Source organism: Schistocerca americana, chromosome 6 (assembly GCF_021461395.2).
Source record: "Schistocerca americana isolate TAMUIC-IGC-003095 chromosome 6, iqSchAmer2.1, whole genome shotgun sequence".
In the NCBI taxonomy this organism is placed as follows: domain Eukaryota; kingdom Metazoa; phylum Arthropoda; class Insecta; order Orthoptera; family Acrididae; genus Schistocerca; species Schistocerca americana.
This window is the reverse complement of record NC_060124.1, coordinates 136,638,266-136,782,444: the sequence shown is the minus strand read 5'-3', so window position 1 is coordinate 136,782,444 and position 144,179 is coordinate 136,638,266.

The window sequence follows — 144,179 nt, the reverse complement described above, 5'->3', positions numbered from 1 at the left end:
CAACTGCTTGTAGCAGCTCACAATTACAACTTGTAGCTGCTCACAATTGTAAGTTACATTAGCACATCATGTTCATTTCGAGACTTTCCAAAGACACGAAATTCGCCTGCTTTGACCCATGGTGCCATATTTCAAGCAAAAACGATCGTTTACCTACATTACTGGTACAACCACAGATAACATTTAGTATCAAACCGATGACAATCTTTAGCATGATGACCGCATGATAGGCCATTATGGTCAGAAAAACACAAAAAACACGAAAATTAACAGGTAAAAACCAAATAATAAAAAACTATGAATACCAAAGACACATCCCATTCAACTACATCGTTATTACAAACCACATCAATAAAACGAAGATACATCATGAGAGTGAGCCACTAGTAACAAACAACACCAACCCTAAACTAACAATCGTTTTCAGATTCGCTAGGCCTCAACTATGTCACATTAGGAAACAGTACACAAATATTTGTAAAAGTTATCACTAACATTACTATTCGTTTCACTAACGACCATTTGAACTACTCACTTAAGTTCCTCGCTAACAATACCAAAACAGCCAAATAATTGAAAGAAACAAAATAATATTTCTAATTACTAATCGTTTCATACACAACAGTTTAATTTGTTACCTTAAGCTCCTGCTCAAGCTTACCCTGGGAAACAGTAACAAACACAGAGGGAAATATTTATGAGAAAAAAATAAACAAAATTATAGTCACTGTTAGCTTCTCAATCGACAAGTTAAGCCCACGTACATCATGACGTATTTGGAATAAACAGTATAGTTTACAGACAACATTGATTACCCTGGTATCTAAGACGACTGGAGATAGTATATAACAACGGGACGCTTCCAGCCTCGCAACGTAAACTAATGACATCAGACTCGACGTCATAGGCCAAAGCAGACGAGTGGAATCAGATCATTCACTTGACCTGATAATTCCTTTATATTATTTAACAGAAAAAAATCCGAGGGTGAACGTTTAAATTCGATATTAGCTTCTACATTGATGGAAGTTACAAATTACTATGTTATTGGTACTTGCACATATGTATTCCATTATTCTGGACAGTTACGATCGTAAGAGAGCATTAACGTAATATGCATGGCTAGTAAGGCACTATGGTAGTCTCAGACGCTACCGTCGCTCTTTGGATTACATCCCAGGCGAATCTATTAACAATAAAATGTTGCACGTCATCACGAGAGCAGTTGCGTAGAAACATTGCGATTGCAAATCGTGTTGCGTAAACATATTGTCTGTGCTTACGTGACTTTCGTTGACCTATTCTTTGTGCTATAGTGCTGCTTCTTGTGCGAGACAAGCTCAGTAACTGAATATCTGAAGTGCTTGCCGAGAACAGTCTTCATACAGAAGAACGCACGAAGCCAACGTTGGGTGGGACGCCGTACGGAACCGTAAGTGGCCAGTCAACAATTCTCTCTGTCATCTCTTACCCACACTAAAGTCCTTTCGTGTTGACGAGCACTGTAATCTGCTACTACTGAACGCTGTGGTCTCAACCGTCAAATCAGACTTGACTGATTTACATGTTCAATCGTACCATCTGCATTTTACTGCAGAAGAAAACGATCGCTTCTGTTATCCGAAATCACGACGAGTCTACGAGAAAAGTTTTACAAATTCGTCGGACACGGGTTCTGATTATGATGTACGTTGCTGCGTTCTTAAGAGTTCTGTATATGTTGATAGTTCTGTGTTTCATTTATCAACCAAATTTATTGTCTTTCTACCGCCGTTGTTTTGCGTGGCATTAGTAAACCATATCATATTACGTACTACATTTGTGTTTTAAGATGAAGTGCTTGTTTTTCTTAAATACCTCGAAAACCGCGGCTTATACAATTAATCTACATTAAATTTCCTACCAGAATGATCTTATTCATTTTTTTCTATGACAAATATTTTTAGCGTTGCAGCCGATGGAAGAAGGAGGGCTTTTTCGCAAACTCGTTAATACTACACGAATACAAATGTTGGTAACTACAAATACTAACGCAGGAGAAGGAAGTGTATGAATTCTACATAAATATCTGCACACTGTTCAATACTGCTAGAGGGGAAAATGATTATTAGCCATCCTGTACAACAGTTGTAGCTGTCTTCCGGGGAAGGCGACTTGCTCTGCTCGCCATTCAGTTTACCCACCTGACATTTCCTCTCCCGTTCTCGTCTGTGAGTACACAAAACAACTTCACTGATCTCGTGCTTATGTTGATTAGGTGAATACCTATTCCAAATGTTAAGACAGTTTTTGTGTACAATACATTCCTTTGCATAGTGGTTGAGGAATACTTAATTTGGAAGCAACACGTTGTGAGTAGCTTATATTCTGTTGCTGGGGAAAGAATTGGATTGTTAAATGCCATTCTGTTGTTTATCGTTGACAGCGTATTGTAAAGCTGTATAACCATGTGCAATCCATCATGAAATAATAGATGACCATAAAATTATTGCAATTATCTCGTCATTAAACCGGGTACTGCATAAATATCTTCCATTCAGGAATGGCTGGCACTTGTTGAGTGGGCTGCATTGACTGGAGTCACTTACCATACATGCACTGTGATCATTCAAGATGGATGTGAATATGTGTAATAAAATGAGAGTGATCAAAATCAACAGACGAACAGTAAGCTCTGTAAATGAATTTTCTGACTTACGCTGAAACATCTGAAGTTCCATGAGATCAGTGTGCCTACTTTTGTTCCAAGGCGAACCAATTTGAGCTTATGGCCTTACTGTGGGACACACATTTAGTAAATGCTGTTAGTCCACTTCCTTTAACAATCAGCACTCGTTTTATTCCATTAAAGCCGTGTTATTAATAATTTATGTTTTTTCTATTCCTTGCATCGTGGAAACTATTACTATATGAGCAAATTAACAGCAAATATTTTCTAGGAAATTTAATGTAGTTTAACATTGTGATGGGAAACACTTTCGGCGGAACCCACGGTTTTTTCAGTTATTCAAGGTAAAAAACAGTTCCACATCCACAAGTTCATACCCCTCCCGTCAGTATTTTTGATGCGTTGTTCATGGCACTGACTGTTACCACTTTATAAACATTTACGAATACACCAATTTGTCCAATAATTTTCCTTCGTTCACAGGACAGTAATCAATATGTGACTCACCACCCTGTAGATAACGAATACAATTTCTTTTGCTGGTTCTCTGCCATTGAACTACGCAATGGGGGTAGGAAGGGGACAGCTTTCCTGCATAGAAAGAGATTATCTTCACTAACCCAATTCTCTTGCGTCAATCAACTGATGCAAAAATCCATATAAGTCTGAAGTAAAGCGGACTGTTGGTAGGTGACGGTGATATCTCGCGGCCATTTCATCCTTCACAACGTAATATGAGTTGCCTCCCCCACCCTCCCACCCGCCTCCATGCCTCATTCCTACTCTTATCGTGGGTATGCTCTTACCCTGCAGCCCAAGCAGTTACTATTCAACACGTAGTGTGTGTGTCCTGCATCTACATCAGTACTGCGGAAGCCACCTGATAGTGTGTAACAGCTAACACTTCTGGTTCCACTAACTGATTCCGCCGTCTGTCTTCCATTCGCCGGCCGGGGAGACCGAGCGGTTCTAAGCGCTACAGTCTGGAACCGCGCGACCCCTACGGTCGTAGGTTCGAATCCTGCCTCGGACATGGATGTGTGTGATGTCCGTAGGTTAGTTAGGTTTAAGTAGTTCTAAGTTCTAGGGGACTGATGATCACTGCAGCTATGTCCCATAGTGCTCAGAGCCATTTGAACCTTTTCTTTTGTTACATTTCCTTAAGATGCATCCTGTGAATGTCAGTTCCCTACTACTTGTTCTATTTATTTGTTCCATTAGTAGTTGCTTCGGATTTACTATTTGCTTATTTAATAACTATATATCTGATAGAAGCTACAATCCGGTGCCTATAAAATTGTGTAAGAAGTTTGCTTTAAAATCAATAAGTAAACATACGGCTGCAACTACATTTGGTCTATGACGAAGTCATTCCTCTTCGGTCAAAGAGGTACCGTAGATTGATTTTCAATGCATTGTGAAGTGACTATTACTTATGAATATGAACGGATTCGAAGCACCCACATTTTGTTAAGTTTGCATAACACTGAATTTCTAATTGGACGAAATAAGTAAATTCATTGTAGGTGGTATAGTTATAAAGTAGTGGATTTCATGTTATATGTGTGCGCAATATGTTACATGGTCAGCTGCCAGGCCCTTGCCATTAATCAATCCTCTGCAGGTCCTTTCGCAAAACGGTGTAGTCTTCTTACAGTCAACAGCATCATCTGCACCAATCTGTTACGTAATTACTGTAATCTTTGCACTCAGAATTGAGACTACACAATGAACGTTTTCACCACCGGCTATCTTTGCTACTGATGAATCTTACTGGTACATAGACCGTGGTCCATGAAACTTTTCCGTTTCTTACGTTTCGTTCAGAGCTGCGTTGCACATCTTCAGCATTGCTCGCCATTCTGCGGAATGCTGGCAGCACAAAATGACAGTCTCCAAGACATGGAACAAGGAGCAGATCTAAAGATGTCCGCCAGAAAGGCCGCCACGTTTTACCACGATTTTATTAGGTCGCTTTCAGTCTCTCTCTCTCTCTCTCTCTCTCTCTCTCTCTCTCTCCCCCTATATCTCTCTCATGCACCAACACACATTTCGTTGGAGAATGAAAACTTCATCTCCGGTGTTATGCTTTTCATCCAGGGACGCTAATACAGTTAGACATTTATTCAGATAATAAGAGCCTTGTTGCCAAAAGCTTACATCTGGGTACGAATATGTCAGTAGTTCACACTTTTAACATGATTAACAGTTTTGGCTCCTATCCTTGGTTTCACATATACGTAGTGTTTGCAGTTCCAGCATCTGGCACAGGTATCGATAAACTGGTTGAGGATCTGTACCCAATGAAAGCGTCTAGCGCTGTGTACAATCCACATTATATGCCTTTGTTTGCTGAAAGGGCAGTTACGGTGTACCTAGCTCTTTGGTAGCATTGTGAAAATGGTAAATGAGTGCTGAATGATGGGTAGCGAAGATCATCAGTCATGGTTCAGACGTCGCTACCTTATGAGCTACAAGCAACGGAATCAGAAACGAGACAAACTGTCAACTTCACAACGCAACGCGAGAGCTGGAGAGAGTCAACTGCTAGTAAATCATTTGTAGGGAAAAATATATTTCAGTGTCTAAACGCACTCTTTTCGTTTTGGTTTGGTCAAGTTTGTACATAAAAGCATGTTTCTCTCTTACACGTTTTTTTCATATTAAAGAAAACTTTTTTAGAACTTTTTCAAGTTTTTTGGGAAAATGTGCAAAATACGCACATCAAAAAATGTTTTGCATCAACCCGGTTTCAAGAACTCCTGAAGATGTACGTTGACTGTGGTTATTGTATCACAGACACAGTCCCTTTGACTGTTCAGAGCTGTCACTAAATCCGCCCTAAGACGTTAACAACCATGCGTGAGCAGCGCCTATTAGACGAAGGGGATCCGACAGCCGATCAGTTCCAGTCATTCTACCTGGAAGGAGGTACATGGGTCGTTTTGTCGGTAGTTAACCCATGCCTAGACGGTCAATATCATGGATCGATTGCTGCACTTTGTTACCTTGTGCCAGGAAGGACTCTCAACAAAGGAAGTGTCCAGACGTCTCGGAGTGAACCAAAGCGATGTTGTTCGGAGATGGAGGAGATACAGAGAGACAGGAACTGTCAATGAAATGTCTCGCTCAGGCCGCCCAATGGCTACTACAGCAGGCGATGACCGCTACCTACGGATAATGGCTCTGAGGAACCCTGACAGCAACGCCACCATGTTGAATAATGCTTTCCGTGCAGCCACAGGACGTCGTGTTACAACTTAAACTGAGCACAAAAGGCTGCATGATACGCAACTTCACTCCAGACGTCCATGGCGAGGTCCATATTTGCAACCACGACACCATGCAGCTAGGTGCAGATGGACTCAACAACATGCCGAATGGTCCGCTCAGGATTGGCGTCACGTTCTCTTCACCGATAAGTGTTGCATGTTCCTTCAACCAGACAATCGCTGAACACGTGAGACACCCTGTCTAGCGAGTGCAGCATGTTGGAGGTTTCCTGATGTTTTGGGGTGGCATTATGTGGGACCGACGTACGGTGGTCATGGAAGTCACTGAACGGCTGTACGATACGTGAATGCCGTCCTCCGATCGACAATTCGCGCCCCCATCGTACATATATTCTGAATGACGTCCTTCAGGATAACGACATCGCTCGACCAGAGTGGCCAGCATGTTCTCCAGGCATGAAGCCTATCGAACATTCCTGGGATGGATTAAAAAGGACTACTTAAGGACGATGCGACTCAGCAACGACGGAGGGATCTACGCCGAAATGCCGTTGAGGAGTGGGACAATGTGGACCAACAGCGCCTTGATGAACTTGTGGATAGTAAGCCACGACGAATACAGGCATGCATCATTGCAAGAGGACGTCTACTGGGTATGAGAGGTACCGGTGTGTACAGCAATCAGGACCACCACCTCTGAATATCTCGCTGTATGACGGTACACCGTGCAGTGTGTGGTTTTCATGGACAATAAAAAGGGCGGAAATGATGTTAATTTTGATCAATATTCTCTGTACAGGTTCCGGAACTCTCTGAACCGAGGTGATGCCAAAATTTTTCTGTCGTGTGTTACATATTTAGTTTATATCTGAATGTCCTTTTCAAAAAGTTGTCTCGTGACCTGAATACGCTTTCCTAAAGTGATGTAGTGTCAAAGGGAACGTATTGTGATTAAGCTTCAAATTTTATAGCTCTTCTGAAGTTATTTTCAAAAGTATGCCGAATTTATTCATCCTTTCTCACCTTCAGGTGTAGTAATAGTACACGAAATTTTCCAATAGTTTGGGTGGAATATCTTCTCATTGTTAATAATAAATGTATCCCATTCTCTTCCTTTTTTCCTTATATTTCTGATATGGCATTTATCTAGGATCTGTTAATTCGCTTGAGGGACCAACTATTTAGTACTGCATACACTTTTAGACGCTGTTTCGAAACAATGTTTCACCTCTTGCATGAATTCCTTCTAAAATAATTTGCCATCGTTGTCGATGTGTCATCCCTGCCATCTGCAGTGGTCTCTTGAAACCATGGAATCTATTTCTTAGTCTGTTTCGATGCTGGCTCTATTCGGATCCATATTAATTTTATTCAAGATCTAACAACAGGCATCTGCACATCTCAACGCATCACACACCTACGCAGTGTGCCGGTCAATAAATCTCAAAACTACTTGGTAAATGTCTGACACAAACTTATTTCGTCCAACTCAAATTTCAATACTATTCAAAATTGACAAGACCCGGATGTTTCCAGCCTGTTTATATTCATAAGCGGCAAAACCCACGAATCACAACTCAATACAAAAGGATGGAAGGTACCGCTCTGGGCAAACAGACAGTTTAAATCATCGAAGAAATATGTTTTTGGCCGTAAGTGAATTGCCTGCTTTTAAAGAAAACTCATTACAGAATTCCGCAGGGACCTAAGTATAGCACCTGTCGAATATAAAGTCTTATTTGCCACATTAGCTTTATGCCGATACATTTTCAGATAAACGTTATTTCCTAATCTTACTTAATAGGCAAACACTGAAACTGAGAGTGAGACTTTAAATTCGATACTAATGCGTTCTGTAATGAAAGTTACAAAATAAAACTGGAACTTTTACTTTTGTCTACAATTATTCTGGGAAAGATAATTTTGATGCATCAGTCACGTACAGCATACGTAGCGCTGTGGTATTGTTGGAAGCGATCGTCGCTCTTTAGCTTAGGTTCCAGGCAAAAATATCAACAATGAAACAGCCCACGAAATGACGCGTGCTGTTGCGTAACAACATTGCGATTGCAAATCGTGTTCTCTGAGCTTACGTTATTTTCCTTGAGCAATTCTTTGTGCTGCAGTGCTTATTCTTGTGTGATCCAAGCACATTAATAACTGAACTGCCTGTCGAGAGCAGTCTTCAGACAGAAGAACGCACAAAGCCAGCGTTGTGTGGGACGCTGTACGTAACCGTAAGTGATCTTTCAACCTTTACTACTGGTCTCTCTCACCCGCTAACATGCTTTGCTGAAGGTGTCGACCGTAGGCTACTACTGCTGAACGCTGCGGCTCCCGAACCAAATCGGTTGGATTTAGGTTGCATTTGGATGTTTAACCGTACCAACAACATTTACCAAAAGAAAAGGTACTTTCCTGACCTCGACGTCGAGCGCCCATAAGCCCCAACACACACCCACTTTCCAGCAATCCGAGGTGCTGTTCAGTCTTCGAGAACAGTTCTACAAAATCATTTTACATAGTTTCCGTAAATGATGTACACTAACGGTTTTTTTGCATTCTATGCGAATAGTTTTTTGTTCCATTATGAAGTGGGTTTACTGGCTATGTACTTGCGTTTTTCTGCGACGTATATAATCGTACTGTATCATGTTACGTACTGCTTAACGTGTAGATCGTAAAGTTACTTTACTTTGTTCTACGTGACTCACCAACTGTAGATATACTTCCACAATTTGTATTTGGTGGTACTGGAATACAGGCATACCCAACGGAAGCAGTTTTATTCCCCAGACAGAAACTAGTATCCTGTCTCTCCAACCAGAGAGACGTAATTATTCAGTATCCATTTAAAGAAAAGATGAACGTGTATTGGATACTGACTAGCGGGATGTGTCGTGAAATATGAACTGGCTTCAACAAGTCCCCCCATCACACCATTCCTATCATACATTCTAGGTACGCACTTGGTCTGTTGCGTATATACTTGTTGCTTAATACGCTGTGGACGTGTTATGTAAGCAGAGTAAATGCAGCATTCATTTTTTTTATTGTAGAATGCAGGCTTCTACAAACCGATTGTATTAACTAGAGGTGAATCTACCGCATTGGTAGAGAAAGGGAAAGAATTTAAATTAGAGACTTAATAACTTTTGTAGATGACAAATATTTTTCGACAAAATATTCTGCCCTATTATGGGAAACAGAGATTTCCCAAAATATCTAATTATGTCTGTTGAAACTATTTTACCCCTGCTACCAGTTGAACCATCCGAGTAGTTCTCGCGTTGCCCAGTTATAGGCTATTATGTCTGCCTTTGTGTGTCTTTCTCTCCTCTCTCCATCCATCCCTTCCTCCCTCCCCCCTCCCTTTCAACAACTCTGTCTCTCTCTCTTTCTGTCCCTCCCTCTCCCCATCTCTTTCTTTCTCTGTCCGTTTCTCTCTCTCACCCTTACATACATTGTGTTACTGAATAAAATTTCCATGTTCGGTGTTACATTTTTTCCCCCAGGAACACAAACATAGCAAAGAACATCGTCGCCATAGGCACACTTCTGCGTTCTGATATTTCAGTAGCACATAGGTGTCACAAGCTTAACTCTTTCAGACTACTACACTTGATCTGTCATATGAATACAAAGTTACTGAATATCTAAGTGCATTCTTCTGCTGATTTCCTTCATCGATACGATTTTTCTGTAACATCACATTGCCTAAATAGCACTGCTTTTCACTAATGTGTGTTAGGTCGCTTTCTTATCTCTTAGTCTGCCCGGTATATACTTTGCATTTCAATCTAAAGTAAGTTGCCGGTGAGATAGAGACTTGAAACTTTCAACATAGCTCATAAGAGGATGAAAATGCGGTAATGAAAGTCTTTCTTATGCGGTCTGAGTAATTGTAATTCGGCTGTCTTGTTCCGACGAGTTGACATTTGAAACTTTGACTGTAGGTCAAAAACAGATGACAATGCACTGTTAACTCTCTGTTTCGTCTGGCGTGTGACGGAGAGTACTTTGCTTACAAGTGCCATTTCCCATTTAGCTAGAGGTTTCAAACTTTCAAAGTAGCTGAAGAGTCTAGTACAACGGAGTATTATCACGGTACCCTGTCCGGTGTGTGGCGGAGGGTACAATGCGTGTCACTGTTATTGCATTTGGTTTCTGTAGCGAAAAGATCGCAGGAGGACGACTACGAATAAACTTCCGTGTGGTCTCAAATCTCTCCTTTGTTTTCCTTCTCGGTGTTATCGCAACATAGATGCAGGAGTAAGCGATACACTGGTAGCCTTAGGTGAAGAGAACCGGAAATAAACCTGAAACATAAAACACTATTGCGATCTCATCAAAATGTTGGAAGTCGATTGAAAGATCCTACTCAGCGTTCACTATAAGCAGAAAATAATTATCTAAATAAAAATCACTTTTTAGTATTCCATGTTGTTAAACCGAACTAAGAAGTATTGATTAATTCCTAATACCCTATATAAATTCCAACGCATACACAGATAGTCTTGAAATTTTGTTATTGCAGTTTTATAATACCTAAGAAAATATTAGTAAGGTGAAACACGAAGAGCACGAGGCGCATGTGACATATAATCGACTCATGACTAGACCACCCCTGACTATCGCATATTGCATTAGGTCCATGTTTTTATTTTAAAATTTGATTGATTTTCATAGCAGTTATAATTCACATTCTGAAGTTTCAAGACTGTTTGAATGGGGTTAGGAATCTGTATGGGGCAACGAGAAAAATTATTTTATACTTTTAGTCCGATTTAAAAACTTGATATATTAAAAACTGATTTTTATTTTAGGTATTATTTTGCTGTACTCACTCTTGCTCGAGTCAAGTTTTTTCAAGCGATTTCAAAGATTCTTATGAGATCACAGCTGAGACGTGCTGTATTTCAGGTTCACTTTTGTTTCTCTTCATCTAAGTCCACCAATTTATTGCGTTATCCTACATACATCTCACGGTAAATGCCATTTTCTTATTTTCTAGATCGTGCTTAACGTTTAAGGGTTATTGCGAAACAGTTGGATATCAACACCGCATATTTGGTTGCGGTTGCGAGTAGTTTTCTATGAGCCCGAAAGTTACTGCCATCTGAGAGATTTTTTGTAGCCTTAACAGTAAATCACGTGTCAAACAATGTCGTTGCGTCGAACACACACAGTTATAAATGGACACGCATAGAAGCAGATCCAAGGACAGCATGTCGACTTCCACCTCACTGCCAATGTGAGCAATACGTGCTATCTATACTACTTCACTTCAGACATGTTACAGCAGGTCAGAATTTAGAAGAAGTAATCGAAAGATGCGTGCAACTGAATGTTTGTTTTTGCCATTCCGTCCCAGGTGTTGCAGTTGAATGAGACTAATATTTTTAGTCTGCACCGTATTATAACTACAAATGAAACGATCTATCGTTTCCGGTAGCTTTAGCAAGGAATGAAATGATAAGCAGATCAACAACTGTAACGCATACAACGGTTACCGTTTCAAAAAGTAACCACCTCACTAAGAGAATTTTTAGAATCTGTTCGGACTTAGGCCCATGGGAATAAGCATCTGACAACTGAAAGGGAAACTGTAGCCACCATATCATCGGTGGTTGAATCGGAGAAGTATGTTGGAGCGAAGCACCATTTCCATCTCAGATACGAATTACACTTTTCTCCTGATTGAGGCGACTACAAAAATTAATTACTGTGGACGAATATTTAAATTAAAGAAAATTCCTACATTATCAGCGATTTGCATCTTCATGATGTTTAGAATAAGATGTCATCTAAGGACCTTCTTTCTCCTCTCGTTCCAAACACTCTGACTGCCCAGCATTCCACAATGGGCATACCCTAATTCTATTAGGTTACTGTGTTAACCCAGCTCAAGTTGACATGATTTTTATATTTTCTTCGTAGATGTTCCGGAGGATTTTGGGCGTGTTCTGCCTCCCATCTGGGAGGAAGTCAGACCTGAGAGACGCCGATTTAGTTGGAAAACCAGAGGTGAGCAACACCGAAGTGTAGTGTACAGACAACAACTATTGTTAGGAACTGCAATTTTCTACTTAATAAAACCATTAACAATACATCACATCACAGATTACTATACCGGCTTCTGGACTTACCAAATGGTACTTCGCTAGTCGTATTTATAGATGGGATAGGTGTGCCCTGCGCTCTGTCCTTGTACGTAGTCATCTCACTAACTAAGATAGTTGATCTGTACTGAAACAGGGATTTCTCGCAGCCTACTAGTATGTGAACAACGAGAAAGCGAATTCCACTTACAAAGTTTAGGTGGTTGTGCTGGGATACGTTCTGAGTATTTCGGTATCAGACACGCGTTGTCATCAGAGGCTGGCTACAGAATAATAATGTAATTACGATTCATTCAGTATCTTACCTCATTTCTGTTGAACTACATTCACAACAGTGTGGTAGCGTGTCACCAATGTGTGCAACATAAAACCAGCAGCTCTGCAATAAAATTGTCCTAAAGGGCATTATGACGTGGTGGCAGTCGCTGCGAGAATAACGCAGAATAGCGTCTTTCTGCCACTCTTATACTGCATTAATAAAACCTCTGGTACCACATGCAGTGAAACCATACAAGAGGTGTGTGTCAGCAAGTTTCTCGTCATTAAATCTATCTTTAGTACTGTCTATATCTATTAAAATGCAACTGAGGCTGCAAGGAAGACATATTTGTGAGAAAGCCGAGCAGTACTGAATACGGATTGGAAGGCCAAGAGTGAAGTTGGTAATACCGTTGACAGCAGCAAATAAAGAGAGGAAATACAGGAGGTTACCACGCCAACATTTGCACCCCTGATCATTTATATTCTGTGCAATAGAGACAGGAAAATGAGCAGTTGTTAGATATAGATCCAAATGCGATTTTTCTGCTACGAGTCACCGGAATTCACGAGTCCCTTGACCCGAAATATTCAGAAAATACACCCGAAAAATCTCCTGCTCTCTTTTACTTTCGACTGTTATCCTGTTTTACTATCGGAGGATATTGTGAGTGTGAGATGACTGCGCTAAGAGTGCGTGGACTCTGGTTGCAGACTGTTGGCACCACACATTATAAACTTGTAAAGCTAATTTATATAGTACTTCGCTTGAATCATTATACTAATTACCACATATTTCGACCCAGACTCAAGCTAAATTAGTGTCTATATTGTTACCTTATGAAAACAGTATATGGGTGTGTTGTCAGACTCGCTCCTTTGCGCCCATTTGCTCTAAGATTCAAGGCTGCCACATTTGGTAACAGTAATAATAGAATAACTTTTATATTGTAGCGTGAATAAACATCCAGAAAAAATTAGACTTTGGGTAAACAGTAGGAAAAAGACGAAAATCAACAAATGAATGAATTCTCACAGTGGAAATAAATCTCCCACAGAGGATGGGCGCCGAGCGTTGGCGGCTGCGCTCAGACGTGGACGAGTTGGTGCTGCTGGCAGCGCAGGCGGAGAAGACCCGGCCACCGCCTGCTGCCGTTGACGGAGTCTGCGGCAAGGTCATCGGGAAGGTAAGGCGACGCTGAAGGCACAACTTCACTAATAGATCGCTAGTAATGGATGAGACAGATTACATCTAAGTAATGCTGGTAGATACTATGGAAGATCCCTGTGACTGTTGCTTCATATTAAACACAAAATACAGAACGTTCTTCTCTCTTAATGTACGCTTTCTCCGTCAAAGTCACGAAAGAATGATTCAAGTATTTTAACGTGATCAAATGCTTTTCTGTGCAGGTCAATGATGGCTGTATGATTCTGACGACTGCCGAGATCCACGTGCCGCCAGTTTCGGAGTGTGACGAGCACATCCCGCCGATCCCTCGCCGCCGCAGAGGGTGTCGGAGGTGCTGGGCGGAGAGAGTCGGGGCGAAGACCGTTGTGCGCCCAGACGGTGGTCGCGGACTTCGCCTCACTATCCACTGAATACATTCACGCCGAGGACATCACGTCGATGTCCCTTCGTTGGCGAGGATGTTCGAGGTGCTAAGTGGAGAAACTCAGTGCTAAAAATTGTTGTGTGTGTGCCAAGTGGACAGGGAGACTAATAGTATTCATAGGAACTGAGGCAGTTGATAAGAAGGACATCCCACCAATGCGTCAAGGTTGGTGAATCTGTTGGACCTTCTGGACGGAGAAATTCGTGGCTAAGACTGCTGTGTCTGTGTGTGCAAAGTGGACAGGGATACCAGCTCGCTACCAAATAAACATACACGTTAAGAACTGAGGACAGTGGTGAACAACGAACGCTATCTAACCAATACTTTATCGTTGGGGATTGTGTTGGAGGTTCAGGACAGAGAAATTTGGGGCTAAGACTGAATGTATTCACGTAGAACCAAGAACAGTGGTCGAGGAGAACATCGCGCCAGTGTCTCAGCATACGAAAGTGTGTTGAAGTTCTGGATTGAGAAAAGTATGGGCTAAATGTGCTTTGTCTGCAAAGTGGATGGTTAAACATGATTACTAATAAATAAACATATTCATCTGGAGCTGAGGACAGGGAATGAGGGGGACATACCACCGATGCTTCACCGTTGAAAAGGATGCTGAAGGCGCTGGATAGAGAGAGTCAGGACTGAGACTTTTGCGAATCTGCACTGTGGACGGGGCTAGCGACTCACAAATAACTGAACTGATTCAATTATTAAATGAATTACTAAAATATCTTTGAACTTCTAACCTTAAATGTCTCAATGCAAAAGAATATTAATTATGATTTAATATCGCTAAACTCGGATTAAACAAGTACTGAAATAAAATTTATTACCTTTAAAATAAAGTTGTTCGATTCTTTCTCTCTTTATATATGTGGAGAATACAGACAAATAATTGACACTGTTACCTTTCAGATGTTCATCACCCACAGCGATATTACACGTGGACTTCCACAATTATCAGTGCAGAGGATATTCTTCTTCAACACAGGAAGTAAATAATCCTCAGCTGATGTGGTTCACAACTAGCTACCCCATAATTTACGGAAATTTTATATTTCACCTTAGTGTTTCAGTGACTTCATTCCATTGGTACTCTGTGCAAGAGCATTTTTACATAAATGCATATTTTTCTGATATAGCGGCAAATGAAATAGCTATATAAATTTATGACACAGCAAAGGATGAAAGCGTGTCATTTACTCGAATGACTACGCCAGAAGTGAAGATAGAGGACAGACGATCTGAACACAATTAAAACACGTTAGAAACTAACTCCTAAGAAAGAGAATCTGAAAACTCCTTGCGCTCTTCTAAGTTAAACGATATGATTCTTAACTTGATTGAAATTAATATTACATAAAATAATTAACGGTAGGGGTCTGCTTTACATTGTCGCTTTGTGCCATAACAATCCCACTTGCTATTCGTGTAGAACTTCAATTGTGACACGACAAATGAAGTCCTCCATACACTGTCAAAAACACTTGAGTAATCACTGATAAATATAGTTTCCGGTTTCGAAGTATTGAATGAAGCTGGCGATGTTACTCAAGGCTAATATCACTGAAACTGAGTTATAGGGTCCATTTACATTCATTTGTGGTACAGGGGAAGACGAAGTCGTTACACATAGTAACCAGCAATGTAGCAGGTAGTGTACGCTATACTGGGCCTGTGTGAACATCTAGACGGGAAAGTAGTCACACACAGCCTATGCTTGATATAAGATGTGTTTTCATACAGAAGATTGGTCCCATAGACAAAATGAAGCCGTTACAGTTAAGTAACAGGTCCGTAGTAGGTAATAAAATTTAGTGTATCTAACTGAATCTCTAAATGCACGAAAAGCATAAGCAAATTTCCGTACAGACAAAAATATTTATGTCATCTGGGAAAAGTTATAAACAGTGTGTAAGAATCACAAATATGCACGTACAGTCGGTGACCGAATTTCATCTTCCCGAAAAGAAAGTGAAGTGCGCTTTCACTAGATTTATATGGTCAATGAGTGATTTTATTTACATGTACGGGAACCTCAGTTAACCTATTGTCCCTAATGTGCACATCAAACAGTTCAATCACTATAGGACTTAACATCTGAGGTCATCAGACCCCCATACTTTGAACCACTTAAACCTAACTAACCTACGGACATCACACACATCCATGCCCGAGGCAGGATTCGAACGTGCGACTGTAGCAGCAGCGCAGTTTCGGACTGAAGCACCTAGATCCGCTCTGCCGCAGCGGCCGGCATCAATCAGTTCTTCTAATACCTTAGTAGTAAATAAAACAGACTGATCGTGCTCATATCCTTAACCAAGGTACAACAATTCTTCTTCGCTTTAGAATGAAAGCTACCCTCACTGTCCTCCATGCATTAGGAATAGTTTCTGTTGCTAGGACGGTCGTAAACAGTCTAATTCAGGTGTCTCCTGTTTGTTGAAGTGCAGCTGGAAAGATATTATGTGGGCCTGGTGACATAACCGGCTAAAACCTACCCGCCACCCACTGCATGTTTTTTTAAGCCACGCACGCTCTGGCAGACTGCCAATTTTCATTTTGATTACCAGTAAACAAGTGCCTCTCTGAGGCTGGTTCTGGTTTAGCGTTATTTTCCAGAGTGCACTGAGGGAAGAGAGTCTTTAGGAGAACATGTGGCCTCTCACTAGGTGTTCTTGTATACCCACCATTCTCATTCCTTAGAGTATCTCGTTGCTTATTTTTAATCTTCATGAAGATTTTCATGTAGCGAAGTTCAAGTGGTTGTACATTTAACTTCCACATAGAATACCTTCCAGAATTTTAGTTTCACTTATTTGATTGTAGTTATTCTTTGACAAGGGCCTCCGGAAATTATGCTCATTGTCCTCTTTTTCATCCCAGGTTGAATCGTTTTCTTACCTATGTTCTTTGCACTTCCAATCTGTCTATTTCTTGGTGGCAGCGTAGATTTACAAATCCGAGGGTGACAGGCCAGATGTCACTGCGTCTGCTGCTTCCTCAAAATCTACTGTTTCCTTACCAAAGTAGTGATTTCAGATAACCTTTTGGTATATGAGCCCCAGTCTATTATACTACTATTCCTCTGGGCCATAGTCTGTTTAACATACAATCTCATACACATGCCACTGTTTGACATAACTACCATCAAGAGTGAACCTAAAAGTTATGTTACTTACTCCTTCCCTTCTTCAATTCCTGAAGGTAAATTCCCTATCTCTATCCAAGATTTCCAAATAATTCTCTGGTTCTAACTGTTACGAGTGGCTGCTTCGCAACACCAGGTTGTGGGCACTGGGATGAAAAGCAGCCAGCAGTTGGTCATTCTGCTGGTAGCAGCTGTCTACCAGTCTCCTCATTTTCTGGGAAAGAACGTTTTCTGTTCTCATAACGCAGGTAACCTGGGGCCAATACAATTTCCCTCGTGTTTCGTTTCTCACGTTGTTTCATCGTGATGGTCACTATGTCCCTGAAACAGTAGTCAACTATTGGGTTGAATGAAATTCAAATCTTGACATAAATGCATGCTTCGCAGTACTTTGGGTTTTAGGTTTATAGCATAAATGAACTACCTCCAGTCCCACCGCGCCACAAACATCCCCCTTAAATATGATATACTGATACGGCCATGTCCACCTCCCGTCTTTCTAGAATACGAGAGAGGCCAGCATTTGCCCGTTTGCGGTTTTTTAGCTTTATCTGCAACACTTTCAGCCTCCATCTTCCACCACAGTGGCTTCAGATGTCTTTGATTATCGTGAAGGCAAACTGCTAGAATCTTAAGTATAATATCAGGTACCCTTCTTGCATTGTCGTATCGGAGATTTCCTCCTCTTCCACCACTATGGTTGAGTCATTGATTGATACCTTCCAATTATGCGCCGATATCTCCTAGTTCTTCAGCGTTATTTTCTGTAACAGAATCTTTGGACGAGTATCCTCAAGAAGTTTTGGCTCCGAAATTGGTACCTTGAAGGTATTGAAGACTGCAGCCAATGTATTATCCAGCAGTTTCACCCCTTCTCACGGAGATATCGCAGGTGTCATCTCCTTATGCCACTCCACTGTTCCCATCTCCCCACGAAGATGAGACATCCTCAACCAAATCTTCTCAAAGGCAGAAATGTGAACAAGCACCATGTGCTGGGAAGCGATGTTGACCGGTGGATGTTCGTGTTGGATAATCGCCATCCCGAATACCATACAGGCTAACTGTTTGTTTCCCTATCTCCTGTATCCGCTGTTTTGTATCCCTTTACCCAGAGAAGTGGAAGTATTAGACTCATCCATTTTTCTCTTGCTCCCCAAGAGGTAGAAATGCTCTGATTACCCCATTTACTCTGAGACAGGTAATCTGAGTATTTGGTTCAAGACCTTTTAGTTATCTCCATTTATATTTTGGAAGCTATTCGTTACCTATCTTTTCATACTGTTCCTTTAGAAGTTTGCTCCTTTGAGCCCCAGGAAAATGGTTTGATTCTGTCCTGGGTCTCTCTCTCTCAGTAAAGTTTCCACTTCTTGAACTAGTATATCACAAGATCCAGTGGTCAAATCTGCTTCCACATGATCCAGCCTGGATTCTTGTGCATTTGAGGTCCCATCACGTTGCTCAATTTTTGTTTTATTTTTTGTGTTCTCCATTTTTACCGCACAAAGAATGTGAATCTATTTGGTTGACACCATAGAAAGCCACATAGTGCAAGTCTAATTTCTCAGCGAGGTCGCTAGATATCGCTGAGGCTCCGTTAATGACTCATCTTCTCATATGCCACTCGCCACAGTGCGTGAATCACCTCACACATTGTGTTGGAAGCCTGGGGTACTGTACAGGGGCACAGTGTGTATATGGCAGAGACTGGGCGTTATGGACCACTCATTGTCCGGTGTATCTTCTGAAACCTGTCCAGTGTGGGGGGCCCTGCCAATAACTACGATGTAGCTGGCGTAGCCTAGCGTGCAGCAAACACTCAGGCTTCTCCACGTCCAAGGTAAGTACTTCAACAAGGCACTGTTCCTGCAGATCTTCCACAGAATAACGTGCTAGGGGGCCTAGTGCTACCAACAGGAGCGAAACTGTCCGAGCAATGTCAGACTTTTATAGATAGTATGGAAGACTTTATTGCTACTAATTAATTTAGATCTTATGTTTATCTGTTGCCTTAAATAAACAGATTAACAAACGCTATTTGGTATGCACTCAACTTATGCAATTATTTACAACTTGCAATGATAAAGTTAAAATAGTAGTCTTTCTTAAGGAAAAGAACTTTAGTAGAACAACAAGTTAACCCAGCTGCAGTTAACTACGTTCTCTCCACATTTATACTGAAGTAGTTTTACGAGGAGGAGGACCACGGAAGCTGGCAATTTAGCAGCAGGGGTAAATATATAACGAAATACAGTTTATTAATGATTCAGCGCCAAAGCTAAGAGAATACAACTGCCAGAAACAGAACAGTAGGCATTAACGGGTGTGCAATTCTTCAAGTTTTTCATTTTTAGATCTACGTTCTACAGACTTTATGTAGCAACAAAAGCTGTGGAGGAAACTCTGTCTTGCGATATCTTTACTGATTCTCAGGAGAGGTAAGAATAGTATTTCGAGCGATATTACAACCGATAACTAAAGCAGTCTTCTCTTGCTGGGCGAACACTTTGCAGAAAGCTAGCACACAGTCGTGACAGACTGCGCTCCCTTGCTGTCCGAATGATGGCTAAGACGTACAATGAGGCACATGAAGCTACAGTTTCCGTTGAGACGAGCATCGTGGACTCTAAATCATATTTTTGTTATTGTTATGTCGTCCCTTAAGTGAGAATCGTTCAGAATAGTTCATTTAAGGTACAAGAAAATATAGAATGAATTTACCAGGCTTAATTGCACCACTCCAGGCAAGCGGCAGTCACATAGTTGCCAAACGTATTCTACCACGTTTCGCAATTATCGATTATAGTAGCGTCGGATGGAATCCGTCAGCCGAAGCGTTTCCTCAGTTGGTTAACACTAGAGAAGCTTGCACTTACAAAAGTTAATGGTGCCGGCTGACACTGCGTTGGCTGGAAGCAGAAATACCTAATAAAACCCACTGAGTTTTCCTCGCTTTGCTGTAACTAAGATTTGGGTGTAACTATCGTTAAGTATGGTATCCAGCAGCACCGATTTCAATTCGAACATCGTAAGCATACAGCATGGGAAACTGATTTGAACGGCTCTATTCTTGAGTAGCTGTTGTAGCTATTTTTGATTTTCTGCCTTATGCGAACTTCAAACTAATATAGTAATTAGCCAGCAACGATTTGGTTTTTTGTAGCACCAAGAGACGCTATTAACATAACGAGCAAAAGAATTTCGTTATAATATTACACGTTGGCACACAGTTTTGCTTATGAATTGTTCATTAGCACCACCTCGAGACCTTGGAGCGAAAGGTTAACCGTCTTCTGGTGTGGATGTCTGGAACCAGGCAATTGTTAAGCCGCTGTCGGTGTGGATTCAGGAGACACCTTCTTCTAGAGCAGTTCCACAAATGTTACTTCCTAGGCAACACCCCTCCTCCCCCTGTTTTATTTGGTCGTTTATATCAAAATGATTTCTTCTGGACAAGTTGTTGACATGCTATCGAATAGTTTCGAACACGAGAAAGGTATATCTTAGAGCAGTGCTTTAAGTATTACTTTCTTTGCCATAGCCATCAACAATATCACGTCTACGGTAAGGATTCTTGTGCAATGATCCTTATTCGTGGACCATTTTGCAGTTTTCTGTTCCTCCTCCAATACTGCAACAGCAACTTGTCATCTGAAAGTCATAGTGAAGAGGATGGAGGCGTGGGCTGCAAAGTCTGGTTTTACGTTTTCTGTGGAGAAGTGTGTGTTTGTCTTCTTTTTACCTGAAAATCAGGGACTCTGTCAACCATGAGGGGATCAGGCTGTCCACGGGTGCTTATAGGCCCAGAGAGAAACACTACATCTCTGTTCCGACGCTGGTGAACCGTCATTTACCATCCGGCGGCAGCTTCTCATGGTGTCTAAGGCGTGTCAGCTCTTCGCTGCTCCCACTTCCCCAGCATAGGGTACTACTCCTCGTCCAGCTTTAGAAAGCCCCTTCACAAATTGCCCACAGGCTCGGAGGCCATTTGGGAGCCGTGTGGAATGTGTGCTGGAGTCCTTTGGTATGCAGCATGTACAGGCTCAAATCCAGGCTTTGAACAGACTGCCGCTCTGATTACTTCAGAGGCCCATGGTAATTTAAATTCAGTGCAGTACGGGAGAAACTCCACTCCTTCTCCTGATTTTAATGCGAAATTATTCGATGTTTTAAAAGTGCACAACAACTATGTAACTGTCTTCATGTACCGGTCTAAACAAGGGGCCTCCGTTGGTTGCTGTATAGCTTTCCCAGATCGTGGCCTGAAGATTCGATCGCCTTCGAAGTTCACTGTATTCGATGTTGAACTATCTGTGATCTTAAGGGCGCTGGAGAAGATGAGATGTGCCTCACCTCTTAAATTTCACATCCGTTCCAACACTCTGAGTGCACTTCGGTCTCTGAAACGCTTGTATCTAGCTGATAAAGTAATTCATGTTATCGATGAAACCATTCTCCAGCAATGGGCAACGGCCTTTGCTGCAGTGGATATACCGTTTCACGTGAGATCATCGAAATTAAGCGCTGTCGAGTGTGGCCGGCACTTGGATGGGTGACCATCCAGGCCCCCATGCGCTGTAGCCATTTTTCGGGGTGCACTTAGCCTCGTGATGCCAATTGAGGAGCTACTCGACCGAATGGTAACGGCTCCGGTCACAGAAAACCATCGTAACGACGGGGAGAGCCATGTGCTGACCACACACCCCTCCTATCCGCATCCTCAATTGAGGATGACGCGACGGTCGGATTGTCACGGTGGGCCACTTGTGGCCTGAAGACTGAGTGCTTCTCCAGTTATAGCGGAGGGTTGCTTCTACTGTTTTATTTTCAGACCAGAGGGCAGCAGAAAATCTGTCCTATATGTTAAGTGACACTGAAAGGACTGTGCCCAGCGTCTTAAAATTTTGTGATGTTTTCAACTCGTTTCCAAAAATTTTATGGAGATGTTCTTAAAGCGTTAAAGGGTGACTGTCTCACCAGTGTTTTTTGTAAGTGGTCAACCAATCACATTTTCGTGTGCATTTCTTTTAGCTCTTGTGTGGTTTTACTTCTGTTTAAATAGGTAGTATTAAGGCCTGTTTGATAGTGTTCGTGTGGGTGCGCGTGAGTTGGGTGGAGGTGAGTGAATGACTAACATTTTATACATTTCCATCTCACTGTCTGACAGAAAGTTTAGACTTTTTATCGACATTCGTTTCTTTTAATATAAGTAAGGGCGCTGATAACCTAGGCATTGTGCGCCCGCGAACTTCAAACACACACACACACACACATGTCAGTGAATGCAGGTGCATCTCACCATTTTCCGAACGAACACTGTGATACAGTGGGCATCTGCAGCCGTGTATATCACACTAGGTCATTTCACACAGCAGCATATGAGGCTGCAGACCTTCAGTGGAACTAATAGAACACATATTGTGCAGAAGGTGCCCGGAGGTGTGGTCCGACAGGCCGCCATTTCGCCTCTTATCAATCGACGAAAGGCATGAAGTGAGACATCTACTGACCAAGGCGTTTAACGTATGGCGGCTGTGGTTCCCGCTGAAAATGGCTTTGTGATGTCTTGAGCGTGTTTTCGTAGCATAATTTGTGCCTACCATGTCAGTTTACTGTGAACGCAAAGCAGGATGTTCATTTCAACCTTCTCGGTGACCACCTGCGCTTCCATCTACATTTTCATTATCAATATTATGTGGACACTGGGGTCTTCCAAATGGCAAAAGCCGTGTTCAGAGGGCAGCATACATAAATGTCTTGATTGGCGAACATTCACGCACCGTATCTTAGCTCCACGGGTCCACTTAATCACCCGATATGGATCACAAAGAAAACGTCTGCGATTATTACTTAATGTGAATAAAATGTAAGAAACAATATGCTCGCAGTTTAGAATATTTAGTAGTTGTGTGAGATATAATGATTAATGAGTGGCACCAACTGGAAATTGCGTACTTGTTCACTCCTTCTCGCCGAATTTCGGCGTGTATTTGACCTGAGGCGGAGTTATACTGTAGCGCGGTATCTCCTGGGGGTGACTAACGTTTTTCGCGGTATTTATATGCAGCGTGCTTCTACAAACTACCCTTTTCGTCCCTCCATCCAACTCTTTTTCCAGGAATAGTAGATGAGACGAACTACAGTGATATCGTAGAGTCTCCCTACCACACACTGGAAACTGGTTCGGAGAGCGACGATGTAGGTGTAGACGTAACTGCAGAATGTCATCTGCTGCGAACAGTCTCTTGAGTTACCTCCTAGACAGCACAGCATGGAGCTGTCAAATAGACGTCGCAGCCAGAAGGAAACACTAGGATGACCCTTATTTTTTTACTTTCTGAAAGTGCTTTTCCCACCCCGTTATTTTATAAGTGACAAAGAACCATCAGTGTGAATTTTAACTCAAAGTAACAACTACAAGCGACCCCAAAGACCATTAACGTAATTTTGCGAGTATTAGTTTTAGTCATTTCATTGGGAATTACTTGCTGACACTAGTTATAAATATTTATCTCAATCTTGATTAATTTAGATAGCATGTAATGTTTGTTTTCAGTAGCATGTAATGTGTTATTGGATGCGAACCTATAAATGTTTACTATGCGAAATATGTTATGCGATTTTCCATAAAAGTTACTGGATGAACTTACATTGCTATTAATAAACTTAAAAAATTAATATTTGTTAAATTTATCTTAGCCTGTCTACCTTTTTTCCTACGTTTTTTTTTTACAGCATTAATGCTTGGATTATTTATTTTGTATCCAATGATCATTTGCCTTTCCATGCATGATGTTTCAGTTAAGTTTCAAATATTTTGTCTTGCTGATGCGAAGTGACTTTGTGACTTGGTTACCTAGTCTTGCAAAATGGCATAAGGTCGTACGAGTTTTACATATCTCTTGTCGTGTGCGCTTTCAGAAAAATAGTTCATGCCAAACCACCCACGAAATGGTTGGTTTTAAATAGTCTCTACTACAAACTAACAGTCAGAATGCCCATAACAAGGGAAAAATTCGACGTTGGTAATTCAAAATGCTACTGATTATGTGGCAAATAGCATGAACTCTTCTTCCAGTAGAAATGACCGTTGTATCTGGAAATCGTACAAACACTATAATACAAGAAACGATAATGCAGACAATGGAAAAGAGAATCCTTTATGTGCGAATGATGGACCATCACTTTGACATTCTAATGACTTGGAACAGATAGAAAGAAGGTGAAGAGATTTTATAATGTTTCCACAATGCATAGAAAGTGAAGTGAAGAGTATTTTCTAATGATTTCCACATTGCAACAAACCACCCGCTTCCACGGTTGACGAGGATAAAAAACTAGAATGCAACGACGGAGGAACACTGAATCTCACTCCAGTAGAAACATCCACTATCAAACGGTTTCAGCAAGATATGGGACTACGGCATCCCGGGTTCGATTTCCGGCGGGGTCAGGGATTTTCTCTGCCTCGTGATGACTAGGTGTTGTGTGTTGTCCTTAGGTTAGTTAGGTTTAAGTAGTTCTAAGTTCTAGGGGACTGATCACCATAGCTGTTAAGTCCCATTGTGCTCAGAGCCATTTGAGCCAATAAATGGGACTATGTATTAATATTCTTCAACTTTGTCGATCAGAAACTGACGACTTAACTTCAACGAATGCACTGCGACGAAAAACTACTCCTGGTATTCGCAGGTGTTGAAAAGGTCGACAATTGCTACAACAGTAACTTCTCAAGGTAGGTAGAAATTGATGGGAGTCCCTGAAATTGCAGTGCTTCCAGCAGAAGAAGCAGTCATGGATATTTACCGAACACTAAATAATTGGGATAGTACCGACGAAATTCACGCAGTATGATATGATACGACAGCAAAAGACACAGATCGCCTAAATTGTGCACGAACAAACGTAAGAAAAGTTTTGTCGTTTGATACGTAATATCTCTCTTTTCATCATCTCGATTGTGACAAGATGCTTCCAAAAGATTTAGAGAATCGTGAGGAAACGCATGACCGTGAGCGGTTTACTATTGTTGGATTTCTTGAAGGCTACCTTTCAACAAAGCAACAATATCGAGACGATTAGTGAGAACTTCGGGATTCAAGAACGGGGTAACTTTCCGTACACCATGAGCTGGAAGTCAAACTAGCTGGTTATTGAAGGTCGCTTACAAGATACACCTCTTTCAAGATCAGTTACATCATTGGCAATATTAGTGTTTAGGACATATTATATCCTTTTGTCATCAGAACCAATTTGAAGCCGTTATGATTTCCTGTTCATCTACCAGGTAAATATTATCGCAATATTGACCTGGAACTCAGGAAGGTTGCTGCAATAGAGTTTTCAGCTGTCTGTGACATATAGTTTTTGAATTTATGGCTACCTTTATTTGATGTCGATGCTACAATACCCATTAGGCCAAATATAACACAGACTATGCTGAAAGACAAGGAACAAAAAAAGTTAACCACAGAAGCACAATGTGTGTTAAATAGATTTTACTTTCTCTGCAGTCTTCTTTTGTACCTTTCATGATGACGGTTTCCATCACCATTGTATTCCTTGCCGACGTGAAGGTTTTCTTGGTTACAAAAGTGGGACTGGAACGTTGTGTGCTTAATGAAATTACAACTTCTTACAAACGATGAAACTGTGGAACAGTTTGTTTCACGGATAGTTTCTAGAGATAACATGCAACAGGTACCGCGTCTACATCTAGATCCACAACTACACGGTTACTCCGCAATTAACAATTAAGTTCTTGTCAGAGCATTCATTGAACCACCTTCAAGTCATTTCTCTAACGTTCCACTAAGGAACAACGCGCGGGTAAAACGAACTCACAAACATTTCTGTGTGAGCACTTCTTTTATTTTTTATGATGATCATTTCTCACTATGTAGTTGGGCATCCATAAGATATCCCCGAATTTGGACGGAATGTTTCTTTTATAGATGTTTTGCGGAATATTAAAATAAACACAGTTTTCTTTAAATTTAGGATATTTTGAGGAAATTATGCAAACATTAATTGGAGAGTTCGGCCTGTATATTTTCAACATGTGCTGAGACGTGTCACCTTTAAATTTCTCTTATAATTAATGGTGGAAATTAAAAGCTTACCAATTTTGTGCGGAATTTATCAAGTTCTAGCTACTGTCCCACCGGGCTGATATTTTTCACAGATTTCCCGACTGGTGCAGGATAATGGGTGAGTGGAACAAATGATCATCTTTCAGAAAATTACTTACAGCTAAAGGCTACTGTGATGACCATACCACGTATTATTTGTTGTGTCGCTGCGGAAGGAATTAACAGTTCACTGTTTTCCTTCTGTATGCGTACTTACGGACAATGAATATCAGTTGCTACAAGCTTATGACAATTTTGTGCAGCTTATTTATTGTGATTAATTTTCAACAAATTCTGTAGCCCTTGTTACATTTTCTTAAGTATGCTGTAATTTTTCGTTGAGTTTCACTTTTTGGGATAGGCACAGTATCTGAATTTCAGTAGTATTCCATCAATTTCCATCAAATATGTATAAGCTTACCGTCATAATTAAGGAAATTATCTGACTTTTTCTGTTTTCTGTATATATCAAATCTGCCACTGATCTAGGAAGTTTTCACAGACACCTGTGCCTGTCATATTCGTACCAGCACCTGGTGTTTCGTATTCTAAGCCTTCAACGTTATGTCCAAGTTGTCTCTCCTAGAGAGCACTATGAGACTTAACTACTGAGGTCATCAGTCCCCTAGAACTTAGAACTACTTAAACCTAACTAACCTAAGGACATCACACACATCCATGCCCGAGGCAGGATTCGAACCTGCGACCGCAACGGTCTCGCGGTTCCAGACAGTAGCGCCTAGAACCGCTTGGCCACTCTGGCCGGCCATTTGTAATATAAAGGCTTTTATAATCTACAATAAATACATAAGCAGAACCGACATTTATGATTTAGTAGTTACTAGTTCCCTTAATCATTCACTTATCTGTAGTTTGTCATTTAGTTTTGGGATCCAAAGGTCTGCTTCAGGGGGTAGTCAGACAGGGCCAATTTTTGATTTTAGTGTTCAATATTTTCCTTTGCGCACATCCACTTCACACACGCCTGGAGTACCATCTTGGACGCTGTCGTTTCGGAAGTATCATTATTGGCGACTTCAGATGCCCAAACGAATGATCGAAAATTTATCTTAATCTCTTTTGACTCCTTAACGATTGGTCATAATTTCTTTTTCTACGTCTGGAAGAAGCATCTGCCGACCCCACCGAACGACAGAACGAACGACAGACCCGCTCACTAGGGATACCCATCTCGAGCGATCGGAACAGCATGAAACCGTGCTAAGAATAACACTCGACCATAAAAAAACAGTGGTGGTCTGTGCCATTTCCAAGCAAAAAAATGCATTCTACCACAAGTGATATTGTAATAGAGACAAACGAAGTAACAAGCTATCAGTATTTCGAAGAAGTTGTTAAAAGGAGGAGAAAGAGAACAATATACACTTGCGGTTTAGCATATTATAATCTTACAAAATCAGGAGTAATTCTAATACAGAGCGTATATTACCGATATAAGTAAGCCGGCCGGTGTGGCCGTGCGGTTCTAAGCACTTCAGTTTGGAACCGCGTGACCGCAGGTTCGAATCCTGCCTCGGGCATGGATGTGTGTGATGTCCTTAGGTTAGTTAGGTTTAAGTAGTTCTAAGTTCTAGGGGACTGATGACCTCAGAAGTTAAGTCCCATAGCGCTCACAGCCATTTGAACCGATATAAGTAAACATCAAGGGATTGGGAATATGTAGTTTTTTTGGTGGCAATTTAATTAGCTTGGAAAATTCTATCTAGAGAGGAAAAACATCGAAAAATAAAACACGTAAATTCATCTAGAATAAATAGAAAGAAAATGTACAGACAATAATTCGAGTAGCGAAGTAGCGATGATAACGATTCACAAAACCACACACCGAACCATCAAGACCAATATTGCTGTAAAGAATATAAAATTACAAAAATCGCACAACTGGAATAGAAAACTTTGCTTGACCTATATAGCTCAAACTAAGACAGAGATAGCTGACACTCTGCCACAAAAGCAAGAGTTAATGAAAAGTAACCGCACAAATTCCTCCCGAATAAACTGTAAAAGAGTATTTAAATAGAATCCCAGTACGAACAAAGACTGACAGGTCAAAAACCAGAACAAATAGTTAACCAATGAACATCAAAGGCACATCACCATTCAAATAAATCATTACTACAAACCACATCACAAGAACAAACATACACAATAAGAGTGAGTTACCAGTACCAAATGGCTGAGCGGTTATAGGCGCTTCAGTCTGGAACCGTGCGACCGCTACGGTCGCAGGTTCGAATCCTGACTTGGGCATGGATGTGTGTAATGTTCTTAGGTTAGTTAGGTTTAAGAAGTTCTAAGTTCTAGGGGACTGATGACCGCAGCTGTTAAGTACGATAGTGCTCAGAGCCATTTGAGCCAATTTTGAACCAGTACCAAACAACACGACCATAAAAACAACAATTGATTTCACATACGGAACGCCTCACATTCGAAAGCAATTCACAAATATTTGTTAAAATTAGCAGCAATATTACTACACGTTACACAAACGACCATTTGATCAATGTACTTTTGTTCCTCGCTAACAATAGGAAAACAGTCAAATAATTGAAAGAAACAGCATGGTATTTATAATTACTAATCCTTTCACTCACAACAGCTTAAATTGTTATCTTAAGTTCCTACCTAACCTTACCCTAGGAGACAGTGCCAAACACAGACGCAAACATCTATGACAAAAAAATTAAAAAAAACCTGTTAGTTTGCTCATCAACAACTTACGGTACGCTTTCAGTTTGCACCGAAACAGCATCCACGTATATCATAACGTATTTGGAATAAACAGCATAGTTTACAGACAACATAGATTATCCTGAAAACGAAGACGACTGCAGATAGTATTTAATAACGGGCCGCTTGCAGCCTCGCAACGTAAACTAGTGATTTCAGACAGGACGTCAGGGTCAAAGCAGAGGGGCGGAAACAGATCATTCACTTGACCTGATAATCCCTTCATATTATTTGACAGAAAAGAATCTGAGGCTGAACTTTTAATTCGATACTAGCTTGTGCATTGCTAGAAGGTAAATATTCCTTTGATATTAAAACTTTACCGTTTGTGTTCAATTATTCTGGACGGTTACGATCGTAACAGACCAGTGACGCAATAGGTATGGTTACTAAGGCACTATGGCGCAGTCAGAATTGGTCGTTCTCTTTCGCTAAGGTCCCATGTGATTTGTCAACAATAAAATGTCGCGCGTTATCATGCGAGCAGTTGTGTAGCAACATTGCGATTGCAAATCGTTTTGCGCAAACGTATTGCCTGTGCTTACGAGATTTTCGCTGATCAATTCCTTGTGCTATAGTGGTTATTCTTGTGCGACACAAGCTCATTAACTGAATATCTGAACTGCTTGTCGAGAACGGTCTTCACAAGGAACAACTGACGAAACCAGAGTTGTGTAGGACGCTGTACGGAACCGTAAGTGACAAGTCAACACTTCTCTAAAGTCCTTTCCTGTTGCTGTCCCCTGTAAATCGCTACTGCCGAACGCTGTGGTCTTACACGTCATATGAGACATGTCTAGTCTTATTTACGTGTTTAATCGTACCATCCGCATTTCACTGCAGAAAAGAACGATCCTTTCCATTATCCCTGTTGATGATCAATCTGATAGAGTAATTTTACTTATTTCGTAGGATACGGGTTTGGATTTCGACAAATCTTGCGGCGCTCTTAGCGATGTACAAATGCCAACGGTTAATTGTTTTATGTATGATACGAATTTGTTGTCTGTGAAACGCCGTAGTTTTTAGTGGTATTAGCAAACAATATCACGTTACATTCTTTATCTATAGAGCATCAATGTTCTTTATCTGTTCCTTAGCACAATGAAATACGACCAAGAGAGATCGAATGGGGAAAAAAATTCGTATAATTCCAAATTTCTGTACAGTTGTAGCAGGGAGTGACGTTAACATTATACCAACAATTCTCACCGTCGTGATGTGAGCTGGAGGTTAAGGTTGGAGGTATTTTAAGATGAATTTCTAGTTTATCTTAAATTCTTCGAAAACTGCGGGTTACACAGTTAAGCAACATTAAATTTGTTACCGGAATGATCATATTCATTTTAGAGTAGGACAAATGTTTTTAGCTTTGTAGCGTATCGAAGAACTGTAGACAGTTACAATTGTGTTTCATGGTATAAAATTCATGTTTATTGTTAAACAAAGTGGATTAGGAACAAATATTAAATTGCTGTGGAAAGCGCCGACACACCGAGCGGGGGTGGGTGTGGGAGGTTACTTTTTGATAAAGTTCGTTAATACTACATAAATACAGATATGAGTAACTACTGAAACTAACGCAGTAAATGCATGTGGATGACTACTACGTAAATATCTGCACACCGTTCCACACTGCTAGAGGGGAAAATGATTATTTGCAATCCTGCACAACAGTTGTAGCTCTGTTCCAGAGAAATAGACTTCCTCTACCACTGGCGCTGCTCGCTATTCAATTTACAGGCTGTACGCGTCTGACATTTTCTCTATCGTTCTCTTTTGTGGGCACACAAAACAACTTTATTGAACTCGTATTTACTAAGTGAGCACCTGTTTGCAGATGTTAAGAGAGTTTTTATGTAAAATACTTTTCTATACACTTTGGCGGAGGAGTGTTTAATTTGTAAGTGTGATGTCGTCAGTGGCCGATATAATGCTGGTGGGGAAAGAACTGGACTGGTACTTTTGATGCTTTGGTGTTGTTTATCGTTGACAGCGTACTGTAAAGCTGTGTAACTATGTTGCATTCAAAGATGAATTAGTTTATGACCAGTACGTTACTGCATCTCTCTCAAAATTAAACCTGGTACTGACAGCAATGGCTGGCACTTGTAGAGTGGGGTTGCACTGAGTGGAGCCACTTACGATACATCCACTGCATATCTTGCAAGATGAGTGTGAATACGTATAACGAAATGGGAGTGGTCAAATTCAAGTGATGAACAGTAAGTTCTCGTAATGCGTTTCCTGACTTTCGTTGAAATATCTGAAGCTGCGTAACACCTGTGTGACCTACCTCTGTTGCAGAGTGAACCAATTTAAACATCTGGTCCTCTTGAGATGTTGGCAGAGCTGAGGTTTGAGTGATCCATCTGATATCCCTCATACTCTGAAACGTATTGGAGCTACTGACAGTGGGGAATATACATTTGAGCTTTTGTCGAAACGTGTTGACAGCATGTTACACTGTTGACAGACTCTTCAGAGTGGTATTTTAAACAATAGCTCTTTTCAAAATAACAATTAAATAGTCACGTATTAATCCAAAAATAACACTGCTATATAAACTAGAGTTCAGTGAAGTTACTTTGTCCCCTCAACGAAAAGAACTGAACAGGGCATACTGATGAAGTGTAGGTTGTAAACTGAGAAACGACCAAACCTCCAGTTGGGGCAAATGGCCTTTCCCAGAGGAACGCTACAGTTGCTGTACAGTGTCACAAGATCATTTACATCTCTGTCAGCATAGAACAGTGCGCAGAAATTGAAATAGATTCTGCCCATATGCCTTACTTGTGTTAGTATTATTAATAACTCCAAACTCTATTGACTATAGTGTTAAATGCAGTGTCAACGAACTTTGTGGAAAACAAACTCCTCCCGGTCATGTTTCCATGTTACAGAAGAGTTGGTATAACTTTTTGAAACATGCTGTAGTCGCTTCTTCGAGACAGTGAAGTAGGGAGATCGGGGAATGAAGGAGAGAAATAAATGACCTCAGTTTGGCATCCTACCTTCCCTGACACTTCCACTCTCCAGCCACTGCTCCATCCTGTTACAGCCGCAAAACACAGTTTATCCCTTAGTACAGCTCTGCTGCACTTAGATGTGGGACACACATTTAACAATTGCTCTTACTCCATTTCCTTTAATAGTGAATACTCGTTTTATTCAATTAAATTTGTATTATTAATAATTTACGTTTTTTTCCATTCCTTGCAACGTAGTAACTATTACGCCTAATGGAAAAATTAACAGGAAATGTTTTGTAGGAAATCTAATGTAGTTTAATTTATTGCTGGGAAACATTTTCCGAGGAACCCTCGGTTTTTCTGTTATTCAAGTAGAAGGTAGTTCCACACCCAGAAGTTCATACCATTCCCGCCAGGACTTTTGATTTGCGTTCATGGCACTTGCTAGAACCTCTGTATAAACATCAACGACTACCCGAACTTTTCCCCTATTTTTCTTTCGTTGACTGGATAGTATATCAATATGTGACTCAACACCTGTAGATATACGAACACAACTTTTCTGCTGGTCATGCGACATGGGCGTACCCAATGCCGGTAGGATGGGAGCAGCTTTCAACTATAGAAAGAAGTTATATTCACGAGCCAAATTCTCTCGTGTCAACCAACAGATGCAGAAATGAGGTATAAGTCTGAAGTAATGCGGAACATGTGGTGGATAGCTCTAGTGGTACGTACCACGTGAAATCGATGTGTCATGTCGCCCTTCACAACAAAAGTACCATGAGTTGCTTAACCCTACCCCCTCCCCCTCCCCCCTCCCCAGCCCACAAATGGCCATGCCGCATTCCTACAACACATCTTGGGTAGGGTCATATTCTGTAGCGTATGCAGTTTACTATTCAACATATTGTGTATGTGTCTTACATCTAAATCAATCTCCGCAAGCCACCTGATGGTGTGTCACAAGGATACTTCTGGTTTCAATAAATGATTCCGAGCTCTCTGTTCCATTCGCGAAGGCGCATGTGTAGAATGGTTGTAGGTAAACCTCTGCTATAGCTCAAATTTCTCGAGTTTTCCCTTTGTGGAACTTACACGAGACTTACGTGGGAAAATATAATTATAATCTCCATTTCTTCCCGGAAAGTGCTCTCTCGGACTTTCATGAGTAAACCGCTCCGTGATCCGTAGTGCACAGCGTCTCTCTTGTTGCGTCTGCCACTTCGTCGAGGATCTATGTAACGCTCTTGCTTCCGAAATACGGTCCAGTGACGAAGCACCCCACTCTTCGTCCGATCTTCTCTCTCTTCCTCTCTGCCTTCTATTATTCCTACCTGGTAAGGGTCCGAGCGTGATGGTAAGTATTCAAGAATCTGTCGAGAAAGTGTTTTGTAAGCCGCTTCTACGCTGTATTCTTTACTCTTCCTTAAGATGCGTCCTATGAATCTCAGTTTACTACTACTTGTTGTATGTGTTTGTTCCACTTAAACCCGCTTTGGTTTTCCTGTTTGCTAATGAAGCAAGGTAAAGCGATCGTTTTCTCGTAATGTCGTTAAACGTGGTAGCAGCTACAACCATGTTCCAGCAAAATATCGTAATAAGTTTGCTTTGAAAGCAGGAAGTCGACATATTGCCGTACCTACATTTTGTCGATGACTAGAGCATTTCCCTTTGGGCAAAGCGGAGCCTTAGACCGGTTTTTAATTAGCTGTGAATTAATAATTAATGACGAATATGAACAGTTCGAAGCATCCACATATTGTGAAATTTGCATAACACTGAACTTCTAATTGCACGAAATGTGTAATTTCCTCACCAACGATGTAGTTGTAAAGTAGTGATCGTCTTCTGATATGTATGCTCAAAATGTTACATGTTTTTAATGGTCAGATTCCAGTCCCTGTACTATTAATTAATCATCTCAGGTCCATTACGTATTGGTGCAGATTTATTATACACAACAGCATCATCTACCACAATTTGTTATACTGTAAAATAAAAATTCGATGTCTTCGCTATTGATGAATCTTTCGGACAGTATGGCCGTGGTCCATAAAAGTTTTCCGTTCCTAATGTTTCGTCCTGAACTGCGTTGAACATCTTCAGCATTCCTCCTGATCCTGCTGAATGTTGGCGGCGCAAGAGGACATTGAGCAGGACATACCGGAGCATGTAGCAGCACTGAAGATATCGGCCAGAAAAACCTTCTCGTTTCACCACCTTTGTTATTAGATTGCTTTCTGGCTCTCTCGCTCTCCCCCTCACTCTCATACCCATACACACATTTTGTTGCAGAATGGAAGCTTAACCTCGGTCTTATACATTTCATCCACGGTCACTAATACAGTTGTCCGCAGCTCGTGGTCGTGCGGTAGCGTTCTCGCTTCCCACGCCCTGGTTCCCGGGTTCGATTCCCGGCGGGGTCAGGGATTTTCTCTGCCTCGTGATGACTTGGTGTTGTGTGATGTCCTTAGGCTGGTTAGGTTTAAGTAGTTCTAAGTTCTAGGGGACTGATGACCATAGATGTTAAGTCCCATGGTGCTCAGAGGCATTTGAACTAATATAGTTAGACATTTACTCCGGCAATAAGAGGCTTGTCACCAAAAGGTATACGTCTGGGATCGAAAATTTCAGCAATTCGCAGCTTCGACATGATTAGGAGTTTTAGGCTCCTACCCTTGGCTTCACATATATGTAGTGCTTGCAGCTCTACCATGTGGCACAGGTGTTGACAAGCTGGTTGAGGATCTGTGCCCAATGAAAGCGTCTGACTGTGTGAACAGGTTCCGTATTATATTTCCTTGTTTGCAGGAAGGGCAGTTAAGGTGTACCTAGCTCTTCGGTTGCGATGTAAATTTGGTAGCTGAGTGGTGAATGCCAGGTAACGAAGACGAGTAATCATTGTTCAGACGTCGATAGCTGATAAGCTACAACCAGCGGAAACAAAAACGAAAAAAAATTGCCAACTTTAGAACGCCACGCGAGAGCTGAAGAGAGTGAATAGCTGCTAAATCAGTTCCAGGGAAAAATAACATTTAGTGTCAAGTCGCGCAAGTTACATTTTGGTTCAGTAGAATTTGTACATCAAAGCATGTTTCTCTTTTCAAGTTTTTTCCATAATAAAGGAAACAAAGTATTCGTGAACTTTTTCAGGTTTCCAGGCAACTGTGGAAAATATTATATGGGTAGTTTATTTCTGAATGTTCTTTTTAAGAAGTGCTCTCGTGACCTGGATGTGCTTTCCTTAAGTTTTTTGTCACAATACAAAGGGAAATGCTGTAGATGTGAAAGGGAACGTATAGTGATTAAGCTTCCACAAATTTAACAGCTCTTTTGACGTCATTTTCAAGAGTATGCTCAATTTTCTCATTCTTCCTCACTTTCAGGTGCACGAATAATAACCGAAATTTTCCGTTAGTTTGGGACGAATATCTTCCCGTTGCTAATAATAAATGTATACCATTCTTTCCCTGTTTGTCGCTGATTTCAGATACGGCATTTACCTAGGAACAGTTAATTCGCTCAGGAGACCTACTGTTTAGTACCGCATACTCTCTTTGACGCTGTTTCGAGACACAGATTCACCTCCTGCATGAATTTCTTCTAAAAGAATTGTCGACTGTTCTAGATGTGTCATGCTTGCGATCTAGAGTCAACTCTTGAAACCATCACATGTATTTCTTAGTCTATTTCGGTGCTGGCTCTGTTCGGATCCATCTTAATTTTATTCAAGATCTGACAACAGACATCTGCACATCCCAACGAATCACACACCTACTCAGTGTGTTGGCTCATAAACCTTATAACGTCTTGGTAAAGGTCTGATAAAAACATATTTCGCTTAACTGAAATTTCAACATAATTCGAACTTCACAAGACGCGTATGTTTCGAGTCTGTTTATATTCATAACTAAACATCACCCACGCTTCACAGCTCATTAGAAAGTGATGGGAGGTATCGCTCTGGCCAAACAGACATGTTGTAATCATCGAAGAAATATGGGTACGGCTTTTAAAGAAAGCCACTACACAGTTCCGGTACTCTCGAATATAACGACTTCTGTCACCACGTTAGCTTCATTTCGAGACATTTTGAAATAGACATTATTTATAAATCTTACTTAATAGGCGAATACTGACTCTGGGAATGAGATTTTAAATTCGATACTAATGCGTTCGGTGATGAAAGTTACAAACTACGAACTGGAACATTTACTTTTGTTCTGAAATTATTCTGGGAAATGACGATAATGATAAAATAGTCACGTTTTACACATGGTTGGCATAGCACTGTGGTACAGTCGGAAGCGATAGTTGCTCTTTAGCTTAGGTGCCAGGCAAATCTGTCAACAATGAAATATCGCACGACATAACGCATGCAGTTGCGTATCAATATTGCGGCTGCGAATCGTATTGCGTAAACATATTGTCTGTACTTAGGTGATTTTCCTTGAGCAACTCTTTGTGGTACAGTGCTTATTCTAGTGCGAGACAAGCTCATTAACTGAATACTTGAACCGCTTGTCGAGAACAGTCTTCAGACAGAGGAACGCACAAAGCCAGCGTTGGGTGGGACGCTGTACGGAACAGTAAGTGACCTGTCAACCTCCACTACTGGTCATCTCTCACCCACTAACATACTTCGCTGTTGATGTCGACCGTAGACTACTACTGCTGAACGCTGTGGCTCCCGAACCAAATCGGTCGGATTTAGCTTGAACTGGATGTTTAACCGTACCAACAACATTTACCGAAAGAAAGGATCCTATATAGTGATGCGAGTTGCTGTTCAATCTACAAGAATAGTTTTACAAAATCGTTTTACATAGTTTCCCTAAATGATGGGCACTAAAGAGATTTTTCATTCTATGAGAATAATTTTTTTTCATTATGAAGTGGGTTTGATATCTATGTAATTGCGTTGTTCTGCGACGTATATTAGCGTTCTGTATTTTGCTCTACGTTACTCACCAGCTGTAGATATACTTCAAGAAATTGTATTTGCTGGTTGTGAAACATGGGTGTACGTTTCTCTGGAAAGAAACTAACTTCCGGTCTCTCCAACCAGAGAGACGTAAATATTTAGTATCAGTTTAAAGAAAAGTGGAACTTGTTTTGAGTGCTCACTAGCGGCATGCGTCGTTAAATCTCTACGCCATTCCACACTTCACAGTAATGATAATATGGATTGCCTTCAAACCGCCCTCCCCCATCACCCCATTCATACTACACATTCTAGGTACGCACTTTGTCTGTAGCGTATATACATGCTGTTTAACGTGTTGTGTATGTGTTATGTAACAAGCATAAATGAAAGATTCAAATTTTTTATCGTACAATGCAGGCTTCCACAACCTATTGTTTTAAGAAGAGGTGAATATTCCGGGATGAGTCATCGTGGTCCATTAAAATTCTATGTTTCTGGCGCTTCGTCCAGAGCCGCACTGGACATCTTCACAGGTGCTCCTGTTTCTACTGAGTGTTGCGGACACAAGAGGTCAGTCGGCAATAGGTGGCTGAACCACGAGCTGCTCAAAAGCCGCCCACCTCAAATCTGGACGAAACGTCAGGGACAAAATGTTTTACGTGCCACGACAATACAGACCACAATGTTCGCCAATACCTGTGTAATATCTTATTTAACAGTGATTTACACGCATTTTCGTTTTGGGTAAGGTCGGGCCCGTAATGATTGTGTATTGTAATGTAAGAATACTGGTAGAAAATGATAAACAATTTCACTTTGAGACGTAATTAATATTGTAGATTATAAAAAAGCTTTTGACAAAATGCCTTACCCCATTATGGGAAAAAGGGGCGTACCAAAGTATGATATCATCTCTGTTGAAACTCTTTTACCCCTGCTACCATTTGAACATCCGAAAACGTCTCGCGTGGCCCAGTTATAGGCTATAGTGTGTCTGTCTATGTGTCTCTCCCCTCTCACCATCCATCACTCCCTCCCCCCTTCCCCTCCCTCCCTCCGTCTCTCTCTCTCTCTCTCTCCTCTCTCATTCCCTCTCTCTCTTTTTGTCTCTCTCTCAGTCTCACACTCACTCTTTCATGCATTTCGTTGCTGAACGAAATTTTCATGCTCGGTGTTACATTTTTCCCATTAACAATAACACAGTAATTAATTCTTTCGGTAATGAGAACTTAATTGGCATAGTCTTCTAGTTAGAATAATTCAGTAGTACGTAGTTGTCACAAGTTTAGCTCTTTCAGACTCCAACACTTGATCTGTCATATGAGTACAAAATTACTGAATAACTGAGTACTTTCTTGTGCTGATTGCTTCGTTCCATACGACTTTTCTGTGACATCAAATCGCCTAAAACAAATTGCTCTTCACCACTTTTCTGTTGGGTCCCTTTCTTGTCTATTTGTCTGCTCCGAACAGATTTTTCACTGGTTTCTAAATTAATTTTCCGATGAGCTAGAGACTTGAAGCTTTCAACATAGCTCATAACTCGATGACAATGCGATAATGAAAGTCTTTCTTTTGTGTTTTGAGTAGTTTGATTACCGCTTACATGTTCCCACAAGTAGAGATTTGAAATTTTCAACGTAGGTCAAAAACGGATGACAATGCACTGTTAACTCTCTGTTTCGTCTGGCATGTAACGGAGGGTATTTTGCTTAAAAGTGACATTTCCCAATAAGCTAGCGGTTTGAAACTTTCAAAGTAGCTCAAAAGTCGATGACAGTGGAATATTATCACGGTATCTTGTCCAAAGTGTGGCGGAGGGTACACTGTGTATCACTGTTATCGCCTGTTTCTGTAGCGAAAGGATCACGGGAAGGGCGACTGTGAATAATCTTGGGTTCAAAAATTGCTCTGAGCACTATGGGACTTAACTGCTATGGTCATCAGTCCCCTAGAACTTAGAACTACTTAAACCTAACTAACCTAAGGACATCACACACATCCATGCCCGAAGCAGGATTCGAACCTGCGACCGTAGCGGTCACGTGGTTCCAGACTGTAGCGCCTAGAACCGCATGGCCCCTCCGGCCGGTGAATAATCTTCCGTGTGCTCTCAAAGCTCTCTGTTGTTTTCTCTCTCGGGCCTTGTCGCGACATAGACGTAGGAGTAAACGAAACAATGGTTGTTTCGGTTGAAGAGAAGCGAAAATAAACCTGAAATACTCCACATCGTAGGGATTTCATCAAAATGTTTGAAATTAATTGGATAATTTCACACAGCCTACAACAGAAGCAGAAAATAATTATCTAAAAATACCAATTTATTGTATATCATGTCCTTTAATTGAAATGCAAGGAATTAAATGTTTTCTCACAGCCCCATATAGATTGTGTTTCTGATTTTATAATACCTATGAATATACTAGTAAGATCTAAAATGAAAAATGTGGGGCGAATGCGACATATAATAGCCGCATGAGTAGATCACTTCGTGACTATCACATATTGTATGAGCTCCACGTTTTTCGTTTTAAATGTACAAGATTTTCATTCATATCAGAAATTCGGAAAAAGACGTTTAAGTCTATCTCTGTCGGTTTAGGATTCTTTATGAGCTTACGACAAACAATTTTATTCTTTGTAGGCTTTTAGAAACGTGATATATAAAATGGATTTTTGTTTAAATAATTATTTTATCGTACTTAGCCCTGTGCGCTTCAAATTTTTTTCAGTCGATTTCAGTCATCCTCGTGAGATCATAACTGAGGCGTGTGTTGTATTTCAGGTTTTACTTTCGTTTCTCCTCACCTAAGTCAACAAATTTATTGCATTATCACACGTACATCTCGCGGTAAATGCAATTTTCTAGTTTTATGACTCGTGCGTAACATTTAAGGGTTACTGCGAAACAGACGGACATCAACACCACATACATTTTTGCCGGTGAGCGCGAATTTCTGTGAGCCCGCGCGTTACTCTCGTTTGAGAGATTTTTTGTAGCCTTAACTGTAAATCTTGTATCATTCAATGGTAGCTGCGCCGAACACTCAGAGCTATAAATGGGATACGCATAGAAGCCGATCCAAGGACAGCATGTTGAGCTCCACCTCACTGCCAATGTGAGCAATGCTACTTCTCTTGACCATCAGCCCGCAGTGTAGATACAATAACTGAAATATTCATTATACTAAATGTATGTCCTCCTCATTCCGCCCCAAGTGCTACAATTCCGGTATGAGACTTTACTATCTTTATTCTGTATCCCACAAGATCTCCAAATTAAATGATCAGTGGTTTTGTGAAGGAATGAGATGTTAAGGAGCTCAATTATTAGATACCTTACAGCAGTTACATTTTAAAAAGATAATATCTGATCAAGGGAATTTTTAGAATATGTTCAGACTGACGCGCACGGGAAGAAGCATCCGATAACGGAAAGTGGTTCTGTGGATACCATCTCGTCAAGTAGAATCGGAGAACTATATGGCAAGAAACGACAATTTCCTTTTCAGATGCGAAAATACACTTTCTCCTTGTGGAGATTATCAAAGAGAACTATAAAAATCAATTAATGTGGATGAACGATAATCTGAACCCATCTGTAGCCGTATAAAGCACAAATAACACACTCCTAACACACTCAATTATTCCCTCTCATCCTTAGTATAACATATGCCTCACGGCGCACGTCGTAATTTATTAAGAAGAGGGAGAAGACGGCTGGATATTGGTACTTTTTCCAGCGTGTCTCTCTTCACTTGCACGCCGTTTACGTGCAAATTGCAGGTAGTTCATTCCATTTCGAAGTGGCTTGAAGCTGTTAGGACGAAGAATGCGTAGAAATATGGGGGGAGGTCGGGAATAAGTCAAGCGACGCGCAGTGCTGGGAACCGTAGGCTGTCCTTCTGGTGCCCGTTGACGTGAAGAACAGATAAAGAAACAGAAGAGAAAAAGAAAAGCGCACCCGTGGATGACCTATTAAGCTGTATTCTGTTCCATGACATCACGTGTACTGATCGCACAACATTCCGTATTGCCCATTGAAAGCGTTCACACTGCACATGATGCATCCTACGTAACACTCATCGGAAAACAATTTGTGTGGCTCTTTTACTCGCCAATGTTAGTGCCAAAAACAACACTGAGCCTTACTCAATAATTTCTTTCTTAAAATAGACTGATTCTGTGGTCATAATTTAAGAATGATTTCTGAATTAATTTTTAAATTTCGGAAAATTGCCACATTATCGGAGATTTTGTCATTTATAATTTCCACAGAGAACATATTCTAATTCTGTTGGATTAATGTGTAAACTCAGCTCAACTTGACATAATTTTTGTATTTTCTTCATAGATGTTCCGGAGGATTTTGGTCGCGTTCTGCCTCCGTTCTGGGAGGCAGTCAGCTGAAGACTTTTACGAAGACCTGATAAACGCCGATTTAGTTGGAAAACCGGAGATGAGAGACACTGAGGTGTATTTAAAAACAAAAATTAATGTTAGGAGCAGCCATTTTCTACTTAATATGACGAATATCAACACATCTCATAACATATTTCTATAACGACTTGTGGACTTAGTGAGTCTGTCTTTGCCACTCGTAGTTATCGGGGAAACACAGCCGCTTGTGTATCTTCGTGTAAACGTGCCTGTAGCGCCAGTCAGAGGAACAGTCGATTGGTTGCCTACACAGTCGTCTAATGAGAAATCTTCATGCAGGAAGAAATTACTCTTATAAAAAAAGTTACGTAGAACATAAATAGTTAAAAATAACTTCAGTTCGCTAGGATGTTACTGACTTTTAATGTCTTATGGAAGTTTTGGAGCTCACAGCAACAACTCGATAAGAATTTGCGGCATGTGGAGAAATGTGTCATTAAACTGTTCTGTGATGCTTACAAAGTCTGCAAGCATGTAGTCTAGAGCAGGTTCACCGCATGCTAATACGACGTTCGATCACTACGGAAGGTTCCCTATGAATTCTGATATAAATGCTATAAAAATTATAGCGAGACATAGTGACACATGATAGGATATTTCGACAAACTGACTGGTCAAATTACGACGATTTCGTTTGTTACATATTTGTTCTGGTCTGGTAAGAAATTTGAGCAACTTTGTCTAGTTAATAGGACTGCATTGTTCCTCATCACTTTGCTCTAAGGACACACTTTGCACCCAGCTAGAGTAGAAACACCTAACAAGGGGGCGCAGTGGCTGAGCGATGGAATTGCGTAAGGCTCAAATCCTATTTTAGTATATCTAGGACTTCCTGATAGTCGCTTAACGTGCGCACCTTCTGATTTTCGTAGAGAAAGTCACGGCTAGTTTAACTGGTCATCACTCCCAAATCTGAGCCTCTTTAATGACCCGTTGTCGACGGGACTCTAATTTTAATCTTCCTTCCTTCCATTTTTCTACAGAACGTCCCAGAATCCAGTCTCTTGCTGCAGTATGGGAAATACCATTGTTCGAAACATTTATAGTCACAAGAGTTTCTCCAGTATTGCATGAGCCCAGATGAGGAATACAGTTCTACAGAATCTCACGGTCTTCACCGAATGTCACAACTGTGTGAAGGAATTTGCGATGATAGATGACAGCTCGCAACTGCCAAACTGCCTCTTCGGCACAGCGGACCCCCGCCCCCCTCCTTCCATAGTTGCACTAGAGTACTTAGACATTCACGTCATAGGATGTTCTCTCAGCGTTACACAGTCTAATGACGTCATCGTAGACACAACACCAATGGACGTCGCCGAGTCGTTTCAACGTTGGCACGTTTGATGCCACAAATATTAGATTAGTTTTTATTTTATGGCACGAATAAACACCCAGAAAATATTAGATTTTAGATTAATGACAGAAATAAACTAAAATTAACAAATGAATGAATTTTGACGGTGGAAACAAATCTGCCACAGAGGGTGAGCGCCACGCGTTGGCGGCTGCGCTCAGACGTGGACGAGTTGGTGCTGCTGGCAGCGCAGGCGGAGAAGTCCCGGCCACCGCCTGCTGCCGTTGAGGGAGTCTGCGGCAAAGCCGTCGGCAAGGTAAAGCGGCACTGAAGTTACAACTTCATTAGCAGATGGATGACTAATGAATGAGTTAGGTTACACCTATCTGGAAGATCATAAATATGATTCTTGTGAATGTTACTGAACACGTTTGAAGTCCATTGTCTTCCTTTCATATGACACACAAAATATAGAAAGTTTTTGTCTCTTAATGTACGCTTTGTCCATCAAAATCACTCTAGACCAGGGGTTCCTAACAAAATTTTCTCGAGGACCCCCTCATCGAACTTGATTGGTACCTTGTCGTATCACAGTATTAAGTACCTAAAAAAACCAAATTAAGAGTCTTTTTGTACGTTTTCTATTTTTGATACTTAGAAAAAACATTGACATATTCATAATTGAAAGCATATTGAGCTTAGAACTTTTTCAATTTAGCCATCATTGTTATTGTTAAATTTTTGATTATTGCTCAAAATCTTTGTCTTCAAATCTGGGTGTTTAACAAACTCCTTAAAAAAACAAAAATTGAGTATGAACTGGAAATGACAGGAAAAAATTAAAACTGAGTGTATTGGTCATTCAAGTGTACTACACTTGAGATTGCATTGAGTATACATGTGTGAAAAATGAGAATACAATTTCGTACAAGGTATTATTAATTTGAAAAAATACAGTTACAACAGAGTACTCCATCAGTATAAAGTTAGTTTTAAGTTTCAGTTGTCAGCTGCAAAGAAGCAGCGCGCGCAGTCTAACGGCATACAGCAGAACTATTTGCCTGTATCTAATTCTAGTTTTGCGCTAGAGTGTGCTAGCGTTCGCTAAAGTTCTGCTCATGCAGGAAGCGGCCAAAACAAAATATCTGTTATCATACGAAACATATTTAATATAGTTTTTATTCTAATAGCATCTTGCGGATCCCTCTGGCATCGCTCCGCGGACCACCTGTTGGGAACCACAGCTCTAGACAGTTCTTGCTACTGTTGTCGCACGATGCAAAAGTCAAGTATTTTAATATGAGAAATTGCTTTTCTGTGCAGGGGAATGATGGCTGGATAATTCTGACGACTGCCGAGATCCATGAGCCAGCAGTGACGGAGTGTGACGAGGACATCCCGCCGGTTCCTCGCCGCCGGAGAGGGTGTCGGAGGTGCTGGGCGGAGAGAGTCGGGGCGAAGACCGTTGTGAGCCCAGACGGCGGGCAGGGACGCCGCCTCACTGTCCACTGAATATATTCACGCCGAGGACATCACGTCGATGTCTCTTCGTCGGCGAAGATGTTGGATGTGCTGAATGGAGAAAGTCAGCGCTAAAAATTATTGTGTGTGTGCCAAGTGGACAGGGAGACCGGCTCACAATCAAATGACCGTATTCGTGAGGAACTTAGTTTGGTGGAGAGAAGGACATCCTACCAATGCCTCATAGGAGGTGTGTTGGAGGCGCTGGCCAAAGTAAGTCAGGGCTAGGACTGTAGTGTGTGTGCAACGTGGACAGGGACACCAACTCATTACTCAATAAACATATTCATGAAGAACTGAGGAAAGTGCATAAGAAGACCGTAACAGCAATGCTTCATCGTTGGTATGGTGCTGGAGGTACTGGAGAAAGAAAATCAGGGCTAAGACTATTGCTTGTGTACAGAGTGGATGGGGACTCTGGCTCACTAATCAATAAATATATTCTCGTGGGACCAAGAACAGTAAACCAGGAGCACATCCCGCCAATGTCTCATCGGTGGAGAGGGTGTCGCAGGTGACGGACGGAAAACGTCAGGGCTAAGAGTATTGTGTGTGCAAATTGGACAGGGACTCTTGCTCACTACCCGATAAACATAATTTTGAGGAACTGAGGACAGTGGATAAGAGAGACAACCCACGAATGCCCCATCGTTGGAGAGGGTACTGGGGGTGCTGGACCAAGAACATCAGGGCTAAGATTGTTGTGTGTCTGCAAAGTGGATAGCAAAACCGACTCACAAATAACGGAACTGAGTAAATTATTAAATGAGTGAATAAAATATCTTTGAAACTCTAACTTTAAAAGTCTCCATGTAAAAGAGAATTAATTATATTTTAATTTAACACGACTCTAATGGAGGAGATACTGAAAGAAAAATTGTTAATTTTGATAAAGATGGTACATTCTCCCTTTCTTTACATATGTGACTGCATAGAGACAATTATTTGTCTCCCGCAGCAATATTATTTGGACTTCCAGAATCATCAGTACAGAGGATATCCGTTTTCAACACAGAAAGTAAATAAACATCAGCTCATCTGGTTCACAACTAGCAACCAAATAAATTACAAGGATTTTCTATTTTACCTTAGTCCTTTAATGAGCTCTTTCCATTGGTGCTCTGTGTAATACCATTTTACATAAATACGTGTTGTCATGACCTAGCGGAAAATTAAATAGGCGTATAACATTATGACACAGTAACGGTTGAAAGCGTATCATTCGCTCAAATGGCTAAAACAGAAGTGAAGACAGAGGACGAACGATCAGAGCATGATTGAAACATGCGATAAACTACGTCCTATCAAAGATAAGCTGAAAAGTCTCCTGCTCTCCTCTGAACTAAAGGGATATGATCCTAGACATAAATGAAATTATTATTAGATAAAATAATTAATTGTCGGGATTGGATATTACAGTGCCGCTAAGGGCTACAAGAATCACATCAGTTATTTGAGAGGAAATGTAGGATGAGATAAAAGAAATTATTCAGATAGAGAAGGGAGACGAAAATTTAATAGTCATGGGTGACTGGAATTCTATAGTAGGAAAAGGAAGAGAAGGCAACGTAGTGGGAGAATATGGATTGGGGGTAAGAAATAAAAGAGGAAGCCGCCTGGTAGAATTTTGCACAGAGCACAACTTAATCATAGCTAACACTTGGTTCAAGAATCATAAAAGAAGATTGCATACGTGGAAAAAGCCTGGTGATGCTGACAGGTTTCAGATAGATCATATAATGATAAGGCAGATTTAGGAACCAGGTTTTAAATTGTAAGACATTTCCAGGGGCAGATGTGGACTCTGACCACAATCTATTGGTTATGAACTGTAGATTAAAACTGAAGAAACTGCAAAAAGGTGACAATTTAAGGAGATGGGACCTGGATAAACTGAAAGAACCAGAGGTTGTACAGAGTTTCAGGGAGAGCATAAGGGAACGATTGACAGAAATGGAGGAAAGAAATACAGTAGAAGAAGAATGAGTAGCTTTGAGGCATGAAGTAGTGAAGGCAGCAGAGGATCAAGTAGGTAAAGAGACGAGGGCTGGTAGAAATCCTTGGGTAACAGAAGAAATGTTGAATTTAATTGATGAAAGGAGAAAATTTAAAAATGCAGTAAATGAAGCAGGCAAAATGGAATAAAAAGTCTCAAAAATTAGATCGACAGGAAATTCAAAATGGCTAAGCAGGGTTGGCTAGAGGACAAATGTAAGGATGTAGAGGCTTATCTCGCTAGGGGTAAGATAGATACTGCCTACAGAAAGAGTAAAGGGACATTTGGAGAAAAGAGCCACTTGTATGAATATCAAGAGCTCAGATGGAAACCCAGTTCTAAGCAAAGAAGGGAAAGCAGAAAGGTAGAACGAGTATATAGAGGGAGTATACAAGGGCAATGTACTTGGGGGCAATATTATGGAAATGAAAGAGGATGTAGATGAAGATGAAATGGATGATATGATATTGCGTGAAGAGTATGATAGAGCACTGAAAGACCTGAACCGAAACAAGGCCTCAGGAGTAGAGAACATTCCATTAGAACTACTGACAACCTAGGAAGATCCAGTCCTGACAAAACTCTACCATCTGGTGAGCAAAATGTATGAGATAGGCGAAATACCTTCAGAATTCAAGAAGAATATAATAATTCCAGTCCCAAAGAAAGCAGGTGTTGACAGAAGTGAAAATTACTGAACCATGAGTTCAATAAGTCACGGCTGCAAAATAATACGGCGAATTCTTTACAGGCGAAAGGACAAAAATGTTAGAAGCCGACTTCGGGGAGGATCAGTTTGGATTCCGTAGAAATGTTGGAACACGTGAGGTAATACTGACCGTACGGCTTATCTTAGAAGCTAGATTAAGAAAAAGCAAACCTACGTTTGTAATGTTTGTAGACTTAGAGAAAGCTGTTGACAATGTTGACTAGAATACTATCTTTCAAATTCTGAAGGTGGCAGGGGTCAAATACAGGAAGCAAAAGGCTATTTGCAATTTGTACAGAAACCAGATGGCAGTTATAAGAGTCGAAGAGCGTAAAAGGGAAGCAGTGGTTGGGAAGGGAGTGAGACAGGGTTGTAGCCTCTCCCGACGTTATTCAATCTGTACATTCAGCAAGCAGTAAAGGAAGAGATAGAAACTTTAAGGTTCGCCGATGACATTGTAATTCTGTCAGAGACAGCAAAGGACTTGGATGAGCAGCTGAACGGAATAGACAATGTCTTGAAAGGAGGATATAAGATGAACATCAACAAGAGGGAATTAGATTAGGAAATGAGACACTTAAAGTAGTAAAGGAGTTTTGCTTATTGGGGAGCAAAATAACTGATGATGGTCGAAGTAGAGAGGATATAAAATGTAGACTGGCAATGGCAAGGAAAGCGTTACTGAAGAAGAGAAATTTGTTAACATCGATTATAGATTTATGTGTCAGGAAGTCGTTTCTGAAAGTATGGAAGTATGGAAGTGAAAGTATGGAAGTGAAACACGGACGATTAATTGTTTGAACGAGAAGAGAATAGAAGCTTTCGAAACGTGGTGCTACAGAAGAATGCTGAACATTAGATGGGTAGAGCACATAACTAACGAGAAGTATTGAATAGAATTGGGGAGAAGAAAAGTTTGTGGCACAACTTGACTAGAAGAAGGAATTGGTTGGTAGGACATGTTCTGAGGCATCAAGGGTTCACCAATTTAGTTTTGGAGGGCAGCGTGGAGGGTAAAAATCGTAGAGGAAGACCCAGAAATGAATACACTAAGCAGTTTGAGAAGGATATAGGTTGCAGTAGGTACAGGGAGATTAAGTAGCTTGCACAGAATGGAGTAGCATGGAGAGCTGCATCAAACCAGTGTCGGGACTGAAGACCACAACAACAACAAGTTTTATATACACTGTCAATCACTCTTGTATAAACACTGGTATATGTAGTTTCTGATTTTAATGTGTCGAATGAAACTACCAGTGATACTGGTATGGTAGGAGCTGTTGAGGAGTGCTAAAGTGCTGGGGAAACATTAGTTCAGGCATCCTTTAAAACAATTTTTTAACAAACAATTCTTACACAACAGCACTCCGGCGACACCTGCATTGTGCAGCCCGAGCGATCTTGGATGCTAGAGGGGAGCTGTTTTCCAAATTATATCTTTCCAGTCTACGGCTCTGAACTACAACTAGGAAACGTGCGGCCAATTCGTGTTCCGGCACATACATGGGCTGCTCCTAGCCCAGGGCCCCGCTCGCCACCTTCCTCTTGATTCTATTATCTCCAGCCTCTCATCGCTGTCCGTCACCCGCTGCCTTGCGGACCACAATGGCACGAAAAGCCTCTTTGTAAAAGAGTAGAGCGATTCCACCAGAGAGGCACAAAGTAGAAAAATACTAAAATTTTCTGCATGTTTCAAAATGGTTCAGATGTCTCTAAGAACCATGGGACTTAACGTCTGAGGTCATCAGTCCCCTAGACTTAGAACTACTTAGCCTAACTAACCTAAGGACATCACACACATCCATGCCCGAGGCAGGATTCGTACCTGCGAATGTAGCAGCAGCGCGGTTCCGGACTGAAGCGCCTAGAACCGCTCGGTCACAATGGCCGGCTCCACATGTTTCGACGCACGGTACAGCTACTCAAGGATTATCACACTGACGATATCTTATATGGTCCATTTACATTTTTTGTGGTTCAGGGAAGCACAGATTCCTTTAACGTAGTCACCAGCAACGTACCTAGTGGTATACTGGGACTATCTGAACATCTAGATGGGAAAATTGCCACACACAATCGACACTTGACACTACTTGCTGTGAAACAAAAGATTGGTCCTACAGACAAAATGAAGGCGTTACACATAAGTAACAGCTTTTTAGTAAGTAGTGAAATTTACTTGGTGTAACTAACTGAATTAATACACAAAAAGTGTTAGCACACTATACACAGACAAATATATTTAAGTTATTTGAGAAAATTTGCAAGTAGTGTGTAAGCATCACAAATATGCGTACTGTCCGTGACAGAATTCGCGAGACTTATCGCCCAATCGTTACACTCAACTGTGCAGCTTTACTGTCTCTTCCACAGAACTGATTTGATTACCCATAAAAAGTAGTAGGAGACCTTTACTTTTTCCTTACAAGACATATTTTCTTCAAGCTCTACCGACCCGAGTATTTAGTGCCTTTTGCCCTCCTGAACTTAGCATTGGAAGGTTAGATGTGGTGAGGTTCCATCCTCATCCTCATACAGTCTACACTTAGGTGCTACTCCCTCTGTATCCATCGTTTGGTTTAATTTTGTTTTGCTTTAGGACGCAAAAACAACCGCGGTCATACGCGACGAAGTCGAAACTATAGAGCACGATGACAGAGAGAAGTTAGAAAACGACTATACTTCAGTCCCAATTGACATCAGAGAAGTCACCTAAAAACAGGGACATGGAGAAAGGGCTAAAGAAGACACGAAACAGAAACGGAGGTCCAAAACTAAAAATTAAATGGTCTTCGCCATATTGCTTAGGCGGATAAAATGTGAAACCTGGTCGACAGCCCGCGCTTTATTTGCTAAAATGGCCGATAATTCAGTCGGCAAACCCAAGCGGGAACGTAAACGGTTGAAAAATGAGGATTCCGACAGGACAGTTAAACTTGGGCGCAATGTGTAAAACGTGGTGGGGTGGCGCCACTTATCAAAAGACGATGGTTAAAAAGGCAGTGCCCAATACGCAGCCTAGTTCAAATGAACCCCTCCCGCCGGGAGGGCCGAGAGAAGGCCGTCCAAGCCGCTGGGAGAGGCTTAATAACCGGATCTTATTCCCGTGAACGAAGGACCAGTGACGATGGCAAGGGGACACCACCTCCTGGCAACCTTCACAGCAGTGGTTCATGAGGACACATCTGGACCGATCCACGATTTCTACCATCATAAGACTCCGCTTCAATCATGCCTCTTTCCCACAACATCTACATCGGATTTACGTTTACAGTTGACCAGCATGTGAGTGTGATCCTGAGTCGGAAGCTGATGTCAACCACATCTTATTTATGTGCCCCAAATTTGACCGTGAACGGTTGGTCTTTCTGAAGACATTGCTGAGAATGGGCTACCATCTTCCTCAATCAGCTTCTTCTCTTTTGTGTACTAAAGACGATCGTCTATATAAAGTGATAGTTAACTTCAACAAGAGTACTGGTCACAATCTGTAGATTTTAATGGTGTACGTAAATTGTAAATATGTCTTGCTGATGAAGATATTTCAGAATTGGTGTGAATTGTAAGCCAAGGCACTTTTAATTATTTTCCAACTCAATTCAATTTTTAAAACATTATGTACAAACCTGTAGCAGTTAAGCTTTTTATTCTTGTAAATATGCATTTCTGTATTTGTTTATTTAATTATATGTACATTGTCACTATGTGTTGCCGATGGCTAAATTGAGTACACACTCAAAGGCCAAATAAGAAAATAAAAAAAGATTAAAAGAAAACGCAACACAGAGCTCAAAGGAGGGAATATAGGAACTAGCGGGCGGAGGTAGGTGGACTGCAGCCTTGGCAGCAGCGTCAGCAGCCTCGATTCCTGGCAGTCCGACATGGTCAGGTTCCTCACGCGGCATTGTAGGAACGTAACTTCGCCTGGGTCTTGACTTTTTCACCGTTTTAAGGGGAAATCAAGGACGATAGATTGGGTTCAAGGTCTCTTCCACTTCCTCCCTTATGACGTCCTGAAGCGTCTCGGTTACTTGCTCGCCGGGCAATCCAACTGCCTTCTGAACTTCCTCTCTCATTATCTGATGACTGCCCCTGTACTTGGTCTGTATTATGAGAGACATTTGATGAACACATAAAAAGACTGATGGCCGTTCTTAAGTCTCTCTAACAAGGTGGACTGAAACTTAATCCAAGAAGGTGTCTCTTTGGAGCAAAAGTGGCTCCATCAAGTGTGAGCAAATGACAGTTTTCCTGGATCCGTTGCTCTACGGGATGAGTGGTGCGCAGAGCACATAGACTGAAGGGCGGTGAGTGAGTCTGAGCAGAGGACACAGTTGAAAAGTCTGTATCGCCGAATATACTCCGTGGCCTGATACAGTGCGAAGAGCTCGGCTGTAAAAACTGAGCAGTGTGCCGGAAGCCGATATCGAAAGACACTTACCATGTTATCGTTTTTGGATCGTAGTTCAGTACTCTACGTGCTGCGTTCTGATCCAGTGACATAGCTGTGATTTTACTACAGCCTTAGTGACCGTTAGGACAGGTTCAAGTGCATACCTGTGCTGGCTGGTCCATTACAATGTTCATTGCCATTGTCAAGAGCCTTCTAGTGCTGATAAGAGTTCTTTATGCTCCGGAACACATATTCCTTATTTGAGGGATCTGTGACAGTTTCGTATCCAGGGTTATCCCTAGATACTTCACTACCCCTTTTGCTGGTACAGTTTCATAGAGCAGTTTCTCATTCCAGTTTATGATTGCTGGGTTTACTTTCTCGTAAATGGTACTACCACAGTCTCCCTAGGACTGATCGTTAGATCCCGTTTTGTGCACTAGTTTTCAGCAATGTGTACTACACTTTCTGTCATTTGGCTAACAGTACTAAATTGGTTATCCCTTGATGCCTTGGAACGTGTCCTATCAACCAATCCCATCATCTAGTCATGTTGCGCCTGAAAGTTCTCTTCTCACCAATTCTGTTAAGCACCTCCTCATTAGTTACGTGATCTACACATCTAATCTGCAGCATTATTATGTAGCGCCGCATTTCGAAGTTTCTATTCTCTTTTGCCTAAACTGTTTATCGTCGATATTTCACTTCCATACATGGCTACATTTCCTACAAGTACTTTCAGAAAGCAATTCCTGGCATTTAAGTCTATACTCGATGTCAACAATTCCTCTTCTTCGTAATCGCTTTCCTTACTATTGCCAGTCGACATTTTATATCCTCTCTATTTCGACCAACATCAGTTATTTTGCTCCCTTAATAGCAAAACTCATCTACTACCTTAAGTGTCTAATTTCCTAATCCAATTTCCTCAGCATCACCTGATTTAATTCCACTGCATTCCATTATCCTCGTTTTCCTTTTGCTGATTTTCATATTATATCCTCCTTTCAAGACACTATACATTCTTTTGAACTGCTCTTCTAGGTCTTTTTCTGTCTCTGACAGTACTTGAATGTCGTCGGCAAACCACAAAGTTTTTATCTCTTCCCCATGGATTTTAATTCCTACTCCAGTTTTTTCTTTTGTTTCCTTTACTGCTTGGTCGACAGACAGATTGAATAGCATTTGGGATAGGCTACAACCCTGTCTTACTCCCTTCTCAATCACTGCTTCTCTTTCGTGCCCCTCGACTCTTATAACTGCCATCTGATTTCTGTACTAATTGCAAAAAGCCTTTCGCTCCCTGTATTTGACCCATGCCACCTTCAGAATTTGAAAGAGCGTATTCCAGTCAACATTGTCAAAAGCTACTCTAAGTCTACAAGTGCTAGAAACGTAGGTTTGTCTTTCCTTAACTTATCTTCTAAGGTAAGCTGTAGGGTCAGTATTGCCTAGCGTGTTCCAACGTTTCTACGGAATCCGAACAGGTCTTCCCCGAGGTCGGCTTCTACTAGTTTTTCCATTCGTCTGTAAAGAATTCGTGTTAGTATTTTGCAACTGTGACTTATTATACTGATAGTTTGGTAATTTTCACACCTGTCAACATTTTCTTTCTTTGAGATTGGATTTATTATAATTCCGCATTAGTGGGACCAAATTTCACCTTGTGGCCAGCCCCTGTTGCTGGTAACTGCTGTTTTCTCTTTCAGCGTGATAGCCTCTGGATTTCTCCTACTTAGCATGATCTTAATCAACCTGCATATGGTAGTCTCAGTGCCGTGCTGTTCTGCAGCTGGATTCGAATGTTGTAACGCTAAAATGGTCCTTGATATCCAGAAAGATGCAGAGAGCAGTTTCCTGAAAGTGTAGAGCATTTTCCACCATCCTGAAAAGATTGCGGCGTGGTGTTTCGCGTAGTTTCCCTTGTCGATATGTGTTTTGGTTTACATGTGGAGGAACCTTAGTTAACCTCTCGTCCCTAGCGCGCACATTAACAAGTTCCTCTAATATCTTCAGAAGAAAAGGAAACAGACCGGCCATGCTCATTTCCTTAGCCATGGTATGACGACATTTCCTCGCTTCAGACTGAAAGCTACTCTCACTGTACTCCGAGCATTAGGAATGGTTCCTGCAGGTAGGCTGATCGTAAACGGTCTACATATCAATCTCATTAAATTGTCACCTGTTTGTCGAAGTACAGCTGGAAAGGTATCACCTGCGCCAGGTAACATTAATGATGGAAACTTTACCACCAACCACTGTATTCTTTTAAGCCATGCATGTTCTGGCGGATTCCCAATTTTCTCTTTCATTATTTGTAAACAAGTGCCTCTCAGTGACAGGATTCTTATCTGTGTTATCTGCCACAGCGCACTGTGGCAACCTTGATTAGTTAGCATCCCGTGAGGATTTTATATACTTTATTGCCAATAGTTGCTTTATTGCCAATAGTTGTATCTTCCATTTCCCCATAGAACAGCTTCCGATATTATGCTCATAGTACTTTCTTTCTTGCCAGATTGAACATTTTCTTTGCTTGCTTTCTTTGATCTTCCAGTTTGTTATTTCACCAAGGCACATTGCTGCCTGGCCACTTCTTGGTGACTGGGTAGTTTTCCAAATACGAGGTCCAAATGGCAGATGCTCCTGCGTCTGCCACTTTCTAGAAATCTACTGAATTCCTTATCAACGTAGTGCCTTCAGATAATCATGTGTTTACGTCTCTCCTATAAGATTCCCAGTCCTTTTTCCTATGATTCCTATAGTACATGGCCTATTTAACACCCTGCTGGAAAGCTGGTGACGTGCTATTTTGCGTGATTTAATGCAGATGTGATAACTAAGGATGGCTCCATCGTCACATGCCGTTGTTTGATATAACTGCCATCAAGAGTGAACCCAGAAGTAATGTCAATTATTTCTTCCCTTCGTTTACTCTTGAAGGTAGATTCACTACCCATATTCAAGATTACCACATTATTTTCTAGCTAGAGTCGGTTGTCAAATCAATTGTTAGTGTCGCTGCTTCGACACACCAGGTTGTGGTCACTTTCACGACAACCAACCAGCAGCTGGTCATTCTGCTGGTGGCAGCTGTCTACCAGGCTCCTCACTTCCTGGGAAGGAGGTGTACAGTCGTCATAAGGCCAGTAAGGTGGGGCCAATACAGTTTTCCTCGTGCTTCGTTCCTCACGTTGTTTTATCGTGCCTGTCAGTAAGTCACTGTGAGAGAAGTCCACTTCAGGGTAGAATGAAATTATATTCCGATCATAAGTGCATGCTTTGCAGTGCTTTAGATTTCTACATAAGTAAACTACCTCCAGCTCTTCTGAGGCCTCACACATCCCCATTTATATATGTTTTATGGTCTTCCTTGAAGTTGTCAGGGGTCAGCAATTGTTCCTTTGAGGTGTTGTAGCTTTATCTGCGACACTTGTAGTCTTCACCTTCCCGCTATGGTGGCTTCTGATGTCTTTCAGTGTCCTGATGGCAACCTGGCAACCTGCAATAACCTTAAGTATAATTTCAGGACTTTCCTTGCATTGCCGTCATGACGATTTAGTACACCTCCACCACAAGGGTTCAGCCAGCCAGTACAACCTTTCGATTGAATACCTTTCAAACCTGTGTCGATATCTCCTAGTTCGGCGCCCTTGTTTTCTTGAACAGAGGCTTTAGACGAGTATCCTCAAGAAGTTGTGACTCTCAACGGTCCGGAAGAGTTCAGCCGATGTTTTGAAACGACAGATTCGCCGCCTCTTACCAAGGTAACTCGGGCGCCACGTCCTTAACCCACTATATTGCTCACATCTCACCACGGAGATAATACAACTTTTGTCTAGAAAGACCCTCCTGATTTCTGGTCCCGGATTTGGGTACAATTATGCCCCCCCCCCCCAACAGCCCCAATCTTTCTTTCAAAGAGATGTGAACAAGCTCCATCTGCTGCAAAACGATATTAACCAATGGATGTTTCTGTTCGGTAACCATCAACCTGAAAACCGAGAGTACAGGCTCTAGGTGTTTCCGTATTTTCTGTTTTGGCTTTTCTGGATCCATTTATCTGAAAGGTGGAAGTATTAGTCTCCTACATCGTTCTCTTGTAGAAGGGCTCTGATCACACTCTTTAATCTCAGACAGAACTTTTTTGGAAGTATTATGTTCAAGACCTTTTAGTTCCCTCCACGTATGTTTTGAAGCCATTCGCTATCTTTCTTTTCCTATTGTTCATTAAGAATGTTCTTCCTCTGAGACCCAGACGACGATTTGACCTTGACCTGGTCCAATCTCTCGGTATAGTATCCACTTCTTGAACTGCTATATCACAAAATCCAGTGGCAGAAACATCTTCCACATGATCCAGCCTCGATGCCTGCGTGTCCTAGGTATCATTAAGTTCCTCAGTGTTTCTTTTGTTTTCCATTTTCTCCATTTTGGTGCGACAAGGACAGTGGTAGTCTTCGGCTGACGCCTTGGAAACCAACATGGTGCAAGTCTAATTACTTAGAAAGTTTGACAGATATTCCTGAGGCTCCATAAATAAAACATCTTCCCACACGCCACGCACCCCTTTTTGTGAATCACCTCACGCTTTGGGTTGGGTACCTGGGGAATTGGTGAAGGACTACAGACTGGATGCGGGATACATGGGACGTTGTGGGACACTCATTGCCTGGTTCATCCACCGAAACCTATCGTGCGTGGGAGATCCTGCCAATAGATACCCTGTAGCTAGCATAACATCAGATTGAAGCAGACACGTTAGTTTCTCCACGTGCGTGGTAAGTAGTTCGACAAGGCGGTGTCCCCTCGAGATCTTGCACGGAATACCATGCCAGGTGACCAAGTATTGACAACAGGCGTGGAATTATCCGAGCATTGTCACACTATTTTAGACTATATGAAGGACTATTGCTACTAATTAATTTATCTATTTTGTTTGGGTAGTGCCTTCAATAAACTAACGGATATTCTCTACTTAGTATGCACTCTACGTATAAAAATTAACTCTAACTTACCATTATAACGTTAAGAAATAAGTGTTTTTAAGAATATGAAGTATCACAATTGTGAGAATTAGTTGGACACTACGTTCTTCCAACTGCAATATGGTCTCTGTCTACGTTCTGCCCACAGTCATACTGAAGTAGCGTTATGGGAAGGACTGCCAGGAAAGTATGAAATTTAGCAGCAGGGGGAAAACCCCAACCCAGTTTATAAATCATTCGGCGCGAAAATTAAGAGAATACGGTTCCCAGAAACAGAAAAAGTAAGCATTAATGAGTGCGCAATTCTGGAAATTTTTCATCTTTTGACTTACATGTTACAGAATCCAGAAAGCAACGGAAGTTGTGGACGAAACAATGCCTTACGGTATATTTACTGATTCTCAGGAGAGGTATAAATATCATCTCCAGTGATATTCGAACCGAAAACAAAAGCAGTGTTCTTGCAGGGCAAACACGTTACAAAAAGCTAGCAGACAACCATATCAGAATGCGTTCCCTTATCGTCGCAGTGATACGTCAGGCAGAATACTCTTGCTCAGCCGATGTGTTTCTTCATTTGGCTAGCAATAGTGAAGTTCGGACTTAGAAGACTTAGTGACGTCGGCTGCCACTGCGTTGACTGGAAGCAGAGAAACTAAGAAAACCCAACGAGTTTTATTCGAATTTCAGTGACTACTATTTGAATGTAACTGTCATTAAGTATGGATCCAGCGCCTACAACTGCAACTCGAGCATCGTAAGTAAACAGCAGGGGTGATGATTTAGACTGCTTTCCTCTTCAGTAGATGTCGTAGCTATTTTTGTTTTTCTACCTTAAGCGAACTGCAAACTAAAATACTACTTCACTAGCAGTGATTTCCTTTTTTTTAGCACCATCAAACGCCATTAACCAGAGTTTTATTTTAATGTTACACATTAAAAACCAGATTTCCTTCCGAATTCTTTCACACAAAACCACAAATGAAAAGACAACGTAACATTCGTTACTAAACGCGACCTCCACAAAGAATGTTCACAAGCTGCGTTGAACGTATGGATTTCAATTAGGTAAGCAAAGAGCGCAAGAAATCTTTCACATTGTCTGAAAAATGGGACTGAAAGTCAACGAAAACAGTTAAACAGGTGAATAATTAGAGTGCAGGTGTGATTACAGCTTGTGATAGCATTAATAGGGAGGAAGTTGTGATAGAAACGTGAAAAAATGTGTCGACAGAATCTCAAATATGCCATTCTTAAGCAAAACTATCATTCATTCTACAAAATTCAAGGTGACGAAAACTACAACAAAACTTTACCCTAGATGAGCATGGGACGGAATTTATATTCAATACTTCACAGCTGATGCATTTTACCATTAGCGTAGTTCCGGAAAGCTGGACACTTACACTGTATCTAGGCTGCCTCAATATTCGTGTTAGAATTATCGAAATGTACTTGTGAAAACAGACAGGCGAAATACCCTCAGACTTCAAGAACAATATAATAATTCCAATCCCAAAGAAAGCAGGTGTTGACAGATGTGAAAATTACCGAAATATCAGCTTAATAAGTCACGGCTGCAAAATACTAAGGCGAATTCTTTACAGACGAATGGAAATACTAGTAGAAGCCGACCTTGGAGAAGATCAGTTTGGATTCCGTAGAAATGTTGGAACACGTGAGGCGATACTGACCCTACGACTTATCTTAGAAGCTAGATTAAGGAAAGGCAAACCTACGTTTCTAGCATTTGTAGACTTAGAGAAAGCTTTTGACAATATTGACTGGAATACTCTCTTTCAAATTATGAAGGTGGCAGGGGTAAAATATAGGGAGCGAAAGGCTATTTACAATTTGTATAGAAACCAAATGGCAGTTATAAAAGTTGAGGGGCATGAAAGGGAAGCAGTGGTGGGGAAGGGAGTGAGGCAGGGTTGTAGCCTCTTCCCGATGTTATTCAATCTGTATATTGAGCAAGCAGTTAAGGAAACGAAAGAAAAATTCGGAGTAGGTATTAAAATTCATGGAGAAGAAATAAAAACTTTGAGGTTCGCCGATGACATTGTAGTTCTGTCAGAGACTGCAAAGGACTTGGAAGAGCAGTTGAATGGAATGGATAGTAAATAAGTTATACACAACTGCAAACAGTCACTTTTTTTTGAATAATAATGCTTTATTCCATAAACCGGTTTTCAAACCTTTTCAGGTTCATCTTCAGATGGTTTCGGGAGGATCCGGGAAGTTACATCATTACTGGTAGTAGGATAATGCTGGGTGCTGGTTCTATGGCAGAAAGATGGGTCACACTTTAATTTACCGCCATGACTATAGCTTAACTGTCGATATGGATGTAAATTTAGTTTTAACTTACTGTGACAGTATAGGCGGATCTGTCTCCATTTTGATGTCCAGAACACTTTCACACGAACTATATTAGTTTACACTTTACCAGCATCCAGCATGCGCTTTACAACTGTTGCTTGTAACAAAGATCTTGTCAGAAAGATATGGCATAACCTACTTTGTACAGAGATGTAATTAGTTGTTCTTTACATGTGTTAAAGTCGATATAAGGGCAAGTATTTTAATGGCAATAACATGAGATAAAATAAATAAATTACTACAAGAACAAATTTCAGGTGATCTTATTTCTACTTCTATATTACAGGCAGTTTTTTTTTAATAGCAATTAAAGTGTGACCCATCTTTCTGCCATAGAACCAGCACCCAGCATTATGCTACTACCAGTAATGATGTAACTTCCCGGATCCTCCCGAAACCATCTGAAGACGAACCTGAAAATGTTTGAAAACCGGTTTATGGAATAAAGCATTATTATTCAAAAAAGTGACTTGTTGCAGTTGTGTATAACTTATTTACATTCAATATACAGCCACGGTTCTATAATACCCGTAACGGATAAGCATTATAAGGAATAGATAGTGTCTTGAAAGGAGGATATAATATGAACATCAACAAAAGCAAAACAAGGATAATGGAATGTAGTCGAATTAAGTCGGGTGAAGCTGAGGGTATAAGATTAGGAAATGAGACACTTAAAGTAGTAAAGGAGTTTTGCTATTTGGGGAGCAAAATAACTGATGATGGTCGAAGTAGAGAGGATATAAAATGTAGACTGGGAATGGCAAGGAAATCGTTTCTGAAGAAGAGAAATTTGTTAACATTGAGTGTAGATTTAAGTGTCAGGAAGTCGTTTCTGAAAGTATTTGTATGGAGTCTACCCATGTATGGAAGTGAAACATGGACGATAAATAGTTTACACAAGAAGAGAATAGAAGCTTTCGAAATGTGGTGCTACAGAAGAATGCTGAAGATTAGATGGCAGATCACATAACTAATGAGGAGGTATTGAACAGAATTGGAGAGAAGAGAAGTTTGTGGCACAACTTGACTAGAAGAAGGGATCGGTTGGTAGGACATGTTCTGAGGCATCAAGGGATCACAAATTTAGTATTGGAGGGCAGCGTGGAGGGTTAAAATCGTGGAGGGAGACGAACAGATGAATACACCAAGCAGATTCAGAAGGATGTAGGTTGCAGTAGGTACTGGGAGATGAAGAAGCTTGCACAGGATAGAGTAGCATGAAGAGCTGGATCAAACCAGTCTCAGGACTGAAGTCCACAACAACAAACCGACTGCGATGTTTAATATTACTGTGAGGCTGGTCCCGGCGGAGGTTCGAGTCCTCCCTCAGGCATGGGTGTGTGTGTTTGTCCTTAGGATAATTTAGGTTACATAGTGTGTAAGCTTAGGGACTGATGACCCATATGATTTCACACACATTTGAACATTTTTTAATATTACTGTACTTGTTGCCTCTTTGGAAACGCTAATTGTAATTTAAATTCATCTTGGAGACTATTATAAAGGTTTAATAGCGCTTTCGTAATTGATTCCGAGCGAAGAAACTTGTGTCTTGATACAATTGCTCGTCAGGTCTAGCGAACAGAGAAGTTGAGAGTCACATAATCAGGTCAAAAGCGGAAGAAGCAAATAAAGTTTTATCACGTATTGAAACAAACTGAATGTTCTGTTGATAAGCTGAAGTCGATTGAAGCCGAAAGGGAGTTAGGAGGAGAATGCGAAAAGCGTTCAATGAATAGAAAGGTAAAATTCTAGCCATTGATATGACCAAAGGTCATTATACATTTCGGCCTTAAGGTCAGTAAATCGATCAAAATCTTTTGTTCATTTTGTCATTAGTGTGTAAGCTTAGGGACTGATGACCCATATGATTCACACACATTTGAACTTTTTTTTAATATTACTGTACTTGTTGCCTCTTTGGAAACGCTAATTGTAATTTAAATTCATCTTGGAGACTATTATAAAGGTTTAATAGCGCTTTCATATTTGATTCCGAGGGAAGGAACTTGTGTCTTGATACAATTGCTCGTCAGGTCTAGCGTACAGAGAAGTTGAGAGTCACATAATCAGGTCAAAAGAGGAAGAAGCAAATAAAGTATTATCACGTATTGAAACAAACTGAATGTCCTGTTGATAAGCAAAAGTCGATTGAAGCCGAAAGGGAGTTAGGAGGAGAATGCGAAAAGCGTTCAATGAATAGAAAAGTAAAATTCTAGCCATTGATATGACCAAAGGTCATTATACGTTTCGGCCTTAAGGTCAGTAAATTGATCAAAATCTTGTGTTCATTTTGTCATTAAAAAATCAGGGAACACCAGTGTATTGAATGTGCTCTTCTGGACTTCCGAAGAAACTTCAGTGCGAAATGTCGTAATGTGCTTCCTCCTTTCGATCTTGGAGCGCGTTCCGTAGCGAGAGATATTTAGCTAAGTGAACAGGGAACAGAAAATCGTCTCAAATCGTTCAACAGGGGGAAGACATTTGCAGATTATGGAGTACATTTGCAACTCTGTAGCGATTATCCGAAAGAAGTTGTCCTCCGTTCAGAGACAGTAATCGTATACGTCTCTTGAACTGTCAGGAAGAATCGTCGAAATGATGCATAAAACTAGAGCACAATATAGTCACTGCAATTATGTTGCAGAATTAATGGATTATGTCGCCCTATACACATCGTAATACTCCGGGTCAAAAGCAGAACGGCCAGAACACACACTGAAAGGACTGTGAAGGAAAGCTACCACGTACTATGAGGACAACCGAAAATACTGACAACGAAATCGTTTTATTCTCTCGGAAAAACAGGAGACGAATACGGGAACCCGCGAGAGAGACGAGCTGTTCGATATAATGCCTCCATTGAAGGGCAACAAACATAGAAAACGGGGTCGAAGGCTGGCTCATGGCTCTGAGCACTATGGGACTTAACATCTATGGTCATCAGTCCCCTAGAACTTAGAACTACTTAAACCTAACTAACCTAAGGACAGCACACAACACCCAGCCATCACGAGGCAGAGAAAATCCCTGACCCCGCCGGGAATCGAACCCGGGAACCCGGGCGTGGGAAGCGAGAACGCTACCGCACGACCACGAGATGCGGGCCGGGGTCGAAGGTATATAAACTTAAGTTAATTGTTTGGAAGTGACGTAACATTGATCATCAACAAATTTCATAGGTACCTACATACACCGTTTCATGTATTACGTATTAGTAGTACACTGGGTTTAGTAGTACTCGAAGATACCTGTGTAGTCGACAGCTGTAAGCTGAAACTATATGTAATTAATTTTCTCGGTACAATCCGAATACCGTCTAACTTCTAAAATTCCTATTACAGATGCATATCAAATAAATTAAAACCTTACTTCTAAAAAAGTAATGTGAATAAGTTCACGTTCAAAAGCAGGGTACCTACGCAGAATCTAGATCCGAATCTGAAACTCCGATTACAGATTGAGATCTGGAATCAGCGTAGGTACCCTCCTTTTGAACATGAACTTATTCATGCAAATTACTCTTTTAGGAATGTGATTTTAATTTGTCTGATACGCATCTGAATTTCTGTAAATGAGATTGCGTGAAAGAACAATTCCCAAGAATACCCAGAATAACTACCTCTTAAGCAAATTGATTGTTCCCTATTTCAAAACGCATCTGCTGCATGAATTATGATCTTAATATTCTCTGAAAAATGTTCACTCAGGGCTTACAACAAATCTTTACCTTGCAAGACATGAAATGACTCTGCTCTAGCTGCACTGCGATTAACGACCTGTAATTAACCAATGCCCAATAGTTTACCTCCTTATTGATATTTTACTTAAGTGGCTGTTTTAGCAAACAGGTTCTCATTCTCTTTTCAAAATTATTAGTTGTTGTTGTTGTGGTCTTCAGTCCTGAGACTGGTTTGATGCAGCTCTCCATGATACTATATCCTGTGCAAGCTTCTTCATCTCCCAGTACCTACTGCAACCTACATCCTTCTGTATCTGTTTAATGTATTCGTCTCTTGGTCTCCCTCTACGATTTTTACCCTCCACGCTGTCCTCCAATACCAAATTGGTGATCCCTTGATGCCCCAGAACATGTCATACCAAACGATCCCTTCTTCTGGTCAAGTTGTGCCACAAACTTCTCTTCTCCCCAATCCTCTTCAATACCTCCTCATTACTTATATGATCTACCCATCTAACCTTTAGCATTCTTCAGTAGCACCACACTTCGAAAGCTTCTATTCTCTTCTTGTCCAAACTAGTTATCGTCCATGATTCACTTCCATACATGGGTACACTCCATACAAATACTTTCAGAAACGAATTCCTGACACTTAAATCTATACTCGATGTTAACAAATATTTCTTCTTCAGAAATACTTTCCTTGCCATTGCCAGTCTACATTTTATATCCTCTCTACTTCGGCCATCATTAGTTATTTTGCTCCCCAAATAACAAAACTCCTTTACTACTTTAAGTGTCTCATTTCCTAATCTAATGCTTTCAGTATCAGCCGACGTAATTCGACTGCATTCCATTATCCTCGTTTTGCTTTTATTGATGTTCATCTTATATCCTTCTTTCAAGATACTGTCCATTTCGTTCAACTGCTCTTCTAAGTCCTTTGCTGTTTCTGACAGGATTAGAATGTCATCGCCGAACCTCAAAGTTTTTATTTCTTCTCCATGGATTTTAATACTCCGAATTTTTCTTTTGTTTCCTTCACTGCTTGCTCAATATACAGATTGAATAACATTGTGGAGACGCTACAACCCTGCCTCACTCCCTTCCCAACCACTGCTACCCTTTCACGTCCCTCGACTCGTATAACTACCATATGGTTTCTGTACAAATTGTAAATAGCCTTTCGCTCCCTGTATTTTACCCCTGTCACCTTCAGAATTTGAAAGAGAGTATTCCAGTCAACACTGTCAAAAGCTTTCTCTAAGTCTGCATATGCTAGAAACGTAGGTTTGCTTTTCCTTAACCTAGCTTCTAAGATGAGTCGTAGAGTCAGTATTGCCTCACGGGTCGGTAATTTTCACATCTGTCAACACCTGCTTTCTTTCGGATTGGAATTATTATATTCTTCTTGAAGTCTGAGTGTATTTCGCCTGTCTCATACATCTTGCTCACCAGAAGGTAGAGTTTTATCAGGACTGGCTCTGCCAAGGATGTCAGTAGTTCTGATGGAATGTTGTCTACTCCCGTGGCCTTGTTTCGGCTCAGGTCGTTCAGTGCTCTATCAGACTCTTCACGCAGTATCGTATCTCCCATTTCATCTTCATCTACATCCTCTTCCATATCCATAATATTGTACTCAAGTACATCGCCTTTGTGTAGGCCCTCTATATACTCCTTCCACCTTTCTGTTTTCCCTTGTTTGCTTAGAACTGGGTTTCCGTCTGAGCTCTTGATATTCATACAAGTGGTTCTCTTTTCTCCAAAGGTCTCTTCAATTTTCCTGTAGGCAGTATCTATCTTACCCCTAGTGAGATAAGCCTCTACATCCCTAGATTTGTCCTCTAGCCATCCCTGCTTAGTCATTTTGCACTTCCTGTCAATCTCATTTTTGAGACGTTTGTATTCCTTTTTGCCAGGTTCATTTACTGCATTTTTATACGTTCTCCTTTCATCAATTAAACTCAATATTTCTTCTGTTACTTAAGGATTTCTACTAGCCCTCGTCTTTTTACCTACTTGATCCTCTGCTGCCTTCGCTACTTCATCTCTCAAAGCTACCCATTCTTCTTCTACTGTATTTCTTTCCCCCATTCCTGTCAATTATTCCCTTATGCTCTCCCTGAAAATCTGTACAACCTCTGGTTCTTTCAGTTTGTCTTAGGTCCCACCTCCTTAAATTCCCACCTTTTTACAGTTTCTTCAGTTTTAATCTACTGTTCATAACCAATAGATTGTGATTAGGGTCGACATCTGCCCCTGGAATTGTCTTACAATTTAAAACCTGGTTCCTAAATCTGTCTTACCATTATATAATGTATCTGAAACCTGTCAGTATCACCAGGCATCATCCAGGTATACAACCTTCTTTTATGATTCTTAAACCAAGTGTTAGCTATGATTAAGTTGTGCTCTGTGCAAAATTCTCCCAGGCGGCTTCCTCTTTCATTTCTTAGCCCCAATCCATATTCGCCTAGTACGTATCCTTCTCTTCCTTTTCCTACTACCGAATTCCAGTCACCCATGACTATTAAATTTTCGTCTCCCTTCACTATCTGAATAATTTCTTTTATTTCATCATACATTTCTTCAATTTCTTCGTAATCTGCAGAGCTACTTGGCATATAAACTTGTACTACTGTAGCAGGCGTGGGCTTCGTGTCTATCTTGGCCACGATAAGGCGTTCACTATGCTGTTTGTAGTAGTTTACCAGCACTCCTATTTTTTTGTTCATTATTAAACCGACTCCTGCATTACCCCTATTTGATTTTGTATTTATAAGCCTGTATTCGCCTGACCAAAAGTCTTGATCCTCCTGCCACCGAACTTCACTAATTCGCATTATATCTAACTGTAACCTATCCATTTCCCTTTTTAAATTTTCTAACCTACCTGCTCTATTAAGTGATCTGACATTCCACGCTCCGATCCATAGAACGCCAGTTTTCTTTCTCCTGATAACGACGTCCTCCTGAGTAGTCCCCGGCCGGAGTTCCGAATGGGGGACTATTTCACCTCCATACCCAAGAGGACGCCATCATCATTTAACCATACAGTACAGCTGCATGCCCTCTGGAAAAATTATTAGTTATTGTTACGCAAAAGTGTAACGTGTCACGATGCAAATTTTAACGAATATATTTCTTTGAAATGTTGTGATATGTTTTATGAAATGTTATAAATGGCACAAGGAAGTCCTTTGAAATCCAGTCCTTTTAATGATACAAAAATAAATTCCAACTAGAATGCCTTCTCTCTTCCCCCACTGTCATGCTCGATAATACCTACTTCTGCATAATAATTATGTTACAAAAATTTGTTTTCTTTACTTCCTACATTCACGCAGTATCAGCACATAGATATTATTGGACACAATGAAAACCTTGTACAGCAGTTGTTACTGAACTCGCACTTGCAGCTAATAAACACTAAATAGCCCGCTCGCCTAGCCGCGGGGTGCAACACGCAGCTTCCCGAGCGGGAAGGCATGTCTGTCCCCAGCACGAATCCGCCCGGCGGATGTGTCGAGGTCCGGTGTACCGGCCAGCCTGTGGATGGCTTTTAAGGCGGTTTTCCACCTGCCTCGCCGAATGCGGGCTGGCTCCCCTTACTCCGCCTCAGTTACAATATGTCGGCAATTGCTCCGCAAATACTGTCTCCACGTACGCGTACAACATGATTACTCTACCCCGCAAACATTTGGGGTAGGGTCCACTGGGGCCGAAAGACACAATAACCCTGGGTTCGATGTGGGCGGCGTTGGGTTAGGTGGACTGCTGTGGCCTGTTGTGAGATTGTGAACCACTGAGGGCTATGGCGGGCGAAGCCTCTCCGTCGTTTCAAGGGCCCCGGTTTATACACAATAGACAGCACACCTTTTTCTCAGGTATTGTCTCTTTATACAACCACCTGAAAAATCAGTCTTCATGCTCAATTTATGCATAGTCGAACATCTCAGACAGGTATATCTGTGCAGCTCGTCCTCTATACAAGTTGCTTATTCCGTCATGATTAAAAACACCCTCTTTCCACGACTCCACAAATACTACTGGCCAAGGCTGTGACATGACTTGACATCTATTTGCTTGGACACACTTCGCTCAATAACGCGACCTTCGTAATCAAACGACTGTGTATCGTTCATGTGTTTATCATGCAAAGATATTTAAAGTGGCACTTTCCGCATAAATACAAATTTTTCGATATATGTGAAGAGCACAGGAAAAAAAGTGCTTTGCCCACATTATCAAAATTTTTATGAAGGAGTTTTTAATGTTTAAAAGCAATATTTACGGATATTACAGAATAAAATTAATGAAAGTGAAAGTCATTTGGAAGGATACCTTACATATATTAATGTTAATGCAATCGCATACCTTAAACATTTAAATTGTTAGTTTATTGGCGTAATATTCAAAATAATGCCTTCAAGTAATGTAGTTACAACTGAAGAACGTGCTACTTTTGTAAATCGGAACAGAAGATATTGTAAGTAAAACTGCATATTTTGTTTAAAATTGTGCCTCAAATATTTTGTAATGAAACCAATGTTTGAAACAATAAAGATAATTCCTGTTAATCAATCTCTCTTTGCTGCTTTAACTTCTTTTGATAAAGTGGTAAAAAGGTTAAAATAATTATGACTTCATCCCAACAAGCTCTTCTAAGCCTAGTTTAAAAGGTTTGTGTAAAACACTCCAGTTTCTCGTCTGCAATACACCTTCAATACTTGGAGATCCTGTGCCTTTCCTTTTGATATTGTCAGGGGAGTTCTAAAGGCAGATTATTATTCTTGTTATTATTTGCATTACTATTTCCATATAATACTTTATTAAATTTTCATATTTTACTCCTGTAAGCAAGTGATGGGTGTCTTCCTGACTGCTACTTTTGTAGTCACAGTGAAGCTCTCTTCACCGATGAAATACAAGTTGCATTATAGGTTTCTTGATGTTAAATATGTTTCTTTTTGCGATGACTACTTCCCTGATTGGCCTTGTTAGGAATGGCCATTTTCTCAACTATCTCTTCTGCAGAAATGACTCCGAAATTCGCGTCATATCTTGATCGTCCACCACAATATCAAAAGGCCTTGGTTTTCATTTAGTATCAGTTACGAACTGGACCCAGTCCAATGGAACTTCTGCTACTGCTTTTGTGTTAAGCAGTCTCATACCCTCATCAGCATCGATAAAAGTGTGTCCCCTACTAGGATATGTCACTTTCACTGTCACCTCTGAGTAATCTTTGTTCTGGCCTGAACATGAATCACCAAAAAATGTCCAGATCTTTGACTTTCTTGTCCAATATTTCTGTCAGTGAGTGACTTAAAAAGTAAGCAACTTCATTGGCTCATTGTCTTCCAATACCTTCAATATAGCTGTAGAGCACTGAATTTGCATTTGAAAGCTGATACATACTGAAAGAGTAAACAAACAACTAACTTTTTTAATACACATCATTAGTATATGAAGATGGTATCTGTTCTTTTTTCGGACATGTCTGTAAGAACCGATACCATCTTCATTTAGTTAAGGCTAACCGACCATAGACCTTCTTCTGTGCGGATGCATATGCATTGCCAGGACTCTTACGGGACTCGGTAAGATTGTCTGCCGCGAGTAATGAGTGTAATGGGCAGGGTTACTACGAATGTAGCGTGTGGACATTAAGTTGGAAATGTGGGTCTCATGGGGAGAGTGCACGGGATAAATCCCAGAAGTCGCACTATCCTCTGTGCCCTCGGTGGCTCAGATGGATTCCCCGCATGGAGCTTCCTGGCCAACGATGCCATACGATCATTTTGTTCGCCGGCACGGTTGCTCAGCGTGTTCGGTCACAGGACCGATTGTCCTCTGTAATTAAAAAAAAACTGAGTAAATGATCAACGATCACCTTGAACCGATGTCATATGACGTCCGCCAGACCAAACGAATCAAACAATACCCAACAAAATTATAAAAAAGAAGGATATAGCGCCTGCCATTTAAGCAGGAGATCCCAGGTTCGAATCCCTGTCGGGGCACACGTTTTAACTGTGCCCGTTGATGTATATCAACGCCTGTCGGCCGGCAGTTTAGGGTCTTGATTTGATTATCATTTCACACATCATTAGTACTTCTGTTTGGTAAACATAAATGGCTTTGGAAGTCTATGCAAACTGCTGCTGATTTATTAGACTTTCAGCTTCTTAAACGAGCACCTATTTTTCGGGAATAAAATGTTTGATCTTTCACTTTGTGTATCTTGTGGTCACTAGTAATTTTATTAATTTCTTTCAAGACGTGTTCCTACATGTGATCATCAAAATTTTCAGAAAATTTTCCATTCAGCACTTTCGTCCCAGAGATGTACTTATCGAAAGCAGAGCACGTATCGCTCGTTGGATACCCAAAAGTTACATTTAATTTGGCGTTGAACGCTGTTCTACCCATTTCATACGAAATGATGAAATGATAAAATAGACGAATTTTTCTTGGAATATTTCATGCATTTTTTTTTTTTTTTTTTTCACGGAAAGTTCCTGTGGGAGAAGCAACTTGTTGGACTTGTCATTGCTGTAATGACTAGATCTACTTTCAAATGAATCAATGCCCTGATCATAAACTGCATTTGCTACCTCTTCCTTAAGTTTCTATGCCCCATTTCCAGTCTTATCTCTTCTCTCACAAAGATTCTCGCCATATTTCATAAATTTCTGAACTGTCATTAATCGTTGCCTTGTTATTCCATGTACTGCCATGAAGGCTTTGCTGCATATAGGAATTTCATCTACAATGACGTCGCGTTTCACTCTCACTCTGTACACGAAATTACGCTATCGAAACTGTGCTTCATCATTCTTCCTTGATCGCCTTCTGTCAACAGCAAGTATTGTAATGAGGCTTTTTACATGCAATGATTTTTCATTTCAGTCTTCCATATCATTACATATTCTGACAATTTTGATTTTTCTTCAGCACTTATTTCCTCAAAACACTTTAACTTACAGTTTAAATCTTTTCGTTGTTCGTGCGACTGCACCATTAATTTCATCGTGACATTCGTTCGCTCACGTACTTGCCTTTTCCTAACACTTTTAGAATCTGAATGTATCTGTCTTCCATTCACAGACGAAATATTTATCATTCAAGGTAAATAATGTACTATTAGACTGAAATGAATCACTTGCAGCTTCCACATTGCTAAAAAGCATGTATCAAACTGAAGCAACGATTTTCATTAGTGCCAACAATGCGCAATAAAAGACGATTCTCTGTTCCTTGCTTTAAAATTTTTTGCCCTGTCACAATGATGTAAAACTTAATACACTGCAGTGGGTAAGGCACATTTATTCCCAGTAGCGAGAGACATTAGCACGTTCTTTCCCAGGATGCCTAAACCAAAATGGGTTATAAAATGTGGGCTATTCATATTATCACACCGGTCGATTAAGTATATTAAAAAACATGAAATCCTACATCTCACAGCATACATAACTAATTTTTGAAAGAAAGTGGACAAAGCACGGACTTTTTTTGCATTTAATGATGGAAATATACAAAACGAATTGTGACTTCATACTATTTCATTTAGTGTATAAAACTTTCAGTACTAGTAATATGGCCGAGGTGGTGTAGCGGGTACAGACTAGACTCCGACTCTACGGGACCCGAGTTCTGTCTCAGAGAGAGGCAGCGATTTTTCTTCGTTCTTCTCTCCAGAACGGCCAAAGATACAATCAGCCTGCTATCAAATTAGACTAGGGATCGTTTCCTGGCGGGCGATGGACCTACCTCCTTCCCTCTCCTAGTTCCGCAGCGAAGAACGGCTGCACTCCACCTGCAGCTAGGTCAGTTACCCGGTGACAGGCTCCTGCCACAGACTTCAGCGTACTTTACTTGTGTATGAGCAGTAGTCTAGGGGTAGTGGCTCTAACTAGTAATGATGAAATTTGAATAAAAGTCATCAGGAAATGCGAACAATGGCTTTCGGAGTAAGGAGTTAGCTTCGGTCTTTCAGCGACCTTCTCAAAGACGACGGAGATGCCGAAGATGAATAAGGGCACCTTCTGGCTGTATGAGTGTGAACTGCCAGTCAGGGTCGTGAGGCTGCAGAACACAATGGATATCACTGCATTAAAGACGCGCTATATGCATCCGCAGGACATGTGGCCAGTAATTGAAGTAGCGACACGATGTTATCTCCAATAACAAAAGGTTCTGGATTAGTCCGCCATTCGGATCTGCGGGAGGGAACTGCCAAGAGTGAGGTGACCATGCTAAAAGGACTGAAAAAGCACCAACGTGTAACATTCTGTTAATCCAAGCTAGGAAAGCCGGAGGTTTGAAGTCGGCAGGGAACGTAGAAAACCTGAAAAGGGAAATGCAAAGACTCAATCTAGATATAGTGACAGTCGAGATCAGTGAAGTGAAATGAAAGGAAAGTGCCATCTGGTAAGATGAATATCGGGCAGCAGAACATGGTAGGGCAGGGAGCGAGTTACTCTAAACAATTCTCAGGATCAACAACAATAGTTCAGGCATACTTACAATGTAACATGCAAAACATAAAGAGCCGGAGAATTGTGATAATATTGAACGCGAAAATCAGTATGTAGATTGAAGTGAAAATCTAATCACCATGGGCGTCTGGAACGCGGTAAAAGTGGAGGCAGTAGAAAACAGGTTTATGGGACAACATGGGACGGTAGTAGGAATAAGAGAGATGAGAGACTACAAACGTTCTACGGTAAAATTCTGGAGGAAATAATGAATACACAACAAGAGGAGGTCTACTAAAGTCTGTTTTGTATCCCGCCTGGAAGGCGGCGCGTGGGTAGGAGCAGGAACAGGGAAATTACGTCGGTACTGCTGTGAGTAAAAGTGCTTTACTGGTGCAAGAAGAATACATGACTTTGAACAGATGCGAAGTCTTAGACCCGTCGAATGTAGAGCAAAGCTGAAGGGCCGGCTGCACCTGATGAAATGGGGAGAATCTGTAGCGATGCTCGTAGTGCTCTCCAACGCCGGCTAGAGGGCGCTGTCGTCGGTGTCTGTCGTAGTGCCAACCTAAGCAGTGGCATCGTAGCTATCGATACCACAGTCTGGAAACTGGGGAAGACACTATGTGGATTACATCTTGATGAGAGAGAGATTCTGAAGTCAGAAACTGGAATTTAAGACAGACCAAGGAGCAAACATAAACAGACCACAGTTTAGCCGTGTAAACTGAACTTAAAAGAATAGTGAGGAAGAATTAGCCTGAAAAGGAGTCTTATACTGAAGTACTGAGGAATGTGATGTGAATGAGCAGTTCTCTAACGCTGTAGATCCTCGATAATGAATACCACATTGAGGAGTTGAGACGAAAAGATATGAACATCTTTAAATTGGAAAAGCACAAATGGTACAAGAATGGTAACTGCCAAGAAATCTTGGGCAGCGTAAGAAATACTTTAGTCAATCAACCTAACGGGGACATACTAAAATTCTCAGGAAAGGTCAGGGTCGGAGCAATATGAGTCAAATAAAAAGTAATAAATAGGACGTGTAGGGAAACTAAGGCAAAATGGCAGCAGGAAAAACGTGCAGAAAGAGAATGAGAAATGGTTTTCGAAAGAACAGATTCGGTATGCAGGACAGTCAAAACAGCATTTTATGATTTTAAACGCAAACTTCTCAACGTAAAGAGTGTAAGACGATTTTCAATGTTAAACATCGGAGGTAGAACGGATTGGTGGAAAGAATGCACTGAAGGCGTCTAAGAGGATGAAAAACTGACCCTATGATAGTGTCGATACAGATGACTATAGTCACAGCATAACAGACATCTAGAGGCCTTGCGATCAAATAGCACGGAAAGCTTATGTAACTTTCCTTCGGAATTTCTGAAACCGTTGGTGAAAGTGGGAACCAAACAACTACTCAAGTTGGTGTGTTGACTATATGACACTGGAGATATACCATCCGACTTTCGATAAAGTCATCCACACAATGTCGAAGATAGCAAGGGCGAAAACAATCGTACAGTCGGCTTAACCTTTCATACATCAATGTTGCTCTCAAGATTAATATACAGACAAATGGCAAAAAATTAGATTCTGTTAAATGACCAGTTCGCTTCAGAAAGTATGAAGGTACCAGGCAGGCAGTTCCGACGTTAGTCTCGATAATGTAAGCAAGGCTTTAAAAAATGAAGACACATTCATAAAAGTTGTCAAGATGTAAAAAGAATTCTAATGCGAAATGTTCAAAATTCTCAGAAAAATAGGTGTAAGTAATAGGAAAAGCCGTGTAAAATACTATGAATTCAAGAAGCAAGAAGGAACAGTAATACCGAAAATAAAGAACGACGTCATCGGTTTGAAAAGAATGTTAGAGAAGGATGCAGACTTTCTCCTTGATGTTTTCTGTACATCGAAGAAGGAAAGAAGGAAACAATAGGTAAGTTCGGAAGTATGATTAAGATTTACTGCTAAAGGACACCATTGGCACGATTCGCTGATGAAATTGCTATTTTCAGTGGGTACGGGTATGAATTACAGGACATGCTGAACGCAATGAACAGTCAACTGATCTCAGAGTGCTAACTAAAAGTAAAACATAGAACGACGAAAGTTGTGAGAATTATCTCAAATGAGATTAGAGATAAAATTTCCATTGAAATTGGGGACAACGAAGAAGACGAAGAGACGGAATTTGGCAGCCTTGGAAGGAAAATAACGCTGGTCAGACGAAACAAGTGTGATATGAAATGCAGACTAGCATAGGCAAAGACGGCGTTCCTGACCAAATGAAGTCTACTAGCATCAAATTTGAGGAAGAAATTTATGAGAATGTACGTCTGGAGCAAATAATTTAGGGAAGTAGAACAAGGACTGTGAGCGACACTTGGAAGAAGGAGTTATGAATGTCTAATACGTCGTGCTATAGAAGGATGCTGCAGATTATGCGAACTACTGGAGCAAGATATGGGGATATCCTACGCAGAAACGGCAAGGACAGAAATATGTGGAAAACTTAGAAAAAAGCAGCTGCAGGATGACAGGGTATTCGTTAAGACGTCATGAAATATTTACTGTGATACTAGAGGGAGATGTAGAACGTAGAGGAAAAGCGAGAATGGAATACGTCCAACAAGTCATGGAGATCGTTCGGTGACCAGGTGTGACACTTAGAAACAGGGCATGAGAAGCTCTTCATACCGCAAAGACTCTCATTGTGGACACTATTTGCAGTTGACACCACAAGTCGTCTGTAAATGAAAGTGACATGCCTTTGGAAGAGAGAGGAGCTTTAATGCCTAATTAAAATGGTCATATTTTGGAGCCTGTACCCTTCTTGTCTACGTAAGCAAGAATGCGTGATTTGTTTTAGTTGTGAAAATTTCGCAATTAGCTCTAAAATGTAGCATACAATAGTAGATCTACCAACTTGAGCTGGAAGAAAATGAGAGTCTGTAAGCACCCTTAGGACATTCCAGTGAGAGTTCTTGTGTTAAGGCCGCCTGTATATAGGAAGGGTAGAAGGACGGATCCTCAAAATTACAGACCAACATCCTTTAACATCGGTTTGTTGCAGGATTCTCGAACATATTCCCAGTTCGAATATAATGAATTTCCTTGACACAGAGAAGTTGCTTTCCATGCATCAGCACGGCCTTAGAAAGCATCGCTCCTGCGAAACGCAACTCACCTTTTCTTCACATGATATCTTGCGAAGGGTATCAGACGGATGCCATATTCCTTGACTTGCGGAAAGCGTTTGACTCCTAACTAAGGTACCAGCATATGGGATTGGTTCCCAAATATGTGAGTGGCTCGAAGACTTCTTAAGTAATAGAACCCAGTATATTGTCCTCGATGGTGAGTGTTCATCGGAAGTGAGGGTATCATCTGGAGTGCCCCAGGGAAGTGTGGTAGGTCCGCTGTTGTTGCTATCTACATAAATGATCTTTTGGATGGGGTGGATAGCAATGTGCGGCTGTTTGCTGATGATGCTGTGGTGTACGTGAAGGTTTCGTCGTTGAGTGACCGTAGGAGGATACGAGAACTTGGACAAGATTTGTGATTGGTGTAAAGAATGGCAGCTAACTCTAAATATAGATAAATGTAAATTAATGCAGATGAATAGGCAATCCCGTAATTTTTGAATACTCCATTAATAGTGTAGCGCTTGACCCAGTCACGTCGGTTAAATATTTGGGCGTAACACTGCAGAGCAATATGAAGTGGGACAAGCATGTAATGGCAGTTGTGGGGAAGGCGGATAGTCGTCTTTCGTTCATTGGTAGAATTTTGGGAAGATGTGGTTCATCTGTAAAGGAGGCCGCTTATAAAACACTAATACGACCTATTCTTGAGTACTGCTCGAGCGTTTGGGATCCCTATCAGGTCGGATGAAGGGAGGACATAGAAGCAGTCCAGAGGCGGGCTGGTAGATTTGCTACTGGTAGGTTTGATCATCACTCGAGTGTCACGGAAATGCTTCAGGAACTCGGGTGGGAGTCTCTAGAGGAAAGGAGGCGTTCTTTTCGTGAAACGCTACTGAGGAAATTTAGAGAACCAGCATTTGAGACTGACTGCAGTACAATTTTACTGCCGCCAACTTACATTTCGCGGAAAGACCACAAAGATAAGATAAGAGAAATTAGGGCTCGTACAGAGGCATATAGGTAGTCATTTTTCCCTCGTTCTGTTTGGGAGTGGAACAGGGAGAGAAGATGCTAGTTGTGGTACGTGATACCCTCCGCCACGCACCGTATGGTGGATTTCGGAATATGTATGTAGATGTAGATACAATGACCATCTTCAGATGCTAACGCAATACAAAAGAAAATTTATTTGTGATGTCCTTAGGTTAGTTAGGTTTAACTAGTTCTAAGTTCTAGGGGACTAATGACCTCAGCAGTTGAGTCCCATAGTGCTCAGAGCCATTTGAACCATTTTTTACATTTTGTAGCTAGTTTGACAACGCATGAACCCGTGCTCAGTGTATCCCGCCCATCGATATGAACTATACGTATTTCGCATGAATTCGGTTAGATCACTAATAAGCGTGGTTAAATATTTCACTTATTATTATGTTTTAATTTAAATTTTCTTTTGTATTGTTTTAGCATCTGAAGATGGTCTTAGTATGGCTGAAACCGGTTATGACTGTATCATAAACATGTGATTCTGTCTATGAATAAACAAAAATTTTTTACCGAAGTTTTAGTGAGAAATAAGCAGTGAGAGTGCTAACTGTTGAATGTAGTGTTCGAATATCAGATCGCAAACAGGATACTTTCAACTTGTGTACGATCCTTGTCAGTTAGCTGTGTGTGGTGTACCATACTCTGCAGGCACATTGAACTGTCTGCGTTCATACACTGGCAACTTGGAATTTATTCACGGTGTTAAATCATGTGCGTGCTCAGACCCTACAGCTCCTGCCATTCTGTCGCATGACATCGTCTACCCATGTTACTCCACTGATTCGATATGACTGGCGTACACACTACACTTCACTGCCACGAATTTGTCCCAGGCCACAGTGGACCGGTGGCCTCAGCGCTGCTTAGCGCCCAGGTGTGGTGGGGCCAGGAAACGGCCCGGCAGCAGGCAGCCTCCCTTCATTGGAAGTGCGGTACACGCTCAGACCGAACTATTTTCATTATTTATCAAACGATTATAACCCTGGACTGCTACTAAGGGTACACCTGTAACCCACAGCTTCCAAAAAGTGTAGCTGATGGCCAACAGATAGCACTGCAGTTCTCTGCTTCCCACCAAGTGGTTTCATGCCTTAACTAGTCAGTTCAAATGGTTCAAATGGCTCTGAGCACTATGGGACTTAACCGTAGCGGTCGCACGGTTCCAGATTGAAGCGCCTAGAAACTCTCGGCCACACTGGCCGGCCAACTCAGTTATGTTTTCTCATCCGTCTACTCCTGAGGATCTCATATATATTTCTCTAGCGAAAAACCTCCTCTAGTCAGTCATGGCTACTAAATCGTTATGGTTACTTCCAGATATAACAATGTCCCTGAAGGGAACACTATTTGAGTCAAACGAAGACATCATGGGGACAGTCATCCCAAAAGACTCCGGAAGAGTTTCCACCAATAGCAACTAAAGTGTGTGATCTACGAAGCAGACTACTTTGAAGTGAATAGGAGGTCTATACCTCCAAATCAACAAAAGTAATTCTGCCAAAGAGTTTTTCGATAGTTTTGGAGAACTCATCGTAAATTTAGCTACCGGTGGATTAATAAATTGAAATATTTTTTGTAAACCATCATTTTTTACACACAACTAACCAGTTGGTGTCTTTTAGCAAACTCTTCAATGACATTAGAGGTTTTAGTAAGATTCATAACGTCGAAGGGAGTAACTGATCTGATAGTGTAACTGCCCTGTTTGAACAACAAACACTTGTTAAATGCATGACGTTAATGGCAATGGGGAGTGAATATCTCGGATTAAATACTGAAAATAAATAACATTTCACTAACGGGAAATATATGCAAGAGATACAACCACTCTAGACAAATAGACAAAAGCAAAAAGTCAGTTGCTTGTTAATTAGTTAGTTGCACATTACACAGACGATCTGAACAATTCTTTTCTCAGAATGATATGGATTTAGTTAATAGGGTCTAAGCTACTGCCTTTAAAAGCTACTGCCCTCTAGATCAGGATTAGCTAAGACTGTTTTCGAAATTTTAATTAGGTTTGAAAACCGTTGATGTATGACAGAGCACATCATATTGTAAAGTGACTACGATATCCAAACTAAGTAGCCTCACCTCACTGTCTGTAATGCACTAATAGTATGTGTTCAACGTATGGTCCCAGAAACTTACCACATCTGTCCATAGCGTGGTCACAGCTAAACCTTCCAACCCAAATTCATGTTACCATACTGTGCCCCCTTAGACAGAGTCACCTAAACACAGAATGCTTCAAATCTGCATTGATATATCTGGGAAATCGTCTTGCCTCAGTCATAGATGGTGAATCAATTTTCCCACGCACTCTCAAGCACTATATAGAGGGTGATTCAGCTGCCCACACCGATGTTGTTTTATACAGTCCTGCATGTTATACCTGGCCTCACAGAAAATTTGGGCAAGATCTCCTTGTAGGAATTGTAATTTAGCTAAATTTAGTGTTGGGATATGTTTTCGCTGGAGGCTAGGGTTTTCCATTTATTTGAGAAGAACAGACAAAAGTGACCTTCAAACGCCCCTCCACTGCCACACTCATTGCCAACCAGTAAGGAATTCTGGTATTTTTCTCCTGGCACTCTCTCCTGTTATTGAACAAAGATTTCCGTCAACACTAATTATTTCTCACATTCGACCTTTTTTGGTCTTTGTTGATTTGATTATTACGTTAACATTATTGATTTAAACGTTCCCTTGGGAGTAACAAAAGAAATCGACCTTTATAAACGTTACGCTTAAACCAATTACGTTAACATTTCGATCCTAACGTAGCCCTTAAAAGCACGGTAGTTGCGTAGTCAGATGACCTGATGTTGCTTAATTGTTTACTTTAGGCTGTTAAAATTCACAAAATATTAAGTAAAATTTTTGCAAACATCAATTTTACAGTTTGTAATTGCTCTACTAAGCCGATGGCTTAATAAGACCAGTCAACAAATATGAAAAAGGTGGAGTGTGGAAAGTAATTCCTGCAGCCGAAAATTTTTTCTACAGTGGTAGGATGGAGTGCTATGAACAACGTACTACAAATCTTGACCGGTGGGGACTGTGTGCTTGTGGAGGTGCGTCTGAAGGGCTGTTTTCCTTGTAGAACTCGAAAATTGTGGCCTCTAGCGGAAATGTATCCCAGTACTACACTTAACTACATTAAATTTCCTACAAAAAGGTCCAGTTCAATTTTTTTGTAGATCTTAAATTTTTCGCGTAGCGAACGAGAGTATAAGAAAATCTCGCACGTGGTTTTTTAAGGTCAGGTTGAACATTGCTGTTTGCATGAAACGATATTTGTGGGGGCGCTGAATCACATTGTATGTACAGGATTTTAGGACAATAAGTGCAGAAATTTTATTAATTGTTTAAAAATCAGGCAGATCGCAAATCAGGTCGTTCGGATACTTTTGAGCATGAAAGTATACATGCTGCTCTTAAAAAAATTAGGGGAGTGATAGATAACGTTACATAACTTATTAACAACTCGGTGGAAATGAATGAAAGGGCGGGGGCATGTAGCCAGAGGTCTCCTAGTCCTGCACAGAGAAATCGACGTCACATGGCGTGAGGTTAGCGTGAGAGTAACGCCAAATGGGCTGGCCCCGCACCACGAGGCAGTTGAAGGAAAGAGGAAAAGTCTGTGTGTTTCAATCAGCGAGCAGTTGCAGAGTACTGCCGTAGTTCTTTGCATTACAACATGGCCCATAGGCAACATGTGGATGACTTCACACAGGAAAGCTTCATCTGTAAAGTGGAAGAAGAACAAAGTGTGACGAGTGTAGCTCAGCATTTTAGCAATGTTCAGAGCATTGTTTGACGTGCATGGTGTGCGTTCCGAATCACTGTCACTGCTGCCCTAGGAGAGGAGATGGTCGACCACGTTTATCTGCAGTAGCAGATAATCGTTGCATTGTGCAACAGGCAGGAAGGTACCCACATCAACCAGCGGGTGCATTTGCAGTCATATTTAACTGGAATGAAGTCTCACTCTACACAGTGGCACAGCGACCAGTACGTTGTTCTTTGTTGACAGCCGCGCATCGAAAACAGCGTTTGCGATGGTTTTGGACTGGATCAACGAAGATACCTATTCTTCTGGAATGATAGCAGATTCAGTCTGAGTAGTGACTGTGAATGTACCCTCGTAAGGCAAGAGGCGGAAACATGTGATGCACCCCGGTATATTGCCAAACATGATCGTTATGGCGGTCAAAGTGTTTGAGTGGGGAGGTAGAATTTTGGAGGAACACTCTCCTGTTGCACCCTGCAGTCGCTTATAAGGCATCCCGTGTATTCACTATCTGTCTCTATCTGGCGATTCTCTCGGTACACCGTGTTACACTGTGATAATAAGTAACCGAACTTTTACTGCAAACATTTCGTTACTAACTAAAGATATTTTAGATCCTCTTCCACTGAAAGTAGCTTTCTAGATGTACAGCTCCTTTCACGTTTGAAATTGTTCCTGGAATGCAATTTCTGGGCCAAGTGTAGTTACCTGGTTACATGTTTTGCATGGATCTGTTAATATACAGCACTTCTAAACCGTCATCCTTTGAGCATATATGTTACGTCGAGCCTCAGGTAGTGGTGTGAATGTCAAACGCTGTGGCATCTGACGCATGGCTTCTCATCATCTTTTGTACATTGTTCTTTTTCTATTATTGAGTTACAGCAAATGTCTGTATAATCATGTCAGTAATGAACGGTGTATGTTTTGTAGCAGAACAAGAAGAAAAATCCTGTCTAGAAAGTCGTATGGTGTCTTCATTGAGAGATTTAAGGAACACAATAAATAGAACTGCTGGATACGAGGACAAAAACTACTTTTCAAATCTTTACCTATGCTTTCTCGTTTGTAACAACGCGGCACGTTGCAGTACAGTTCCATTTTCAAATTCACACCACATGTTTAAAATAAGAGATATTGCCTATCCGTAGATCATCTACGATTTGTCACTAACTGAACACCGTGTGATATGAAAAGGCTCTTCCATTTACCAACCGTAGGATAGTTTCGGAAGAGTGGTTCGTTTAACTGAAATGCAATGTGCGTGTGGCATTATTAGCCGCGAGACCCCACGTGGAGTTGCTCGGCCGCCTAGTCTTTTTGTCTGACGCCACTTCGATGACTAGTTCGTCAGTGGTGCTGCAGTGATGACGAGGATAACACACACCCGATTCCGAGACTGAAAAAAAAAAAAAATCACCAACCCAGCTGTCAATCGAACGCAGGGCCCTGTGATCGAGAGTCAGCAACACTAGCCACAAGACCACGAAATGTAACTGAAGTAAGCTGTTTCAGAAATTTATGGTCTTATGTTCGTCTGGATGAAAGGTGTCGTTAATTGCATTGGTTGTGACTAGATTCCTGTGAATCTCAAATGGGTCTGAATCTTCTTCGTTGGTGACGGTGTTTCGTAAATGACTTACGAAAAAAAATATGTTACTTTTGGCTTTATCATGTTGTACCTTTCATGATGGAACCATACGTTCTGAAAATATGGGTGGTTTAACGTATGAGACAATAATGGTAGCTATTTGGAAAATATGTTTTGGCATAAATCGAACCCTGTCATGTACGTTTTAAATCTCTCAGCGGATCTATAAGCTCTAACACAGTGGTTTTCATATTTTGAGCCGGCAGCCCCCTTGGCCTGAGCATAAACACCCACAGCCCCTTCCACGCATGAAGTCCGACTCTAAATGGGCGGGGTTGGGGGAGTGGGGTGGTGGAGGATGAGGGTAAATAAACTGAATGTTTATAGAATTGAATGTGAGGAGTTATTTGTGTATTAACTGTTGACATAATGCACTTAAATCAAAATTTAATGTAGTTACATATCATTTTTCCTTCGAAATTAATGTGTAGAGTGCGCTGATTTTTTATTACCAGTCCTTCAAATCTCCGCAGATGATTGGAAACTTCGACTCGCATCTCATTCTCCACATTCATTAGTGATCTATATTTCATGTTGATGACTGCCGATGCTGAAAATCCCATTTGAAATAAATAGGATGTTGCAGAGGGTATTACTGTTAGTACGACCTCGTTGTCTGTTTTGCGGAGAGCCCTGCTTCATCATGCTCCAAAACTCAGGCAGTGATGTTGAAACTAACTTCGTTTTCTGCATTGCAGTCGAGGAAATATCAATAAATTGCATTGCAGGCAGTGGTAAGTACTGACAGAAGCCACGGACTGTTCACAGATTTTCACAATTCTTCTACACTCCTGGAAATGGAAAAAAGAACACATTGACACCGGTGTGTCAGACCCACCATACTTGCTCCGGACACTGCGAGAGGGCTGTACAAGCAATGATCACACGCACGGCACAGCGGACACACCAGGAACCGCGGTGTTGGCCGTCAAATGGCGCTAGCTGCGCAGCATTTGTGCATCGCCGCCGTCAGTGACAGCCAGTTTGCCGTGGCATACGGAGCTCCATCGCAGTCTTTAACACTGGTAGCATGCCGCGACAGCGTGGACGTGAACCGTATGTGCAGTTGACAGACTTTGAGCGAGGGCGTATAGTGGGCATGCGGGAGGCCGGGTGGACGTACCGCCGAATTGCTCAACACGTGGGGCGTGAGGTCTCCACAGTACATCGATGTTGTCGCCAGTGGTCGGCGGAAGGTGCACGTGTCCGTCGACCTGGGACCGGACCGCAGCGACGCACGGATGCACGCCAAGACCGTAGGATCCTACGCAGTGCTGTAGGGGACCGCACCACCACTTCCCAGCAAATTAGGGACACTGTTGCTCCTGGGGTATCGGCGAGGACCATTCGCAACCGTCTCCATGAAGCTGGGCTATGGTCCCGCACACCGTTAGGCCATCTTCCGCTCACGCCCCAACATCGTGCAGCCCGCCTCCAGTGGTGTCGCGACAGGCGTGAGTGGAGGGACGAATGGAGACGTGTCGTCTTCAGCGATGAGAGTCGCTTCTGCCTTGGTGCCAATGATGGTCGTATGCGTGTTTGGCGCCGTGCAGGTGAGCGCCACAATCAGGACTGCATACGACCGAGGCACACAGGGCCAACACCCGGCATCATGGTGTGGGGAGCGATCTCCTACACTGGCCGTACACCACTGGTGATCGTCGAGGGGACACTGAATAGTGCACGGTACATCCAAACCGTCATCGAACCCATCATTCTACTATTCCTAGACCGGCAAGGGAACTTGCTGTTCCAACAGGACAATGCACGTCCGCATGTATCCCGTGCCACCCAACGTGCTCTAGAAGGTGTAAGTCAACTACCCTGGCCAGCAAGATCTCCAGATCTGTCCCCCATTGAGCATGTTTGGGACTGGATGAAGCGTCGTCTCACGCGGTCTGCACGTCCAGCACGAACGCTGGTCCAACTGAGGCGCCAGGTGGAAATGGCATGGCAAGCCATTCCACAGGACTACATCCAGCATCTCTACGATCGTCTCCATGGGAGAATAGCAGCCTGCATTGCTGCGAAAGGTGGATATACACTGTACTAGTGCCGACATTGTGCATGCTCTGTTGCCTGTGTCTATGTGCCTGTGGTTCTGTCAGTGTGATCATGTGATGTACCTGACCCCAGGAATGTATCAATAAAGTTTCCCCTTCCTGGGACAATGAATTCACGGTGTTCTTATTTCAATTTCCAGGAGTGTAGTTAATGTTGTTTTCCTATCTTAAAAGAGTGTAGTATTTCAGAGAGGTCTGTTACTTTAGTTTTAAGAATTACTTTCCTGTACAAAAAGATCTTAATGAAATTTAGCCATAAACCTCGCGTAACAAATTACTCGTTCGTCAATATGGTCGAAGCCTCATCCAACTGAATACAGAATTTGCAATTCGCTTTGAGTTTTTAAATCAACTTATCTTTATTGTCGTCAGCCGTTTCGAGTATCTGACGACTAATAGCGGTGTCTGAAAAAAGAACACTTGCCAACTGCTTGGCATCTGACTCCTCTGTCGTAATAGATACCGTTGCCAGATCAGCTAGTGAGATAAGAGTCCGCTGTGGTGCTATTTTTTTGCACTTCCCTACACAGTAGGATAATTTTTAAAATAAAATAAGAGCCTTTGTGGGATTCGGAGCTTGTTTAGTCAAAGCCTTTTTTGTTCTAACAATTTTTAACTTGTTTTTACCAAACTACCGTGATTTGACTGAAAATGAAGAGCTATTTTATTAGAAAGCATTATTTCAAGAGCTATGTCTTTGAAACAAATGACGCCCTATGACAGTTCTTATTTCCAACAGCAGCTCACGTAAAACCAAAATTCATGTAACTGTCGTTACACTTCCAGCATTTTCGTCTGCTTATGTTTTTAGAGCTGTATACGATACGTATGAAACATCACATTTTTTACTTGCATTTAGAAATTTGTGGATGCTGATGAAGACACACAAATCACAGAAGACAAGCATGAATTAAAAACGATCAGCACTCAACAAAACTAACCATCAAACTGATTTTTTATTGAATTTTCTCATTCTGAGAACTCGAAAAGAGCGATCTTTTTTACTTGCTAAAAACATTCAACAGCATAGATTTCATAAATATTTCTTTACTTAAAATAACCAGTTTCGACACGTTTTGGTGTCATCTTCAGGTCTTAAAGGAATCTTTTTGTTACGAAAATGGTTCATTTTACGTTGGACCTCACGCCAAGTTGTCATGTGGATAAAAATAAACAAATTACAAAAGATTTGGCGTCACTAAAAATCATAAAGCACCTTGTACAAACGGCCGTGTACTCTCACAGATGCTTGTTACATCACAAAGACGTAGTACACAGTAGCTCACCTGCTGATATGAGGTGGACAAATTGTAAACATCAAAAATTCACCCTAAACGGCGTATGAGACCTGAAGATGACAGCAGAGCCTGTCGAAACCAGTTGTTTTAAGTAAAGAAATAATGAAATGATTTTGGCTGTTCAATGTCCTTAGAAATCTGATTTTTACAGAAGAAAAGCCATAAATCACGTAGTACCATTCGACTATCATAGTAACAACACTTACGTGACTGCCCGCTAGATGTCACTTTTTTCTGTACTCAGAAAGCAAATACGGCAAATTATCATTTCTATGAAACCACCGCCACGTCCCAACTGTAAGGCAGCTACACGCCTGGGAACCGTGAAGCACACTTTGAAAACCCCTGTTCTAACGTATGAGAGATAGGTAACTGGGAAAGACAGTTTTCCCTTACATGCACGTTTATATAGCGACAGATACACAGCACTTCTCGTCATGATGAACAAACTCAAGTAATACATTATTTGCTCAGAACATTTCAGCGAGTCGAAAGTTGTAACAGATTTATTTTCAGCTAGTATTTTATCTTCAGTAGCGGCCTTAATAACGGACACAGTGAAGACAAATATGAAATATATTCCTAATTTCTCAAATTCACGGCTGAGATGCGGCCGCAGTGTGAAAATAACTTTGACAAGCCCTCACTCCGGGAACTGCTTCGTGTGTGGTGACAAAATACATCCGTGAGAGTGGGCGGTAACTGGCGGGAATAATACAGCGGACGCCCATTTTCTGCTTGCCGTCGCAGGAACGGAGCGCCCTCAACGATGTGGATGGCAGTTGTTTGAAACGCAGCGCTGGCGCCGAGACGGCTGAGGGACGGTGAACGCAGCTAAATGCTACCTGTAGCCAGCAAAATTCTGGCGACGAGAAGTTTCTCCTCCCCTCGGGCCAGAGAGTGACTATCTCCAAGCTGAAAGCTGCGCTGCTACCGTCCTTCAGTAGGATCAGCCACGAAGTCAGCCGTGTCTTGTGACTGTTCTGTGAAAAAAGATAACCAGTCCAGAAATACTCAGTTATCTGTCAATTAGTTATTATCATAGTGATTATTGTCGTATAGTTCACATTTATCGCTACCTACACATATCTGATATTCTGTTTTATGTGTAAGTATGTTTCTTTCTGAATTTACAAATGCATACCTTCCCAAAACGTAAACAGCCATTCACGATCGTATACAGTATCACCTTTTCCCACTTCAGTTTCCATGTGTAATCCTACATTATTTTAATTACCTATTTTTATACTTGGGTTTGATATTGTTATAGAGTGTTTGTAATTAGGTTCAGATCAAAATTTTTGCGAAAACATTCTGTATCAATACAAAAATTGCGCACCTTCTAGTAACCGCCATGAAGTCGATGCTGTAGAGTCTTTCTCATTGGTCGAATATTCTCATAGCTCAGATTTCGCATATAACTCAGTTACACGATGACAAATGGTTCAAATGGCTCTGAGCACTATGGGACTTAACTTCTGAGGTCATCAGTCCCCTAGAACTTAGAACTACTTAAACCTAACTAACCTAAGGACATCACACAACACGATGACATTAGTGTTTATTTCACAGTATGAGGCTTGGCACATATGGGTGTTTCTGAGGTGGTAAGATTTATTGTTCGACTCTTTAGTTATTTACACATAATCATTGCGACACAAGAAGATAGATTTACGTAAATAGGGATATTGTTATTTGTATCGTATAATCTGTAGTTTTTGCCCCAGGGATACAGATTAAAGACCTCTACAGATCCTTCTACAGCGTTGAACCCCGTTTTTCCACCTCATTAACTTTTTCAGTTATGCCATTCATTTTTTTAGTTACGCCTGAATTGCAGAGTTAACTTTAAAAAATTGTTTGAGAAACAATTGTTTCTAGTCATAAGTTTGTTACGCACGTCGCTAAATGTGACGATAATTTTATCAATAGTTGATTTATTGTTTAATGAATTGAAGGGAATACCCTGATAGCTTACAGCTTTGTACTGTCCGCCTCGACTCTCTGTCAGCGTCCTTAACATCTCTGGTAATCCTATAAAAGGTGTAAGAGAATACGTGTGGATATCCGAAATGTACTAACAGACTAAAGACGTGAAGAGCATACTTCACAAAGAAATCTTCACGAATGTCTCCACTGAAAAGAAAGGGTTCGATACCTCGTGCAGCATGCAATTTTAGTTGGTCATGATGTGTTACATTACCGCGCGTCTCGCTGAAATGTTAATTCTTGCTAATGAATTCAAGATTTCAGCAGGTCTTATAAGGTCCATGGAAGCAAATCCTATTATTTCGTATCGGCGTACATGATCACAGTCTGCTCTGGTGGCATTCCTACAGTCTTTATTATAAGGGGCAGTCAAATGGAAAAAGGCAATCAAACTGCTTATTACTTAAAAAGTAATCGACTTGTCTTTCAACACATTTCTCTGACACTGAGAAAAGACGGCCAGTGCCTTCATGGAGAAATGTTTTGATCCGCCTACCGAACCGTGATTGTAACCAGGCGGGCGCCTCTTCGTTCAAAGAAAATCGACGACCACGAACGTCTTTCTTCTGGGCTTCGAAAATGCGGAAATCGCAGGAAGAGAGAACGGTATTCTGTGTAGGATGTCTAAGCGAAGCTTCTAAACCATAGTCGGAACAACAGCCGCGTCAGCTCCGGGATGGTCATTCTGACTTATTTCTTTGATTGCAAATGCCCGCTGCTCATTGACTTTCTGGAACACGATGCCAAAATTAACGTACAACGGTTCGTAGACACTTCGCACAAATTGAAGCCCGCCGTCAAGTCTAAACGCCCAGGAAGTCGATGGACGGCATCATAATGTTGTAGGATAATGCCCACCCACTTGTTGCCTATGCTGTTTCTTCTACGCTAAAAACGTTTCGTTTGGTAGCCCTTACACATCCACCATACACTTCCGATCCCTGCCCATACCGTTTCCATATGTTTGGAGCCCTAAAAAACGATATTCGTGGCTATAGCTTTGTTCGGGCGAAGAGTACCTTGGTACATTCGTGATTCCCTAGGCCGCCGCAGACATTTATCCATGAAGGCACTGATCGCCCTGTCTGCACCTAGATAAATGTTTTATTAGTCATGGCGGTTAGCTTTTAAATAATAAACAGAAGACTTCCGTTTTCCCATCTGTGTGGCGACTACAACGGTGCTCGGTGCACGATTACAGTGGCAGTTTACCTAAGAGTTTCGAGGCGCAACAAAAATCTGATTTTTCAGTATTTCGTAAATTATTGAGCGAAATTAAAATTTAAAATTCTGTTTTAATATGCTTATTAAGAGGTATAGCTTCAAGCTAAAGACTTAACACAGTAAGTCAAGTATTAAGGTTGAAGAAAGTGTGTATAAGCCTTCAAACAGCATAGCTCACGGCATGCAAATTGCGCACACTACATTCATACAGTATTTGAAACTGAGAGCACTTAGTAAACGTGCTACAAATGTTACTTCCAACAAACTATACACATAATTTCACACCTTTTTCAAAACTTTCTCTTGCTGACAGCTCCCATAAAATATTGAAATGAAAAAAATTAGCGCTTACTACATTTTAACTGTTCATGCAGTACAACTCCTGCATCAGCATGACATTTAAGTTGTTGCTTCTCTGTTATTGGGCGCCGGTTGGAGTGGCCTAGCGGTTCTGCGCGCTACAGTCTGGAACCGAGCGACCGCAACGGTCGCAGGTTCGAATCCTGCCTCGGGCATGGATTTGTGTGATGTCCTTAGGTTAGCTAGGTTTAAGTAGTTCTAAGTTCTAGGGGACTGATGACCTCTGAAGTTAAGTCCCATAGTGCTCAGAGCCATTTTTGTTTTGTTATTGGGCGCCATTCGCTACACATTTGAATGTACCTGCCGGTTTGTATCATTGTACGCATGTTGTCCAGGAGTTTTGACTTTTTATACGTGACAGTTCCACTCTTTAGAGAAGAGAGTGGGTGCGGGGGTGGGGAGAGGAGGGAGGAGAGGTTAGTTACTAGTTATAAACTAATCTCTGCAATTAGAGACTCACGACGCTGATCGATCGCAATGTCCTCCTCTGCCTATTGGGTAAATGACAATAAGTATGGTGGACCATGTGGTTCATATACCGTTCCCCACGCCCTTAGTATGTTGTTGTTGTTGTTGCCTTCAGTCCTGAGACTGGTTTGATGCAGCTCTCCATGCTACTCTATCCTGTGCAAGCTTCTTCATCTCCCAGTACCTACTGCAGCCTACATCCTTCTGAATCTGCTTAGTGTATTCATCTCTTGGTCTCCCTCTACGATTTTTACCCTCCACGCTGCCCTCCAGTACTAAATTGGTGATCCCCTGATGCCTCAGAAGATGTCCTACCACCGATCCCTTCTTGTAGTTATTATAGTTTTTATAAAACCAAAGCCAGTTATTCTCCTTCATGTAGCACCACAGTTTTCTTTGCGATGCTCAATGCACCGCATTTCATTTGTTCCGCAAAAAGTCTGTCCTAGTACGGGCAAAAGCACCTGTGCCTTCCCATGACAACTGTTTTCATAAACCATCAGCACAAAAAAGGAGAAGAAGTGTTGGCATTAACTGTCACATCGTGATTAAGGACATAAGAGATGCAGTTCATTCACTCTTTCAGCGTATTTCGATGCAAAAGGAAGCCATTTCCAAAGGGATTGTGATGACCGCATCATAAAAGGTTGTCAGAAAAAATATCATCCAAGTATGAATATTACCTGAATGCATCGTAACTCAGGTAGAGGCACACAGTGCAAGCTGCTTTCGTCAGTCCATTAAGAGGTCACACACACACACACACACACACACACACACACACAGAACCTGCTGGTTTCATGCTCACTGACTGCGAATTGGGCGTAAAATGTTAGACAGTCATGTGTCACCCATAAGCAGATACCCCGAACACTGTGCATAGCCGCCCTCAAACGCCAAGCAAGGCACAGTATTCATAGTTCGGCAGAGTTCGCGAGTTCCAGTGAAAAGGAGAAGTCCAGCAACAGCCGCCCTGGATGAATGAGCCTGTGGCATTATCTGTGAAGGTGAGCAGTCAGACTCAATTAATTTGGTGCGCTAAGAAGGACTTGCAAAGCTTCCCTGTATGTACTTATGGGCTAGGGTTTTTGGTTTCAGTCAAATGTCTATATGCACCTTTGTCTGTATGTCACTTTTATTGTGACGTGCACTTGAACCTAAGGGTTCATTTGGAACCTCAGAATCTGGAATTTTCATGGTTCTTGATCAGAAGTACCATATGACACTGTGTCTTATCAAAGTTTTACTTCACGGTGGTCATTTCTGGTAGTAATTCTGAGCTACGCTTTTCAAAATCAGTGGCTGTGTTCTTCTGTATGTTCCTTGATAACACGTGAATAAGCAGTAAGAAGCAGAGCATTTCTTCAACTCAGAGCCTCATTTCCCTATTACCACCGTATCTGCCTCCCTAGCCTAGCATTCGAGTCGTTCTGTACCGTATCCAAACACAAGTACCAGAAAAATTTCAGGCTGACTCTATCCTTGTTTCACTCCTGTACACAACCACTGAAATACCAAGAAACGGATGAACTCAGAATTCCACATCACCTCTAATCTGAGAGTAAGGTAGTAAATAAGTATGTCATGATGCATGTTGCGTTACGACGGAATAGTCTCAGGTTTAGCGAAGCGATTTAACAAAGCCCATTATGCCCAATGCGACCCTAGTGTCGTACAATTGCGAAAATTTGCTCAGTACCATCAACCATACAAGCATATAAAATAAATGTATACTTTTCCCAACACATAACGTTCCTAAACTATATTACATCTGTTGCATTACAGAAGATACAACTTTACAAAAATAGTGATACATAAATTTTATTGTTTCTAAGCTGATATGTTCATTTACAGTAACGCACTTCGTTGGGCGTTGCATAGTATCTAATAGTGATTAGGGGATGTCTACTTACACAGCACTCAAAAATATAGGATAAAGCGTACCGACAATAGCAGAAGACATAAGCACTCCCTGAAGGTGAAACTGCTTCCAGTCACAGTAACAATACCTCAAATAATATGCTTAATCCTATCTCGAAAACCTAGCCTTCCTGCAGCTTATTAGCCAGAATATATTTAGTCCTACATTCCCTAAAATTTTATGAATCACCCACCGAGAAAAAGCACTATACCATCTTGTCCATCAGCCTTAAATCGCTTCCCAGAAGACAATTACAGTCATCCATATAATACGTATCCACCTACAGCCAGCATTACACAAACCTATTTTCAACAACTAACGTCACCATTTCCTTCACCTCACCCACCTCATCTCATATCACCTAAACAAAGTCATTCTGCATTTTTTTTTACATCCGATAACCTTTCAGCGGGTATATATATTGCCCTGCTCTTAAAATAAAGACTTATACATCCAGAGTTAACTACAATTAACAGCATGTATTCCCATCACCAACCTACAGCATTCTTAGTCACTTCGTCCTACTGATGGTGTGCCTCTCTCCTTCATTTCATGTATCCTGCAGACAGTCCTTAACTCTCATCCCACATATCCCTCTTTCAATTAGCTGACGACACAAGAAACCATTGGTCGAATGGTGTAACAAACAGAAACTCTAAGTAAATTTATAAAATAGTCTAATCACCATGTAAAGCCGAACAATTCACCGATTCTCTCGTCGTAATTTCTGTCTTCAGTCAAGCTATTCCTCATATAAACACAGTAATGTATTTAACAATAACCCAAGGTGGACACATCTGCACAATCCAATACAAAGCCTAATGCCTTCCGACTGCTGTTAACCATTTTTCATCCCCATCAAAATTGTTTTTCTTACATCATCATCACCAGCACCATCCTCTCTACCTATTTTTAACTATCACTACAGTCTCTATTTACTGAAAATTCATCCAGGTGTTATCTACATACAGATGTTAAGACCAAAATAATCACCTTATTTGTTTCATATTGCTCATCTTTATGAAGTACGTAACGCGTAAGAGCAGTAGTATCCGCTGCCAGATCGCCATAGCATAGAAAAGAGAAATAACGAAACAAAAAAAAAAAAAAAAAAAAGGACTGTCGACTCGTCGAAATAGCAGGAAATGTGGTGAAATATTTTTACTCTCTTTCATCAACTCATTCTTGAAATGCTGCTGTTTCTTTGTAATATGATTAGCTTCAGTTTTCCTTTTCATGGTTTAACATTAACCGACGTGCTTTTGAGTAAATATACACGAAGTTTCGAATAGATAAGGTATTAATAATATTTGTGAAATACGAATTTTTTTTAGGTAGCGTGCCTCTTCCGCTACTTGCAGTTTTATAAAATTCAGCAAATCTGCCGGTTATTGAAATCAATAATATTCACGAATAAAATTTGTATGAGATTTCAGTTCTAGTCCATTTCGTAGTCTTTTGAAGTATTTGATTTGGTTTAATTGATACGTGACTGCCATATATGAAAATCCAAGAAATTATACCTCATAATTTCATACGACTGAAATAATTTGCCAATAGATGGGACAATTTTGCTAGTTTTTGACGACAAGATAGTATCTTTGTGCTCTATTTTGATATTTCACTGCTTCTTCAGTTACCTCCGAAGTTGTTAGCTAACTACAAACTAAACATATTTACATGAAAAACATGAATGTTAGGCTCTGTATCGGTGCTAAGTGCCTAGATACCATTGCATTTCATTCATTTTAAGGGATTTGGTTGTATGAGAGTATCGTATATCTTAGTATTACTGTAAATCATATCTCTCGTGGTGACATGTTGAATATCCGATGTTGCTGGAAGTTAGCAGCAAATAATTAAGTTTCACAATCATGATTAAATAAACACATATTCAGCAGATATTCAATTAATTATTTCCCTGGTATAAAAAGCATGAAAAAAATACATTTTTTATGAATCAATATTGGTCACGGACTCGTATTTAATGCACCGCGTGGTGTATAAATCATGTTTGACAGACGAATGTGATTCCCAATACTATCGGCTGAGTTTATACGTCATTCGTACATTTCAAGCATAATAATCTAACAAATTGTACCTTGTTAGCGGCAATCTGAGTACCTGCTGTGCTTGCTCTTCACATACGCTAATCAATATGAAAGAATGCTCGTAACGTCGCCCACAGTGTTCAGTTTTCTCCATTCACTCAAAATCCTATTCAATATCCATAAAATTATTAAGTAATTAGTACTGGACAGTTTATATCATTAAGCGTTATATTTTATTTGTGGTCCTCATAAGCGCTGATAAAATATTGTGACTACTATCCAGCAGTGAAAAATGAAGTAGATGGTTCTTTTCTCCAGTAGGTACTGCAATTCGTGTAAATCACCAAAAAGTATTGAACGACCTCTAAGAAGGCCAACAATGACATTATAGATGTGTATTATACGACAGATATTACGTGTCTTAGGGATCATAATGTGAATGGAAGTTTAATTTAGTTTAAAAATTAGCACTTTCTTTGTTCGAATTTTCGATATCTTGCTGTTTCGTGAAATACTCGCCATATATATAGCCATTTAGAAATTTAGAAAACTCACCCTATATATATAAAGTGAGTTTACTAAATTTCTATTTGGGAAATACTAGAATTATCAGCCACCGTTTCCCTACAGCCTGGCCGTCCCGATCACCTGATCTTAATCCACTGGGGCTACCTGAAAGATGTTGTGTTCAGTGTAACGACTGCAAACGTAGCTGCATTGAGGGCACGCATTGCGCAACACATCTGAATGTGAACCCAGGAACACTTCGATCAGTTGTGGAACATGTTGTTTCTCGATTTCAGCTTGCTGCAGAAAACGGTGGACACCATACTGAACATGTTTTGCGCCAGTCACATGGAAATGAATAATCCGATTTGATTTTGAATGATGCTTTCTATCCGGTTTTTGGCCTCAGGACAATTGAAAACCTATTTTTGCCATCCCATGTGACACGACCTTACCGTGGTGGATGGGTTTACGTAACTAACGGTATCACCCCTGCACTCCCATGCACACTGAGTAGTACAGTTTGTTTAACGTCGAACGTACACCTTATGCATCGCTGTATGATTCATTTGTAGTCAACCACTATTAAATTATGCTGCTGAAAGATATCTTTAAAATTAATGGGTATCTTTACAGTTAATCACAATATGGGGGTAAAGTGAGGTCTCAGTACAACTGTAGCGTAAACGGAATGCTGTATGATGTGCCGTACATCAGAGATTGATGAAGCATGGAGTAGAATTTTAGCAGTGAGGGCGTAAACAAAATTTCTGGCAAAACAACATTCATTAGATCGGAAAATTTAATTTCACACGTGAATATGTATCTTGAGTAATACGATAGTTGCTGTTGCCTGCAATCAATTACGTCGCATATTAATTAAACCTAGATCTGTACTTCGGAGTCCCCTGCATGGTCTATGACGTATGGAAGAGGAATTATCAAAGGATGGTTTGACCACGAACACTTACATTCATACGCGCTTGGCAGACGAATAGGAAGGAAAAAGACTAAAAACTTTCACTACAGCAAACGTGGGTAGCAAGAGGAGCAGTTCCCTGGATTTTAACATGCGGGATAAAGGAATAAAATTTCCGTTAAAGTGATTTGCTACAAAAATGAAGCATAAATAAGACTCATAATTAACTGAGATATTCTAAGCGGAAGATCACAGTGGCGTTGGCACTACAGGCTTTCTCATTTGATCACGACCACGTGGCCCTCACAAACTAAAGCGTGCGCAAAGAAAGTTATCAAGTGAGAAGAGCTTGTAACTCTACGCTACTGCGAACGATACTTATTAAAGCCTGTACTATAGTAAGTTGACGGGCTTCACCTTATAAGAAAGGATTTTGGTATAAATGTTGACCGCGTGTACCAGAATGGAGGCAAAATCAGACTTTCACCCACTCAGTAACAACAATGATACGTCAAGCAAGGCTGAAGTGCAACTACACGTTAGGACGGACAAGAAACAACACAGCACATGCTACCAATTTGTTAATAATACGGTCGCCAGCCTAATTAGGTATTAACTGAGTTTCTTCCCAGTACAAGTTGATGCACGTTCATACAATACAACACGTAATAACACTGCATAATATGGTAAATTTTAGAACCAGAAAATCTACTGAACTAATAATTTCACTTTCTGCACTAATATGGACAAGCCATAAATACACAACAATACACTATAATGTTTACTACAAACTCCGTACTGTCTATTGATCTGATTAAAATTGGGCATAGGTTGCCCTAGAAATAGCACTTTCGAAACACACATACAATGTCAATTTTGAAAAACGTAAAACACTAATAAATTTTTGGTTTTATATTGACATTAACTTTGCTGGTCAAATCAATTCAGTACACTTCTGAATTTAAATGAATAGAAAAAAAAGAGGGGGGACCCTGAAACTGTTTTGATCACTGTACTGAAATTTTTGATTATCGAAATCGTTAAGCACTCAAGATTTCCAATATATGAGTTACTACTCTTTTTCTCTTATTTCTTGCTCATTTAACTACCATTATTTTTGTCTCAAATTAATTAAACTTCATTACTAAACCAATTTCAACATTATATTCCAACTTTGTCGGAACTATATTATTTGCCTATATATTCATTAACAACAAAGTTATTTAAACATCATTCTAACATAGATAGGTGTGCAGGTAATTATTATTAACATAAACTTTAAACTTTCATCTCGGGACAATCGGATTGCACAACATGTGGAAAGGACCCTGTCTAGGTTAGTGTTAGGATAATTAAATGATAGGACAGTTCTAGTAAAAGTTAAGTCGTTATTTAACAGTAAGGAACAAAAGTAACACTGGTCCACACGAATACAGTACTAAAAGTTTCAACCTGTTCGTATCGATGTGGCGGTTGGAGGGCGGCGAGATGACGAGGCGTAGAGCACACATACAAGCACAGCTATGGCTCTTGATGTATCGGCACTTTACTTCTTCATAGCGTCGCTATATTTTTCCATTTAGTGCCAATCGAATACTGCCATGCTGTATAGGCGTCGGAAACGGCACATCCGAGGCTCAACGAAATCACGTTTTCCAGGAGTGCCTCCTCGATCCAGAACGTGTTACTCAGACCGATGCCCAACTCCGACTACTACTACTGCTGAGCCCGTTACGAAGTGCAGCGCCCGTGTGCATGTTCCCGCGCTCGCCTGCCATCCACCATTTGCCGCCCCCCACAGGCAGGGTATTCACCAGAGGTTTTGCATTCTACTTATCCTAATACATTGCCTACGTATGGACCAGGCGCACAATTACAACTTTGACATCTTACAATAGTTTCAACGTTTCTTACATTTCAATTCTGTTATAATATTGCTTAAACATTTGACATAAACATTAATATTCACATCGAAAATAGTTTACAGTTCCTTTAACATAATGGCATGAAACAAAAAGGAAATGAAATCAGAACATCGATTATACTAATCTACCGAAAATCAGAAAAAAAATTATTATGTGTACAATAATATAGCGTTGGTGTTGTTACATATGCCCCTGTTTCCAGTGAATTTCACTAAGTGCAAATTTGATGGGAACACTAGTTTTTATATTAATACAGTGGTTCTGAATCTTTGTGTGAATGTCCCAAAAAAATTTTTATACCACAAACTTCCTTTCTCTCACATTGTATAGGTCGACACCTTCTTTTTAACATATCAAGAACATTTACTTATCATTTACTTAAGTTCCATTAGCACAGTCCAACCTCCCATCACAACACGATTTAAATAGTAAATTACTCATTTTTACTAAATTTCTCAAAGAATAATTTCAAAATCTGGAACACTAACACTTAACTACAAAAGCAAATACAAATATCTATATATACTATAAGACAATTTGTTGCTGCTTGCATTGATTGGCAGTTGATTTCCTTATTTACAAAAAAAAAAAAAAACACACACACACAATAATATTTAGAAAAGTCACTACATGTTTTTGCTGCCTTTTATTCGGATTTGGGGAGTCCATTTCGCATCATTTTACCACATCACCTGTACCACACTTACAATTCTCCATTGACTATTTATCTGCCCTCATTGGTGTTTGGCAGTCCTTTATATTATGACTCATATACTGCCCACTTTTATTTTTGACAGTCCCATCTTTTATTTGGCTTGCAGCATTTACCCTTTCTTTTCAGCCCTTTTCTCCATACATCTTTACATTTACAGCACATTTGGTAATCTGAAACTCACATAAGTACATTAGCGCACTGATATTGGTACACATCTATTTACAAAGATTAGTTACATTTGAAATAAATTAGTTTCTGCATAAGATACAGCACATTTACTGCAAATTGCTTTCTGAGAGTACTTACGTCACTCACTCCTAGGAACATACAGTTTCAGGTCCACAACATTTCTTACACCTAAAGGTCTTTTGGATTTTGGGTAGATCAGGTAGTAAGCATTATCGTGTGGAATGTTCTGTATTATATACGGTCCACTATAAATGTATTTAAATTTGGAAATTTCATGGTTCAGTTCACTAGACTTTTCGTGGGTTTTTAAAAGAACATAATCCCCAATTTTAAATTTTGAAACTTTTAGATTTTTATCGTGTCTTTTAGATCAAGATTCAGCTTTTTGCTTTGCCCTCTTTCTGACCAATTCTTTCATTTGACTCAACCCCAAACTTGTACAAGGTGGAAACTCTAGATTTTCCTCAATTAAACTTTTACTTCTGCTGCCTAACAAAATTTCTTCCGGTGGGAATCCAGTAGTTTCATGATGTACTGTGTTCATGACGTTCTCAAAGTCCAATATAAATCTGCCCCAGACTCTAAATCATGCCCCTTCCTGTTTTTTCCACAACGCACCTTGGTCGATTGTGACATCGTCCCAAGATACGTTCCTGACCTGTGAACCATTTATATCTGGTGGCTTTTTCGGTTTCTGGAGTTCAAATTCTTTGCTTACTTAAACTCTTTGCAAAATAAACACCGAGTCATCAGGTGGCTCTTTCTTTCTGCGTTCAGTCTCAACATCTGGGTTTTGTTTTGAAACTTCGTCATCCGTATGCACATTATCGCAATTAACTCTATTCCCATTATTTTCACTAATACCGAAATACTCGTCATCTGAACTATCGTCAGAATCCGACCATTCTGGATCGCTTTCAGGTTTTAACATAAAAGTTTTTCTGAGACAGGCACTAAGTTCCTCCTCTGCATTTTCGTCAGGCTTTAATTTTAATTCAATATCCTCTTTTGGCAAAACGGCCTCATTATCAGCTTTACTCAAATCCACTGTTACTTCATATTTAGTATAATCCTCGTGGACTTCAATTACTTTTAGATAATTACCTGCCTCTTCCTCACGGTGCCTATCGGTAGCAGCTTGTACTGTTGGCGGATTGTTAACAGAAGTTAATTCCTCGTCAATGCTTAGGATTTCATCCTCCAATTCCTTCCTATCTTTAATCATTGTCCTATCGGCAGCACGCGTACTTTGCGCGGCGCTATTTACTCTCTCCTCTTCAAATTTGGGCCACGTCACCTTATCGACGTCCCTACTATTTCCTTTTCCACCAACTAACTTCCTTGCCTCATACTACTCCTGAAAATCCTCCCACTCACATTGCTTTAGGCCCTTGTACAGATCGTCGATCTGCACACGCCAATCAGTTACTGCTGATAATTCATTCTCGCCATTTACTTCATTGCTAACACTGCTAACCGCACCTCTCTGTGTATCCACAGTTTCATCTATTATTTCCTTCGCCACAGAATTACCACTCGTAATGTATTCACCAGCTCTTATGGCAATGTTCGTACCTAATGCTACCGCATTGCTAGCGGCTTCACTCTGAACAGCTGTTCTGCTAGGCTGGGCCATTGCCCTCTGATGCTCCACTCGCCTGTTAACAAGTATTGCTCTGCGCGGCGAAGATGACTCATCCGCGATTGCACCTGACGCATGTTTCGCAACAACACGTTGCGTCGTTCCACGCCTGTCTCTAACCTGTCTCATAACTTTACTGTCAGTCCGCTAACATTTCTTAAATCGGGGCCGGTATACGAGTATACTCGCCACTTCCGTTTGGCCCGCAACGTTCGCGGAAATCAGTTTCCCGCGTCGTTATTATTTTTCGCGGTGTACCCTCTACCGCGACCTGGATGACTCCCTCTTCCTCTGCCTCTGCCTCTTCCTCTCTGTATCACGTTGACGCGAAACCCATCGCCATCATTTCTCTCATCATTATTGCGATTATTTCTATTGCCAAAATTCTGATAATTGGCACGACTTTCGCGCCATGGTCTTCATCTTCGACCCTCTCGAGAAACGCTTGGAAGCTACGATGATTGCTTCCCACATATCTCTTTGAATCTTCTGGAAGCTTTTTATATAGCTCCCAGATGATTTCTGAATCGGATCTTCTTCCTCTTAAGTGTGTCAACTTTCGGTACCAATATTCGCAGAAATATTTCAAAGAATTCCTGCCCCTGCTATCATGAAGTTTGGCCATGATAAACTCGCGCCACAAATGATCCTGTTTTTGTTCGGACCAATATTCTTCCGTAAACTTTTGCTTAAATTCTTCGAACGTCATTCGTTCGGTATTCAAATTAATTCCCCAGCGCTTAGCGTCACCTACTACGGTGCTAATTACTACGTTTATCCTTTCTTGACCAGACAAGTGTTCAGGAAACATTCTCTCGCAATTTTTGAAGAAATCTAACGGATGCCATCCGTTATGTTTCTTGGCGGGATCGAAGCGTTCCTCACCTTCTAACAGCTTCGAAAGTGGTGTGCCATTACAGACAACACCAGGTCTATCTTTAAAATTACTCTCAAGATCGAAAATTTTGACTTGAATTTTCGAAGTATTTTGTTCACATTTTTGTACACATCCGGTAACTTTCTCACCTAAATCTCTTTCAGTGTCTGAAACTGCCTTTTTCAACTGTGAGATTCCGTGTTGACATTCGTTTACGATCTCAGTTTTAAGACCGAAAACTTTTTCGTCTACTTTTGTTTCAGCCAGAGGCTCTACTTTCTCGTGGATGTTGAGCGTTTCAACATCAAACCTACTGTTAATGTTGTCAATTTCCCCTTGCATAGTATCCATATTTTTATTAACTGTGTTAATTTCAAACTTCATAGTATTTACCACAGAACTTAAATTACCCACTTTTTGTTCTACCTGTTCCATTTGTTTACTAATTTTAATTCCTTGTTCTTCGACCTGTGCTTTAACCTGGTCAACGTGTGTTTTAAGCTGACTAACCTGATTACTGACTTGTTTTTGAAGCTGATCATTCTGTGTTTTGATTTGCTCACTCTGTCCTGAAATTTGTTTGGTTAATTGTTCAAATAAATCGTTCATGCTTAAAATTTTCGCACAGTTTTGTTCTACGGAATCAGTGTGTTACGATCCTACTTCAAAAGTTTCTTTCGGTTCTTTCTTTATCTGTGGAGAATCAAACATGTCAGTGGATTCGTTCGCATACCCACTATCATCTACAAAGTTATTTTCTACTTCCTGTTTTATTCCTTGCTGTGTTCTAGGCAGTCTCGACATTTCAATCTGTTCGTTAACATGTTCGTGATATTGTATGTACACCAATTGTCTTCCGCTAATACCATCTGTTATCTGGCCGCGTAAACTCCTGCTACTGCCAGCAGCATTTTCCATTACGCTCCTCACACATACTGTGTCTACGTCCCTGTCCATACTGAATGCACACTACACCTCTCTACCGTACCTGACGTTCACTGCTATTTACTTTACTGAATAATTTTGCAATTCGTGCCACTGAACATCCACTGTTCGGTATTCACATTAATTTGTGACCGACAACAACTGGATGTCCTGTCACCGGGAGCCACTTGTAACTCTACGCTACTACGCACGATACTTATTAAAGCCTGTACTATAGTAAGTTGACGGGCTTCACCTTATAAGAAAGGATTTTGGTATATATGTTGACCGCGAGTACCAGAATGGAGGCAAAATCAGACTTTCACCCACTCAGTAACAACAATGATACGTCAAGCAAGGCTGAAGTGCAACTACACGTTAGGACAGACAAGAAACAACACAGCAGATGCTACCAATTTGTTAATAATACGGTCGCCAGCCTAATTAGGTATTAACTGAGTTTCTTCCCAGTACAAGTTGATGCACGTTCATACAATACAACACGTAATAACACTGCATAATATGGTAAATTTTAGAACCAGAAAATCTACTGAACTAATAATTTCACTTTCTGCACTAATATGGACAAGCCATAAATACACAACAATACACTATAATGTTTACTACAAACTTCGTACTGTCTATTGATCTGATTAAAATCGGGCATAGGTTACCCTAGAAATAGCACTTTCGAAACACACATACAATGTCAATTTTGAAAAACGTAAAACACTAATAAATTTTTGGTTTTATATTGACATTAACTTTGCTGGTCAAATCAATTCAGTACACTGCTGAGTTTAAATGAATAGAAAAAAAGTGGGGGGGGGGGGGGGCCCTGAAACTGTTATGATCACTGTACTGAAATTTTTGATTATCGAAATCGTTAAGCACTCAAGATTTCCAATATATGAGTTACTACTCTTTTTCTCTTATTTCTTGCTCATTTAACTACCATTATTTTTGTCTCAAATTAATTAAACTTCATTACTAAACCAATTTCAACATTATATTCCAACTTTGTCGGAACTATATTATTTGCCTATATATTCATTAACAACAAAGTTATTTAAACATCACTCTAACATAGATAGGTCTGCAGGTAATTATTATTAACATAAACCTTAAACTTTCATCTCGGGACAATCGGATTGCACAACATGTGGAAAGGACCCTGTCTAGGTTAGTGTTAGGATAATTAAATGATAGGACAGTTCTGGTAAAAGTTAAATTGTTATTTAACAGTAAGGAACAAAAGTAACACTGGTCCACACGATTACAGTACTAAAAGTTTCAACCTGTTCGTATCGATGTGGCGGTTGGCGGGCGGCGAGATGATGTGGCGAAGAGCGCACATACAAGCACAGCTGTGGCTCTTGATGTATCGACACTTTACTTCTTCATAGCGTCGCTATATTTTTCCATTTAGTGCCAATCGAATACTGCCATGCTGTATAGGCGTCGGAAACGGCACATCCGAGGCTCAACGAAATCACGTTTTCCAGGAGAGCCTCCTCGATCCAGAACGTGTTACTCAGACCGATGCCCAACTCCGACTACTACTACTGCTGAGCCCGTTACGAAGTGCAGCGCCCGTGTGCATGTTCCCGCGCTCGCCTGCCATCCACCTTTTACCGCTCCCCTACAGACAGGGTATTCACCAGAGGTTTTGCATTCTACTTATCCTAATACATTGCCTACGTATGGACCAGGCGCACAATTACAACTTTGACATCTTACAATAGTTTCAACGTTTCTTACATTTCAATTCTGTTATAATATTGCTTAAACATTTGACATAAACGTTAATATTCTCATCGAAAATAGTTTACAGTTCCTTTAACGTAATGGCATGAAACAAAAAGGAAATGAAATCAGAACATCGATTATACTAATCTACCGAAAATCAGAAAAAATATTATTATGTGTACAATAGTATAGCGTTGGTGTTGTTACAAGCTGCACAAAATTCAGTCACAAAATCACGGAAATCATACACAATATACATGCTCTCGCGAAACGGATACTAGACAAAATGAACTGAATCACAATAGACTCAGCACGGCTCCATGTATTTAATTAACAGTTCAACAGAACAGTAGACTACACCATCCCTGGATTTTAGCGCATTTAACATTCGCGAATTAGCAAATGAAGTTTTTCACACAGTATAATAAACTATGAAACATGAGAGGAGTCATTTACTTTGACTAGCTTTGAAAAACTTATATAAAACACAACATTAATTTCTCATCGCAAAGGCACGCTTACTGCCAGTAGGTCCCAATCGTCTCGCGTCCCACGGAACACTCCAAGAGTATTCGCTCTCCAACAAAAGCCGCTCCCTGTACCTAACCTATACAAAAGGTTCGTCCAAGGCAAACAGAAACCTCTTTGCTACCTGGTACGTGTTTTCTAGAGTTGGCTGTTCTGACACTGTGGCAGACTACTACACACCCACGGATCTACACACTGAAATCCTTGCACACTATCATTCATTCATTCAACTGATCGGACAAGAAGAGGAAAGAATAGATACTTCGATATATGGCACATAAATGTATCAAACGTGCGTGTGGGGCTCCGACAAGTACCAATGAACTGATGAAATGTTAAAATGAAATGTGGATAACATACTGTGGGCACAACAAACACACTCACCTTCTCAGTCGTTTCCCTCTTCTTCTTTACATCTAGGGTAATAGACCATTTGCACCAACAATCGTAGTGCCGGAGGCAAACAAATGAAGCTATGTGGTATGGAAAAATCATGAAGGGGCCCATACAAAGACCCTACAATGGTTACAGCGGCATCTATTGCTACATTTTGTAACTATTTATTTCTCATTTGCCATAACTTTTCCCTCTTCTCCGTTAATATTCCTTTGCAATTTGATGCCATTCTGACCAGTGCTGTTCTTTCTACAGTGGTTTGAAAGTTCAATTTTAATTATAATCACCCTGTATATATATTGGTGTCCAAAGCATTTGCATGATGTGTCACTGCCAACTAACATACCAGTTTGGTGAAACTTGGACCTTACATACAAAGATCAGCTGCAGTATAGTACAGATGGCAACTGCTAAAAATACGCAATGAGCCGAACAGAAATGATACTTCAAGGCAATTATTACACATAGGTCACCATGGTTCATGGTGAGACCATGGACATTACAAAAGGCAGAGTATGGTTCCCAATAGAGTATGTTACCACCACATACGGCAATGAATGCTCTGCAACATGCTCCCATGCTGGCCACAAACTTGGTAAGGAGTTCTTGTGGTAAGGTTTCCATTCTACCACCAGTGTGGCTGACAACTGTGGGTTAGTTGTTGTTGTAAGTGGATGAGCGACAATACGTTTCCTCAGTGGGATTTCAGTCTGGAGAACGGGCAAGCAAATCCATTAGTCGACATCTACTCATTTCAAGAACTCTTCTATCTGTGTTGTTCGGTGTGGTCGCGTATTGCCGACACAAAAATGAAGTCTGAGCAGAATGCACAGCCAAAACACGAACATAGGGGAAGGAGTACAGTGTCGCAGTAACACTGACTGGTGGGTGAACTGTGTTCAAAGATTTAGAGGCCAGTATGCCCATGCAACATTAAGCCTCCACACATCACATCACCGGGACCACCAAAACGATCATGCTCGGCAATTTTCCTGGGTGCATTGTGTGTCCACACCTCCTGCCACACGAAGGTATGTCCAGCTCACCAGACTGTGCGTGTGTGTGTGTGTGTGTGTGTGTGTGTGCGTGTGTGTGTGTGTATGAGTGAGTGTGATTTGTATGACATTCCTTTCAAATAGCACCAAACGGGCCGTCGGGCTTAATGTCTCCTTATGATGAATGAATCACCGTATCAACGATACCATATGCCTGCAGTTCATGACATACTGTGGAGGGGATCGAATTCAGTCCATGACATCAGCACAACGTTTGGTGATCAAGAAATTTACGCCACCATGTTTCTCCCACTTTCAGGCCGAATAACAAGATGAATAAGTCTTCCACCACCAGAGTTCGAAGTGACTACCTCCGCTTGCAGCGCCGTTGCACTTCTGTACATTGTGATCTGTGCTGCGAAACCCATTTCTAATCTCAGATACAGGATACGTCATAAATAATAACTGTCGAAATGTTTAATGAGGAGAGAATAACCACAACAGGAAGCCTCCATTGCTGACTTCAGAGCCTACCATAATATTCACCAACCTATAGAGGTGCATCAGTGTTTAGAAAACAGGTTACTGGACTTGGGGGACAAGGGTTTTACATCCCCATCCAGCCATCTGGAGTACATTTTGCAGTGATTTCCACAAATCGCTTAAGGTGAATGCAGCGATTTGTTTACAAGAGCTTGGCCAGTTGTTTTTGCCGTTCTTACGCAATCCAAGCTTGAGCTCCGACCTTGGTAACCGCGTCGTCGATGGAAGCTTCATCTTTCCTTCACTGTTGACCAATGTTACTCTTGCAGGGGGAGAAACAAAATACGGAGTGCCTGTCAGTAAAATTCTTCAGCATATTCGACTGCACTGTCAATATGAAAAGTTCTCTAACATTTCGGTCACTGTTGCAAATGGCCTTTCTCAGGATGTGCTAAATGCTGAATGAAATATTTTTTTCCTTGTTGTTATTTCAGTTTCCCTGAAAGGTGTCGGGCTGGCAGCATATAAAAGCTGTCCTTCAGCCAATGGATACATATATTGTATTTGAAAGATGATTAAAATGCATCAAAAGATGACAATAACGGATTGGTGGACGGTATTTACCGTTTTTACGTAAAAACAACTGACAATGACCAAGGTCTTTGCAAGAAAAATATCGATGGAAAATACTGCTGGTTTTTAAAACGTTTTTAGCGATTTTATATTATAGTTCAAGTATACTGTGATACATAGTAATAAATGAAAATATTTCTTATTATATGGGTGAAATTATAATTAATGTTGGAAAGAGGGATATATAAGGGGATGGATTTCATTGATGGGGAGTAAGAATTTGTTGAAACCATGGCGGGAGACGCTGGACAAGGCATTAAAGTGCATGGAAGATATAATATGGATGTAGTGCCTCAGTAGGATGTAGTGCCTCAGCAGGATACCTGGATCGGTTATCAGCGTTTGGGAAGTTGGGTGAGGGTACTGGGTTTTGCAGTTAATGTACAGGTACGTAGACCCCAAGATGCGACCTGTTAGTAGTTTCACTAATTTAGTCTGTTTTGGGTTTTGTATGGGACAGTAAGGAGATGTGCATTTTATTTCAGTTTTCTGGGGGAGAATAAATTCTAAATTCTTTTCTGCATTAGTCTGAGGGATGGCATGGTTGTTGATGAAAAGATGGAAATCTTTACGACGGAAATGCCGAGCAGTGCGACCGAACGTAGTAGTTTTGCTTTTCTGTGGATTTACTTGAAGGTTCCATGTACGACACCTCTCGATCACGGTGTGATGGGTGGATAGGTGGCTAGGTAGGCGGTGTCTTCAGGATAGTGGAGGAGAGAGGCTGGAAGCAGTGGTTTGGGAATGTCTGCAGCGTACAAGGTGCAAAGAAAGGGGGAAAGGACAGAGGTTTGAGGCACACCTGTAGCGGAGTGAAATATGCAGAAACACGCGTGGTTGATTGTGAGATATTTTGGGCGGTGGTGAAAGAAAGATGCTATTAGACATAGTGTGGAGTGCATAGGTTTGTAGCTTGAAGAGCAGCTCAGAACGCCATACCTGGTCTAATGCTTTCCTGATATCAAGAGAGGCTAATGTGTCCAACTTCCACTTATTTGGTTGAGTTACATTAGGTGGATGAGGTAAAGAAGTTGGTCACTGATGGAATGCTTGGGGATATGTAGTTGGGTTGCAAGGTCCTGATGCATTCACTGACAAGAATGGTTTCAAACATTTTCCTGAAAATTGATGTGATGGGCTGTTAGGTCAACAGGATGAGGTCTTCGGGGGTGGTTTATCAGATTTCAGGTAAGGGAGAACTGCGATGTTTTCCACTGCTCTTGGTAATAGCATGTGTAGGGGACGGTGTTGTAAAGGAGAGAAGGAGTTTCGGGATAGGCTCTGGGGCATTATCTGAGGTGGCGGTAGGCTATTGTTTCGTCAACAGGTAGGGGTCTACTGTGTTTCGCACTTTAGCCAGTGTTTGTGTAGTCAGCTGTTATTGGAATTTTGATTACTGTTTGTGGAGAGCTGCGTCAGTGCTGGAAATTTGGTGTGAGAAGTGGGGTAGTTGTTTTGGTGCGTTCACACACATTGCTGTCCATGGAGTAATCAGAAGTGGGATCATGTGGGATAATGACTGTATCTTCCAGGTAGATTGCGAAGTGGTGTTTGTTTTGGTGAGGATCTCCGAAAGTAGTCCACTGTCATGTGGGTTGTTTCTGAAGAGTCTATGGAATGCTTTCCCATACTTCGTTAAGGTCATAGGTATTTCGTTTACTTTATATCATGTCATGTGCCAGTCACGAACTCATATGGCTTGTAAGTAATTGCGAACATGTCGTTGGAGCTAAGGGTTGTGTGTGAGCATTTGCTGATCAGAGGTAGGAAGGAATACTCTGCATGCCCGACTGGAAACTTGGAGATAGTGGAGGGAGAGCAGGTTGGTATTACTAAAGAGTTTGGAGTGGGATGTGGTTGGAAGTGCATCCACAATGGTGTATGGTATGAAGGCAGTTCCACTTTGTATGTCATCAACATTTTGAAGGCTGGAATCACGGCTTTCGATCAGGATACGGATCTGGGCTCGGTATATATTCCAGTCAGCACAGGGAATATTCCTGCATTTATTGGGGTAGATAATTAGGAGTGAGGTTTGGTTTGGTAGACAGTGTGAGATACGGAGACGGAGACGTAGAGGATCACTTGCAGATGGCTCTAGGACTTATACTGTCGTGTATCTCAAGAGGCTAGGGAATTAAACTATGGCATCAGGGGTGGTATCTACGTCAGGGCGATTGTGGGCAAGACTTTGGGTATTGTGGCTACTGAGGATGGTGATGAACTGACGTCAACGCCGTTTCTCGGCTGTTGTGCGGTGGTGAATTGGCTGCGATTGTGTATGCGGTAAATATTCGGTCTACATGGCTACGTAATCGTAAAGTATAGGGTGGCTAGGGCGGATGTAGACAGAGGCAACAGTTAATTAGAGTTTTGGGAAAAAAGATGGTGAGGATGAGGTGATCATCTGGAGAATTTAGGAGCGGTTGGGGAGGAGAAAAGATATTTTGGAGCTGGGCGATGCAAAAGAATTGGGATGTAGGGTGCAAGGATACAGGGGTATGGAGTGGTGGGATTGAAAAAGGTTTCGTTGAGGAGGAAGGCATGGATTGCACGTGGCTGGTGGTTACGTATAAGAATATGTTTCTTAGAGTGTAGAGAACGGATATTTTGGTATAGGATATTGTATGTCTAATGCGCCACTTTTGGTAAATGAAGGGGATATGTGAGGGATGGGCTTAGATTAACATCTCGAGATGATCAAAAATGATATGGACTTGATTTCGGGAATATGTGACGTACGTTTTGAGGTGGAAGATAGTGTGGGTGGTAAGGATTACTTGTTGTAAGATGAATGGTCTTGCAAAAGAATATATGTTTTGCAGGCTTAAGGTTACAAAACGGTTTATATTCAACGGTAGAGGATGGACAGAGCTGTTTGTGTGGAATGGTGTGCCAAATGTGTGAAGGGAGCTGATGAGTTCAGGCTTTTGGGGAGAGGGTTTGGATTTTACACTCGTGTCAGTAGGTGGGTCTGGAATTAGCGACAGGTTTTGCTGGTAGGGGAATAATTTAGGTTAAGGCATTGCTTGTGAAGGTGGTTTCCTTGCAGTGAATGGGTTCCTGCAATTTCCTGTGAGGTGGTCGTTAGCAGAGGCATCACTGACTTTTTCGCGCTTCGGTAGTGGATCTAGATGCTTCTACAGGATGCTTCCTGCATAAAACAAGGCAAATTGTTTGCTAAAATTGTCGTTGATGTTCGATGTTTCTGAGAATACTTGTACTAAGGAGCGAGGTCTGTTATCACTTTGAAATGCAGAGTGACTTGCGGTCATGGTTATCTGGCTGCGAACTGAGTGCAGCTTCGGTGTCTTCCCCTGTGTAGCTCTTTGGTCACTGTTGTCAACGTTGGAGTTGGCTTGGAGGCTGAGATTGTTTGTGCGGAGAGTTGGTAAGGATCTTTATGGTGGCACTTGTTCCGAAAGAGGGAATTATTCGGAGGACAGATGAATGGGAATGAGTATCATTAGGTTTAAAGATAAAGGAATGAGTTGCTACATTCGCATTGCTGGTGTGTATCGCTGAATGTGAGTGACGAGTGCCATTGGATTTAGAAAGGTAGGATCACATTAGCTTATCAGAAAGGGAGAGGAATGTACGTGGAGTTGTAGCTCTGGAAGAGTTAGCTGGGTCCTTTTAGTTTGACCATAAAGCTGTCTGATACTTGACGTTCAGTTAGTTTTAGTGCTAGGTTTGGTTAGGTATGGAAGGGAGGTTGCGGGATGAATGGGGATAGCAAATGTTTACCCATTGCTATCGATTTATGAGTCGTAGGTGGTGTTGTGGCTGGCGGTGTAGGGATTGCTTCTGGTGACGTTGTGACTGCTGTAGTTGCTGGCGATGCTGCATGTGTTGACGTACTGGCGATGATGTAGCTGGTACTGTGATGATTGACAGTGAGGGTGATGGCGCTGTGTCCCAGATGGCTGGTAAAGGCTGGTGGTGCTGGACTTTTGTTAACAGGTCCTCCGAACGTATAGCAATAGTTCTGGGAGATATCCTAATTCTGATGACTTGGTCGTCATAAAGTAGTCCAGCGATAGAGGTAGAATCCGTCAATCGCAGGAGAAGATGACCTTCCGATGTCGATAAATGAAGACTGCTGCCAATGAGTGGAGTGGTGGCGGTCACAGTCTGATGAGATAACAGAGCACTTTTAGTTAACAGACTCCAAATCTAGAAGAGTAGCATCTAGCGCTTCGGTCACAGTGAGTTAAATGACTCCAACCTTTGCTGTGGTAAATAAGAAAAATTTCTTATATAATAGAGGAAGAAGTTGTTTTCGTAATCTGATATGATATTGAGGACGAAGAGGGATGTGTTGTACATCGTTTACTGGTGTTTGCTTTATATCATGACATTGGTGGAAACAGACGTCCTTTACTGGTCTTTGCATAATTTCATTCCGTTGGTGGAAATATGCGAATGCGGTACGAGAGGCAGTTGTGACGTAGTGTTGTCTAAATGCTGCCTGGTGCTGGCTAAGGTGGGACAGTGCTTTTCCTTTACTGCGCAGTCGTCCCGTTGTGCTATTACTTCTGGCAACCAAGACGCTGGAAGTTTATACCCGTCCTCCCTACTCACGTTGGCGAGTCACTTAGCTGTACTTATGGCCTTTGTAATCTTACTCCTCAAGGTAAGTGGCTGGTTCACCAGTAAACGGGCTTCTCAAAATGTTATCGGTTTTTCGCACTAATCCATATTTTGGGCCACCGCTGACTCGCTCTGTTGTCTCAGACAAATATACACTCCTGGAAATGGAAAAAAGAACACATTGACACCGGTGTGTCAGACCCACCATACTTGCTCCGGACACTGCGAGAGGGCTGTACAAGCAATGATCACACGCACGGCACAGCGGACACAGCAGGAACCGCGGTGTTGGCCGTCGAATGGCGCTAGCTGCGCAGCATTTGTGCACCGCCGCCGTCAGTGTCAGCCAGTTTGCCGTGGCATACGGAGCTCCATCGCAGTCTTTAACACTGGTAGCATGCCGCGACAGCGTGGACGTGAACCGTATGTGCAGTTGACGGACTTTGAGCGAGGGCGTATAGTGGGCATGCGGGAGGCCGGGTGGACGTACCGCCGAATTGCTCAACACGTGGGGCGTGAGGTCTCCACAGTACATCGATGTTGTCGCCAGTGGTCGGCGGAAGGTGCACGTGCCCGTCGACCTGGGACCGGACCGCAGCGACGCACGGATGCACGCCAAGACCGTAGGATCCTACGCAGTGCCGTAGGGGACCGCACCGCCACTTCCCAGCAAATTAGGGACACTGTTGCTCCTGGGGTATCGGCGAGGACCATTCGCAACCGTCTCCATGAAGCTGGGCTATGGTCCCGCACACCGTTAGGCCGTCTTCCTCTCACGCCCCAACATCGCGCATCCCGCCTCCAGTGGTGTCGCGACAGGCGTGAATGGAGGGACGAATGGAGACGTGTCGTCTTCAGCGATGAGAGTCGCTTCTGCCTTGGTGCCAATGATGGTCGTATGCGTGTTTGGCGCCGTGCAGGTGAGCGCCACAATCAGGACTGCATACGACCGAGGCACACAGGGCCAACACCCGGCATCATGGTGTGGGGAGCGATCTCCTACACTGGCCGTACACCACTGGTGATCGTCGAGGGGACACTGAATAGTGCACGGTACATCCAAACCGTCATCGAACCCATCGTTCTACCATTCCTAGACCGGCAAGGGAACTTGCTGTTCCAACAGGACAATGCACGTCCGCATGTATCCCGTGCCACCCAACGTGCTCTAGAAGGTGTAAGTCAACTACCCTGGCCAGCAAGATCTCCGGGTCTGTCCCCCATTGAGCATGTTTGGGACTGGATGAAGCGTCGTCTCACGCGGTCTGCACGTCCAGCACGAACGCTGGTCCAACTGAGGCGCCAGGTGGAAATGGCATGGCAAGCCGTTCCACAGGACTACATCCAGCATCTCTACGATCGTCTCCATGGGAGAATAGCAGCCTGCATTGCTGCGAAAGGTGGATATACACTGTACTAGTGCCGACATTGTGCATGCTCTGTTGCCTGTGTCTATGTGCCTGTGGTTCTGTCAGTGTGATCATGTGATGTATCTGACCCCAGGAATGTGTCAATAAAGTTTCCCCTTCCTGGGACAATGAATTCACGGTGTTCTTATTTCAATTTCCAGGAGTGTATTTGTCATGCTCAGATATCCTATGCTAATCGGTCGCCCCATCTCTCCTGCGTACCAGGATTGCCGGATGTTTGGTTTGTACCGAAAAGTTCGGTATTCCAGTTGCGTGTACGGTGTTCGGTTCCGAACTATGAGTGGTTCGGTATTTTTAAAATACCATTCATATCACTGATTCAGATAGTTTAAACGACAAAGTCCGTTAGTAAATAAAACTTTGGAACAGTTAAAATTCAAACTTCTGCGTCTCTCAACTCGTTTTCGTGGAGAACGATTTCAAAAGGAGAACAAACGCCTAACATAAAAGAGGTTATCAAAACTACAATGGCAGTTCCATGCAGCATTGGCTACGTGGGAAAAGTCTTCAGTGAAATGAATTATTTATGGTCTACCGTTAGACACAAATTGAGGTAAAAGCAAAACTGTGCATTCGTTATAACAAAAGTAACAAAATTATGATGAAACCTGTAACCTTCAATAATCTATGTAATTTTCAATCCTTATTTATTTTGTTCACCGGAAGCCGAGCAAATCCTCCCGCTTGGCAATGTTCGGTAATATTGTAATTTTAATCTGGCCCCCAACTACATAAACTAATCCATAGTGGACTACATCTTTCGTTGGGGAAGAACGTAATTTTGTTTCGTTAATGTTTCAGAACAGAGTGCCCCCTTGGTCGTTCAGAAACCAGCTGCAAAGTCTTCTGAATCTGAATTAAGTATTTACAGAGCCTATGTTTTACAGAGCTTATGTTTGTAGGCTCAAAAGACGCACGTTTGCCCTTTAACCTTTCACCATCCAGCAGGGAAAAGCAAAGTGCATAACTGATACCGCGAAGGAGGGCACAACCAGATTACGCGTTGCAAAACAAGGCTCACAAGCTTAGATGCCGTAAAGCTTCTTGTTACGAAGGCTTCTGTTTTACTCGCTAAGACAGCAGAAGAAAATAAAATCTCAAAGGAAATAAAACGAAGCTCGAGCACCATCTTTTACGTTTCTAACTCAACTACAAAGTTTCGAGACCCTTCGTTCAACTCATGGTAATGAATGAGATTTAGAAAATACTATTTACAGCTAGAGAGTAAAAATATCAAACTTTCTACGTGCCAAATCTCAGATTTGTCAAGAGAATCAAAAACCAATCGATCTCTTTTTATACATAACTTATCTGTATCCAGAAACTGAGAAGGTAACCTGATGCCTAGGAATTATGTTGCTCACGTCATTACTGCAGATAATAATGAGACAAATTAGAAAATGATAACATACTAAGAACTTTGTAAGTCCCTTACTAGGAAATTGAGAGGTTCTAAATGCCAGTAAGGAGGTTTTGTTTTAAGTGGCATTAGTACTGAGGCACTAAATTTTACTTGTGATAATACAAGTAAAGAAATAAAGAAGTAATATTTGAACTAGTAACGATACAAGCAATTTCGTACAGCCATTAATTTTTTAAAAGACCATAACAAAACTAAATTCAATAAAGAATCGTTCAATACCGACTTCTGTCTCATACATAGCTCCATCAGATGTTGTAAAGTCTACTGTTTACCTCCCCGTACTGTTGAGGAAGAAATGGCAACATCGACCACATATTTTTGCTTTCCAATTGACAAACGCGGCTGGTCTTTCAGATGGAGTACAGCATGTTACACATCAGCCTTGGGCTTTCCTCTTTTGAAGATACCTATCCCATCTGGTAATAAAGGAAACGTTTTTCCGTGATTTGGCACTAGGAACAAGTCTAGGGGCGTGCAATAGAGTACCAAAAACGCAATAGTACTGGAAACTTTGTTCGTGAAAATGGCGCCCACAAGGTTTGACAGTTAGACTTTTCAACTGGTCTGCGCAATTTTGTCGTGATCGTACCTGCTTCGTCGACGAGTTTCTTTTTCAGAAAACTACTAAGTGGCTCTCTGCAAATGGACTCTCATTAAATTTTGAGAAAACACAGTATATATATTGTTCTGTACAGCAAACCGCATAACGCTGTTGATAAATGTAGACTTTGAACAAAAGTCTGTTGCTAAGGATGAGTATTCAAAATTTCTGTGTATGCATTGATGAGAAATTGAGTTGGACGAAACACATTGAACGTTTATGTTCAGCTACTCATGCTAATAGGCTTAATGCAAATTTTGGTGATAAACATATCACTAAAATAGCTACTATATCTATTTTCACTCACTGCTTTCATATAGTATCATATTTTGGGGTAATTGATCACTAAGAGAAAAAGTATTCATTGCACAAGAGCGTGTAATCAGAATAATAGCTACAGCCCACCGAAGACCACCTTGCAGACATTTATTTAAGGAACGCGGGATATTCATACTACCTTCGAAATACATTTATTCACTTACGACATTTGTTATTAATAACCTATAATAACAAAGTGCGTAGCTTCTACATTAGAAGAAAGGACGATCTTCACTATTCAGCGTTAAATCTGACTTTTATACAAAGAGTGGCGAATTATGCTGACACAAAAATCGTTGGTCATGTACCAGTAGCACTGAAAGTCTGGAGGTAGCGAAACAGCATTTAAAAACAATTTAATAGAATTTCTGAATGACAACTCCTTCTTCTCCACAAATCGAGTTTTAGATATGGAATAGGAAAAAATAATATATTGTGTAAAGAAAACTTATGTTAGACAGACATGTTCCACATCATAACGAAATGTCGTATTCATGATCTGTGGAACAAGTATTAATGTAATGTAACGTCTCAAAAGCCTATGAAAATCAGTAGTTATTCCTAAAGACTTCGTTATGTACACAACATGTTTGAAGTGATCTAGCATGTTACTTGCTGTAGAATAGACGCATCGTTAGGTATATCGATGTACATTCAATTCCGTACAAACATTTCCACGTGTAAAATACCTGCTGCGTATGGATGCTGCTCAATTTGACTCCAGTTCAAAATCAGGGTCGCGAAAGTTGGTGTATGTTTGTGTGTTTTCTCCTTTTTCGCACTGCCACAGCAACACGTAGTTTCTGTAAAAGCGAAGAGTACCAGTATTTATTTATTTTCCCATGCGTAGTTCGTTTGGTTTTCTCTTTACCCTGCGCGAATAAGTATGTGAGTGAATGGGAGTATTTCATCATTCGCTTCAGCACGACCGAAGTTGTCGAAGAGTAGTGAAAATCTAGAGCCAACTTAACTTGTAGATGGGCAATGCTCCAACACAAAAGTTAGTCAGTTACCCGGGACGGAAGTCTGTTTTTGCATGGGTCCTTATCTGATATTGTTCCTTTACACTTAACTACAGAATCCGAAAGTTATAAAAATCAAATTTTGTTAAATGATGACGATAATGTAACAGTTGTGACTCTTCAAGCTTTCCCGGCCGATGTGTTGTAAACAGTCTTCACGGGTTTGACGCCGGATCACGTTGTGCAAATTCCACAATTTTGGAATTTGCACAACGTGATCCGACGTCAAACCCGTGAAGACTATTTACAACGTAACAGTTGTTAGGAAGCGACAGTCTGACAAAGTAGAAGAATGGGGACAGAAAGACACTAACAGTAGACATTACATTCTTAATGGACATTAAGGGCAAATAAAATTAAAAACGACAATGTTTTTGATGGGTTGAATGAAAATGCCATCATCATCATCAGATATTATGCATAAACAGGCCATTTAGGGCTATGTCAGAGCACAGAAATATACGAATACATAAACGTAACGAAATGATCAATACATTCAGCCTACGAATCATGACTAAATAGAATTATGGCATCACAAAACTTGATTACATGCGTTTGCCCATTTACTTCTGTCTAGTGCATCCTCAGTGCTGCCTGTTGGATCTGCTCCTTCCAGGGTCAGTAAAGTTCTGTCTTCCCACCTAGTTCGCAGACAACTTCTTGGACGACAGTGCTACTCATGAGAAAATAACTCAGTACTGACATAGGTGGAAGTAACACGTAACCAAAACAAAAATCGAAAAACTATCCGAGGAACTTAAGCGCGGTAATCCGAAAAGAAAGAGAGACAGTGAGATGTCTAATCCTTTATGCGAGACGACGACGACGACGACGGCGACACTACAGGGAGCTCTTTTTTATAAATGTTTTATGTTTTTATTGTCTGTATGAAGGTTTTTTAGGTAAATATACTTCTTTGAAGACCAGATACCTCGTTTGATGTTTTGTTATTGTCCTCGCTATGATCAATGTTTTACAGGGAGGCAGCCATCGTTCAGCCTTTCCATCCGTCAATGCCCAGGCAGCAGCGAGCGAAGACAAACCGGCTTGCTGATACCTCTACAGCAGCGTCAGCCCTTCTCCACAGAGATAGCCCCATTTCAGATAAAAGGGGCTGGTCTCCTGTTATCCGATCCTGCCAGCCATTCACAAGCTCTCCCGGTTCCACAACACTGATCGGTCGTGTCTTCCCATTAAATTACAAATTCAATTAGGCTGCAAACTAATCTTGCTTTTTTTGACACTCTTGTCCTCCCCCACGGAAGTCCAATCTCGCTTAAACAAATCTCCTCTCGGGTTCTAATACCAGCGGGCATCACGTCACGTTGCCCCTGTGGAATTTGCAGAAAACCAGATCCTGTATCAGATTATGAGGCATACGATTTCGATCACAGGAAACGATGAATAACTACATGGTGTACCATGTGAGGAATATCTGAAACCGCAATCAAGAACTCATGGCATCGGTGAGCAAAATAAAATTTTGGTCTCACTTTGAGAAAAACGCATTGGTGTATTTTTCGCAAACGCGTGCAGCTAGTAAACCGGCGTGTTGTTATTGCAGTAATTTTCCAGAGAGACACATATACACAAATTAAGGCGCGCAAAAGAGTTGCATGAACCTCAGAATATTTCTCTGACAGTATTTTCTCAAATACGAGTCTAGATGATTCGTGCCTGAATCCGTAGCACATCTGACTTTTCACTATTTTTCTTTCAAGTTTTTTTTTTTTATTTCGATACGGATATTTTCACCCAAAACACTCTCACAGAATTTTAACAACTTAGCCAACCTTGTTAGAGTTGTGGAAATATGTGCTTTTAAGCATTATATTTGCTGACGCAAGTGATTTATATAGCATTTATATACCATACACACAACGAAAAAGAAGAAAACAAAATATGTAACCACTACCTATCTAGATAACATCTCGAACAAAATTAACAAATTATTCAACAAAACCGACATCGCATTTGCATTTCAAAACACACACATCCTCAGACACAAAATTCACAAAGGCAGCCCGAAAGTATCCATACGCAACAATCCCGGCCTTTACAAAATTTCGTGTAACAAATGTCAAAAGTTCTACTTAGGGAAAAGTGGTAGAAACTTCAAAATTAGATATAAAGAGCACACCAGACTAAATGAAAACAACTTATCTACATTTTTTCAACATTTACAAGCAGAGAAATAGTATATAAAACCCATAAACGAAGCATTAGAAATCCTCCATATTACGCAAAAGGGAACATTGTTGAACATCCTTGTGGAAACAGAGATATATTCACATGCATACAGCAACCCACCAAATTTACTGAACGAACAAACCGACCCAAAGCACAAAAGGTATATATAAAACTTTATTCACACTATAAATCGGGAAAATATGTAAAATAATATCAGTGACTCTAAACAAAACATATCCATAGTAACAGCAATAACATGAGTAGTGATAAAACAGAGACAGAACACCAACATAAATCATAGACAACAACCATTATTATGAAAAATTAAAAGCGTAAATTAAACTAAAATTATGTTTAGGCAAAAACATAATTAGAAACAAAACTACATGAAGAAATAATCATAAACAACTGAATTTCACAAATCAGTTATTTATAATGGTAAATATTTAAACATGTAACATCGCTGACCCACTGTCATCCAACTGTCAGAAAAGTAGTGTGTGTGGAAAACAAGTAACATCCGATATACATCTCCACTCTACACATGGGAGAAAGTAACCATTCCAAAACAGACACAACATGACAGCAACGATGTTACGTGTATGGTAAAACACCTAATGATATACTATAAATTTTCAGATCATAGTTACAAAACCATTATAATTATTAAGACCATCGCTTATATATATATATATATATATATATATATATATATATATATATATATATATATATATATATATATATATATATCACCTGACGATGGCAATTTTCCGAAATGGGCTCATTGTGAAAGAGATAAAATATAAACAACTTACATAGCAGTGTAGCTGGGTATTATTCATAAATTTATTGAGGCGAAAATAAATAACCGATTTTTCATTGGTCACCAGATACGCAAACTGTAGTATAAAGGTGAGCATTTCAGTACCAACCTGGCAGGTGAGGTAAAGTTGAATCACACTTGAACTGTTCTTCTGACAACTGTGGTGGTGTAACCGACGAGCACGGAGAATGCTTCCACAAGCAAATTTCGGATATGAAAATGAGATACCAGAGAAAGTAGAGTGCATCGATGTTAGCGGATTACTGGTGGACACTTACCAGGAAATAACCAGTAGGAAAGTACAAATGTCAGGCAGAGGGGCTACACTTTCAATGATCTTTCTCCGAGGGACAACACCAAATAAATACATGCATAAGCTTATTAGGCAATGAAGTAAAGTCATCAAACCCTCAAAATGAGAGCTGATCTTACATTTTCATGAAAGTTTTTGTTATGAGCACAATGGAAAACATAAAATTAGGTGTTTTCCGCCAAAAGATTAGCTGTTTTCGCTCCAGTTACAGAAAAAATAGCATTTTGTTGGCTAATGATATTGGTGCAGACAAACGACGTTAAATGAATATACAATGTGATCCATGAGGAATAGTCAGTATTCAGGGATATAACAGGAAAGATCATTTGAAGCAAACAGCCTTATATGGACAAATGCCCTACTCAGAATGGTTTTAGAGATGGAATACATTTACACATTCAACGCACATTGTTATTTATTTTGTGTGTTATTGAATAAACTGCCATATTTATCGATGTACAACAGTTAATAAACAGTACAATATACGGCTTAAAGAGTACTGAAATACCCGATCGCAGAACAGAAAAACAAATATAATCGCTTACTGTTGGTAAGGTATCAGGAGGGATATAGAATTGTGGAACATGTTTTACGCTCAAGAATTGTGACTTTTAGGAGAACGAATGTCTTGTCCATAAAAATCATCACGGATTCCGCGGAAAGTGATGTTACGAAACTCTGGTCTCTCTATTCCTCAGTGAGATCCATAGCACTGTAGACAACGGCGCTCTGGTTTATGCCGTATTCCTTCACTTGAGTAAGGCATTTGACACCGTCCCGCACTGTCGTTTAGCAAAAAAAATATACGAGCTTACCGAGTATCGGACCATAGTTGCAACTGGACCCAAGACTTCTGGAACTCAACGCGTGGCTCTTAACAGAACAAATTAGACAGATGTAATGGTAATATTCAGAGTACCCAAAGGAAGTGTGACAGGACAATCAATGGCTACAGTGTCTATAAACGATGTAGAATAAAATGTCGGAAGCTCTTTAAAAGACTGTTCGTAGATTATGTAGTTGTCTATAAGTACGTAGCAGCGCCACAAGACATCACTTTGCAAAATTATTTACAGAGGATTGATGAATGGTGCATGCACCGTCTAGAGTTAAGATGGACGCGCAATTGCAACATACTGCGTTTACATACTGTACGGCTATACTACTGACGACATATTGTTGGAAACAGTATCTACCATGAAATATGTAGGGGTAACTGTCCACAGCGACGTTAAGTGGAATGACCACATAAAACAAATAATAGGAAAGTCAGATGCCAGGCTGGGATTATTAGGAAGAATCTTAAGGAAATGTAACTCTTCTGCGAAGGAAGTGACTTATAAGGATCTTGTTCGACAGATTCTTTGTTATTGTTCATCATATTTGGAAACCTCACCAGGCACCACTGATAGAGACAGAGCAGATCCAATGAAGAGCGGCCCGTTTCGTCACGGCATCGATTAAAGCGTTACAGAGATGTTGAACAAACTCCAGCGACAGACGCAACAAGACAGGCGTTGTACATCACGGAGAGATTTACTATCGAAATTTCGAGAGAATACTTTGCCGGAAGAGTTGGACAACATATTACTTCCCACCATATCTATATCTCCAAATGACTACGACGAGAAAATTCAAGGGAATCGATCTAATATAGACACTTACGGCCAATAATCCTTCCTACAACTTATTCGCGAGTGAAACATAGAAGGTGGGTTCAGTTAGTGGTAGCAGAAGTACAGTCTGAGACTCCCACATATCGTCAGCCAGCTTGCGGAATATCGATGCTGACGTAGATGTAGAGTTTAAAAATACGTATTTTTAACAAAAACACCTCGAAAAATTATCGTACAAGTAACTTTACAGCTGTCGTGTTGAACAATCGGGATTCTGTCTGTTATTCGCCTCTTTCCCGCACGATATTTCAACTGCGTGACGCGCAGTCTTCGTCAGGTGCTGTATGACTCCAGTGTGGAACGAGTCCGGTATTTATGTCTATGTAGTGTTCGGCGCTCCATCAGCTCTTGCGTGGTGTGCGCCGCCCAATAGCAGCGACTGTAGCCTTTTCTTCTAGCCGCGGCTGTTCCGCACACTGTGTACGTACTTTGTGGTTATTACCTGTTGTCAGCCTTGCTGTACTAAGTTCCGAATGACGTCCAAGCCGTACTAGATGTTTTATCTTCCGATTGTCCTCATTTAAGTCATTCTGTGATCTAGGACATTCTGTAACCGTGGTGTGCCGTGCTAAGAGCTCCTTCCGATATTCTTGCCCGCGAAGAGCGGCTGCAGCGTTATTTTCAGGCCAATGGTATTCAAATAGCTGCTAGAGACACGGACAACGTTCTCAGGTACTGTGCCTGTTGTCGGAGGTAACATTACACATGCGTCATTTGTTACATGTGCTGATCTGTCATCTCTAACTCCGTCTTTATACTTGTGTCCGTTGGGGTCTTGATGTTGCCTCCGTTGCGTCTTCAGAAGATCGAGTGCCGGGCTTCAAGTCGAGCTCAGCTGGAAACCTGTGATATCGTGAAAGAGATTCTCCGCGACCTTAATAGATTCTTTGACGACGCTGTCGCAGTATCACGATGATTGTGTTAGAATCCTGGCATTATTATACTTCATACAATGATTGAGTTCTAAAGAATACTAGGCAATTACTAACTTCGCTGCCTCTCTCAGCGGGGTGTGCCTTTTGTGGTCCTTGCAACTATGGTCAATGGTCCTGTTCCCCTTTCGTCGGTGCTCTCCAGGTCTTATTCAAGCACATATTGACCTCGATGCATTTCCTGTAGGTGAGTCAATTCTACGAGCAAACGGAAGGGGTGGTATTGGACAGTTCTCTCTTACAGGTGGTGGCCTGGCTCTTTATAGAAAGATATGAAGAGAAGGCACTTACATCGGCCCCATGTCAACCGAAATGCTTTTGTGGATGACACCTGTGTCATGTGGCCCCAAGGGAGGGAAAAGCTCGATGTTTTGTTGAACCACCTCAACTGACGCAGTCCTAACAGTGAATTCACCATGGAACTGGAGAAGGGCGGACTACTCCATTTCCTAAATGCACTGGTTAAGAGGAAGATAGATGGCACATTCAGTCACAGTGTGTACCGCAAACCCACTCATACCGACTTGTACCTGCAACCTAGCAGTTGCCACCACTCGACACAGAAAAATGGTGTTCTCAGAACTCTGGTTCACTGGGCACGAACTCTGTCATATCCTGAAAATTTCGCGACTGAGACAGAACATCTACCATCTCTGTTCTACAAAAATAGTTACTCTTCTCGAGATGTTCAAAAGACACTGCGACCTGTTTCACTGCCAGAAGTTCCTGGAGAGGTGCGAGAAGAAACGCAGAATATTGCATATTTGCCATATTTTGGGCCGATATCAACCAAAATCAGCAGAATTCTCCTCAAAAATAACAGCAGAAGCGTATTCCATCCACCAACCATACTTAAGGCTCTGCTAGGGCGTGTAAAGGATGACCTGCGGCTTCAGAAACCGGGAGTTTACCACGTACCATGTGAATGTGGTAACGCATAACTGGCAACCAATGCCGTACAATCGCAATAAAGTCATGAGATGTTCAATTGACTATTTTATTAGAAAAAAATCTAGCGCTCTCCGGTATCCGGATAGCATAGGTAGGACTCGCGGAATTGTCATGCCACGAGTTTACATAAGGAATGTATGACGTATAACCCACGTGTGTGTTTTGGGATTTTATGAAAATGCTCTTCCTCTCACCATTAAACATTTTTCATGTGGTAGAGGGGTGTAAGTTGTTGTTTGAAGGCTTCTATTTGGGCAATCATGGCCCATGGATATCACTTGGCTGTAATTAGATAGGCGGTTGGCTGCCGCTGGCTTTAACAGATAGCGCCGAAGCCATTTGTGTACGCGAGCTGATCACAGGGTTTTAATTTATAACGGAGAACGTTGGTTTATGTTTAATTGGGTGGTATTCTTATAGAGATTTGGTTTATTCATGAAGGAACTCCCCCCCCCCCCTTCCTATTATTTATTTTATATTGACATATGGTTTGAGTTGTGCTTAGTGCCACTACTGGCTATAGGCATAGTATGGCAATGTAAAAGATTTTGGAGTTTTCAAAAACTATTTTTCAAAAATCCTTTAGTGTTAACGTGTACGGAAGTACTATTCCGACTGCTAGTCGTAATTACACCGTGTTAGATGTTACATGCTGAGTATATTATTATTAAATTACATGTGAACGCTTTGAGCACATTACCACGCAGCGCCCCCTACCGAGGGCGCTTCGCTCCTAGTTGACTTGTTCAGCGTCAGTATACGCTCTGCTTAAAGACTGATTGTTTCGCAGTCATATGTTATTCGACACTTTCCTCGAGTTGTCAAGGCGGTACGCCTCGTTGGTTAGGATGGAGTTGAAGTTTGTGGTATGTAAGTCATATGATCAGATCTCATTTTCTGTAACGTTGAGACGTGTTGAGTGTACTGTTCACTTATGTCTTGTACTTTTTGTAACAGATGTCTGAAGATGGGTGTAATCCCGAAACGCTTAACATGTTCTGATGAAAGAGTCAATTGAACATATCATGACTTTATTGCGATTGTACAGCATTGGTTACCAATTATTAACATAGAAATGATCGCACGCCTCAGACGGGATTTTATATCCTGTATATCAATGTGGTATCGTATACATCGTCCAGACGAACAGGACCGTTGACCGCAGGTGCAAAGACCACAAAAGGCACACCACACGGAGGCAGGTAGCGAAGTTAGCAATTGCCGAGCATTCTTTAGAACTCAATCATTCTACACAAAGTATAATAATGCCAGGATTTTAATACAATCATCGAGATAGTGGGACATCGTCATCAAAGAATCTATTGAGGTTAAGGTCACGGAGCATCTCTCTAACGATGTCACAGGTTTCCAGTGGAGCTCGGCTTGGATCCCGGCACTCGATCTTCTGAAGACGCAACGGAGGCAGCAACAAGATCCCAACGGACACAAGTATCAAATGTGAGTTAGAGATAACAGGCCAGTACATGTAACCAACGACGCACGTGTAATGATACCTCAGACAACAGGCTCAGTACCTGAGGACGTTGTCCGAGTCGCCCGCTCTTGGCGGGCACGAACTTCGGACGGAACTCTTAGCACGGCACACCACAGTTACAGAATGTCCTAGATCACAGGATGACTTAAATGACGACAATCGGAAGGTAAGACATCTAACACGGCTTGAAAGTCATTCAGAACTTAAGACAGGAAGATTGACAACAGATAATAACCACAAAGTACGTACACTGTGTGCGGAACAGCCGCTGCTAAAAGAAAACGCTACAGTCGCTGCTATAGGACCGCGCACACCACGGAAGAGCAGAGGGAGCGCCTAGCACTACATAGGCATAAATACCGTACTCGTTCCACACTGGAATCAGTAACCAAACAGTTCATATTTCGTTTTCACGTTTCGTTTTTACATCTCAGATCTCATCAGTCCTAGTAAACAAATATCTCATGGAGTAGGGTCTGGCATCTTGATGTCTGTTGTACTGCTACGACTTATCCAGCAATCAGGGCAAGTGCGGTTGAGATGCTCCCTCACATGTCTGGAGAAATGTTTAGAACTCTGTCATGCTGGAAGTACATTAGAGTCTGCCTGGCCAAAGGAACGTCCTCATAGTGTTCAAATAACGTATTTCTTTATTTAAAAATACAAATAGTTCTGCTCTTCAGAAATGAATGGTCCCGTGAACATGTTACTGATCATGCCGCGCCAACTTTGATTGAAAAAGAAACTTGGACTGTGTGGGTATTTTCCTGCGATCACCGATGACTATTACAGTGTTGTTGATTCCACTCCGTGTAAGCGTGGATTCATCACTAAATAACTTTAATGGTAGCAAAGGACGGTTGTCATTTAGCCATTGACAGAATTCAGGTCGTGTGGCATTGTCAATGTGATGATTGTGGACACGCTGTATGTGAAATTTGTACAAGTTTTCAGCACGTAATGTTAGCCATACACTTGTTCGTGGGACACGTGAAGAAAGTCGCCGTCTGGTGATAATAGAACTTCTCTGCACCATTTCATCAATATGTTGGTATACGTGCACAGGCTCTTGAACTACATGTTCGAAAGAAAACTGGGAAATTGGTAGAATACCTGTTTCAAGCAATGTGCTGGAAACACTGGTAAATTCTCTACGACCAGAAATTCTTCGACAGCACCAGGAGCACTACAATCGCAGAAGTCGTATTCTTCACTGGTGTAGAAGTGTGACGTTTTAGCCAGCGCGTGTACAATCACAGTTGACCGATGCTTCTCTTCGATATACTCTCAATCCCCCGCACTGCTTCATTCACAACACACTATGGAGAACTGTGGGTTCAATGGATTAGTTCAATGGCAGAATGACATCTCGGACGAAGAGGCTGAAAGCAACTAAGTAATTGGGGGTAGAATAAACCGTCAATGTAAGGCACTATTCCAAAACCAAATTTGCATTAAATGTGTTCTTGCTCGGAGATTATTCGGAATAGAGCACATGCCTATACGAAGTTTTTTCTTCAAATGATCGTTCCTGTCATATCTCTGAATATTGACAATTACTCCTGGGTACCCTGTATATTGATTATTTATTGCTAGATGATTTTATATATATATATATATATATATATATATATATATATATATATATATATATAATTAATTAAAGGAGAAAATATAAAAATGCAGTAAATGAAGCAGGCAAAAAGGAGTACAAACGTCTCAAAAATGATATCGACAGGAAGTGCAAAATGGCTAAGCAGGGATGGCTAGAGGACAAATGTAAGGATGTAGAGGCGTATCTCCCTAGGGGTAAGATAGATACTGCCTACAGGAAAATTGAAGAGACCTTTGGAGAGAAGAGAACCACTTGTATGAATATCAAGAGCTCAGATGGCAACCCAGTTCTAAGCAATGAAGGGAAGGCAGAAAGGTGGAAGGAGTATATAGAGGGTTTATAGAAGGGCGATGTACTTGAGGACAATATTATGGAAATGGAAGAGGATGTAGATGAAGACGAAATGGGAGATAAGATACAGCGTGAAGAGTTTGACAGAGCACTGAAAGACCTGAGTCGAAACAAGGCCCCGGGAGTAGACAACATTCCATTAGAACTACTGATGGCCTCGGGAGAGCCAGTCATGACAAAACTCTACCATCTGGTGAGCACGATGTATGAGACAGGCGAAATACCCTCAGACTTCAAGAAGAATTTAATAATTCCAATTCCAAAGAAAGCAGGTGTTGACAGATGTGAAAATTACCGAACTATCAGTTTAATAAGTCACAGCTGCAAAATACTAACGCGAATTCTTTACAGACGAATGGAAAAACTGGTAGAAGCCTACCTTGGGGAAGATCAGTTTGGATTCCGTAGAAATGTTGGAACACGTGAGGCAATACTGACCTTACGACTTATCTTAGAAGAAAGATTAAGAAAAGGCAAACCTACATTTCTAGCATTTGTAGACTTAGAGAAAGCTTTTGACAATGTTGACTGGAATACTCTCTTTCAAATTCTGAAGGTGGCAGGGGTAAAATACAGGGAGCGAAAGGCTATTTACAATTTGTACAGAAACCAGATGGCAGTTATAAGAGTCGAGGGGCATGAAAGGGAAGCAGTGGTTGGGAAAGGAGTGAGACAGGGTTGTAGCCTCTCCCCGATGTTATTCAATCTTTATATTGAGCAAGCAGTAAAGGAAACAAAAGAAAAATTCGGAGTAGGTATTAAAATTCATGGAGAAGAAGAAAAAACTTTGAGGTTCGCCGATGACATTGTAATTCTGGCAGAGACAGCAAAGGACTTGGAAGAGCAGTTGAACGGAATGGACATTGTCTTGAAAGGAGGATATAAGATGAACAACAACAAAAGCAAAACGAGGATAATGGAATGTAGTCAAATTAAGTCGGGTGATGCTGAGGGAATTGGATTAGGAAATGAGACACTTACAGTAGTAAAGGTGTTTTTCTATTTAGGGAGTAAAATAACAGATGATGGTCGAAGTAGAGAGGATATAAAATGTAGACTGGCAATGGCAAGGAAAGCGTTTCTCAAGAAGAGAAATTTGTTAACATCGAGTATAGATTTAAGTGTCAGGAATTCGTTTCTGAAAGTATTTGTATGGAGTGTAGCCATGTATGGAAGTGAAACATGGACGATAACTAGTTTGGACAAGAAGAGAATAGAAGCTTTCGAAATGTGGTGCTACTGAGGAATGCTGAAGATAAGGTGGGTAGATCACGTAACTAATGAGGAGCTATTGAATAGGATTGGGGAGAAGAGAAGTTTGTGGCACAACTTGACTAGAAGAAGGGATCGGTTGGTAGGACATGTTTTGAGGCATCAAGGGATCACAAATTTAGCATTGGAGGGCAGCGTGGATGGTAAAAATCGTAGAGGGAGACCAAGGGATGAATACACTAAGCAGATTCAGAATGATGTAGGTTACAGTAGGTACTGGGAGATGAAGAAGCTTGCACAGGATAGAGTAGCATGGAGAGCTGCATCAAACCAGTCTCAAGACTGAAGACCACAACAACAACAACAACAACAACAAACCCTGTATATATGCTATATCAACACTAATAGCGAAAAATGACTGGACGGAAAATATACTGTAGATGCCCTAAAAACATCCTTGTAAGCATCACGCCGCAAATGTGCCGACTGTGAAATAATTTCAAATGCGTCGCTGTGAGCCGCCACTGATTGCAATGTGACACCTTCTAGATAGTACAAAGGAATTTTAAATTAGTTTTCGCTTAAATCCTCATCCAGCGTGGTTCTAATTTTACCTATGATCTGTCTTACCAAGAAATACAATACCGCATGAGCGCATTACATGTTACAATTTACTGTGAAGTCCCGCCTATAAAGGGACAAAATACTTCACTAGATCATGCAGTCAGTTAAGAATTCTTGCCCATATACAGGGATCATCTCGACATAATCTTGACATGACTACACACTACGCTGTTCAAGTTCTTCAATCGTATCAGCAGCAGTGCTGTCCAGTTCTGAGATGCCTCAAGGCAGGAATATCGAAAGAACTGAGGTCAAAGGACCTTCAAGGCCAAGGGACCTATCCATTTTCGACTATACTGGTGTGTTAGACGCCGTCTCAAGTCAGTAGCGGAATGTGAAGGTGCCTCATCATGCTTCTACACGTTCCAAAACAATGTACCACGAGCGAAATTTCAGCAATTTAATTACCACGCCTAAGCTAGCTGAGCACAGTGGCACTAACGTTAATGTAAGTCGCTTCTTACGGCCGTGCGGTTGCGTTGATAGTAAGAATGCGCTGATACTAAGAATACCAAATGAAGTGATATAGCAATCTTTAGCACTTAACCACGAAAATCCATGTGTAATTCGTGGAAATTAAATTTGTCTTACTGCCTTGGTTTTTTTTTTTTTCTTTTTTTTTTTTTTTTTAAAAAAACGTTTGGTGTTCCATGAAATGTTTGTGAAAAAAAATATGTCTGTATAACTTCTTTTTGAAACACCCTGTGTACCACAATTAACAGCGGCAACTGACACGGGTGAAAGTACAGAGTAATACGAACTAACATCCCAGTCCGCAGCTCGTGGTCGTGCGGTAGCGTTCTCGCTTCCCGCGCCCGGGTTCCCGGGTTCGAATCCCGGCGGGGTCAGGAATTTTCTCTGCCTCGTGATGACTGGGTGTTGTGTGCTGACCTTAGGTTAGTTAGGTTTAAGTAGTTCTAAGTTCTAGGGGACTGATGACTATAGATGTTAAGTCCCATAGTGCACAGAGCCATTTGAACATTCCAGTAAACATTGGTCCACAAACAGGTCGTTTGCAACATAATAACAAGTGTGTGGTCAAGAAACGCTCCTCCTGTCAGTATGAAACATCGCTGCAGAAGGTTCAAATATATATGAAGTATAAACTCTTCGATTAAGTCCTTATTTAATTAAGTTGAACGTGTGACGTCTCGTGAGGCACCCAGAAATAGAGGGCATAATTTCATCTATGTATTCGTCATACGAAAAGTATGAAATGAGTTTATTGCAACAAGTGACCGGAAATGATTTGTTCCCCACTTATGATCTTCACCAGAGCGTTTTTACTTCCGCAGGTAGTTGCCTTTGTATGAGCCGTTCATAATGTCCACTTTCTTCTTCAATTTGGGCCTCGCGTCTATGTTAAATGGCCCTGCGAGTACTATCTTAAATCAAAGAGTATTGCGTATTTCCGCACAACCATGTCAAGCACTGTAAAGGAATACATCAATGGTTTTAAATGGCCCGTAAAAGTACGCAGTAATGTCGAGAACATCTAATCTCTTTGCGAAGACAGAAAGAGTCATGTGCACAGTATCCAGAATCTCCTCCTCTGCATCGGGAGTTGTAGGTCTTGGCAGCACTCTGTCCAAACCATGAGATGCACAATCCCGTGTGCGTACAGGCGGCATGGGAGGCGTTTTCCGATCCGGACGTCTCCGCTGTGGCTACCTCTCCTGAAGTAAACAATGAGCCAGTACAGCATCGCCTCAAACAGAACTACGATTTCCACATTTTCCGTTTTTTTTTTTTTTTTTTGAGAAAATAAGGTATATTGGTTGTTGAAGATAGGAGAGAAGTACATTGTATCAATATAAAGTATCATTTCCCTTGGGTATGAAGTTTTTCGCGACGGTGTCCTTGCATAAAAAGTCCTCGGTTCGCTTGCCGCGTCAGATTCAGATTAAATTCCAACCTCTCGACAATAGCCTCCACCATCGTCGTCATGGGTTGCGTAATGGTAGAGCGTCGCCGGTGTAGAGCGGTCTAACTATCTTGGCGGCGGAGTAATGTTCTCCTATCTTACAATGATTGCATCACATTGACATAATTTGTACTGCACGTTGAAATTGTGGCGGTGGGACTTGGAAGTACAGAACCACCCTCCGATGGTGTAAGTTCAAGGTTGCTGATAAGAAGTGACACAACCACAGAGGCAGTTAGAGTCCTCGAAATTGGTATGAGGAACAGGATGTCTGTTCCAGTGCCGGAGAGTCGTGTTGCCAATGTGCTGCAATCCACTAATCGTGTCGCGCAGGGCGTCCACTTTGTCGTAGAGGCGCCTTGCCTCCTCCCGAATGGACGTCTTTAGAGGTACCGTGTTGTTCTCGTAGTGTAGGGTATCAATCGTTGTGATTGGAGCGGCATACAGGCTCCACCGAAGCATCTTATTCTGCAGGCACTAGAGGGTCTGCATCTGGGAAGTACTAATCGTGGCACCTCGCAGAGGATCCGTAGGTGAGAAAAGGGCGGTCCGGTACAGTAGCAGCTTGGTGCCTAGGGTCAGTTTCCAGCTGATGAATATTGGTTACAATACTTTTATCAGCTTCTGCTTCTTTTGGGTGACGTATTATGCATGTCGATAGAAAGGCAGTTTTCTTATCTATCGGAACACCTAGATTTTTGGTGTTCGCGGACCATGGGACCCAGACGCCTGTAATAGTGATGCTGCGGAGGAGGATAGGGCACCATTTGGTAAAGCAGATCACCGTAGGTTTGGCGGCGTTGAGGGCAATCTTGTTTGAGCGACACCAACCTTTAGAGACGAGGCATGAGCTGGTCGGTGTTGCGGCCGGTCGTATAGAGAGCGCCGTATCGTCGGGGTATTGCGCCAGGTGGCAGTGAGGGATGACTGTCGTATCATTAATATGTATGTTAAAAAATGTGTTGTACTCTGAGATGGCGCCATCTAGGTCCACAGATTTTGCTTTCGCTCTCCATCTAGCGTTGCGTGCAGCGCCATCCATCGCATCACGTGGTGAACTGCGAGACGTATTCCTCTATGTCTTTTTCCTTTTCAAGTCCCCGCTTCCATGCATTTTTAAGTGCTTAGCCGGTGTCTTTCCTGAAGTTATTTTCACAAAGTCTACATTCAACCGTCTCCCTGATCACAGAGTCATAAGTCAATGCGTTTGTTGAAACAAAAGCTTGTGCTTATTTAACAGACTGTGCGCTACCAACGCTGATTAATCCAAATGCGTGTATTGAAGGTGGCGCTGATGCTCGACTCAACGATTGGCAATCATCCGAATAGCCTGGCATACATAATACGTGTCACATTCTCAGGGAGTGTTACAATCATGGCACTCTCGTACCGGAATTATGTTTAACTGCTGGCAACATTTCTTTAACATTCCTAGATGGCCGGAAGACTGGTCTGATTCCTTGCTGTTTATAATTCTATCTTTCTAGCTGTTGCAGCGTAGAATGGAAGCTGCACTATGTATTTGTCCTCTTGGCTTATTTGAACGGCGTCTCTCCTTCATTTTCTCAACATCTTTGATCTAATGTAACGAACAGAATGCCCGTCTTTGTGAGAAATAAAACGTATCTCAGATTAATCAGTCTTATCATTACCAAAATTACAGAGAGCAGGAAAAATTGCGTTTTTACGTGGCGCAAGACTAAGAAAATAGAAAACAAAATTACGTAAACGATGATGTAGATTAATAACACTGGTCAACACTCATTTTCTTGCCAAGGATATTTGAGTGGCTTTAGGATGGGTTAGTGGTGCTGAGGACGAATATAGCAACCATTTATGCAGTTTGGCTCTAATACTGAACTCGAGCGCTACAAACTACAATGAAAAAAGAAAATAATCTTTATAAATAGCTTCTATGAAAACCTGATAGGCATTTGTCCACGTATAAAACATAATTGAAAAGTTTCTCTATATCATTTTCCGTCCATGACGAACCGCTTCCTGCACGCTTTCCTTTTATAGGTCTCTTCAGAACAGTCACGTTGCAGATTCCAGCAATAATCTGCCATCATATGCCTGTCCCATCTTCCTTTATATCTTTCCTCTATTCCTTTCATATCTTGATGGAACCGCTCTCCTTGTTCCTCACTGAAATCACCTAGATTACGAGGAAATCGATCCAAGTGGCTGTGAAGGAAGTGCAATTTTATGCTCATGTTAGCTCCTAAGTTTTGAAAGTTAGTGAGCATGTTTTTGACCAGTTCCTTGTAATTGGGAGCTTTATGATTGCCCAAAAAACATTTTACAACAGCGACAAAACTGTTCCAGGCCGATGCTTCAGTGACAGTCATGACACTTGTAAAATTGGTATCGTTGATGAGCCTGCGAATTTGAGGACCATCAAATATTCCTGCCTTAAGTTTTTCACTACTGAGTCCAGGGAACGTATTGCAGATGTATGTGAAGCAATTACCATTTCTGTCTAAAGCTTTGGTGAATTGCTTCATTAGTCCTAACTTAATATGTATTGGTGGAAGAACAATCTTGTCCCTACTAACCAGAGGTTCATTAATGATGTTTGCTTCACCAACAGCCATATGTTCCCTTGGAGGCCATGTTTTCTGCTTCCAATGTTCGTGCTTTGCCCTACTATCCCACATGCAGATAAAACATGGGTGCTTTGTGTATCCACTTTGTTGTCCAAGCAAGAAGTTCACCATTTTCAAATCAACACAAATCAACCACTGGTGCTGCATATACTGAATTTTCTGCAGAACCATCTTGATGTTAGCATATGCTTCACAAAGTTTTGTTGAGTGGGCAATTGGAATAGATGCGTAACGATTGCCATTGTGTAGGAGAACACATTTTAAACTTTTAGTGGAACTGTCCATGAAGAGACGCCAGTCCTCTGGTCTGTATTCCGGCAGCCCCAATTCAAGTAAAAGTCCAGGTATATTGCTGCAATACACTATAACCTCTTCTTGGTTGAAGTATGGAAGAAGGTTTTCTTCTCTCGCCCGGTAAGCTGTTATTTTAACACTTGGATGAAGACAGTTCTTTTCCTTAAGCCTGGATGCTAAGAGTTCTGATGCTTGCTTTGAAAAATTGAGTTCTCGTATCAAGTCACTGAGCTCCTTCTGGTCGAACTGCTGGGGTTGTGTCTCACGTCCTTCGTATTCCGAACCACTACTTGTACATTCCTCGCCGTGCACATCGTCATCTGATGATGTTAGCGTGGTTAATGTTGTGAAGGTTGTTACAGGAACATCGTTGCTGTGCACCACCGGTCTTCTTGCTGACTCCAAATCGGGATATTCCCACTTTCGTTTTTTGAACCTATTAAAACCTTTCACATTAACAATGCAAAAATAGCAATCATCTGTATAGTTCTTCTGCTCTCGCCATACCATAGGCACTCCGAAGTTTAAGCTTTTCCTTTTTCGTTTTGTCCACTGCCGTAAGCACTCCACACAGCATTTACAAACTTTATGGGGTGCCCACGCCTTGTCTTGATCTCCAAGTTTAATTCCGAAATATGCCAGGTACGCTTCCTTCACAAAAGGAGTGATATTCTTCCTGTTCTGTTGAAGAACGTATTCACCACAAATGTAGCAGAACTCATCTGGATGGTTCACGCAAAGACGGCGTGAAGAACTCATGTTTTCCTAAAGCAAAATTGCACAAATACTACATATTATGCAGAACATTCTTGTATTTGCATGTCAATCACATCCAACAAACCATCATTAATTGTTTTGTGTGAAATGAATACTCACCTCTTATTTGCTACGTCACGATGAAAAGGTTCTATCTCCTTGAAGCTGCACTGCACATGTGTGTGACTTTCGACCATCGCCATTTTTCTTGTTTACACTGAACGCTACCTATCGGCTGTTGCTGGGATTACCTCGGCCAACAAATGAATGTCGAGTACCGCCGAATTCAAATCTGCACAACCCTCAATATCTTCAACACACGCACCGCACAACAGGACTGAACACATGCTGACAGTGTGATGTTTGCATGATGTAATCCTCAACCACACAGATGCACTCCTTGAGCACAATTGTTTAATAAAGATAGTACAATATCACTAATTAAAAAACAGGTAGCAAATACATTACACCATATATGGACCCTGCAGTCGATATTATCCACATGAAACTCTCATTTCCACAAATAACCTATATCTCAAAAACCAGAGCCAATTTGGAAAAAGTACAAATATACTCGGAATGAGTATCATAACAATATCCCATTTTCGTTCAAACTTCCCTGGCAACGAAAAAAAAATTTTATTTTGTAGAGCTGTGTAATAGTATAGAGTGTAATTTGATCTCTGACTTTAATTGGTTAGTTTGTTACACTCTGGAGACGTCCCAATTTAATCTGTGCAGAGTAAAAGAGAGCCATCTTGTTCCCACACGGCTTTTCGCTTCATGAAAATATCCATCCACTGCTTTTATATTTTTCTCAATTGTAACATTTTTTACAGCAGAATAGGAAAGATGAGCATACATTTTCAAAATTACGGTGTCTGTGCCGTGTAATAAAAGATTCATGTCATTTCTAATGTGAACTTAATCAAATACGGAACCAAGTACCTCATATCTATAATTAGAAAAATGGTTAACTCAGAAATTAGTATTTGTGTTGCGAGCACCAAGCCTACATACATTAAGAAAATATAATTTGCATTTTTAAACTGATTTTTTAATATCTTGAAACACGCCAAAGCAGACACAGCACTGCATTCAGATCTACTAACTTATTATAAATGCCGCTTTTGGCTGTAACATAACGAAACACTACCGGAAACAATGTTATGTTTTTACTGTCAGGATTATCAGTTTGTTAGTGGGATAATTGTCTGTACTGAGTGCATCTACTGCATTATGAACAGCGCATGGCCCCAACACTTCTGTAGCTAGAACTTCCATTTTGGTTATAGCGAAACGATACTTGAACCTGTACGAGACTTAACATAAATAATTTTACTCAGATTTGCTATACAGTTCATACTGCTGAAAGACAAATTATATTTTGCAGTGTTATATATTACGCCTAGTTCAACTGCAACAACATTTTCTTGATTACTTCAAGATGAATTTTTTGATGTTGGAGCAGAAGCAGTGTTCATAAATTTCTCCTACAGTTCAGATATTCTTACATTTGTGATTTGTATGTATGATGTTTAGCTTCCGGGTATTTCTTAACCGGAAATACAAACACACCCTTCGCCCCACTCAACAAGAACCATCAGTCTAACAAACCACCACAACCATAATAAAACACACACATACATATACACAACATACGAATTCACGAAAGATTTTTGCCACTCTCCTCTTCTATTCCAGCAAGAACAATTGTAAATGTAACTCCACATAATTTGCATTTTCCATTGTATTCGTTTCGTGGATCATTATTTAGCGATGCACCATTTTAGATTTGCCATTGACTTCTACACTTCTGCAATCATTTTATCTTCTGTAGTGTCGTTTCTATATTTTGGCACATTTCTCAGTGTTATTCATTCACTATCTGTTTCATATGTTTCGCGATTAGGATTATGTTTTTTCGGTGAACGGAAAGTACTAAGTTTACTAAAGTTGCCTTTATACACAATTCACTGTCACATAAAGCTACAAAAACAATAATCTAACTGCGTTGCACTCAGTCACCCTTACACAAAACAAATCGAAACACACAACGCTAGCCTTTGTCACCCAGCAACAGTGCCGCATCATTTAGATCCTGCGGTTGTCAGCAGTCGTCTCGTATGGACATGAAATATTGCCACTAATGCTGTTATGTAACGAGCTGTACTTGGGAGGCCTCTGACTAACGTTTTGTAAAATAAATAATCCACAGAGAGATGTTTACGTATTCAAAGACAGTATAGCAGACTCATATGCTATACTTACTAAAATCACTCCTTCTTCAGGCCACGAGTGGCCTACCGGGACTATCCGACCGCCGTGTCATCCTCAGTGGAGGATGCGGTTAGGAGGGGGGTGGGGTCAGCGCACCGCTCTCCCAGCCATTATTTTGGTATTCTTGACCGAAGCCGCTACTATTCGGTCGAGTAGCTCCTCAATTGGCATCACGAGGCTGAGTACACCCCAAAAAATGGCAACAGCGCAAGGCAGCCTGAATGGTCACCCATCCAAGGGCCGACCACGCCCGACAGCGCTTAACTTCGGTGATCTCACGGGAACCGGTGTATCCATTGCGCGAAGGCCGTTGCCCCTGCCATACTTACTAACTGCAGAGAATATGAAATTAACAGGTTCTTAATTGTATCTTTGGAAAGAAACTTAGGTATTGACAACATTAACATTTAAGGTTAGGTTGTGCTCCAAATCGGGTACTCAGTTCATGGTACAGTCACTGAGCAGACCCGTCATAAACAAAATTATGATCAACTTTTGTGGTCTTTTTATGATTTATGTAAAATGAATCCTATTAAAAGATAAACTATATGAAATCAAATATTTTCTCATACAGTTTTAAAGTACCGGTACGTAGAGCCATTTCCGGAAATAATGTGTAATATTTTGTTATAAAGTACAGGAAACAACCAGAATCGCAAGACTATATCTGTGCTTCGCCCCGGAATTAACTATTCTGTCAATAACTTCTGTCACGCAACTGTTTGCTTGAAGAATTTATGGATAATGTAAGTCGGAAACCAAGTACAGGGTGATTAAAAATAAATGGAACAGGAGGAAAATATTCCTGTCAATACAGTAACCACATTATTTTCGAATTACACATATAGACTGAAACGTGGACATTCACAGATGTTTGATTTGGGTTCCATTCGCGACAGATCATCTCCCTCTCCGGTACTGTATTTCCTTCCAGACCCGTTCCAAATGAAATTAAGTGCTACAGCTATCCAGTACCTTAGCTGCCGTAAGCCCTGGGGAAATGAGAGTAGGTAAATAGAGCTCCTCACATATTCATATAAGAAAAAAATCCATTAGGATAAGGTCAGGCAGCCTGGGCGCCATCACATGAGCGGCACAACATTCGACCCGGCACAACCAATTCAGCACAGTGGAAGGTGTTCGTTGAAGTGAACAAGTGCCAGTGTGGCGGGGCTGCATCCTGCAGAAAAAATTTCTGCGAGGAAGAAAGAAGTAAACATTCTGCAGTTGATTATAGCGCAGGAAACTTTAAGTTTCGGAGAATCACGTTTACGTTCCAGAGAGGCATGTAGGTTTTGTGTACTCCATATTCTGAAATTATGCTTGTTCACTTCGCCACTTTAATGAAATGCTGGTGTACAAATATTTCCCATTACTCCATTCTTAACGGATGGGAGCCTCGTGGTCTCCACTTGCATATACATTCTGTTTCCTGGAATTGCTTTCTCCTTCTAGCAAAGTTGTGACTGTGTTGCTATTTTACCAAACTTGATACAAAAATGTCTACAAAGAATTATTACTGATGATGTTTCTTCTGTATTTCTTTGACACAATACGCCTACTACACAGAATGACGTCGTTATCAGGAGAAAGGAAACTGGTGTTCTACGGACTGGAGCGTGGAATGTCAGATCCCTTAATCGGGCAGGTATGTTAGAAAATTTAAAAATGGAAATGGATAGACGTAGTTGTAATTAGTAAAGTTCGGTGGCTGGAGGAGCAAGACTTCTGGTAAGGTTAATACAGGGTTAAGAACAAAATCAAATAGGTGTAATGCAGGACTAGGTTTAGTAATGAATAAGAAAATAGAAGAAGCGCTGGTAAGCTATTACGAACAGCATAGTGAACGTATTGTTGTAGCCAAGATAGACACGAAGCCCACGCCTACCACAGCAGTTCAAGTGTATATGCCAAGTAGCTCCGCAGATGACGGAGAGATTGAAGAAATGTATGATAAGATAAAAGAAACTATTCAGATAGTGAAGGGAGAAGAAATTTTAATACTCATGGGGGACTGGAATTCGATAGTAGGAAAAGGAAGAGAAGGAAAAGTTGTAGGCGAAAATGGAATGGGAACAAGGAATGAAACAGGAAGCCGCCAGGCAGAATTTTGCACACAGTTTAAACTTAATCGTAGTTAATACTTAGTTCAAGAATCATGAAAGAAATTTGTGTTCGTGGATGAGGCTTTGGGATACTGGAAGGTTTCAGATACATTACACAATGGAAAGTCAGAGATTCAGGAACCAGATTTTAGGTTGTAACACATTTACAGGGGCAGATGTGGACTCTGACCACAAAATATTGGCTATGAACTGTAGATTAAAACGGAAGAAACTGCAAAAAATTGGGAATTTAAGGAGATGGAAGCTGGATAAACGCAGCTGGTCCCGGCGGAGGTTCGAGTCCTCCCTCGGGCATGGGTGTGTGTGTTTGCCCTTAGGATAATTTAGGTTACGTAGTGTGTAAGCTTAGGGACTGATGACCTTAGCAGTTAAGTCCCATAAGATTTCACACACATTTGCATATTTTTTTGAACCTGGATAAACTGAAAGAACCAAAGGTTGTAGAGAGTTTCAGAGAGGGTATTAGGGAACGATTGACAAGAACTTGGCAAAGAAATACAACAGGAGAAGAATGGGTAGCTTTGAGAGATGTAATAGTGAAGGCAGCAGAGGATCAAGTAGGTAAAAAGACGAGGGCTAGTAGGAATCCATGGGTAACAGAAGAGATATTGAATTTAATTGATGAAAGGAGAAAATATAAAAATGCAGTAAATGAAGCCGGCAAAAAGGAATACAAACGTCTCAAAAATGAGATCGACAGGAAGTGCAAAACGGCTAAGCAGGGATGGCTAGAGGACAAATGTAATGATGCAAAGGCATACACCACTAGGGGTAAGATAGATACTGCCCACATGAAAATTAAAGAGACCTTTGGAGAAAAGGGAACCCCTTGTATGAATATCAAGAGCTCAGATCGACAACCAGTTTTAAGCAAAGAAGGGAAAGCAGAAGGGTAGAAGGAGTATATAGAGGGTCTATGCAAGGTCGGTGTACTTGAGGGCAATATTATGCAAATGGAAGAGGACATAGATGAAGATGAAGTGGGGGATACGGTACTGCGTGAAGAGCTAGACAGAACACTGAAAGACCTAAAACGAACCAAAAACAAGGCTCCAGGAGTAGACAACATTCCACTGTTAGCCTTGAGAGACCCAGCCCTGACAAAACTCTACCATCTGGTGAGCACGATGTATCAGACAGATGAAATACCCTCAGAATTCAAGAAAAATAGAATAATTCCAATCCCAAAGAAAGCAGGCGTTGACATGTGTGAAAAGTATTGAACTATAAGTTTAATAAGACACGGCTGCAAAATACTAACACGTATTCTTTACAGACGAATGGAAAAACTGGTAGAAGCCAACCTCAGAGAAGATCAGTTTGGATTCCGTAGAAATGCTGGAACGCGTGAGGCAATATTGACCCAACGACGCATCTTAGAAGATAGATTAAGGAAGGCAAACCTACGTTTCTAGCACTTGTACACTTTGAGAAAACGTTTGAAAATGTTGACTGGAATACTCCCTTTCAAATTCTGAAGGTGGCAGGTATCAAATACAGGGAGCGAAAGACTATTTACTATTTGTACAGAAACCAGATGGCAGTCATAAGAGTCGAGGGGCATGAAAGGGGAGCGGCGGTTGGAAAGGGATGAGAGAGGGCTTCTAACCGATGTTAGTCTATCTGCATATTGAGCAAGCACTAAAGGTAACAAAGGAAAATTTCGAAATAGGAATTACAATCTAGGGAGAAGGAAAAAAATTTGAGGTTTGCCGATGACATTATGATTCTGTCAGAGACAGAAATGACCTGGAATAGCAGTTGAACGGAATGGACAATGTCTAGAAAGGAGAATATAAGATGAACATCAACAATAGGAAAAAGAGGATAATGGAATGTAGTCGAAGTACATCAGGTGATGCTGAGAAAATTAAATTAGGAAATGACACACTTAAAGTAGAAGATGTCTTCTACTACTTGGGGAGCTAAATAACCGATGATGGTCGAAGTAGAGCGGATATAAAATGTAGACTGGCAATGGCAAGGAAAGCGTTTCTGAAGAAGAGAAATTTGTTAACATCGAGTATAGATTTAAGAGTCAGGAAGTCGTTTGTGAAAGTATTTGTATGTAGCCATGTATGGAAGTGAAACATGGACGATAAATAGTTTAGATAATAAGAGAATAGAAGCTTTCGAAATGTGGTGCTACAGGAGAATGTAGAAGATTGGAGGGTAGATCACGTAAGTAATGAGAAGGTACTGAATAGAATTGGGGAGAAGAAGAATTTGTGGTACAACTTAACTAGAAGAAGGGATGGGCTGGTAGGGCATGTTGTGAGGAATCAACGGGTCATCAATTTAGTATTGGAGGGCAGCGTGGAGGGTAAAAATCACAGAGGGAGACCAAGAGATGAATACACTAAGCAGGTTCAGAAGGATGTAGGTAGCAGTAGGTACATGGAGGTGAAGAAGCTTGCATAAGATAGAGTAGCAAGGAGAGCTGCATCAGACCAATCTCTGGCAGATGCCACAATTTTGAATACTAACACCAACGATGACCAACAACATCAACTTCCCATTGCTTCAATGTTGTCAACCTAAACGTATTTCTGAAATAAGGCCATTACTGTAGTTTCAGGAATACATTCTTTTTGTCCCACTCATTTTCAGTCATCCTGTATTTCCAAACTTAGAGCCGGTTCAAGGCCGAAGCAACACAAGTTGCCGTTTGGGGCGCCAAGTTGAGAGTGGCACCAGGGACACGTATGACTAAAATTTGTATACAGGGTGTGCCGTAATTAGTAGCGAAGACTAACGCCGTTGAAAATATACATGGCTGAAGCGAAAGCGTTCCCGTAAACGGGGTCCGCAGTTTTCCAGATAGTTGTGATGGTTTGTCTACGAACTGTCAGTGACGTCACTATCAAATAGTCCTAATTGGTGTAAATGTATTTGAAATACATATCTTTCGATTAATTCACCATGTAATTGGGCTCAAATTTAACTTAAGGCTAACCTTAACAATGAATACAATACTGATTCGGCATGTTAGACGTTTTAATTTAGTGTACACCCTACTTGTCAAAAGAGCTGTTCCACAAGTTGTCCTGACATTGTGATGTAATACTGCACTCGCTTTGTTTCTAAATAATTACCTATATTATAAAAAAAAATAAATGTTGCTAGCGCATTTATTTATTATTACAATCAGCAGCTATGTTTGGGATCAAATAAGTAAAAGTAATACGATCTTTTAAAAATCACGAAAAGGTAGAGTCCCGACGATATGGCTCGCTTCTATCCAGGCTTCCAAACTATTCACGCTTCGCAAAACCGCTACCTATTAAATAAAGTACAAACTAGTGACTTCGTCGATCGCCCTAAGTGTCGTTAACAAATCTCTGCTGTATTGTGAAAAATGTTGAGTTCCTTCTATACCACGTCCATCATTTCACTTAATTAACTTAAACATTATAAATTCTATCTTAATAGGTGTTCTATTATTCTTGCACTTACTTTTTGCATCGGTATTAATACGAATTCTACGGTTTATAAAATTATTGGCCTTGTATTAAGGGATCCGAAAAATATGAACTCGAGTGCGTATCCATCTGTATCTACCTTCTTTTACACTAATGATAGAAGTGTAAAAACGATGTGTCTGTCTGTTTGTGTGTCCGAACAGGCATTCTCCAAAACTACTAGAGCAATTTTCATGCAGTTTCCACACGTAGCTTCTGCGTGGCTTGAGGCAACACATAGGCATTAATTCATGCTTAATAACTGGAATGTTTACCTTAGTGACACAATCATCAAGGCGTACTACACCAAAAACCATTACATGGTGCTGTTAGTTTCGTAGTATACGAAAGAACCAATATAGGGTGCTGTTAGTTTTTTTTTTTAACTCAGACAGCCTTTACACGGGCTCTACGTTTTACGTTAGAGACAGAAGTTTTTTACGGAAGCTTAGGTAAGTAGTAAAATCAAGCTCCACAATCTTATCTCTAGGAATACCAACTAACATCGGATTTACTAGGCTAGGAAATATGTATGTAGTGATTTCACTTTGTGTATTAAAAACTTAACAAAATTGCCTTACTTCTTTCGATAGTTTTAGTAATATTTGACTTATTGGCTCAGAAAAACGAACTTTTCCACTAAGTGATCCTATAAGAGTTCCGTTTATACAGACTAAGTTACAGAGTCCAAAAAGGTGACGGTATGGAAGGCCCCTTCATTAACTTCCTTTGGGAAGCACGGGCGTACAGCTAATTGATTAATAAAAACGTGTCGTATTTCCTGCACGTTCACTTTTTCGGGCACTCTGCCCTTCATCCTGAGCACAATTTCCTTCCGACGTTTCACCGCACAAGCGGTCCGTACAGTGTAAAGTACATCCTTGCATACCTTTGATACTGCTAATATTTTCAAGAATGTTTCCCTTTTAACAATCCTGACAATGAATTTCAGCGAAGCGTCATGAAACTGTCGACGATGGTCTGTTTTTAAGAAATTAACCTAAAAATTGACAAAAAATGACTGGAAAATCGAGTGTTAGTATATGCATGGGAAATGTGTTTTCAATGATACTGGTGTGGAAGGACGTGACCAACTTTAGAATTTCACACTATCTTAACTCCTTGTTAGCCATTCTACCCTTCCTGTTTCAGAGGAATGTCTCTGTGATACTTATTGTCACAAAGCGATGTAGGTCACGACATGCTCACATTAGATACGTTTAAATCAGAGGTGACGTGGGCTTTAAGGTCATCTGCTTCTGCACAGAGAAGTGAAACGGCGATAGAGTCAGGCTGAGATTTTTCAGATCTCTTTGGTTGGAGACAACACAGAAAGACTCGTTGATAGGCTTAGGAGGTAGAGATATGGAGATGATAGGGCAAATATTATTCTGGGTTGGATTACTAGTCTTCTTCTTATTGCTCTCGACGTGTTTGCAATGTGCAAGCAGAAGAGCACCGACACTGGTTTATAAAAACATACATGAGACTTGCTGTATTTCCCTACAAATTACCAGATCAAAAGACCACCACGGCCTATAACATTCCTAATAATAGAAAAATCGTTCAAATGGCTCTGAGCATTATGCGACTTAACTACTGAGGTCATCAGTCGCCTAGAACTAATTACACCTAACTAACCTAAGGAAATCACGCGCATCCATGCCCGGGGCAGAATTCGAACCTGCGACCGTAGCGGTCCCTCGGCTCCAGACTGTAGCGCCTAGAACCGCACGGCCACTCCGGCCGGCCTCCTAATAATCGGCTACAAACAGTAGTATCTGGTGCTATAGACTACGTACGCTGAAAGTACCAAATGCTATCTGTCTTATCCGACCAACAGGTTCAAGTACTCGTCACAACACTCATTTGTATGTCACATACAAGTGAACGATGAAACCAATTACGCTAGTCTTGACGTACGTGCAGGCAAGCTATGCAAGTCATTATTGTGTACAAAATTTAATTGAATATAATGTTTATTCCTGCTGCAGAACGTCACCTTTCCGAGTCTGGAACTCATTTTATCGCTGGACTCTTGAAATTTTTATCTCCGTCTTTCCTGGCGTTTGGGGGCCTCTGTATACCGCTTTTGAGCCGCTGTGGCCGAGCGATCCTAGGTGCTTCAGTCCGGAACTGCGCTGCTGCTACGATCCCAGGTTTGAATCCTGCCTCGGGCACGAATGTGTGTGATGTCCTTAGGTTAGTTAGGTTTAAGTAGTTCTAAGTCTATGGGAATGATGACCTCATATATTAAGTCCCATAGTGCTTAGAGCCATTTTTATACGGCTTTTCGGTATGTTTGCTTACAGATGGGACGTGTCTGCATTGCTTTTCACATCCAATGCCGAGTCAGCGAGCGTGAAATCAGTGGTTTGTCAACGCGTGTGAAAGCTTAGTGGACTGACGAAAGTGGTTTATATTGTGCACCTCTACCTAAGTTACAAGGCTTGCAGATAATATTCATACTTAGATGATTTTTCTTTTTTCTGGCAGCCTTCCATAATTCAGTCATTACGTTATTTTAAAATAAAAAACGTTTTAATGATTACTACATTTAGATTTATTTTTAAAGATCATACCAACAGCCGAAGGAAAGGTAGTTAACGTCTAAGGCGGGGGATGGGGGAGGGGGCAGGGAGGGGGCAGGGAGGGGGGGAAGGGCAGCATCAAATTTATCTATTCAGTGCAAAATTTCTCCCCCATTGCACATCTGGAACTTAAGTTTTCTAATTGTCTGTACATGGAGAATACGTACCTGAAATTATGTTCTGCATTTTTGAAACATCCTGTATTTTGAAGCAGAGCTGAAAGTGCAAAGTTTTATGAAGAGTCCCGTGCACGATGATTTAACAGTCATAGTCTTAAAATCACCAGTTCGAAGCGTACAAAAATAAAATGAAATTTGTGTCTGCTGGTGCTAAGTGCGCAAGTATTTAATGTAGAGCATATAAACCTCTACTTCGAAACAATATACCGACAGCAGTCACATAGTTTATTGTTTAGTTCAGTTTAGAAAAAGCGAGCACACATCATCAGATTCTCAAATACGCAACTCCTGTGGGTACACTTGTCTCGTGGTTTTTGGTTGTCCGGTGTTACAAATCGAAGGTTCCATTATACAGTGTAAATACTAACTCAACCGACCAAACTTCGTAGGTTGTTGAGGGATATTCTCTGGATATTTTGGTATAAGGTACCCGTGGTCTCTAGTGGCTTGTTACAAAGTAATAATGAAAAATTATGATTTATCCAGTTTGATAGCCGAATTAGCTTTGTTTTTGTGAAACTACCGTGATAAGATTGCAAAATCCTATAATAGGCAGTCACTAAAACGTACAATACGAAACAGAGTAATGCAGGAACTGTCATATGCAAATGTATGTGGTTAGATTGACTTCGCTGCAGGAACAGTTCAGCTGTATTCTGTAAACCCATACATGAGGTGCACATCGGCCAACTCTTCATCAGTAAACGTACCGATAATGCTTCGTATCACTGTTAAAATATGACTCCAGGAAAAAAAAAAAAAACGAGACAGATTCGAGCAGTACTGAATACAAGCTAGAGGGCGACCAGTCAAATAGGCATTCCTGAAGTCAACAGTGAGTTCCGAGAGTGAATGGAATTAGTTAGTTTCCAAATAAGATCCGCAGAACATTCCCCTGACATTTGCACTGTTATGCAAATATTTTCATTACAATACAGTTAAATGAGGGTCAGAAATCAAACGATATGCAATTTCTCCGTAACGAGCTTCCAGAAATCATGGGTCCCTCAGAACAAACTACTCACAGAACATCTCAAAATTTGCAATTTTTTGGTGAAGTTGTGGTTCACCCAGCATATTTTTCATGGTTTTGAGTTTATAAATAACAAACAGAAACCAGTACGCAGGTGGTGCGGAGTGGTAAAACCCTGAAGCAAAATAGCTTTATTTACATTTAAATAATCAAAGTTTTTACAAGCTTAGTCAGTGAAAAAAATGTTGTGACTGCTCAACCAGTTCATAGTTACGCTCATTGAAAACAAGAAGCAGCAGAGGTTAAAGGAATAACAAGCCACTGGTGGCGGAATTTAATGCATTATACAAAGAGGCAAGTGCCCACAGGTTATCATTACGAGTTACAGAGAGCAACTGGTGAGAGACTTTAAAAGAATAATTAATGTAATAAACAAATCAGCACCTGACTACCAGATTTACAATTCCGCTTACAGAAAGCCTCTGGGATACAATTTAAAAGAGTAATAACTAGCTGCTGACAGAATTTAAATAACTAATTAATAGAGAAACAGTAACAGCTTACCAGCTTTACAGTCACACTTCTAGAAGACTACTGGTGGTCTAATTTAAAATAACAAAAAACAACTGGTGGCTGAATTTAAATAACGAATTTTTGCAATAGAAAAGCAGCAACTGCTCACCAGCACTGCAGTTACACTTACAGTAAGCTGTTTGGGGGGGGGGGGGCGTAATTTAAAGGAAAAACAAGCAACTGGTGGACGAATTAATGAAAATGATCCACTGGATTAAAAGAAAGACACCCATCAACCGGAGAACCGTTTAAAAGTATGAATATAATTTAGTACAATACAGATCATTAAATTGAAAATTAAGTCTTATTCAGAGCCGACAGTACACAAACATATCGGAGGACATACATTTAGTAGTACCGGACCAGAAAGGCTTCGTTTTTTATAATGAAAAACGAACGGTACACACCTTCAGTTTGACAATACTAAATACCGTCAGTAAGTTGGACTGCCAGGCGGTAACGGAAATGTGACTAGAATAAACTGCTGGTCAGCGAAACTAGCACTGCTTATGGGTAACAAAGTCTTTAGAAGCAAATGATCCATCTGTTTCAGTAGAGACGTTTACTCATTATATGTCGGCCCCTTTCCCGAGGACATAAATATACAAAATGAACA